The sequence below is a fragment of the Cheilinus undulatus genome, linkage group 3, assembly GCF_018320785.1.
Source record: "Cheilinus undulatus linkage group 3, ASM1832078v1, whole genome shotgun sequence".
Taxonomy (NCBI): Eukaryota; Metazoa; Chordata; class Actinopteri; order Labriformes; family Labridae; genus Cheilinus; species Cheilinus undulatus.
The window spans coordinates 3,103,857-3,248,035 of NC_054867.1; the positions used below are offsets into that span (position 1 = coordinate 3,103,857).

At 39.6% G+C, this 144,179-nt stretch overlaps 6 protein-coding genes across 8 annotated transcripts in view; 3 read left to right on the plus strand and 3 right to left on the minus strand.

Moving 5' to 3' along the window:
* angpt4 (angiopoietin 4) overlaps positions 1-4,198 on the plus strand; it is a 101,503-nt gene extending 97,305 nt beyond the window's left edge. Inside the window, exon 11 of the mRNA XM_041781400.1 lies at positions 4,098-4,198. Coding sequence (XP_041637334.1) covers positions 4,098-4,124 — 27 coding nt within the window. The 3' untranslated portion in view covers positions 4,125-4,198. The remainder of the gene's footprint in view (positions 1-4,097) is intronic.
* Positions 4,098-10,431, plus strand: LOC121505946 (cytochrome c oxidase subunit 6C-1). 2 transcript variants are annotated; one of them, XM_041781404.1, is made up of 5 exons: positions 4,200-4,225; positions 7,736-7,781; positions 9,658-9,772; positions 10,020-10,152; positions 10,300-10,431. In XM_041781404.1, the coding sequence occupies exons 3-4, from the start codon at positions 9,668-9,670 to the stop codon at positions 10,143-10,145; spliced, it is 231 nt and encodes a 76-aa protein (XP_041637338.1). In that variant the 5' UTR covers positions 4,200-4,225; positions 7,736-7,781; positions 9,658-9,667; the 3' UTR covers positions 10,146-10,152; positions 10,300-10,431. The 2 variants fall into 2 exon arrangements, with proteins under 2 accessions (XP_041637335.1, XP_041637338.1); XM_041781401.1 differs by lacking the exon at positions 7,736-7,781 and having other exon boundaries at positions 4,098-4,225.
* A 4,783-nt stretch (positions 10,432-15,214) lies between these two features.
* LOC121507545 (serine/threonine-protein kinase 4-like) lies at positions 15,215-79,750 on the plus strand. 2 transcript variants are annotated; one of them, XM_041783966.1, is made up of 11 exons: positions 15,215-15,601; positions 25,615-25,695; positions 29,092-29,220; positions 29,903-30,017; positions 30,668-30,832; positions 31,023-31,190; positions 31,336-31,473; positions 32,528-32,659; positions 33,226-33,439; positions 61,115-61,266; positions 77,529-79,750. In XM_041783966.1, exons 1-11 carry the CDS (start codon positions 15,558-15,560, stop codon positions 77,685-77,687), a joined length of 1,497 nt encoding a protein of 498 aa, XP_041639900.1. In that variant the 5' UTR covers positions 15,215-15,557; the 3' UTR covers positions 77,688-79,750. The 2 variants fall into 2 exon arrangements, with proteins under 2 accessions (XP_041639900.1, XP_041639901.1); XM_041783967.1 differs by lacking the exon at positions 15,215-15,601 and adding an exon at positions 25,345-25,464.
* An 11,592-nt stretch (positions 79,751-91,342) lies between these two features.
* Positions 91,343-126,697, minus strand: si:dkey-43k4.5 (potassium voltage-gated channel subfamily S member 2). The gene is made up of 10 exons (XM_041783408.1): positions 126,476-126,697; positions 107,460-107,636; positions 107,231-107,364; positions 106,856-107,020; positions 106,607-106,778; positions 99,359-99,442; positions 99,114-99,275; positions 98,835-98,918; positions 92,836-92,928; positions 91,343-92,234 (listed from the first exon to the last, which is right to left on the minus strand). Exons 2-10 carry the CDS (start codon positions 107,628-107,630, stop codon positions 91,749-91,751), a joined length of 1,551 nt encoding a protein of 516 aa, XP_041639342.1. The 5' UTR covers positions 107,631-107,636; positions 126,476-126,697; the 3' UTR covers positions 91,343-91,748.
* Positions 126,698-130,702: 4,005 nt separating this feature from the next.
* On the minus strand, positions 130,703-136,114 carry LOC121506721 (odorant receptor 131-2-like). Its single transcript, XM_041782572.1, has 4 exons — positions 135,969-136,114; positions 133,839-133,979; positions 131,189-131,453; positions 130,703-131,110 (listed from the first exon to the last, which is right to left on the minus strand). Exons 1-4 carry the CDS (start codon positions 136,112-136,114, stop codon positions 130,703-130,705), a joined length of 960 nt encoding a protein of 319 aa, XP_041638506.1.
* A 2,126-nt stretch (positions 136,115-138,240) lies between these two features.
* Positions 138,241-144,179, minus strand: part of LOC121507147 (odorant receptor 131-2-like) — a 6,124-nt gene continuing 185 nt past the window's right edge. Inside the window, exons 2-4 of the mRNA XM_041783329.1 lie at positions 142,210-142,348; positions 141,645-142,070; positions 138,241-139,141 (exon numbers count right to left, since the gene is read on the minus strand). Of these exons, the coding sequence (XP_041639263.1) occupies positions 138,893-139,141; positions 141,645-142,070; positions 142,210-142,348 (814 nt within the window). The 3' untranslated portion in view covers positions 138,241-138,892. The remainder of the gene's footprint in view (positions 139,142-141,644; positions 142,071-142,209; positions 142,349-144,179) is intronic.

The window sequence follows — 144,179 nt, forward strand, 5'->3', positions numbered from 1 at the left end:
CATGATGAAATGACCCTTCTGCCATTGGACCATCTACCTACAATAGGACAATTCATTTCTCTGCTCAAAGGATATCTAGTATCATAATTATACATGTTTTGCCTTAGAATCATCCAAAACTATGATGGTATGATTGTTGGCCTTGTGAAAATCCAGTATCAGGGCCGTCCAGTATCATGACGGTGCTACCTTCTGCACAAGGAACACTAAATATGTCTCCTACCACAGGACTGTACGGTACCCAGACTGTATATCGCTATGCCTAATGACAGACCAGTATCATGAGTGAACACCAGCTTAAGGAATGTTGTGATGCATCGTTGTAAACCTAAGAAATGTCCAACAACAAGATGGAACCCTTAGCTGTGACTTTACAGTATCATAAGTGTATTACTGTCAGCCTTAGGAACGTCCGGTGCCGTGATGGTGAACCTTTCTCTGCTTGGACCCTTCAGCATCATGGTGATGTGACCCTCCACTATAGGACTGTATGGTAAAGTAATATGATGACTTGATTCTCTAGGATCATGATGGTACTTATCATAGTTGTGCTAAAGTTTTGTTCAAGGGTCATCCAGTATCCTGATTTTATGAGCCTCTACCAAAAGGCGATCTAGTATTGCAGAGGGGTGATCTTGTGATTTAAACCCATCTGCTCTTGTCATGGTTCAAAGTTCTGCATAAGGGTCGTCGGTAATGTGATGGTACAACCCTTACCGGTGTCTTGCTGGCATGAGTCTCTGCCTTGGGACTGCCTGACACCAAAAATGGTTCATACTTGTCAACACTCCTGTTTTTCTGAGTTTCTCCTGTATTTTCAAGCCATCTTCCTCTTACCCCAAAAATTTGGTACTCCCCCTTCATGACTCCTGGAATTTTCATGCCCCTCCAACCATACTTTGAATAAACGAATATAGTGATCCACACACTGAAGAGGTCTGCAAAGTTTGTGCAACCTGCCGAACCACAATCTGAATATTGGGATGTGTGCGTCTTTCATTCTGCATGAGCGAAGAGGAAAGAAGAAGGCTGTGTGAAGGAATGAGTTTACACAAATATCAGGACAGGACGGTGCTCTATTAATGTTTCTAGCCGCAATTTCTGTCTGCATCTCCTCTCTGCATTATCATAATACTTCTACCTATTATTTATTTAAGATTCTGCACCCTCACATCACACATCTTGATTGCAACATGCTAGTGTCTAATTAAGACCTCCTGAAATCATGAAATGTAATTGATTTGTTATACAGAAATTGGAAATGAATGGATTAAAAGTTTCAATTCATGTCGGACAAGCAAGCCAGACATTTTTGCTATTAGCTGAAATAAGAAATTGGTTTTGTGAAAAAGTAAAAACCTGATATCAAGGGAGAGGAGCCCTAGAAACCTGCCAGCCCTTCCTGTATTTTAAGCCTAAATGTTGCAAATTTGATGTTTTAACCACAGACTTGTGAATTTCATGAATTAATGTATTCATGTATAAAGTGTTTGGCTAACCAGCATACAGCACATTAGTTAACTGTTTATTTTCCCCAACCTGTTATCAGTGAGATACTCACTGGGACTGATTTTTATTTAAAGAATAAAATTGCACAAAACTACTCAAAGCTACCCATATTTCCTCTTCAGGCCAGAATTTTGCCATAGAAATTTCTCTGCAGTGTCCTCCATGTCAGTTCATCTTATTTAAATGCACTTTATGGAAAGATGTTGGTGAAAATGCAAACTGCATACATTTTAAATTTAACAGGCTGTGGTAAACTTGTACTTCTTTATTTACTGCATATGTGTAGCAAACTTGTTCTCTCAACAGTCAGTTTTTTGTACAGTAAATATAAATAAAGATATCTCTGTAGTTGTTTTACAGCTGTGATGTCTGTTTTTTCTTGTCTGTTGACTATTGAAAGAATACACAGAGTAAAATAATCTCCATTCATCTTAACTGATGGTCTGTGTCTTTTGGGTGAATGATTCTTTAATGTGCATTTTAAATGGATACTTCAACATTTTGGCAAATCCGCTCATTGCTGTAATCCCTATAGTCTCAGGAGTAGGTTCATTACTTTTAGTTGTCGGTGCAAGCTATTTTTAGATCGGGGACTGAGATGCCAGCTGCTCTACCAATGCTATGGAGACATCAAACTCATCAAATACACAATCCAACAACTCCAAAACGCTCTCGTGGACAAGTTGTAACCTGCACATTCACCACGCTATGAACCAATCATGGAACATTAGGAGACAAAGTTGTTTTAGAGCCGATGATACTCCAGGTGAAACCAAGTAACTACGGCACTGCCTGAGGTGGGCACTGTTTTACTGCGCTCAGTGGTTTACTCAAGAAGTAGTTCAGAGTATTTGCTTCATGTGTCGTAATTTTACATAAACGTTATTATTTCATAGCGTGGTGAATGTGCAGGTCACAACTTGTCCTCGAGAGCGTTTTGGAGTTGTTGGATTGTGTACTTGATGAGTTTGATAAGGGAAAGCCGGAAATACCATATGTCTCCATAGGGTTGGCACAGCAGCTCCCATCTCAGCCCCGCCGATCTAAAAACAGCTTGCACAGACAACTAAAGGTAACGAATGTACTACTAAGACTATAGGGATTATGACAATGGGCAAATTTACCAAAATGTTGAAGTATCCCTTTAAAATCCATCCTGAGTGTATGCATCAGTTCTATCCTATATTGATTTAACTCTTATACCTTCATCAGAGGTATACACAGTATTTGCACAATGTACTGACACTTTTATTTCGTTGAAGTGTGTTTTGCTTTAGTAAAATCTAACAATGAATAAACCCTTTAGTCTAAAATGACAGTAAAACATATTTATTCAGCATTTTGCCTTTATTATTTCTCCTTATTACTTCAGGCAAGCCCTCTGAAGACACCAAAATTCATCTCTCAGTTGAGAAATCATCCACTTGTTAAAATGATGTGCATCATCTTATGTGAAAATTATAACAGATGCATCATAACTAGCAGATATAACCAAGATATATGCAGATATTTGAGTTCCAAACTATTTTATGGATCATTATTGTTAAACACATAAAGACATCGTTCATATTGTGCTCCATCAGTGTAGATCTTCATGTGACTCAGTGGTGAAGATGCTCAGATCAGTGTTGCTCTGCTTCCCTCTTGTGGTCAGACTGTAACACTACACTGGTCTCCAAGTGGGCTCTCTTTGCCATCGACACTGGTTGGTTTTACCATTTGGCAAAGGTAGGCAAATGCCTGAGGCCTCAAAAATAGTCAGTATAGGTGTGCGTTAAGTATGAGGTAAACGTCTAAATTACTTTCTGCTATTTAGGTGTATATTTTTTATGTATAAGGGACAAAGAGTGCATTAAAGAGCATAAAAATAGATTTGGATTGTTCAATAATTTTCCTTGGGAGAACATGTTGTCCTAACATCCAGGTCCTCACCCCTCAAAAGGCCCAAAAATGTCTATATATAAGATAGTGAGGTTGATCTCTATGGACATACTGAAAAGATTAATTGGTAGATTACTGAAAATTGTCTAATACGTGTGAGAAGAACAGATGTTGCACCAATAAGTACGATATTGCATTTCTACATTTCCATACGTTTCTATTTCCATGAGGCACACTTACATCAGAGACATGTTAAAATATTAGTATGTGTGAGTTTGAATAAGCAGATGGCATGCTTGTTTTTTTTTTTTTTTTTTTTTTTTTTTTAGTATTTTAAAGGATTTTTCAGATTTTGGTCTGTGCAGTAGGTCTCTGGATTTGTTACCTAAAATATATATATATATAGATACCTTAGCCTGGGGCCTCCAAATTACTAGAACTGATCACAGAATCATTTTTGAAATCTGGAAATGTGTTAGAAAATCTAAGTACAGCAAACCACGTATCTCCAGCCCAACATGGCACATATAACTGTTCAGGGCAGCATTAGCCTGATAAGTCAGAGAAATTTTCTTTAGTAACGCCTTTATTTCCATGAATGTAAATGACACATTCTGCTTTCCCTGCTATTTCTCTTTAGAATAGTTTATTTTTACCATCTGAATACTTCTTTGGTTCCAACATGTCGCCTTTTTCCTTCACCTTAGATGCCCGGTGACTTCGCTATCACGTGACTCTTACTTCTGTCCCTAAGAGGCTCCAGTAGAATCTCTTCCGGTAGAGCAACGCAGCTGAGCAGTGTTAGCGGTTTCTGTGAAGGTCGTGAGTCCAACTAGTAAGTATTCTATGAAAATATCTCCATATTAGTGTTTTTTACGTATCTAAATGAAATGAGTACCTCTTTGAACGAACAGCAGTTCGTAGATTGTGTTTTTTCCTGATTTTAGCATTTTTTCTTCTCTAGTTTCCGACTCAGTAGCGGTTAGCATTGTTGAGCTAGCTCATGCTAACTTATCGTGGTTCCGCTATAAGGCATTAGCTAAATGCTAACCCACAGATAGTATTCTTTTTAACGTGCAGCGAAAAATTGACGCCATTTGATTCAACAGATATAAGATATATTATTTACGGTATTAATTAACATACATTTGTATAAACCCGCTGATACAAGCTTTCTTTCATCTGTTTAGCTTATGACATTGTCCTTCTTTAACCCCAATTTCATTTTTAGCGATTTACAGTACAGAGATTTCCGTGTCCGATGCTCCGATAGAACCTAAATTAAGGTCATTTTGTGGTTTTATATGCCATACAACGATCCTGTAAAGCTCACATTATCCTTGGATTGAAATCATGTTCATGTAGAGAGGGTCAGGGGATATTTTGAATGTTGAGCCGACCTGACTTGGCAGCAGTGTTTAATGGCGAGCTTCCTACAGGGACACACAGATAAGATACACACATAGATGCATCACTAACGTTTGTAAACACTGGACATGTTTTGCTCTGGCCTTAAAAATTTGTGAACAAACGTTATGGTAAACCAAACTACATTTATGTTTTTGCATCTCTTATGGCAGACACATAATGAGTTTTATAGATTTAAATGTGATGCTATGTCAATTATTCTGGTAGAAAAAGAGCATGTAATAACAGACGTAAAGTGTGAGGATTCTTCCAAAGAGGGGCATTAAGTTAAAGTGCGTTATTCCAGTATTTCAGAAAAAGAAACAACAGTACATCAGAGCTGTGCTGGAGAGGGTCAGGAAATAGGTCTGACCCAAGCTAGTAGGCTTTTGATAAAAAAAATATCAAAAATGAAATAATACACGTTTAATTATCAACTTTACAATAGATCGTTCACTTTTAACATGGGTTTAGCTCCAGATAGCCTCACTGATAAAGATCTGATTTACTTACTGAGAATTGTTCTGTTAATAGTAGAGAACAGTAACAGTATCCTGGCTGAATGCACAGCTTCTTAGAGTGGAGAGAAAGACTAACTAATGTTGTCACCATGGTAAGAGTACAGCAAGACTACAGTTTAAATTAGATTTTTTTAACGGTCTCCAGAAATAGAGGCAATACCTGTGCTCTAATCACATTTATTTTTATTTATCCATTATTTCGAAAACACCTATTTCCTCTTTGTAATTGTACTTTGAATACACACCCTAAGTCTAAAATACACATTTTTATAGAAGTTGAAAAATCAATCAAGGAAAGGGAGCTGTATAAAGATGATAAAGCTTGTATTTATCAGTGCAGGTATGCTGGCTGAGGCATGGGGAATGTGTAGGTATTAGGGTAGGAGTTTGTGTGTGCAACCTTATGCGCTTGATGATCAATTCAATAAGGAAATTCACAACTCACCACAAAAGCAGATATAGGCCAATGAATGTTAGTGAAACCACCGACTTTGTTTTGTAAAGCTTTGATTTAGACAGCGCAGTATGACTCCATCAGAAATATCAGTTTAACACCTGCACACTATCTAAATTACATAAATACATTTACTTTTTCATTTTCAGCAAAATATTCCAGTGCTGAATGTAAAATAACGCACATGATCACACTTGTGCAAACATCATCCCTATCATGTTTTTTTGAAAAGTTCTGATTTCATATTGTTATCGGCGAGTACACACCTTTATGCACAGATCAGATACCGTTTGGTTTTGCTTTGTTTAGCCATGCTAAATGTTAGTGCTGTAAATCTGAAATCAGTTCTACTTTGCTGCCAGAAAGCACGCCATGCATGAGCTACCATTTTCAGAGCGGTGAAGAAGAACCAGAGGACACACTGCAGCAGTAAAGGATGGTAGCTGTGTAATATTTTTTTTTACCTGAATTTGATCTTTAAAAACGCCTTCCAGGCCAGCGCTTGTCGTACACAACAGGAAGTGACACAGTTTATCAAAAGTTAAATAACATTTGAACCATAAATAGTTGCCTCTTACTTGTTTTTCCTCTTGAAGCTAGCCGTTCTGTCGTCCCATTGATGCCCAGTACTGAACGTCTTTTTATCCACTTTAATCAAATTACGATCATTTATTGCTGCTAGCCTGAATGCTAACTCAAATGCTAACAGTCATATTTGTTTAGGGCTGTCAGTTGCAGGCTGCTCTGTAATCACGTCATGGTGCCTGAGTAGAGCATAAGAGAGAGTAAGAGTCTGTGATGCAGCCTCCTGTATTATTATTTTAACATTTAGCAGTAAAACTCAATAATAAACAGAAAAACAACTTTAGGCTCACAGAGATGCTGGATATTATGATTCTATTAGTTGAGTCAAATATAGGTCTAAAATAATTTACTAGTCTGCACAGTCAGTCCAGAAGGTTCACACCGGTACTGGATCAGTACTCGGTACTGGCCGATCCCCAACACCTTGGTATTGTATCAGGAAGCAAAAATGGTTTCAGAACATCCCTATCTGCTGACAGAATCTTATAACAGATAAATGAGTAACCATGCATGTTAGCAAATCAATAATTGTTTGAGATACATGGTGTCGTGGTGATATGAGTAGTCACATGCCAGTTCACAAACATGAGCAGTTTAGACCAATAGTTACATAAATACCCTGTGACAGTAAAAAAGAGAACTAAACGCTTCCAAATACAAAAATATTTCACCCAGCTGTCATAGGGCTGGGCAATTATGGCAAAAACCATAATCATGATTAATTGAACTTTCTTCCTCGATTGCGGTCAATGAACAGTTATTCCACCTCCGACTCGGTTTGTGCTGTAAATATGTGGCTAATTTTAAAACAAATAACTGAATTTTTGTGTATTTTAAAGTTTAATGCACCAGTTGTGTGTACTTCCAGAACAAAAATCTGTGGTTTAATTTATAAAATGCCGTTCTCTCTAAACAGTTTTGCCTTTGTAGTAATTAAACCAGGGTGGTGCTGATTCCAGTTTGACTGGACATTTTCAAATGAATTTTCCTGGTCTGACCTCCTGATAAAAATTTAAGATGAAATAGATTTTATTTCCTTAAAAACTGTCGTTGACATCAGTCACTGACATCAACATGAGTTACAATTAAGCATCAGCAAGGATATTCTACCAAAAACTACCACAGACTGTTGTTTTTTTTAGAAAAATTAAACTTCATCTGAATAAGTCACAAAAATGATCATTCCTTTACTGAGCATTTTCCTTCTTGCAATAATAAAGATAATATTTACATTTTGTATCTATTATTAAAAAACTGTCATCACAGGGTTGATTAGTCTAATCATAGCTTATTTAATGCTGTCTGTTTTATCGACGTTTTCCTTAAAATTAAACTAACATAAACTGTTGTTGCATTATACATTTTTATCCTCTTACAGGGCCCTGTCTGTTCAGATGGGAGCTTTTTACAAGATGGATTCACTGGTGAGAAACACAGAAACGGGTGAATCCATCTGCTTTGAAAGTTCAGTGAAGCTCTGAGAGATGCACCTCAGCTCTCTCATGCAGAGAGACGCATGTGTCTGTGTGTCGTACAGAACTACCCACTGAACAGCAAACTCATATTTAAATGAGATTTTTTTTTTTTTTGTAAGATTTGGTGCAGCCCCAAGCTCTCTTCAAAGTTAGACATCGATTCTCTTGAAGTTTCCTGAGAGTGAACAGACTGCATGGGTGGCACTGTATAGATCTCAGGGTGCTGCTCCTGTGGTTCACAGGCAGCCTGCAGCAACCCATACATGAGGACTCAGCCATCAGTTTGTCTGTAGACTGCAGAGGAGTTTACCAACTTCACCAACAGACTTGAGAGTAGGGCAGACAGCTTTCATTGGACTGGTCAGATGGTTGGTCGGTATGCTCTCATCCGACCAAGATTCCTGTTCCTCGGTTGGTCACGTTCATGTAAGAACAAAACAGCGTAGCGTGCAGCTGACTGACAGACGCAGCAGGAGAGAGAGGAGCAGTGCTGGGCAATACAGGCAGAGAGGCACACAAAGTGACACAAAGAACATGTTTATTCTGATAGTTTCACAGCCGTTGGGCTTTAAGTAACTTGGAAACAACAGGTCTAAATCTCGACACGAAGATGCAGGCTTTTTGTAGACTACTGAGGTGGTGCTGCTGAGCGTCTCTGCTCTGTCCTCTGTCAGAGCCCCAACTCCTGTGACCTGTTTAAATCACTGGTTAGTAAATACGGGGTATAATATCGCCCGTTTATCATCAGATTACAATGTTCACATCAGCGTTAGTGTCTGTTACAGGCAGACAGAGAGCAAAGAGAGAAAAGATGATGTCTCTTTGTTATTAAGTTACACCAGCAGACTTTTCTCCCTTGATCGAAGTAAATAAACTGCATGCAGTCTGATATATGCTCATTAATGACAGCGCCAGCTGGAACGGTGATCCTGTTAATTGTTATCGTTGTAAGTTAATACAGTTAATAAACTGGCTATGATGTCAAAAAGTTATCATGCCGGGATCACGGAAATTATATGATTAAAGACAGGTACACGCTGATCGTCTCTGAGTCCTGTTATTTGTTTTTACAACAAAATGAGGCTAAAAATAATCAATAGTGCCTCATAAAGCTTGTTGTGTAGATTTTTAAAGTCATCCAGACTACAAGAGGGTGCAATGAGAAGTCTGGTATTTTTTTAACCTGCACGACCAATCGGTTGATTGCTCTGTGGTCGTAATTTTGGTTGACATAGATTTTCTTTGGTCGACTTTGGTTGACTACAGCCCTAGTTGAGAGTTAGACAGATCAATGATGGGCAGATTAGATCATAGTAAAACCATGTCATAGCCACTGACAGTGAATCAGGCAGAAAACAAAGATGTCTGCTGTTTTCATAGAGGATCAACTCACAAACATGGAAAGAGTTTGCAAAAATTAAAAAGTCAGCACCTTTTGAATCTGAATCAGATTTCTGTAATGAAAGTTCAGCTTTCATAGGCACCATTAGACCAGAGGAATGGAGGGAGGAAGCTTTATTTATTTCTAGAATGTGAAATTTTACAAAAACAAAGGCAGTTTCATGACAGATTGGAGCAATAAAATATTGTGCAGTGTAAGAAGTCATGTTTTCAGAGCTCAAAATTTCCCAGAGGAGCATCTCCTGATCCCACTTTTGTCTCAGAATGAACACATTAGCTTTATGTTCTGATGTTGAATATTTTCAGTCATACTGTCTGTGAGAGAGAATGAAAATTTTTCATTTCTCAAGGATGTTTGGATACACTGACTGCTCATGCATCCACCAAAAACACCAAGCTTGATTTGGTCTCTCTTTCTCTCTAGGTAGTCCACCATGTCTCTGCCAAAGCCTGTGATGAGAGGGCTGCTGGGAAAGCGTCTGAGGTTTCACCTGCCCATTGCTTTTACTCTGTCCCTCATTTCAGCGGTTGCATTTAAGGTGAGAGGACGCACAGCTGCACTGCTACGCACTAACGGTCAGGTTAGACCTACTAGGCTTTAGGTTATCAGAAAAAGATGCTGCTGTCTCACTTTGGCCCTCAGGATAAATTAACGGGGGTTTTGGTTAAAGATGTCAATTATAAAACTGTTCTCCCAGGGCAAACTGAGAAACTAAACCTCCATCTGTGTGTTCAGGTTTTCATTTAAAGTTTGAACCAAACTGAAATGCCTCTGTTCTTCGTCAGTACGCAGTGACAGAGCCCAGGAAACAGGCCTATGCCGACTTCTACAAGCAGTTTGACTCTGTCAAAGAGTTCAACGCCATGAGGGAAGCTGGCATCTTTGAGAGCGTGCGGCCGTCTGGAGAGTAAAACCACGGTGAGTTTGTTCATGTGTGGGGTTTGAGTAACAGATCCTCTAAAGTCAAACTTTAATCAGCTGGAGGTTGATTTTAAAGTAGTCCAGACAATACTGACCACATTAAACTCAAAGTCTTCATTGAATCTTTTGTTTTTTCTCCTCCAGCTCGTCCTCCCATGATTCATTCCTGCTCTGAGGATGAAGTTTCTTCTCGCCCCCTTGGATATTATTTACTGATTAGATGAGAACATCGCTATGCTGTTTTGTTCCTCTAAATAAAATATTCTATTAATGTTAGCTCTTTGGCTAGTGTGTTTTATTCTAAGGTTCTACTAAACTTTCTATTTTTAGCAATACATTTGGCATATTTTCTCACATTCCTCAGAATAAATTAAGTATTAAGATTAATGAAATACTTTTACACACTTATACGTGGGGGAAATAATTTGCAGGGCACAAATGGTCACCAGAAATGTACAGATGCTTCAAACTGAAGATATGATGGTCTTTTTTTTTTTGTTTAGGTCATGAAATAGTAATAATAATAATAATAATATCTTGAATTTATATAGCGCCTTTCAAGAAACCTAGTCTTATCAGTCTTAAATTTTCTTTTGAAAAGTATATAAAAGTCCTGTAAGAATTTATAGAGGAGGTTGTGCGCTTTTAAAGTGCTTCTTCATTCTTCATGTTTAGATCATTCTGGCTGTGATCATGTTTATGGCATAAATTTTGACCAGCTCAGCTCCTACAGTAAATCTGAAAAATACACTGTTTACAAGCAAGAGTTACACTCATGCTGTTAAGTGCAAAAAATCACTTCTATCAAAACATAATACATTTTATTACATCTGGGCTTTTGCCTTGGAATTGGTCATTTTTAGTACTCTCCACCAGGTGGCGTCAAAAACGTGCAGAAAAATCATTAATGTTGCTGCAAATCACATCCAAGGCTGTAATAACGCAACACTCAAAAAATACTTTGCATGTATGATGTTGAAATAATTCTTTTTTATGTTGTTTTTTTTAAATTGAAAACATGGTGGCATTGTGACAAAAAAACTGTCATTTAAAGGATTTTTTAAAAATCAGTGTATATAAATGATATCAAAAATTAGGTCTGTTGTAGGTGAAAAAATAGCTCAATGAAAGTCAAAATATTTTAGTTGCTACCGTATGAAAAGCAGGAGACAGACCTCACAACAAAATAGCCAGGCTGCTGAAAATCCCAGAGAATAGGTCTATATTACTAGTATTGACATATTTTTGACACTTTAAATCTTTTTGATACTTTTTATACCTTGTTGCCTCTTTAACACGTTTTTTTTTTTGCAAGATTTGCACCCCTTTGAACCACTTTTCCTGCATGTTTTATCTCCTTTGTGCCACTCTACCATTTTTGCCCTTTTGTTTTTGCTACTCTTTAACCCCCTTTCATTACATTTTTCAACACTTTTTGCAACTTTAAAACCAATTTTTTCCACTTTCAACCTATTTTTGATACTTCTTGCCTCTTTAACCCATTTAAACCACTTTTCCTGCATGCCCCCTTATCCATTTTTCCACTTTTATTCTATTTTTGCCACTTTTTAACCCTTTTTCATGACTTTTTTGCACTATTTTTTGTCATTTGTAACCAATTTTTGATACTTTTTGCCCACTTTTTCCTATTTTACCATGTTTGTCACATTTTATCCTCTTTTCACAACTTTTTCTCCCATTTTTTGTCCCTTTGTGCCACTCCACAACCCATTTTACCACTTATCACCCATTTTTGTTACTCTCTAACCCTTTTTCACCACTGTTTCTGGTCATTTTATCAGCTCTTCTGTTAATCTTAACCCTTTTTAAATATCTAATTATGAGAGTAAATTTCAGTAAGAACAGATCAAATATTAAGTCATTCTAACTCTATTTCATTATCAATTGTTTGTGGGATGGATTTATCAGCGGCAGACATTTGAAGCCAAAGGATACTACCCACAACATCTACTTTACTGAATTTAATGATCTTTCGGGGGCCGGACAGGAAGCTTTTGGGGGCCTGATATGGCCCCCAGGCAGGCAGTTGATGATCAGTGCCCTAAGGGTTAAAAAATGCATGAAAAAAAAAGAAAGAAACAAAATTATTAAACCAAATCTAAGAGCATTTTGAAATATGAAAACAGAAATAAAATGGAGATGTGTATACAAATATGCAAATTTGCATTTTACACCAGGAATTGTCTCAGGTATTGCAGTATTATTTTTTATATAAATCATTTTTAAAAAAAACTATATGAAGTTGGTCTTGTATTAGTAACTTTTCCCTAAACTGAATTCTTTTGTCTAAATGTTTAATGATGCTGTTTGTTCATCTAGTGTGCATGAATTCAGTTCGTTTGGATGTAAATTAGAAGTAAACTGAGTACAAAATGGCATCAAAATAGAGAATAATGATCAGAAAATATTCTCAACTGATAATCCCTTCATATCTTCACATCCAAGGATTGCATGAGATTAATTAATCATGTGTCTGGATTACTGTGTGCTAGAGTTACACAACAGTTAAGGAGAAAGTGAACTCTTCTGGATTATACAATGAAACACACTTAAATAAGAGACTTAAAACATATTAATAAGAGACAGCAGAGAAAGAGATGAAACATAAAGCTGCACAGCATTAACTAACTGAAACTACTTTACTATTGAAAGTGTGTGTAAGTGACCCAAAAGAGGAGCAGTAGTAGTGATGACATTAATAATAATGTTGGAAATAGTTTTTATAATTTACAGTGTTATTTAGCCGACACTTTAATCCAACGTGACTAACATCTGGGACAGATGTTGCTGGTGTAAAGGATCCTGCCTAAGGGCCCACACTGGACACTCAGCACCACAGTTAGTAATGTAAACCACTGAGCTATCCAGTATATATACATTTTATTTTACACACACACACACAAACAGATTCAAACAAAATGTTAAATGATGAATAAAGTAAATTTGAAAATTCACATTTTAAATTTCCAGAGGTCACATTGATGGTAAATAAGGTTTTCAGAGTTCACAACAATAGAGTTTTTTATTTAAAAATCCTGAGTGGGAGACTCTCAGACCCCCTACAGAGGTCTGGGCTGTGCCCCAATGAGGCCTTCTGATCTTTGCACATCAGAAAAAGTTTAAATTAAAAAATCAGATCTCTGCTGGAAAACAATCGTTGATGTTTTACCATGGAAAAAAATGATTATTGATATTCTATTGTAGACGTTCATAAAATTTCTGTACTGACAGTAAATCTTTTTTCAGAGGTGATGAATTAAAAAAAAACACACTTTTACAAATGACAAAACAAATTTACATTTTACAAAACAAGTTTACAAAAATTACAACACAAAATTTAAAAGTCTGAAACGCTTCTACAAGTTTACAGAAAGTCTTTAAAGAATTATAAAAGCGTGAAACATTTTTACATTGACAAAAATGCACACATTTTTAACAAACAAGTTTACAACAAGTCCAATACAAAACAAGAAAGTCTGAAACATTTATAATAAAAAAGATATTTTTACATTTAATGAAACATTTGGAGTTTGTGAAAAGCTCAACATGAAAGCCAGGTGGGCTTTTGTCAGTTTCACCCCTCTGTAGATCCTCTCTGACACAAAGCCCAGACTGTAAAGAGCTGCAGTGATGGTTGTCCTCCTGGATCTTTGTCCCATCTCCACACAGCATCTCTGGAGCTCGGTCAGAGTGACCAGCAGGTTCTTGGTCTCCTCTCCTACTAAGGCCCTTCTCCTCCATAGCTCAGTTTGTCTGGGCAGCTCTTAGAAGAGTCCTGGTTCCATGTGAGAATTCTGGAGGCCGCTATTCTCTTGGGAACCTGCAGAGCAGCAGAAATGTTTCTGTGGCCTCCAGATCTGTGCCTGTCAACAATCCTGTCTCTGAGCTCTGCAGCACCTTTGACCTCCTGGCTTGGTTTTGCTGTGACAGTTGGGTGTGAGGTCTTCTATGGAGAGTTTAACACAAAGATCCAGAGGAATGTAGAGGACCTGAACTAAAGTGTTTTTTCACAGGGTCTAAACACTTATTTCAATATGATATTTAAGTTTTTTATTACAATTGATTTGCAAAAAAAAATCTAAAATTCCGTTTTCACTTTGTCATGATGAAATACTGAGTGCAGATTAATGAGAATAAAAATGTTCTTTTTTTAAAGCAGCATCAGGCTGCAACATAAAATTTTAAAAAGTGAAGGGGGTCTGAATACATACTTTTAAAATGTTGTCTGTCTACAGTATCAACTTTTACTTTTTTGTCTGTATATTTCCATTGCCCTTATTTGCAATTTTTTGCCAATTCTTCAACAACTTTTTTCACTTTAAATCCATTTCTACTGCTTTAAAACCACTTTTGCCACATTTTTTTTTGCCATTTTTTGCAGATTTTTACCACTTCTATCCAGTTTTTGCCACCTTTCCACACGTTTTTTGCCTCTTTTATCCTGCTTTTTCCATTTTTCCCCTTTTTGGCAGTTTCTGTGCCATTTTCACCCATTTACACAGCATTTTGTCATAAAATGCCACTCTTTTCAGCATTTTTGCCATTTTTTTTACCTCTTTTTGCCTAGTCACTTTTACACTCATTTTTACTATGTTTTTGCTGTTTCTTGACCATTTTTGCCACCTGTTACTTATTTTTTGGTAACCTGTCACCTATTTTTGCCACCTCCTGCCCTTTTTTGCAACTTTTTTCCTTCCCAATTTTCACTTTTCTCCCAGTTTTTGCCATTTTATGCCCACCGTTCCCCCTTTCACCCATTTTTGGCACTTTTTTTGTTTCTTTTTGACCTTTATGCCACCTTTAATCTATTTGTATTCCCACTTTTAAGCATTTTTACTACTTTTCACTACGTACATTGAGACTCTTGCAAAGCATTTTTCAACAATTTTGCTCTTTGGATGAGCATGCTTGAGTAACGCTGCGCTACAGTATTGTTTCAGTGTTTTTGGCGCCCTTCAGCGCCAGTCTCCGGTACTGCAGCCTTTGTTCGGCCCGCCTCTCTCCACTCCTCTTCCTGGTTTTACTGCTGGATGTCACAGCCTGCCGAGCGGTGTTTCAAACAAGTCTAAAGTTGTCTGGACACGGGGGGAGGATGAACCCAGCGGCGGAGAATCGGCTGGGTGAAGTTTTTCCACATTTCAAATGTTTTTTAAGTAAAATATAAACGGTCGTTATGTGTGTTAAAGCAGCGGTTAAAGAGACGCTGTTGTAACTGAACGGGCTAGCTGCCCTGCTAGCTGCTGCTGCTAGCCTGTTAGCCGTTAGCTCACCGCCGCCTGTGTTAGTTTTTGCGGAGACTGTGTAGTTTGAAACGGGGACAAGATCGGTCAAGTTTCATCACAGACTACTGGAAGGACTCCGAGGGTTTCCAGGAGGACAAGATGGAGAACAAGGACAAAGTCCAGATGAGGAATCACCCTCGAAGGTAACGATCTGCTAAGGATGTTAAAGATGTGACATCCTCATTGATTTTATCTGTCTGATGGTCTTTGGATGATCTGAACAGGATGAAATAAGCATTTTAGTGTGTTTAGGAGAATGAACAACTTTTCTAAGCCGTAGAAAGAGTATTGTAATCAACTGACAATTAAATTATTACAACAAAAACATTTAAACAACTTCATTATCAGCTCATCTTCCTGATTTTGACAGGCAGTGTGAAGCCAACTTTACCACACCTCTTCATTAACATTAATGCTAATTTCATGCCATTGTCAGTGTCTCCAGAAGATAGATCATGTTGGTTTACATGTCACACTCTAACATGGTTGTGTAATCCTGTATAACACAGGATTACATGATGTTGTATCAGAGATGTGTAGCTGTTGTCTTGGGGTGTTGTGTCAAATCCCTCACTATCAAAGCTGCTGATCCTATTTAAAGCCCTTAATCTGTCTGTAAATCTAGATTTATCTGCTTTAATCTCTCTATGTTTAACTGAATCAGCTCAGAGAAAGTAGACATATATTTAAACATACATACATACAGATTGGTGTTTCTAGTAAAAATCAAACTATATCAATACCTGCTCTTATACCGCAGCAACAAAATATAAGACATAGACACCTAGTATTGGAGTATTGGTGGTGTTAACTGGTTGTTATCCATATCATCATCAATGTTGATGGGGGTCAGAAAGTGGGGATAGACATTGGGAATGAATGGGAACGGTGGAAAGTTAGTACTTTACAGCTCTAAATGGACCTGTACGCTGCAATTTTCATCAGAAAATGTCTACATACATTGAGTACTTTACAATAAAGGGATATTTTTCTGCACATGGATTTTACCTGACATGGAGCTGATCATTATCACAGATACCCAGTCCTGCAGATCACGTAGCAGCTAGACAGATGAAGAAAAACAAAAGTCTTGAGGAGTCCAGTACTGAGCTTAGAGCAGGGGCGTCAAATTCAATCACAGCAGGGCCCGGATTCAGGATTCAGGATTCAGGTCTAACCTGAGGGCCTAGCAGGGTCAACATTAAACCATAACTGTCAACCTCACTTTCACCAGTAATAAATATGGAAAAACAGCAGTTATGATAAATCATTTGGAAATACAAAGAAGTTAAAATGTTAAGTTTAAAGGCTCAAATCTGAAATAAAAATTCCAGTTTATTTTTTAAAAAGATCAGAACAGGATATTAAAAATAGAAAAATAATGCTTTTAAAGAGCAAATATATGAAGAGAAAGTTGAAATCATACATTTGAAAGGTGAAAATATGAGATCAATTTTGAAATCATGAGTTTAAGAGTCAAAATATGACTTAAAATTTTAAATTGTGAGTCTGATAGGTCAAAATATGGGATTAAAAAGCCAAAAATTAGGAGTTGAAAATGTTGAAATATGTGCTTGAATTCAAAATGATGACTTAAAAAGTTTAAATTATGACTTAAATTCAAAACTGGGAGTGTATAAGGTCAAAATATGATTTAAAAAGTAAAATTATTCGTTTAAAATGCCAAAATATGAGAAAAAAATAAAATAATGTTTTTTTTTAAAAGTCAAAATATGGAATTGAAAAGCCAAAGTAAGGAGCTGAAAAGGTAAAAATATGACTTAAAATTCAAAATTGGGAATCTAAAAGATAAAAATGTGACATAAAGTCCAAATTATGAGTTGAAAAGGTCAAATCATGAAATGAAAAGTCAAAATTATAAGTTTGAGTCGTAATCTTGAGATGCGAAATTGAAAATATGAGATAAAACACAAATTAATCCCCCCACCCCACACACACACACACACACACACCCCCACACACACACACATTCTTGACTTTTTATGAACTCTTTCTTACTCTTTAATTTTTCAAATTTTTATGACTTAACAAAGATATTTTAAATAATCAAGTTGAAGTTGACATTTGTATACAGGAGGAAATCTGCAGACCTCATACTGGTGGGCCAGTTAGAATACAAACATGATATGATCTTATGGGACGGATATAATCATTCCACAGGCCAGATTTGGCCCCCGGGCCTTGAGTTTGACACCCGTGGCTTAGAGCATAGCTGTGCCCTTTTAACCAGTGTTAATTTTAGCAGTAATTTTTAATTTTAGTCTCAGTCTTAGTCTTTAGCTTAAATGTCTTTTAGTCACATTTTAGTCATCTCCCTTTTTAGTTTTAGTCTAGTTTAAGTCAACAAAAACTCAAAAACATTTTAGTCTAGTTCTGTCCAAGCTTGCCTTTCCTAAATCTGGTACCAAATCATGTTAGTGTGTTCTCTGCACCCTGTCAAACCTGGGGTCCCTGCTTTCTACAGATCAGAGGCAGAATGGGCTCTATGCACGGCAGGGGGTGGCGTATTTCCGGTGGAAAATAAGGCCGCTTCACAACTTCCGCCCAACGATACGTGCAAGCCAAAATAGAATATAAACCCTCCTATACTGCCTTAATTTGTCCGTTTCATTGTTTTTTTTTTTTTTTGTTTGTTTGGTTTTTTTTTGGTTTCGATTGTTGTTTGTGTTTACTCTATCATCGTCGCTTGGCATCCAAACATGCTAAAATGATGTTTCAAAAACAAGTTGAAAGCACCTCTGGACATCGTTGCTGTGTGCTGCAATGTACATCTTCAGCTACATTTAACTCGTCATTGACAAGAGGTTTCTCTTTTTGTGAATGCCCCCTCTAAACATAACAGATGAACTAGATCCCCTTAGTTTAAGGGTCAGTCATTCGATCCTGTAATATTCTCTGGTTTAGGACAAAACAAAAACTCAGTGGCCCCTTCAATTCTCTTCATATTCCTGCAGATCTGTGTCGATTTCTGCATGTCTGAACTCTGAAATCTGAATTTTTTGTTGTTATTAGGTCTTCTACTGTACCATCCCTCTCTGTTTTCACTAACCTGGGAACCGTCTGATACAGGATACCGCTGTGAACGAATCTTGATTTCTCTGTAATTCCAGTGTAGCCGGCGGTTTGAACAGCGTTCACCCAGGACTCCTGTTTCCATGAGGCGTTTTTATGTAATCCCGTCTTTGACTTTGACATCTCCAGAGTAACACTGTTCACCAACTGTAGTTCAGTCGTAGATTAAAATCACACATGGCCTTCACTCTGCCTCTCTTCATGACCCCGAAAAATAGAAAAATGTTTTCTGGACGGTAGTTTTGAGATTGGATTAACCATTAACAATCTATTCCAGGAAATCTAAACGCTGATTGGATTTTGTGCTCATGTTTTATGCTGATATCATCAGGGGCATCAGTAGCCTTATAGGTTTGAGTTTCTAGACTGATGCTTTCGTTCTAGTGGGAGAGCCGAATCAGGGCCTTCTTTGTGTTTTCAAAGATCAACATCACACTTAGTCAAAACCTTTCTGTTCTTTCTATTGAAGCGTCTGAATCCCCATCATCAGTGTCCCATCAGTGAAGTCTCCTCAGACTCTTACATCTCTCCCTCTTTATTTGAGCTGTGCACTGAAATGAGCAGGCGTAGACGCTCCTGCATCTGTTTGATTTTCCAATCATTTCTTCTGGTTTATTTTCTGTCATTTTCTGCTGTTTTTTTATACACAGTGTATGTTTTGTTTGACAGCTGTGGATTGGCAGTTGGGTTACCATAGCAACAAGAGTGTAAAACCACAGGCTGAAAAATCAGGCCACAGGAAGAGTTTAGATAGTTTGGTATGTACACCTCATCTGAAAGGATGAAATGAAGAGTAAATAATCTATCAGTTTTATTCTTATTAAATTAATTGTTTCACTTATAAAGCACTAAAAAGGCTTGTGTATGCTTTTCCTATCAAAGGGAATTAGTATAAACTACTTAATAACTGCTCTAGCATGATTTTAGTCAATATTTTAGTAGGTTAGGACAGTCAACAGTGAACTATTTTACTTTTGGGGCTAATTTATCATCCTTTCTGGTATAAGTCCATGATATTATTGCTTCCCCCATTGGGTGAGTACATTAGGAAGTTAAAAGGTTAATCTTTGCTTAAAGGTTCTGTGGTTTTATGTGAAATTCTTTGGCTAAATTTCCTCAAAAGTTAACTTTTCCTCGTCAGTGGCGTCGTTGTAGCTCTGTGACCCACTGACCTCTCGGTGACCCTATGCTCTCGCTGCAGGATGAGACTTAATGTTGATATAGTGATGATTTATGATCAAAAGTCTGTGCATTGTGTTTTATTTTGAAAGAACCGGGTGTTCTATGCATGTGACTTCCTTTTGGAGCTTTCTGATCGACGGGTATTGACCTGGTTTGGTAGCAGCTGGCGATGAAAATGAACCTGCAGCGTGTCTCAAACGAAGCGGAGCAAAGTGTTGGTCCAGGCACGCACTGCAGCCGGTGTGGAGCGCTGGCTTTGGAAATGCTCTGATAGACAAGAGAGGGAGCGATGTGCTCAGCAGCACGATTCGCAGGCGGTTCGCGGCGCGTTCACTGTATGTGGGAATTGGAGGTTTGGAGGATGGAGGGGTAGATTAGTACAGCACCAGACTGCATAACCTTGATGTGTATTGTTTAGGACATTTTTTGTTAACAGGTTTAATTTGTACCATTGAACTCCAATGTTTCTGATGTTAACATTACACTGGCTTACAGAGAATAGAGAGAATTGCTCATATACATTAACTATTAACATTAGGACCCACAGTGATAGAACAGTATGGATCAAACTATTACTGTTTTAAATGAACGTCTTATAATGTTGAAAACGTTTTCCTATTACTCTGAGTATCATCAGATATATTAGGGGTGTCCAAACTATGGCCTGTGGGCCGAGTGTGGTCCTTGGTCATTTTGAATTGGCCTGCAAGAAATCCATAAATAACAAAATATATCCCACATTAGAACATACAACTATTTCTTTATTGCATTTCTTAGTTTTGACCAGGGATACACAATATTGGAGTTTATCCAATATGGATAATATATATTTATATATATATTTACAAATTAATTTTAGCCGATATCAATACCCATGTATGTGAAAGTAGTTCAGACCTCACACTTTAATCCTTAAAAACAGTGTAAGGACGAATAAAGAAACAAACTTCAGTCAGACACCTAAAGACACCTGAAGTCTAAGTAATGAGGATGGACACAGAAAAAAGAGGTCAGCTCACATAGTTCTGTTAGTTCTGCCTTAAACTCCCAAAAAATGGTGCATACAAACTAAAGGATTGCAGCAGCAAACAGCAAGCATGGAGCTCATTTCGTCCTCTCTCTCTCTGATCCGTTTCAAGAATTCCAAATCATATTTCTCTAATCATCTCTGAGCACCAACACTCCTGTAAAGTTATCCTGCTTGCTCTTGTTTAGGATGAGGAGATGAACCGTCAGTGTCTCTTCTCTCTGCTCCACCCTAAAATCTTTACCAGTGATTGGATGTTTGCTTCAGTAGACATTAATGGAGAGCTGTGATTAAGGCTGTTTTTGCTTAGTTTTTTAATGTACATTCACTTACTAAGCATATTGTTTGGTTACCTGTTGGTTTTAGAGATGCATCAAACATTTTATATATTGTGCTACAGGACTATCAAGCTCTGTATCAGCAGTGCTATTTTAAAAAAAAAGTTCACATACAGCCCTGCCTCAAGCCCTTGACACTGTTTGTATGTGTTAGTTCTAGAAATGAAACTGTCATGGGTTTTAATGATAACTGTGATAAAATTCCTCCATGGTTATCACACCGTTCATATTTTAAATTTCATTAAAACCATTAGTTATAACCAGAGTTTAGTATTTTTAGTAAATAATGTCCAGACAGCCTGGATGAGGAACAAACGTCCACAGGTTGATTGAAGATGTAGAACATGTCAGGGGGGAGGAGACGTTGCCGTGTCTCTGCTCTGGTTTTACCTGCATCACTCACAGTCACTGTCTGTAGGAATAAAGAGACAAAGATGGACCAGCCGACCTAAAGAGCCCTTAAGCAATAGGCTAAAGTTGTTACAGGAGGCCTTATATCATGTAAGAAATATTATTCTCCTGAACCATTTACAACAGCATGAACTCTAGAGTTGTCTGTTTTCCACATTTGACATACATCGGCACAGGTCATCAGTGCATGTCCCTTTTCTGCTGGTTGGCCGTCCCTGGGGCCCCAGTGTTAGTCTCACACATGACGAGACTTATGCACTGAATCTATGCCATAGCTTTTGCCATAGGTCAGTACAGCCCTGAACCAAACAGAGAGGCCGACAAGCCCCTCCTTAAAATGTTGAGATGTAAACCCATCTTAGATTTGGCTGTGTTTAATTAAAATATGTGCAACATGTGAGATCAGCAGACTGGAAAGAGATCTGTGCTGCCAAAGCTTTGAGAAAGCTGATAGTTTTTCTGTTCCAAGAACAAGTATTTTAAAGAAGATTAACTTCTGGAAAAGGCAGAATTCAATGCAAATATTTGAAATAATCAAACTTGAAACCAGATAATACAGCTGGAAATAAGAGCTGAAACTCTGCTTTGTAGTTTTTGGTGGGATAAAATGGCTGCACTAGATTAAAATTAGAAGTTAGTGTCAGTTTGTGTGTTTGTTTGCTGTCAGTGTGTCTCCGTTTGATGGAGTAGGAAGTGAAGAGTTCCTATTCTGTGAACTTATCAGAAGGATGACGGTAAAACACACTGCTCTCTTTTTATCAGGTCTGCTCACTCATCCAGAGTTTCCTCATAGAGTTTATGTAAGAGAGGAGCTTTTAGCCAAATTTAAGAGGTTTATGTTCAGAGCATGGTTATCATGTAGGTGGAGAATACTATATTTACTTATGTCCTAATACTACACACCTCAAATGTTCATAAAGATATTACAAGGTGAGAAAAAGTATTCTTCTAACATCTTTTCTGAAGCCCAAAGTTATACACCAGGACAAAGCTGATAAACAGGGGGGTTAATTCCTGTGTCGGACATCCCACTCTTGACCGTCCTAGAGATGATGATCTCTGACCAATCAGTGGTTGGCAGTTTCTCCATATCACATTTTAGTTTTGTCTTAGCAGAGTCGAGACGGGTCGATGTGGTTCTCCACGGTGGAAAAGCCCCAGTAAAGGAGCAGAGATGGTCTTCAGAAAAGTTTGTTGAATCAGCACAAGGAAGATCTTCATTTTGTGGCCAGAAATCCAAAATAGAAGTCATGGAAATACAATCCAGAAAAAGAGAGCCTGGAGGAGAAAGTGTCGGTTATTTAAATATAGAAATCTAAACATTTGGAGCATCCTGTCCTTAGATCCACACATGCATTTGTTTAACTTCAGAGTCCGTTAGAATGAAGATTATGGGCTGCTACAGTACATTAGCATTTCAATGCTATGCTCTCTGTGTCTTCTGTGGCTTGTGGATTGAAGTTGAGGCACTCTGAAGTCTGGGATGAGAGAGACAGAGAGTGAAAGACAGCGTAGAAGCTTCAGAGAGGGTTATATGGCCGTGGCTCTGTTATAAACAGACACACATAGAATGAGATGGCTGTTAAAACTTTAGGATACCCTCTATTATAATTCAACTTACAGGTTTAAGCCACACCCCTTTCAATGCTCCTTTAGCTGACTTGACCTTATGTAAACATTAACCTCATTGAAATGTAAGCACTCACTATATACAGCATGAAGAGTTACTAAAGTCTGGGCCCTGATTAAGGATGGGTGGTATGGAAAAAATATAACCTGACATGTCAGACTGTTTCATTTATCCATTTCATGGAATGATTTCACATTCATCTGGTAAACCTCCCTACAAAGTTTTGGGAAGGGCAGGATGTTTTGGAAGAAAAAAAGTTCAGAAGGTGATTGGATGAATGTTTTGTCTGTCACATTCATTATGGGCCAACCAGAGCAACCTGAGCTTGACAAGCAAGGTGGAGCTTGTTGGTGGATAAAAGTCATACTGAGGCCAGTGGGGAGAAGTGTTAAAACATCTCTGCAGAGAAGCTTCCAGAGTGACTTTTTTGCTCTTGTCTGATAAAACTGTAGTGAGACTATAGCTACATCTGAGCTAATCGCTACACACATGCTTATTCAGTTTGTTATGACTCTTCATTGTAGGGATGCATGATAATTGTCAGTACCGATAAGTTATCTGACAAGATTGCAAATATTTTGTAAAACTGTATTACTCTGATGATAACATTTTCACCCATAAAATAATAAAGGAACTTTTTGTACTCCTCATGAGACAGCACATTCATAAACAGTAGGTGGCGCTGGGGTGTGTGGCCCGTCGTTCAGCCCTAGAATAGAAGAAGAAGAGGAAGCATCTGCTGTGCAGACTAAACTGTGGCCTTACAAGTCTTCATCTACTTCGCTGTACTAGTGTGGGAGTTTTTCAGTGTTTCAGAGGATAACATGATTGTGTTTGTGAAACATGCTCTGCAAAGATCCTGAAGAGAAGACAAAGGTCCTCAAGTTTTAACACAATCGATCTAATCAGTCACATAAGAGTCGTCATCCTAATGTCGGGCTAATATGATGAAGCAATAGCTGCTAGCATTAGCTGCTTGCAGTAGGAGCAAGCCGAAGGCTAATACCAGGCCCAGCGTTGATTTAGCAGATGTTTGAAACTGCAGAGTGTTTTACAAAGAGCCAAAAGCTAAATCTATTAATGACAGAATCAATCTGCTGCTACTTCTTAGACATGGTCCTAATGTGGTTTTATTCACAGTCTGATCAACAATAACAGCAGTCTAACCAGTCAACAGCATTTTTATTGACATAGCAACACAGAAAAACATGGTCTCTCTTAGTTCTGGCTTTAAAATATCACAGCCGCCCCCACAAACCTCTCCGTTCACTAAGAATGACAGCCTGTTATTATTTACCTTGATGTGTTTTAGCTACAGATAAATAAGCAACATGCTGTTAGCTCTACTTTTTTTACCACCCGTGTTTTAGTAGGGAAACACCTGACTGACAGTTTGTCGTGAACTTTATTTTGGCACAAGTGAAAAAAATCCTCTCTAAAACCAAAGAGTGTGGGTTCTTAGTTAATGATGTACCTTGTTTGGTACGAGTTAAAGTAAAAAATTATAGATAACAGCTGTGAAGACAGAACTGTTCTTTGTTTTTTAAATATCTCTGCTCTCTATATATTAACCTCTCTTACCCCTAAATGTGCATTAATACAAAAAAATAAAGTTTTCTTTGAAATCAACAATCAGAAAACAAAAATATCAGTTCTGATCAGCTATTGGCCATCAGGAGTAGGACATTATTGATTATCGTATTAGTGAAATATATACTTATCATGCATCACTACTACATTGACCATAGGTCATGTCTGCTTGTCTGGCTCGTTGTCTCCACATGCCAATCTTTGGATCCTTTGTCCTCAGTTTAACAATAACGGCAAGAATTGGCTCCAGCCTCCTGAGATCCAATTTAGGATGAGCAGTTTAGATAATGGATGCATCAAAACATCAACAGATGAGCTGAATTTCTCAAAAACCCAGAAATGAGACTGCAGGTTCATCAGAAACATTAGTGAGAGCAGCAGTTTCTCTTTGTTTTCCTGTAGTCATCCTAAATCTCTCCAGTCACCCACTGCATCTAGGACACGTTTGGATCTATTTTTATTTCACACTGAGACTATTTCTGTCTCCTCTTTTAAGTTTGGTAGTACTTTGTATTAGAAGAGGAGGCTGCACCCAAAAGAGGGATGAGTCAAATTTGTATCTGCGTTTTATTTATTAAGCCGTCTGGTCCTGACCTTACACAGGAAAGAAGCCATCAGATCACGAGTTATTTCTCTTGCCAAAAGCTGCCTCAAGAAGAAAAACAAGAGAGCCCTGCCTTAATTTTTCCAAAAGGTTGCCTTTAAGACATGTGCAGGACTTTGTTTGAGATTTTGGTAATTAAAATACCAAATATGGCTGCTAGGACTTGTTTTTTTGTCACTGGTATAGAAACAGGTGTTATTATCATTTAATCTCTCCTGGTATTGAATCAAAGTTTGACTTCTTGTATTGTGATGACCCTAATCGTTCCTGTGTGCTTACAGACAGTTGAAGAAGCTGAGTGAGGACAGCCTCACCAAGCAGCCAGAGGAAGTCTTTGATGTCCTGGAGAAGCTGGGTGAAGGGTGAGTCTGAGAGACCGTGGTTGACACCATGCGGTCCTTATTTATGTCTGACTGTATTCAAATCACATTTATATTAATCCATTCTTCATTCCTCTTTCTGTCCTCTCTACTTTCTCTGTTCCTCGTTCTCTCTCTCTCTTTCTCTGCCTCATTTCTCCCTCTCGTTGTTTGGCTCCTCCCTCTCTGGTGCCAATCAACATAAACATTGCCTCTTCACATCCTGTTTCTCAACGCACTTCCTGTTCTAAGCGGCTGATTGACTTTGTGTCTGCTTGTTTCGGCGGTAACTTTCCTCCCAGACTCTCTCTGAAGTTTTTTTCGAGACAGAAGCAAATCATCACCAAACTGTTCTGTGACACTTAAAGGACTATTCAAAAACTTTTTCTTAGAAGAGAAACAACAAATTTCAGATAGACATAACATAAAAAAGATGAATTAACAGCCTTAAGTAACATTACTTTATGGTCAAAAATTTCAAAATTCAACCTCAAAATTTTAATTTATAAAACAGTCTAGTTTTATTTGGGTCCATGGCTCATACGATGGTAAAGAAGGAAAATTCTACCAAAGGCAGAGCAGGCTGGAGAAGTTTTATCCTTTACGGATCAACAGCTGAAGACTTTCTGCCCTAACGCCACAAATAGATGACCCCTGACTCTGTGGGTTGGCCACAGACACAGGTTTCTCAAGAACGTTTTGAGGGATATCCTCCAAACTTGTCCACTACAACCCAAGGATGATTCAATTAAGGTATGGAGGCCAAAGGTCAAGGTCATGAGCCTCATATTCATGCCTTTCTTTAAAGCTTGTCTTATGAACATGATGTCAGGAATAATTTGAAGGATTTTACTCAAACTAACAAAAATGTCTTGTCTAACTGAATCTGAATAAATGTAATTTTATTTTGAAATTAATTAGTGGACATTGTGTTCGCTTACATAAATGGGAACTCTCTCTGATATTAAATAAGTGTTAGTTAAAAAAAACATCCAAAAAATTGAAATGGGGAAAAAGTAATTTTGGGAAAAAAATTCATTGATTTCCTAGGATCCCGGTGACTGTTTATATCAGCATACAAACAGATAAGTTTCTGTAGTTTTAGTCTGAAGTAGTTTTTGGATGAAGTCTTTCTCAAAGGCCGGCCACACACTTGACGATTTCCAAATCTTAAAGACCCTGTAAAGTGAAAATAAATCAGTATTTAGGTTTGTTGTGTGACAGCTCACTGTGTTATGCATCCCCAGGTCAAATAGTCAAATAAAACCTCTCCAAGTTTATAAAATTAAGCGTCAAAATCATGAAAAATGAGGCAGTAAAATCTGCTCCAGGATGGTGTGGGCGTGTCTGTTGAATGAGCTGAAGCCACGCCCACTCAGGAGAAATACGATTCTCTCAGATTTAAAAAATGTTACAATCTGAACTGAGGAAAGCACTCACGCCATAGTTCTGCCTCTTGACCTTTTGTTGACCTTAGCAGAAGAGACAAAGTCAGTTTTCTGGCTCAAATCTCAGGTAGTGACATCAGCTAACAACAGACTGGACTGAGATGAACTGCTCTGTGATTTTAGATTGTAGTGTTAGAGGGGCGGTATCATTCCCCACTAGGGGCTCATGAGATCACCAGTCTACATATTGGCCCCGCCCACATTAAACCCAGCCTGGAAAGAGGTGAAAAACTTTCTAACAGTCTAAATCCAGAATTCAGTCACGTGTAGATCTCAGTGTTTTCACGTTTACAGCAACCAGATTCCAACATCTCTAGAGTGTTCAGACACAAATTTTGAGTCTAGATAACTCAGCCAGACTCAGATCACTGGAGACCACACACCTCCTGACCTGCCAGCGACCTCGCGTGATCACGTCAAACACAGATGTCTGTTGATACTGTCTTCCTGTCCCTCCGCAACAGGCTGTCCTGTCCTGTGTTAGACATGCAGCAAAAATCATGAAACAAGGGAAAGACTCAGGGTGAAATCCTGGATGAATGGAGCTACAGCTGATGAAATGAAGAAAAAGTTAATTTGTTCATCCTTAAACTTTAGATTGTGTTTTTAAGGACAGAAGTTTTCAGTCTAAACTAAATTTAAATATAAGTATCAATACTGGTATCAGCTCAGATTAATTAGCAAATCTAACATGGTGCATCCCTAAATGCATCTGCTTGTTGGTCCCTTCATGTGCTCCTGCAGCCTGGAATCTTCTGCAGGAAAATGTACTGTATGGCTGTGTCTGAAACCACTTACTCATTCCCTACTCCCTATCCACTGTACAGTAAGCAGCTTATAGTGGACTATAGTGGACTCAACTGCAAAACACAAAAAGGATTTTGGACACTGCTCTGGCTGCAGGAAATGACATCATTGCCGTCCCACAATTAAAATGTTAGCAACAACGGCTCTTATTTCGATGACAATGGCTGAGGATCGAAATTAACGGTAGAATTTCACTGAAAACTGACCCTAAATGTGATGTATTTTCCCCCCAAAATAAAAATAATAATAGATAAAAAGCTTGTGTCTTCAGTGGCAAAGTAGTGTACATTTCTGTGTGTAATGTAACTTATTTTTGCATAAAGATAATGGTCTCATGTCTTGTAATCCTCAGAAATACTGCGTTTAAAATCCTCAAAATTTTCTTACAGATTTGGTTAAAACCAACAAACAAAAAGTATAAAATAAAGTTTTCATGTGTTCCTGTGCTCCTCTCAGCCGTCCGTCATGTTTGAGAGCAGTGACCACTAAGCATGATGGTAAATATTACTGGGCTAGTGACAACGGTTGTTCACTACTTTTCAAAATGCATTGTGGGATAGAATGAGTGCACTACTCAGGATTCAGATTCAGGATTTTATGTTTTAATGTTTCATGTTTGTAACTCTGTGAATGTGCGGCTGCTTGTCTTGCCACACTCTTGTAAATGAGATCTCAGTGAGGCTTTCCTGGTTAAATAAATCTAAATACATGTCAGCCCTGTGACTGACTGGCGACCAGTCCAGGGTCTACCCTGGCTCTCGCCCAATGACAGCTAGGATCAGCTATAGTCCCCTGTGACCCCAAAGAGACGAGCAGTATAGATAGCTAATGGATGGATATTGACTGTAAAATTTGGCTGTCTGATGTATGAGTTCGTGCAGTTCAAAGCAGAATCAACAGACCCACCTCTTCTCTCCTCATTCCTTAAATTCTAAATGTGCTCTAAGGACTAAAATGTAGGTCTGAACTACAGCTATCTTTTTAACACTTGAGAGGAATAAGCACTTTATCATGATTGTCTCAAGGAACTATCCTGCTGTTAAACCTGCCGTTTAACTGGGAGAATTATTTCCAATAAGTTCATGCACATACAGAGGTAAAACAAACAGCTGTCACATCGTATCAACCCTCTGTGTCTTTGCAGGTCTTATGGCTGTGTGTTTAAAGCTCATTATAAAGAGACCGGGGAGATTGTGGCCATCAAACAGGTTCCTGTAGAGTCTGATCTGCAGGAGATCATCAAGGAAATCTCCATCATGCAGCAGTGTAACAGGTACGTCCGGATTGGTTGTGATGCTGCAAGAAGATTTATAGTTAAGTTCTGACTTTAAAAAAATTGAATTTCCCACAAACAGAAATTCCCTTCATGTACAGACCAAGAGGATATTAACTAAAAAGGTACAGAAGCAATGCAGTTGATGAAGGATTTATTCTGGGATGTTGTTGTTTTTAGATAGGACAGTGGATGGAGAGAAAGTAGGAAAGGACGTGTGTGAAATGAGCCAAAGGTTGAAGGATGATAGCCTCCTCAGCATCAGCCCTTCTTCAGCTGAAGATCAAAATGCAAAAACAATTTAATTATTTTTGACGACAGATGTTTCTTTTAAGTTTTTAATTAACTTTTTTTTTGTGTCCAGGACAAGCTGGAGGAAACATTACAGCAAACGGTTCCTGTTACAGTAGGGACTCCAGTTCAGGGTTTCCATGGATCCTTAAAAAGTCTGAATTGGATTTTGAGGTTTAAGGCCATGAAAAAGGCTTAAAAAGTCTTAGTTTTTTCATTAGATCAGTAACTACATCATATAATAGAATTTGAACTAATTTAGACTCATGACATTATGTTGATGGAACGTGGGGGTCGGCTGAATGAAAATGGTTTTCTTTTAGCTACAAAAGATTAAATCATATTTGGTATTGTCTTAACTGTATCCTCCTGATTTTTTTTTTCTCTTCAGTCCACATGTGGTGCGGTACTACGGCAGCTACTTTAAAAACAGCGACCTGTGGATCGTTATGGAGTACTGTGGGGCAGGATCAGTGTCTGATATCATCCGAATACGCAACAAGACGGTAAGTCGGTTACTTAATTTACTTCTGAATATTGAGGATCAGTGTTTCCCTAGGTTTCTTCTGTTAGTAGTGATTATATTTACTTTTCTAAAATTAAAAACTACAGCCTGCTGTACAGGAGTCATGTGTTCACTTTCATTCCACTCCTTCTTAAGTCATGGCAAAAAAGTACTCCCAACATCTGGGTCTGCCTGCCTGTAATGCCAGGACAGCAGTAAGATGAAGGATGGAGGCATAACTGTTACCCTGATAAAGTCAGACCTTTTCTCAAATTTCCTTAATCCAAGAGAGAAGCTCATCAAGATGACACTGTACACCACTCTCTCCATCTCATCATAGGTTGCCCATCAGCGATCTATCTACATGATTTAAAATAGGGGATTTTTAGGCTGACTCAAAATAACATTGATTCAAAAATGGATGTGATGGTCTACACCATTCATAGCCTATTTTTGCACCTTAACAGCAGTGAGCTTTTTTCAACATGCCTATTAAACTGTTAGAAGTCAGCAGGTGAACACAATCTCTCCTGGTATCCTGAAAGTTTCAGAGCAATGGCTGCCACCCCAAATTTTTGGTAGAGGAAACACTGAGAAATGTTGACATGTCTCTTATAATGAATTCCTTTCCATGTGTGTCTCTGTGAGTAGCTAACAGAGGAGGAGATAGCCACCATCCTGCAGTCCACTCTGAAAGGTTTGGAGTATCTGCACTTTATGAGGAAAATCCACAGAGACATCAAGGCTGGAAACATCCTGCTAAACACGGAGGGTCAGGCCAAACTGGCCGACTTTGGAGTTGCTGGACAACTCACAGTGAGTCCACATTAAATATACTCTTTAAATATGTTATTTCACATTAATTTATTCTTCTCAGTCTTACTGAATGGCTTAAAATATTGTTTGAAAATGTGTTTTTGATAGAAGTGAGAGCATAAAATCCTGTCTGATAGTCTGATAGTAGATGAACTGATGAATCGGTTTAACATCATTTGGCTCTCATCAGGACACCATGGCGAAGCGTAACACCGTCATTGGCACGCCGTTCTGGATGGCTCCAGAGGTCATACAGGAGATTGGATACAACTGTGTGGCAGACATCTGGTCTCTGGGAATAACAGCGATAGAGATGGCTGAGGGGAAGCCGCCGTACGCTGACATACATCCCATGAGGGTGAGAGGCTGTACCACGGCTTTGTTTTTAGATATTAAGGAGCTTATGTCTTCTTTTCAAGGTTAAAAATAACAGATAAAAAGACTGTTTTTATCTCAGTGATGCTCTTCTCTGAGATGATCTGAGTTGTGTTTCCCTCTTCCAGGCCATTTTTATGATTCCCACCAACCCACCGCCAACATTCAGGAACCCAGATCAGTGGTCGCTGTCATTTCGAGACTTTGTCAGCCAGTGTTTGGTAAAAAACCCAGAAAACAGAGCGACTGCTACACAGTTATTACAGGTAAGACCACAGGACCTTTCTGCCACAGGAGATTCAGTGTTATAGATGAAGATTTTATCTGAAAAAACTTAGTAAAGATGTGCACAAAATCTAAAATGGTTGGTATGTTTTCTTTGGCATGTGATTCATGCACATTCTCAGTGGTTTTGGATACGGTAGAACACGTTTAAGACTGGATTTTCTTTTACTCTAGACCAGTGATACTCAACATGTGGCTCTTTTAAATCTTAATTTGAAATATTATTCCCCAGAAAAACCTTAAAAAAGGTAAACTTTGACCTCAGAAATCCATTGCAGGTGACATTAATCAGTTTGTTTCACACGCTTATACAGTTGGCTTTAATTGTCCACTTGTAAATTTGTCTATATATTTCCATTGCCCTTATTTGCATTTTTTTGCCTTTTTTCATCAATTTTTACTGCTTTAAGTTAAGTTTTGTCAGTTCTTTTTGACACCTTTTGCACATTTTTGACCAGTTTTTGAGTCTTTTATCCTGCTTTTTACTAATTATATTTGTTTCTCCATTTTTGCCACTTTTCACCCATTTAGCCTGCCTTTTGCCATTAAATGCCACTTTTTCCCCCAAATTTTTGCCACTTTTTGCTGCCTTTTGCCCATTTTAGCCACTTGTTTTTTGACATGTTTCACTTGTTTACCATTTTTGTAATGTGGGGCTCGTTTTTTGTCACTTCTCTCTCGAAGTTTGCCACTTTCTGCCCTTTTTTACCACTTTTTCTACCCCATTTTTGTCACTTGTCACCCAGTATTTGGCATTTTATGCCAATTTACCCCTTTTCACCCTTTTTTGCTGCTTTTTCACCATTTTGCATTGCCACTTCAACCCATTTTTCCACTTATCATTACCCAGATTGTGGCTCTTGCAAAGGTATTTTTCAACAATTTGGCTCTTTGGTTGAGCAGGGTTGAGTAATGCTGCTCTAGACTCACTGAATTCAGTTTGTGTCCTTGCAATGAAGATGGAGAATGTGTTTGCTTTTCCCCGTCTTATCAGTTTAACCTTTCTCCCTCTCCTTTTGTCTCTGTCCCCTTCAGCATCCATTCATCAAGTCGGCCAAACCCAATTCCATCCTCAGAGCCCTGATCACGGACGCCATGGAGATCAAGCTGAAGAGACAGGAGGAGGCGGAGCAGAGAGAGCAGGACGCCGATGATGACGACAATTCGGTACAAACACAAATTATGAAGAAGAAAACTGCCAGATTAGGAAGTTTTCTCGTGCTGCTGTCAGGGACTTAAGTTAAGCCTGATGATAATCCTTTTTTAATCTGACTGAAATATAGTCCGTCCCAGTCCTTAAATGCTGACATAAAGTTTTTATACAACATCTACTTTCTGTAACTTCTACAGAATAAGTAGAGATATAAACCAGTGAAAATATTTATTACAGTAAAGGAACACCTTACCTTCACAACAAACCGAGAACAGTCAAAACTGAATTTGAAACTGTAAGATAATAAAGGTATTCTACTTGATGTCAAAAACCCAGGCCTTTCTTTGTATAACTGATAATTCCTGTTTTTATAATCCTGTTTTCCTTATGAGGATTGCCCGAGTTGTTTTAGTCATCTGTTATTTCCCTCCAAATCTACAGGTACCTTATTTGTTGTACTCTTGTTAAAGAGGTGTTGTAGAGTAAACCTTATTTTCGCTTGCCTAAAACATCATCATTAATGCATTAAACAAACTCCGTCTTTAGGCAGGTTTAAAATTGGCTATTCTCATTGGTTCAGGACGAGGATGAGGTCGACCAGGGGACGATGGTGCGAGCAGGAACTGGCGACTCAGGGACCATCCGGGCTGCTGGCTCACTAGCAGGATCACTGAGCAGTACGGCACGGACCATGATCGAACACGACGACGACACGGGAACCATGCAGTCACAGCTGGGCACCATGGTCATTAACTCTGACGATGAGGATGAGCAAGAGGCTGGAACCATGAAAAGTAAGACAACCAAAGCACACTCTAAATGTAATAAACTCTCCGTCATGGATTAACCTCAGCAGAAGTGCTGCACTAAAACAGCTCATCATGGCTGACAACAATTTAACCCTGACTTTACTGAGCAGAGAGTAAGAGGAACCAACAGATGAGGAACAGGCTGCTCCGTGTTAAAACAAACTGTGCTCACTGTCTGTCAGTCCATCAGGATCTTTTAAAGACTCTACGTCCAGAGTCAGAAAATTTAACAGATGAAGAACATTAAAAACCACACTCACTGTGAACATGAGCATCACTAACACTAAATACATTAACCCATTTAAGAAAACTTGTTTTAACTTAATGATGAGGACTGTTTTCATCACCCAAAATAGCAGCTGAGTTTTTAACCTCTAGAGGGCGCAGTGAGACTGTAACTGTAACTTTCATGTGCACTGAAGGAAGTGTGTATGGTGTTGTATCATCCTCATGCCCATTAAAACGTATTGTAAAGGGAACTTTCCTGACGTCTGATTAAATGGTTACAGATTTTAAAAAATGAGGCTGCAGCCTGTTGAAATGGATTGTGATGTATTGAGAGATCAAACTGAATTATGAAAACCAGTGAATACATACAGCCCTGTGTCTATGGTTGTTATGTTAATGTTAGTTATAGGATAATCCCTACTTCATAAAACATTTTGTTACAGGCTGTTACTACTGAAGTAACATTATACTTGCTATGAACTAAAGTAGAACTATTATACTCTGAGACAGGGAGAGTTCCAATCAAAAGCCTCCAAAAAATAAGCTTCATTCCTATGAAGGCCTGTTACCTTCTGCAGTTTAGTAAACAAAGCCCCAGTCTTTATTTAAGGACCTATAAAGATGTGTTTTGGATCTAATGGTGAGTTACAGAGCCATTGTTTTAATCTTTTAATGAAAAAATAGATCTCTCATTCAGGTGAACACTAGTTGTATAACCTAAATCAGACTGGATCCATTCTAGGATTATTATCAACTCAGTCTGAAGCAAGTTTTTGGAGGGCCAACACAGGGCTGCATGCAATCCCCCTCTTATTATTAATACATGCTATTTATCATGAATAATTAAAAAAAAAAAACTAATTAAAGAGATTATTCTATGAATTGATTCAGAGCACTGAAGCATTAATTCAAACATTTCTGTGCACATATACCCCAACCTGACAAATTTCCCGTGGGAGACACAGCTGATCTGAATTTACAAATGATATTATACATTATTATACATTATACATTATACAGTACTGTCTTCATGCTACATGACTCATGATACAGTATTACCGTATTACCGTCCATTCCCAGTCGGCAGTCTTAAAAACAGACTAAAGTGGTCGAAAAGTGTGGCTTTAAAAAAAAAACAGCACAATGTGCAACATTTGTCAAACAGTGATTTCATGCATCTTTTTGCACAAGAATGGTTCATTTTGTACAAGATGTAAATTTACTTAAACATGTCCAGTAGGGGTGTGAATCACTCCTTCTCAAGACGATTTGATTATAATCTCGATTCACAGACTACGATTCGATTCACTGACGATTCATTAAAATACAGAATGATTCGGTCCAACCCAATTTGATCCAGTACAATCTGATTATAGAATCAAAGTAACTTTTTGCTTTAACAAAAATTATCATAAAAAGGGTGAAAGGGGATAATTTCATAACAATTTAAGTTTATTTGATCTTATTTATAAAACAGACTAAATGCCAGGCCTCCTGTGCTAACGTTCTGAAATGATGTTTAAGAAAGTTTTCATCACATCCAGGTGCCCAGGTGTCTTACTTTAACATTAAATTGGGAGATAAATATTAAAATGAGTTTTTACTGGTACATGTTAATCCTTCTGTACTTGTAACTTCCTTAGCATTATTAATCCCAATAACAGTACAAAATAAATATCAAATTTTCCCAAGACGCATGAATTAAAATGAATTTAAATCCACAAGGAGATTTGGATAGACAGAGCTCTGTATGTCTGCTAGTATAGGAGAACAAGGGGTTAAAATAATATTGAAAACAGTCAAATTAAAACAGCTTTCTATACATTTTTTCCTTTCATAATTCTTCTTAACGCGAGTATTCAGTCTACATGTCACAGTGAAAGGAAGTTTTTCTGTGTAGCTGATCATTCTTGATAGTTTTCATTCTTGAATTCACTGGAGAACAGCTGATCTCCAGCTCAGTGAAGTCCTCTCTGTTTAATATCATATCAGTGGGCTCAGATGGATTGATTATGTCACCAAATCAATCTCTCCTGACAACACGTGACGGTTGTAAACCCTGTGAATAAAGAGGCTGTTGTTACGGTGATAACTGAAGAGTTTTAACTCAGAAACGTGTTTATGTTTGGGTCTGTTTGTGCTGCGTTTAGCGTTAGCATCTTAGCTAAACTTTGGCTCCGCCATCTCAACAGGTGAGATTTATGAGCTGCTGTAGATCTTAATCGCTTTTCTCCAAAGCATTCAGACAGGCAGACATTTTGAAAGTCATCCTTCCTTCATATAAAGTCCACATGACTTTTTCCTGAGGTGCAGAGCTGTAACTGAAAGATGTTGATGACGACCGTTAAAACACGCCCAGCTACCTAGCGAGCACTTACGGCGAACGGAACTCTCGTTACAAGGTAAAAGCAGCAGAGCATCAATGAACCGATCTCTAACATTAAAAACGGTCCAAAGACTGGTTCATGCCGCATTTTTACCGAGCCAGGGCTCCATGGACTGATGCACTTGGACCCCTGACGTCAAGATCGGTTAACCGATCCAAATCGGATTATCATTACACCACTAATGTCCAGAGATCCAGGATCCAGAGACTACTTTGATATTTATTTGAAGGTTTTAAAGAAAATGAGCAGCAGTATTATATTCTAATTCAAGTTCAGAGATTGGAGATCAAGAGATCAGTTTGTTTTAACTCAAACATTAACAACAAAAAAGAGATGTTTGGTATATTTTAGCATGTTCTCCTCCCAAACACTTGATGTTCAACATCTTTAGTTATCTAAAATGTTTGTTATAGCCAGGAATTAAAGTGTGCTTGCTTGACTCTCACTGAATGTGGCATATAGTTTGTTCAGTGTTCAGAGAGAAATACACTCAATAAAACTTGAGTTAACAGTGAAAACCTGTATACTCTACTTTTTCCAAAAAGAAAACTCAAAGAAAGGAATCTATAATGGCGTTGATATTAATGAGATCTTTTCAATTCCCATCCCTAACTATAAAACATAATTCGTTGTCATTAGATGCCTTGTCACCTCACATATTTTTTTATTGTACGGTTGATCTGCTGAAATTTCAGGTCTTAATTGTCCTTTTCAGGTGAACAAAAGCAGTGAGAATGGAGTGGGGTTTAGCTTATGTTCATTACTAACTTAATGCTCGTAGTAGCTTTATACCCCTGTGTCATCTTGTGTCTTTATTAACAAAGTGTTATGGCTCAAACATTTCCATAAACATATTCTATCAGCTGAAGATCTACAACGTGCAAATTCTGTGTTAATGTTGTAGCACCATCTGTTTTCACTGTATGGAGTTTGCAAACCTATTAGCTATATTACAGTAGCCGAGCTCAGAGAGGCCCATCTTGATTTACTTCTGTCCAAAGTACAACGCACTCCACAGAGAGAGGAATGGATATCCTCCTCATCATCTTCATCTTAGCTGCAAGCTGTTAGTGCATGCTAGTTTCTCTGGAAGTTCAGGGTGTAAACCATTAACAGCCATGCTGGAGGAATTTAAAATTAAAAACATAGCTTAAAGGAGGCTGTGTGGATCAATTTTTTTATTTTTTTTTATTAATCAGAATGGATAATTTATCAACTGTTGAATGTTTTGATATACATAGATGTTAATTTTTGGCAGTCTTCCATCATTAGAGCTGTGGTTGTTGCAGGTTCTGCTGTAACTACCTGGACAAATCTTCAGACCAGCCATGTTTTAAACCATGCAGGCTAAAGTAAAGAAAACTTTGGTCAGATATTTGTCAGCAGGCAGATTTGACAAACTTCATGTAATGAACACATCACGTTCTGATCTAGTGTGTGGTTTTTAGAGATGTGTTGGTGCTTCTTTAGTCTGTTGGAGTCTTTTAGCGGTGTGGGAGTCGTAAGCGTTGGATGCATTGGGTGCTTTGCATGAGTTGGACTGTGTTCATCAGTGCTGGCAGTCTGTGGGTGTGTTTTATGTGTTTGTTTTTATATGCTAAGAATTAACCCTAATGAGACCCTACAGCACGCTGACTCTGGATACTCCAGAGTGTGTTTTTACTTTTGCTCTGTGTGACTCCAGTAATGCACACAGCTTGTTGTACTTTAATGATGAAAACAAAGCTGCTGCAGAAGTTTATGTCACAATATTAAAATTCCTACACCACATATAGTAAGATTGATGTTTCTTCTATGGAGCCCTTATGAAGTAACAACCAGAAACTAAAAGAGCAGCATTTTGGTGGTGAGTGTGGTGGTTTCCCAGCTTATAAAACACCACTGAGAGAATCTAAAGTGACGGGGATTGGACCAGAGCGTTAGGAGCTGTCAGCAGTTAAATTCAAGTGGTCTCAACCTCTTTGATTAATAATGATTTAATTATGTTCACCATGCAAGATTACAAACCACACAGAAACCACCACAAATAATGCAAAAAACCCTCACTGATCTGGTTTACAATAAAGATAAGATAAAATGAGTATCTGGATCGTAAATTGCATTTCTATTTTAGTCACAGTTTGTTTCTTTAAGTCTCCGTGAGGAGAAATGAAGGGTTAAACTTTCCTCCTGTGGAAATTTTCCTGATGCACTCACCATAGTCCACAATGCACGTTTCTTTTGCTGCTGTGAAGTCATTTTTGTACCAACTATTTTCACTAGTGGAATGATAAAGTATTTTTTGAGCCAATAATTAGTCTGCAGATAAAAGACATTCAAAGGAACATAAAAGTACAGGTTTGGAGGATGGTTGTTTTGTTTTAGTGGACAAGTTACAGCTGAAAGAGAAGTGATGTTTTTATACCTGTGTAAAATGTGCACTAACATACAGTGCCTGTGAAAAGTAGCCACCCCCTTGGATGTTTTTCACTTTTACTGATTTTGTAAATCAATCATGATCAATATAATTTAGCTTTTTTGACAAAAAAGACAAAAAATGTATTAATGTCAAAATGAAAATAGATTTCTACAAAGTAAAGTTAATTAAATAAAAATCTGTAATGTAAAATAAGTGACTGCATAAATGTCAGTATTTAGTAGAGTCTCCTTTGGCTGCAGTCAGAGCTCTAAGTCTGTGTGGATAGGTCTCAATTTAGGCTCAAACATCTGGACTAGGGCTGAATGATTTGGGAAAATAATCTAATTGCGATTTTTTTCCCCAATATTGCAATCACAATTCAATATGTGATTATTTCTAAAGTTCCTCATCTCATATATTTTCCAGCTAACACAAGCATTTCATACTATAACCAACACAAAATTCGATTAAATGGGGTTAACAATTTTGAAAAATATATAGAATAGTGATGATTTTGACTCATATAGCAAATTGGATATGACTTGTATTAAAGGGAGTGATCATTTTTATCTCATTCTCATATATAATAAGAAAAACATACAAAAATGAAGAAAGTAGGATTTTTGTTATTATTTCTAAACATATGGCACTTGTATGATTGCATGATATAGAATGCATGATGTCTCTGCTGCTGCAAAAAAGTTTTAAACTGTTTTTTTTTTTCTGACACAAATTTCAGGTTAAAGAAATATTGCACCTTCTGAAAATTGCAGCAGGCCATATTGCGATTTAATCTAATTTGCGATTAATTGCCCAGCCCAAATGTGGACACCACAGTTTTACTCCATTCTTCTTTGCTAAACTGCTCAAGCTCTGCCAGGTTGCACAGGGATCAGGAGTGAACAGCCTTTTCCAAGTCCAACTCATTGTCTTTCTGGAAAATAAATCTCCTCCCAAGCCGTAGTTCTCTGTCAGACTGAAGAAGATTGTCCTTCAGGATTTTTCTAGATCCTGCTGCATTAATTTTCCCCTCTATCTTTTCAAGCCTTCCAGGGCCGGCTGCTGAGAAGCATCCTCACAGCATGATGCTGCCACCACTGTGCTCCACAGTGGGGATGGTGTGTTTGTGGTGATATCAGTGTTTGGCATCTTGTCTGATGGTCAAAAAGCTTCATTCTGGTCTCATCAGACCAAAGAACTTTCTTCCTCTTGACCATGGAGTCATCCCACATGCCTTTTGGTGAACTCTAGTCCAGACTGAATCTGAGTTTTCTTCAACAGTGTCTTTGAATTAGGTAGTCTGTCATCAACAACAGAAGCTCAGTAGAAAAGAAGGAAGGGAAATGCTTCATTCAAAATGTTGTGATTTAATTTTATGGCTATATTTCCAACCTCTAACAACCACACTGACATAAACCAGATCTACCATTTACACACAGATGCCTGAAACACTTAAAAATACCTCTGTGACACACATGAATATATGCACAGACTCACTCTGTCTCCTGTCTGATGTCTTATTATCAGGTTAGTATGGATCTCCACTGCTGGCAGTTCAAACTGCATTAACACAGGAACATTTAGAGTTCATAATCACATTAGTACCCCACTACCCTTCAGACGGGTGTTTGTCTGGGTGTGTATGTCTCGTCTGTGTCCTTTGGTGTCTGCGTGAGTTTTTCTGACACTAATGACCCCCAGTCTGATGCTGCAGGAGCCTGGAGGACTCAGATAAGATGTTACGTAAGGTATCGATCCTCCCTAATGGTTCTGAATAATAAAAAGCCTTTTAATTTACACTGATTAGCTGCTGACCCTCACTGACTAGAATCTATGTTAAGATCGTCTCCCTCGCTCTTGTCCCTCAGTGTCTACACTTCTTAAAAAGGAAGTAACCATTAGGATGGATTTATAGAATTTAGAAGATTCAAAATAAACCCGCTGGATATTGAACCAAATATCCAACACTAAAAGACTGCTGTAAAAAGACACTGGTCAGCTTTTGGATTTCCTGGAGTGTCTTTCCATAACTAACTGAAACTTAGATCACTTTTGTGTATTTCCAGCAGTTTTTATTAAGAGATGGAGTTATAAAGTTCCATCAGCAGTATGCACTTGTATTTTACTCGACTTTAAATCATATTTGCTGAATGACATCTGAATGTTGTGACACTTCTATGGGAATTAACTGCCTTGTTCACGCTGACGTATTTTAAAGCCTTCCAGGTTCAACTTGCAAAACTTTTCTACAAGTTAATTCTTTGTTGAACCTGCAGCTAGAATCTCAATTCTAACTAATAGGGTAATTTAAGGAAGATACTAATTTTTCTTTGTTGTAACAATGCTTCTTGGCAATGAATCTTATACTCTTGGAAAGCCTGTTTTATTACCCTTTTAAAATGTACCACATTTGTGAGGAACATGCATTTTTGGGATGAGCAGCAGAGCTGAGTATTTGGGTTGAGCCCATGAAAAATCCCAAACAGCTCATTCTGGACTTTTGTTTTGACACCTCAAGAAGACTGTTTCCTCACCCTGTCAGCATTAGGAACTGTAGGCTGTTCTCTACACATTTGAAGTTAAGGTTTGCAGGACAACATGGCCGACGGCTCTCTGCCCAGACAATCTGGAACAGACTGCACAAAGCCAATCTCCGGTCTCACAGGGCTGCCAGGGGGTCTGCCATGACTGCCTTTCATCACCAAGCCCGTTTGTGCTGGTGTCAGCAAGACGTGTACTAGAACCTGAACATGGAGGAATGTTATGTTCAGTGGTGAGTCCAGATTTGACTCCAGCAGTTGGCTCACAGGGTCGCGCAGAAGATGCGGAGAACACTATGCTGATTGCTGGACTAATAGAGTAACATCTTTTGGTGGAGGCAGTGTGATGGTGTGGGGCGGCATCTCCCTCACTGGATAAACGGGCCTCGTCATCATTGGAGGCAATCTCAATGCAGAGAGATATGGAGCTGAGATTCTGCAACCAATGGCAATCCCATATCTCTACAGTCTGGGACCGATATCTATCCTTCAAGATGGCAACGCCCCCACAGACCGGGGTTTATCAGAGACTACCTCCAGAATCTGGGAGTGGAGAGGATGGAATGTCCTGCCAGCAGTCCTGACCTCAACCCCATTGAACTCTTGTGAGATCAGCTTGGGCGTGCTGTTGGTGCCAGAATGACCAACATAACCAGGTTGGCTGACTTGCAACAAGTGCGGGTTGAAGAATGGGATGCCATCCCACAGCAGTGTGCGACCAGGCTGGTGACCAGCATGAGGAGCCAGGCTGTTGTGGCTGTGTATGGTTCTTCCACACGCTACTGAGGCTCCTGTTTGTTAAATGAATAAATTGTTAAATTGCCATTATGTCTTATTTCTTCAAACTTCAATCATCCAATCCACCAAACACCAAACAAGAGTCAATGGCAGAATCAGCTGTTTGGTATTGGCAAACAAGATGTGGACCAGTTTTCATACGAGCAACCCACAAACTCAGCTCTGCTGCTCATCCTACAAATGTTCCTTACAAATGGGACTCCATTTAAAAGGGAACAATGTAAGATTTATTGCCAAGAAGCATTGTTACAATGAAATAATCTACCAAACACTTACTCAATCACTTTTTGTGCAAAGTCTGTTACTTAAAGAAGTTTTGTTGTTAGAGATTTTCTAAAAATGTATAAACTTAGTCTGATATATCTGTGCTAGTCAAAGATCAGGCCATAACAACCAGTGAATCTGCTGGGCTGCACAGATAAAAACACCGCCAGCTTACGGGACTTTCTTGTGCGTTCATTAGCAAACACTTCCCAGAGAGTGAGTCATTACATGAAGAAGGCATCATTAAGTCTCATTTGAGATCCTGGTCTTTATATTCCTGATTCTCCAGGTTTCTGGGCTTTTGTTTCAGACACGGTTTTGCTAAATTAGCTCTGATACCTTAATTGGCTCTGATAGCTGTGTCTCCCTGCTGCTGTTCTAAATCCTCACCGTACCAATGAGCTGGACACAGACAGACAGTACAGTGACTTGACATCTGCTTTACGTCTCATTCAAGGCCATTAAATTTGAAATCTCTGATTTATAGAAACAGCTTGAAAAATGTCACTCATGATAAATGTTGAGGAAGTAAAGGTCTCTTAGAGCCCTGACCAGGAACCTATATTTAGCAACAAGGTTTAGAGCTATGAGGGGCCAGTAGGGACAAAAATCACAATAGCCATGAATGTATGTTTGGCAAACCCTTGGTAACAATCTGCTTTAAAAGTATGAGTTTATACGTGAATACATATTGCTATGTTGATTAATCAGAATGGTTTGATTCAGAATTTTCATTAAAAATGTAAGGAACACAGGGTTTTCAGAACCGAACTTTGAACTTTTAAAAACTGGTCATTCAGTAGTGCTTTTAATTCAAGATTGTTCTCCTTCACTGAAAAGCGGCTGCTGTTGAGTTCTTCAGATAATGAAAAATAAGACGGTAGGATCCCAGCTTGATTGAAATGCTGACTTTTAATGTGGTTTCTGATGAGAAGGAATACTGGTGAGCTGTTTGTTGTAATGGTTTGTCTGTGTTTTCTCTGGAGGCTGTTAATTGGCTGTTGTATGGTAATAGCTAACAGGCTAGTGTTGGTGTTTATGTTTCACACAGCAGCGTGTGTTTTAACTAGGGCAATTGCAATATTGCTTAAACTTGAAATATGTCAAAGTACCAGTTTAATATAGTCTTTTTTTTTTTTTGCAGCAACAGAGATTTTATGCACATTTTCTTAATTAAGACCAGTGACATAACAACAATAATCCCCATTCAGTAAAGCAATTGATATCAGATTAGCAATATGAGCCACAATAATTGCAATTGGAAGTATTTTGTAATTGTTCTGTCTAGTTCTGTTCTGTCTAATATTGGTGAAGCGTTAGTTCACAGAAGTCTTACCCCTAGCCGTGATTGGCTGATAGCCAGCTGATACCATTTATTGCCTTCCAGCTCCCACAGCCAATCACAGTTCTTTCTCTCAACACAGCGCTCCATATAAAGGTGACATACTTCTCACTAATCCAGGCTTGCATCAGTGCTGATGCGTCAAGCTGCTGCTGGCAGAGCTTCACCTCCTACACCCCAGCCGCCCCCTTTATAGCTTAAAGTGTGTTGCTCCCTCATATTCAGATTCATGCTTCTATAGATTAATTGCTTTTGAACTAATTTTTTTGTTATCAGTGTACATTGTCATAAATCAAAATCGCAATATTGGAGTAAAAAAATCACAGATTATTTTTGCCAATTGTTCAGCCCTAGTTCTAACGGCCTGTATGTAAGAAACAGCTGATCACGCTTTTCATTATGTTTGTTTCAATAACTAACATACAGAAAGATGAAATACTGTCTTCTAAAAGTCATTTTCACGGTCTGAACATGTGCAATCTGTGTTAACAGGCAGACTGTATCAGAAACATCAGCTCAGGTTACTATCAGGCTCGGTTTCTGCGGTCTGTGACTCGGGTCAGAGCTCTGTCAGAAATATTTGACCCATCAGGACAAATAGTGAAACAACGTTGCTCTTGTTCAGCAGAATAATTAATACACGTGAATGTAGATTTAGCTTCTAGTAAACATGCATTAACGTTAGCCATTTGCTAACTTAACTTAATTGCTGCCTCTGCTCATGCAGTCTCAGTCTTCCACACAGTTTTATTCATATCTGACATCTCCTCTCGCTTTATCGGCTTTGTGAAAGGGAAAAATTCAACACTCCACTGTAAAAATTTGGAGGTCCTGTAAGCTCGCTGTTTCAGTGCACCAGCGTCTTCTGAAAGCTTTTTAGCGCTTCCGTGCATATTTACGGTTGCTAACCTAGGATTGGACAGTGGACATTTTAGGGCGGGGTTTAGCGAAGGGTCAATTTTAAAGCTATTTTAATTATTTAACCCTCTGAGACAGATAGTGACGAATTAGACACAGGTTACGGAAAGTTGAATAACTTTTGAACTGTAAATAATAACCACATACTTGTTTTTCCCTCTTGTTTGTCGTTCTAATGATGCTATCCATGCCTTTGTAGCAGCAGAGGCTCACAGAGGCTTTTCCAGTGAGCCTGGAAGTTCAGTGATTTCCAGGGCATTTAAAGATTAAATCCACACCAGTAACTCGGATACTGAATGTCTTTATATCCATTTTTAATCCATTTTAGATTGTTTGTTCTGCCAGATGATAATGCTATCTGCCATATTGTTTTGTCACATTGGCTGTGACAACCAAAGGCAGGCTGTTCTACTGTCGCGTCATGCTTTGCCAAGCTGCTCCTATCTTTACTCTCAAAGCCATTCAGCAGACCGCCTGAAAAGCTCATAAGAGAGAGAAAGAGAGACGGAGAGCCTGTTATGTGGCCCTCTGTTCCACAGGAACTGCTTTGAATAATGACACAAATTCAGCCAATACGAAAGAGTGCAAGACCTTTTTGTGAATTTTGTGAATATTTTGAAGATCTTTAGTCACAAAGATTTTTTTTTTTTCACTTTTTGGGCCCCAAGAGATGGGACAAGTTTGTGCCAAAAACAGAAGTCGGGAACGGGAACCCATGAGAAAGATGCTCTGTACTTCAGGTTTGGTAGGGCCGCTCTTAGCCTAGCCTGCAGCCCGGCTTGTTTGCCCTGCTTCTGTCTTCTTGCACAAAGCTGTCTCTGGTTCCTCCCCACCTGGCTGTAGGTGTCATGCTGCTTCGTATCCTCATCCTCTTAGTCTCTAAGTGCTCCGTTCTCCAGATAACACTGAGTGAGGAGGAAGGCCACACGTGGCCCTCAGGCCGCCAGTTGTCCACCACCGATCCAGACCTTTACCGTACTCGATTTCCTCCACTTCCAAGGATCACATGACTGCAGACAAGCTATTCTGTGTCTGCATGTTAACACTGAATCATGACTCCAACAGCCCCTCATTAAGATCAATTTTCAGTATAAAACAGATCAAGCTTTACACAGCAGGATCTATTATGAAGGTCTGTAATCTTTAGTTTTCTAACATCTCTGATCTGATATTGCACATTTCTTCTTTTCACATTTCTTCTTTTTTTTGCATCTTTTACAAAAAGATGAGCACTTTTTCAAACTGGGTGAAATCAGCAGTTTTAAACTCTTGTTGTGTTACTCTGAAACTAAAACCAGAGTGATTGGTGAAGTTGTTGTGACAGATCTGACAGAGACAGCGCCTCTCACTGAGTCACAGACATGTCGTACTGAGAGTTTGACATCAGCTGCTTTTCTATATTCCTCTCACAGGATCCACGTTGGTTTGACAAAAATGAGAAAATAAAGTAGCATTCTCCTTTAAAGTCTGTTGGAGTTACATATCGCTGCTCTGAAAAGTCATTACAGATATTTACACCATGGTAGTTAATGATGCATCTTGAGGGTTTGACTTTAAAGTGAAGTTTGTTGTCCGTGTCGCTCTCTCTGGCAGTTAGACTCCAAAAAAACAAGGATGGGGAGAGAAGATGGATGAGTTTTGACATCTCTGGCTTTCCATTGTTTCTGTCAGAGTGACTTCAACTTTCCATTTATTGTCTGAGATGCAAACCAATGGAAGCATTATGTTGACTTCAATTCATTATTTAAACCAAGTTTCCCCTCTCTCTTAAAAACCTTCTCTGATCTGAGAGTCTTAAATGCTTTGCTCTGTCTTCAGAGTAAAGTATCTTAAATTGCCTCTCATAAGCTCAGATGGTCTAATGAATTTCTCTTCCACTTAAAAAAATGACTGTGTGCCTTCTCAGTGCTAATGTCTTTGTATGTTATAAAAGTTTAATTTTGTTTTTGAGAAAGGAGGTTGGCTTTCCCATCTAGGGTCCACTTTTGTTTGGCCTTTGAAGCAGCTGTGAAGAACTCCATCATGATTTTATTTTGGCAGCCCCTGTAGACTAAAGCAGGAATTTTCAACTGGTTTCAAATGCTAATTCAGCATGGCGAAGCGCAGGTAGAACACAGACTACATGAGATATGGACTTTCTTACAATGAGGACAAAGGAGGACAAAAACCTCACAAGTTATACTGATTTCCTTGAATCTATGTTTGAGCTGCAGTTAGTTGCACTTTTTGCTCAGTTTTTTGGAGTTTGTGGATCTAAACTGCTACTAAAGTAACAGAATATTTTTCATAGTGCAGTGCAGGTTGTTATTTGTTCAGTAAGTGGGTATTCTCAGCTAAAGTTAGACTCTTTTGAGTCTTTTTTTAAACTACCCAACATTAGTTTCACTTTTGTGTTTATTTGAATGAGAACACCACCTGAATCTGTTGAAAATGGCTGTTACTGAAATGTTATGTCTGATATGTCAGCCTCATGATCAATAGGTCACTAAATAGTTTTAATAGTGTTGTGTTGGTTATATATTCTGGATTACCACAGCTACAGTTACATTAATATTCTTGAAACCTTGTGTCCAACTGATGCACTGATTAAAATTGCTGCTAAGTGAGCATGAAAGGGAATATTTCCCTCTGAAGCATCGCCACCTGCTGGTCATTTTGGCTGATCATTAGGTTGTTGTTTTTGTATGTGTGCATAGTGTGATATTCTGTACTATCTCAGGTTCAAACTGCATCATGTTTTCGTTAAAGTGTAAGTAAACTCCCAGCTCAGAGCTAACTCCGCCCACTTCAGACTTTTGAATTATTATTATTGATTTATTTTTCACAAAAAATGGGAAGTTTGGTACTAAGAGGAGGGTGAGGAAAGGACAGGGTTTTCCAGATGAGGCAGGAGTGACAATGATGTCCCCTTGTCAGAGAGTGGCAAAGAGTCCTGCAGCACTGCTGCCTCGGAGTGATATTTAGAGGTAGAGGATTTTCTCCCCTCCAGAGTCCCCTGAAGCAGGCTGTAGTGTGGTGGTGGATCACGGTGGTCCTGAGCACTACCTGTTTGGGCCGTTTGCTCCAGCACCGGCGTTACTGAAGCCGTAGCTCTCAGGGCCAAGGCAGTGCAGGAGAGGATGGGAGTGGTCTCTGAGTGGATGGGAGTGGTCTCTGGGTGGATGGGAGTGGTCTCAAGGTGGATGAGAGTGGTCTCTGAATGGATGTGAGTGGTCTCTGGGTGGACGGGAGTGGTCTGTGAATGAATGGGAGTGGTCTCTGAGTAGATGGGAGTGGTCTCTGGGTGGATGGGAGTGGTCTCTGATTGGATGGGAGTGGTCTCTGAGTAGATGGGAGTGGTCTCTGAATGGATGGGCGTGGTCTCTGAGCGGTAAAGTTGGTTAGAGGCTGTAATGTTCTACCCTTATATAAAGTTTGTGACGTATACCATAAGCCTTTTCAGAAAAGATTTTTCAGAGCAGATGTCCATTTGAGTCAATTAATTCCATAAAATGCAGATTTTTGTCAGTTTGGGTCAAATGTCAGGAACACCAGCACTGATGGGTTTTATCATAGTTCTGTCAGATACCTCAGTGTATAGCTGAAAAATAATGTTACATTTTTCACTACTTATTTAAATAAACTTGAGAAGTTGAGCATTTTCCTGGATTTGGGTCATGGCTTGATATTAAGGGCTGATGGTGGGTCCCAGAGCAGACCAGTTGAAAACCACTGGACCTCCAGTAACACGCATTGAATATTGACAGATTATATTAACAATAATGCACGTGTGAACACAAGGTGAAGCAAATATATTTATGGCCCAAAATATAGCTGTGGAGATGAAAATAAATCAGAATTATCATCAGTTTGTTTACTTCATATGGTTCTCTGTTTTTCTCCTGCTTTTTACTTAGTTTTTAATTTTTATGTCTCCCTGTAAATAATAAAAGTTTAAGTAATAGCTGTTTTAGGCTTTATGCCTTAAATTAAATAACCATTCTATTATGGCCAAAAGTTACAACTGCTTCTAAACTGCAGACATTAATTGTTAAGCACATTAGGTCACCCTCTGTTGCCTTTATAAATGCAATACTATAAAAAAAAATACCAGATTTAATCCATTGTAGATTGATGCAGTGTTGTTTTCAGTTTTTAACCCTCAGAGTAGGTTTAAGTTCAAACTGTAGACATGTTACTTTCTTAAACTTGTAATTTATGTTGAAGCTGGTTTTAAAATCCTCCAAGGAAAAGTGCAGCACTGCTTGAGCCGTCAGCTCTTACCCTGGTGAAGCAGGACTGAAATCATGTGTGTGAGTTTTTCTGCAGTTTATCTGCTGGAAAACCAACATTGTGTGTTTTTTTGTTGACTAGCATCATTACCAGAGTTAGAGGCAGCTTGCCCAGACTCGCTTGGGGTGTCTTCATAGCAGGAATCTGTCTTTTTAAAACCAAACATTTCCACATAGATAAACCACGTTTTTTTTTTTTTTTTTTTTTTTTTACTTTTAACTCAAAGTAAACAGAACCATATCCTCCGCCCGGAGCAAACAGACTGCTGTGATGAGACGTCTGATCTGATTTGTCAATACAAAAAGGCTCAACAGAGAGAATCAGGTCAGTGTCGGAGCAGGGAGAACAAAATAATAGCCTCATCAGAAGCTGACAAACAGTAATGGCCAAAGCATTTTTATCTTTTTTTAACATACATTTATAAAGCTCTTAAATCAGCTGATGAGGCAGGCTGACATCCTATCAGATCCTTTCAGTGTGCAGAGATAAAATTCAGCATCCTAACTAATCACCCCGCAGCAGTCACAGATTTGGGTTCATGTTTCTTCCAGTAAAAAGACTCTGCTCTTTGCCCTCACTGCAGTCTTCATCTTCAGTCAGACCGAGGACCTAAATGAGATCTGTCCCAGTGATGATTTCTTTTGTAAGGTGATTGGTTGCAGCACTGTGGTGAATCTATATATGATCAATTTAAACCAAACTTTTGACCTTTGGAGCATCATTCAGTTCTCCTCATCCTCTCTGATGTTCACTGATCCACACAAATGAGGCGAGGAAAATGCAATCTTCACTTCCAGTCTGGTAAAAGTTTTATCACATCTTCTCAATTGGCTGGGAAGTTTCCACCAATCACATCACATCCCTGGATGTCTGTCTTCTTATTTTTTGGTTTGATCATATCTAATAAAAGGAAGCATCTGTTAGTCAAGTTCAGACAATAGACTGGATTAGAAGTGGAAGTAGCTGTTTGTTTTCAAAGGAAATTTAAAGTGATAGAACCCTAAACCTCCATTCTGTTACACTGTAAGAAGGAGAAAACAGCTGTGACAAAAGAAAATTAAGCATTTCTCATTATTTAGAGGCCTTTATCTCCAAAGTAAACATTGATTTTAATGTGCACTAACCTTGCAAAGCAGATGGAATAGCCAGATTCCATGTCTGTCATCTATCTTGCAAAGCGCCGCTCTGAAACGAGGACAGACCTGAACATCAGTCTTACTTGAGGGGAGCGAGGTGGAAGCTACAGCCGGGGTTTAGTTGTACTGGAAGCCGAATATAGCAATGGCTGCTGCTGTTATAGTGATTAGCTCAGATATAGCTGTAGTATAGCAACAGTTTAATCAGAATTGGACCACATTTCTTTATTAAAGTAGAAAAGCACTCAGACAGCACAGACCTCCGCCATTAGCCCTAGCTCCCAATAGTGAAGAATCCTTTAAAAAATTCCTGGATTCATCCCCATGTGCTCCCCACCACGGCATTTGCTGATTTCTCCCTCCCCGGTGGGGTGGAAACACGGTGAGGCAAAGCATTGGCTTCGCTATGGGTGGACTGTCATGGTGGAAGCATTGTCTGCTGGTGCCAACAGACGCACTGACAGTCTCACCCATGGTCTCACTGGACGTCATGGCAGAGGGTGAATGTTCCTCTATTCCTCCCAGCATTGTGAGTATTCTCGCTACAATTCTCTGTCTTTCTTTCTGTTACGCTCCGACTCGTCTCCTCAACCGGGCGTGTGTATTTCAAACTCTGTAAACTCCAAAACTTTGAATGGAAACACAGCCAAAAATGCTGCTGGGATTGAAGTTCCTCATGTCCGCCATCTCCTGGTGTAAAGTGCTAACAGTGCAGAGCTCCACCATTAGCCCTATCTCCCAATAGTACAGAATCCTTAAAAAATTCCTGGATCCGGTGATCCGGATCACTCCCAAAATCTTATTAGTTCTTCCTTATGCCATTTCTGACATTTCCTGAAAATTTCATCAAATCTGTCCACAACGTTTTGAGTTATGTTGCTAAGAAACTAACTAACAAACTATCAAACCCACCCAATCACATAACCTCCTTGGCGGAGGTAATAAAGAACAGAGAACAGCTCTGAATTTTTTTCTTTGCAGAGTTGTTTTTGCACTTCTCCTGACTGGCCTCAGCATGAGTTTTATTCCCCAACAAGCTCTGCTGTTCAGAAACTGCAAGCCTGGCCTGCCAAGCTCACTGCCACACGTGCCTACTACCTCTATCGCTACATTTTGTCCTGTCTCTGTTTAGCCGGTGATGAATGTGACCGACAGAATGTTCGTCAAGTCACTTTGAAAGAAGTTTTTGAAAAGTGTTGCCCTTTCCAAACTCTTTTTATGGGAAGTTATCCAGATGAATGTGAAATATATCCATAATATAGAGATAGGAAACAGTCTGACATATCAGGCTAAGTTGGCACAAGACTTGCTAGTATGGGTGTGTATTGACAAGAATCTGGTGATACAATACGTGTCGCGATACATGGGTGCCAGTATCGATATATTGCGATACTATGAGCAAGGCAAAATATTGCGATATTTTTGTATTTTTGTGTATATACAAAAATGGTATGTATATATGGGTGTGTATACTTATGTTTTTTATAGAAATAAATAACTATGTAATGTTAGTATGGAATATAACAGAACAGAATTAAGCTATCAATAACTGTGCGATTTAAAGATGAGGATTTTTCTCATTTGTTGTAATGAATTAAAATGCTTTCAAGATTTCTTAAAGAAAAGTGGAAAAATAAATCAATATAGAGTAAATGTATTAAAATCTTTTATATTTCATGGTACATCAGCAGATACGTCTCAATGTAATGACAAGGTGCTGGTGGAGGAAGACTGATCCTCATGTCCAGCTTTAAGGACTGATGGATTGTGTTGTGACAGGCCAGTGTTTTTTTTTTATTGTACTACAGAAGCTGTCATTCTTAATGACACTACAATGGCACAGGTCCTTACATAACAAAACAAAACAAAGTATTGACTGTGTAACTATGGTTACATGAGTAAAAAACAGTGGTAGCATCAGCAGGCTTCTTTCACATTAGCTGTTAGCTCAGTATGATGCTCAGGTTCGTCGTGTCGTCCAGGTATTTCACTCAGGCATGGCATATCTTACAAATGACTTGACTCCTGTTTAAGTCTGTACCGTCTTTAATGTTTTGGAAGCCAAAATAAGTCCACATATCCTCTACGAATGCAACAGAAGCTGCACTGCTGGGTAGGCATGAGCAACCAGCTCACTCAGACCAGAAGTCTTGCGTGATCTTCTGAGCAGAGGAGAAGAGGGAAGAGTCAACTGCCTGCTGCCAGCTGGCAGCGCCTGTTGCCAACTAGTGGTCAGGGGGTGAAATTACATCACATACTACCTGTTCGGATCTTTTGATGTTATGCCCTCCGAAAAGGCTCACCAGGAAGCACACACTGTTATGACTCGTGTTTGTCTTTGTTTTGAATTTATTAAACTAAATGGCCACAGGTCATAAACCTGAAATACAACAAAAGATAAAGATTACAATATTGTCCTTTTAACATATTGTGTTAAACAGTGAATGTCCAAGCCTTTAAAGCCTTAGGTGTTATTACCTTTGACATTATCTCAATAATAACAAAGCTGACTCAAAATAATGATATTTGACTACATTACCCAGAATGCTTAGTGTTAAGAGACCATGCGCAAACGGCACTCTGCCGTCCGTCACCGGCAGTTGCTATGGACGCGGAGCTTGCGTTCATTTACCACACGTGTTGCTTATAAGATTCATAACACACAAACGTAACACAACGCGATACTCTGCAATGGATTACAGGAACAAAATCACTCTTTACTAGACAACACTGCCATTGTTACAGTAAGTTACCGAGTGTTCAACACACCTAGCATTATGCTAATGGCTAATCGTCAACAACCCGAACTTATAAACTGTCCCCGGCTAATAATTATTAGCTGCAACTAACACAACACACAGTGGTAGATGTTAATGTGTACAAACGCTACACATGATATAAACAGTGTTAGTAAGCTGAGTTAGCAGTTAGTTACATACCAACGGGCTGTGTGCTCCTGACGACGGTCTGAGTAAAAATAACAGATAACAGCCCAATGCCAAACGTAACGTTTACCTGACGTAGCTGCGCATATGTGTTACATTCACAGAACCAGAAAAATAGGAAACATCTGGACACTTATAAAACTAAAGATAAAACTTGTTCCTATTTTAACTCAAAATAAGTATCATTTAGTCCATTAACTCAAAAGTCTTAACACTACCGCACCAACAAAGTAAATTATTACTTTAAAAAGTATCTGCATTTTAAAATATCGATACAGTATTGCGATATATCAGTGTATCTATTTTTTTCTAACACCCCTACTCGCTAGTCAGTAAAATTATTGATTATTTTGTATTTATGTCAGTAAAATGTTGTGTTAAAGGAGCAGCCTGCTGCCTTAATGCTCTACTTCCTAGAGGGACTTTCAGACAGGGATGTGCACAGTTAGCTGGCAAATAGATAAAGTCACATCCTTTAGTCGTTGGTGCCTGTGTTAGAGTCAGATTAACTAACCATTAGGGCTGTCAAATGATTAAAATATTAAATTGTGCTTCAGCTCAGGATTTTGGAGGCTAATTGCATTTATTATTACCTTTTTGGAATTCCTGTATTTGGCATTTGAAACTGTTTTTGTTGACTATTGATCAGTCTTAACCAAAGGGTAACTGACTTCCTGTTTGGAAGCAGAGCTGCTTCTATAATGGAAGAAAATGTGGAGCTTTGGGTGGATTGAAGGAAGAGGAAGGAAAATGTTTGATATCAGACAGTTCAGATGACTTCTGACTTGTCCACTGAGCTGTCTGTGTTTTTTAAATGTGAAATGAAACACGGAGGAACAGTGGTGGACTTACTGCAGGGAGGCACTGATGTCAATTAGCAAATATCAAACCAAGAGTCTTCCTCATATTCTAATCTCAAAATGCTTCAATGAAGCTTAATTTACGTATTAAAATGAGAAATACTAGTAACACGTTGTTGTTGTCACATTTTTATCCTACAGTCAGAACAAAACATAAAAAACTGTGTTGCTGTATGAGGTTAGAAGATGTGATAGGGTTTTAAAATGTATGAAAAAGGTCTTGGAATGGATATTGAAAGGACTGAATTTAATGATGGATTTTGTGTTTATAATATAATACAATACAATACAATAACTTTGTTTATCCCCGAAGGGAAATTCATTTGTCTGGAGTCTCATCTTTATATCTCATTTATATTTTTTATTTTATATATATATATATTTATATATCATTTATATCTCATCATTATAGCCTGAGACACAATTATCCACACACTGACAAGTCACTAATGAACCTATCAAGCATGTGGTCTGTGGGAGGAAACCGGAGCACCCAGAGAAAACCCACCTGCACAGGGAGAACATGCAGTCTTCATACAGGAAGGCCCCAGCTCAACCAGGGGAGTCAAACCAGGAACCTTTCTGTGAGGTGATAGCATTAAGCTTCCTCCACTGTGCAGCCGTATTTTTTAAGTCCATCAATCCATCTTCTTCCGCTTATCCGGGGCCCGGTCGCGATGGTGATACAGAGGAGTTCCCAGACCAGACAGGATATATAATCCTTCCTACGTATTCAGAGTCTCCTCCCAGCTGGACATGCCCGGTATGACCCCCAAAGGGAGGCGTCCAGGACTCATCCTGATCAGATGCCCGAACCACCTCAACTGGCTCCTTTCGATGCGAAGGAGCAGCGGCTCTACTCCCAAGTTCCCTCCGGAACTTGGAGTAGAGCCACTGTCCGGGTCTCATTCTTTCAGTCATTACCCAGAGTTCATGACCATAGGTAAGAGTTGGGAGGAAGATTGACAGGTAAATCAAAAGCTTCGCCTTCTGGCTCAGCTCTCTCTTCACCACAGTGGTCCGGCACAGCGCCTGCAAAACTGCTGATGCTGCAGCGATCCGCCTGTCGGTCTTACGCTCCCTTCTACCCTCACTTGTGAACAAGACACTGAGGTACTTAAACTCCTTCACTTGGGGCAGAGCCTCACTCCCCACCCAGAGGGAGCACTCCACCGGTTTCCGGCAACGAATCATTTTAAGTGATTTTAATTCTAGCAGTAGTTTGAATTGGATGGAGGCTCATTTTTGCTTTTCTTTTTCTTCCAGAGCAGTCAAATCATGGCAACTGCTGTCTAAGTCCAAATTTTTGTTTTCTTTGTGCATCTCTGGAGCGTGATGGCCCTTTTCCATCTCCAGTGTTTGTGTTAGGAGATGATTGGTGTGTCTGAGGGCATCACCCTGACTCTTCAGGCTCTTAATCTGGAGCAGGAGCTGAGACAGTCTTTTAGCGTGAAGCTTCTTTTCCTTCTGCTGCTGCTGTTTTTGGAGGTTTATTGTCTTGTTTTTGGTCTCCAGCTGCTGTTGTTGACAGTTAATCGTCTGTTTGAGGCTGTCTCCTCCTCTCTTCAGCTGCTGGATCTGAAGCTTGAATCCTGACGTGGTTTCAGCATGAGCCCTCTTTTCAGCCTCCAGCTCCCGCTGGAGGTTTTGGCTGTTGAGGACCTCTACCCTAAACATCAACTCATGCCTCTCGTAGGCTTTTAAAGAGTTGTTGAATACTTCCTCTCTTTCTCTCTCTTTTTGAGCTAATAGCTCTCCGAGGTTAAACTGCTGATCCAGTTCCATCTGGAGTCCTGCGACCTTTTTGCAGAGCCGTTTTCTCAGCCTCTGCTCCTCCTGACACCTGACTGCCTCACATCTGAACTTTTCTGCCATTATGCTGTAGGAGTCGTTCATTTTGTCAAGCTCAGCCATCAAGAACTGGACCTGGTTCCAGAGGGTTTCATTTTCCCCCTCTTCTGTAACCAGTTTGGTGGTGAGCTTTTGCACTTTCTGCTTCTCACAGGTTGCCTCACTTTGAGCCTGTAGGAGCTCTGACCTGAGCTCCTTTATCTGATCTTTTAGTGCCTCCGATTCTGCCCCGCTGATCCTGTTGTACATCCCCGAAACTTTCTGTCTGACCCAGGTAACAGGGGCCAGGACGTATGTACTAAATCCAGAAAACATTTTTAAAAGTCCAGTAAAACGCTTCCAGAAATGGTGTAAATTAAAATTAGTCCCAATCAGGTCCATTAAATTTGACTTGATTTTTCACTAGTTCTCGTAGTCCGAACTCAGTTTAATCAACGCAGCTCCAACCAGCTCCTTATATGCTTTCCGGAATGTGCCTTGAATGATGTCATAGTAATGGTGGCTTTGATGATGTCATTGACACAGTGGCTTTGATCTTGCAGGTCCTCCAATGATTTAACAGAAAGTCTGAAGTAAACAGGAAGTTACCATGGCAACATGCCTGAAAAACCAACAACAACAACATTCTCCTCAGAGACGGCCTGTGATTGGTTAGATAAAAACTTTTACCAAAACAAATTTCAAAATAATGGATAGGTTGTCTTCAATCACAGGAAACCCCATTTTTTTGTTTTTTTCTTTTAAATGTATGGCTTCTTAAACTCTACATTTTTGGGGGATTTTTTGTAGATATATGGCTGTATAAACGCTAAGATTTCAAGGTTTTTTTCTTGTAGAAATAATGACTTTAAAACCAAAAATTGTGAGATTTTTCTTGTTGATTTATGACTTTTTAAACTCTAAAATTTTGATATTGTTTTTTGTAGTTATTTCTGTAAATGTATTACTTTTTTGCTAAAATTTTCAGGGGGTTCTTGAACTTGTTCTTCTTACTAGGAGTGTAAATCACCAGTTTCATCCAAGCGGCAACCTCCGGTCCTAAAAAATGAAGCCAATGCAGAAGTGCAAAAAATTGCTATACTGCGAGTGTCCACTTGAGGCTGGCTGCAGGAACGCCGGAAGTTCCGTCTGGACACATGTTAAACAGCCTGTTTGACACTAGAAATAAACTGGTTTACAGCCTGGTTCAAAACAGCAAACGTGTCTCATTAGCTAGTGTCTTATTGTGCTCCCACTGTACAGGGGGTGAATTTTTTTTTGTACCACGATTGTTTGAATTATATTTAGGATGAAAGCTGATTGGCGCATCTCATTTGATTGACAGATAGCTCGGCAGGCAGAGGCTCCATTTCTGTCAACCAGAATGCTAGCTAGCAGGCTGACAGGAAGTTGTGCTTAGTGGGCGGGCTGTTAGGCTGATCCAAAGTTCAGTTGAGACCGCGATTTCAATATGGAAACCTCCACGGATTGGCTTCAAGAGCTGTTTGAGTCCACCTTTTGTAAGCAGACGACTGATGTCACATGGGGTTTGTCCAATTCTTCTACAGTCTATGGTTTCATCCTGATGCGATATCGATATTCTGGACAATACGATACTTTCCGATGTCATAAAATCTGCCACATTCAATCACATTCAATTCAATTTAGGGGCCTACGATCAGTATCAGGTGATTTTACCTGAGGGACCTAGTTCCTTCAGGGGACAAGCTTTTACTCAGAGGACAAGTTTTTTCTCAGGGACCAGGTCCCCTCAGAGGACAAGCTTTTACTCAGGGACCTGGTCCCCTCAGAGGACAAGTTTTTACTCAAGGACCTGGTTCCCTCAGGGGACAAGCTTTTCCTCAGAGTCCTGGTTCCCTCAGAGGATCAGCTTTTACTCAGACTCCTGGTTCCCTCAGAGGACAAGCTTTTACTCAGAGACCTGGTTCCTTCAGAGGATCAGCTTTTACTCAGACTCCTGGTTCCCTCAGAGGACAAGTTTTTACTCAAGGACCTGGTTCCCTCAGGGGACAAGCTTTTACTCAGAGACCCGGTTCCTTCAGAGGATCAGCTTTTACTCAGACTCCTGGTTCCCTCAGAGGACAAGCTTTTGCTTAGGGACCTGGTTCCCTCAGAGGACAAGATTTTACTCAGACTCCTGGTTCCCTCAGAGGACAAGCTTTTACTCAGGGACCTGGTTCCTTCGGAGGATCACCTTTCACTCAGACTCCTGGTTCCCTCAGAGGAGTTGAGTGTGCCAACAGTTTTGTCCGGCCAATTTTTTGAGTTTTGTGTAAAATTATGTCAATTTTGGCTGTTTTCTTCTGGGTTTTTTTGTGTTGTTGGAATGGACCTAAAGAAAATAAACATGTATTCACCAAAAAAAAATTGCAATCACAACAATGTCTGGGAGAAATTGTGTTTTTTCTGGAAAAATTCCCGGGGCCCAGAAGAATTGAAGCTGTTACAGCTACAAATAGTGGACCAATGTCATATTAAACCGTATGGCTTAAAAATGGGATGTCACTTAAGTTCATATGTGAGTCAAGGCAAGTGAGCCAATACTTTTGGCAGTATAGTGTAGCTCTGTCTTCATGCTGGTAATTAAAGCATTATGGTGGTGATTTATCTTACATCAAGTTAATTGTAGTATTGCCCTTTCTTATTACGTAGGCAGTCCTGCATCAGCCTTACCTTTGAAACCATGTAGATCTGTGCACTTCTGATCCAGTCTGCTGCATTTTCTATCAGTAATGTGACTGGTGGGTGTTTATAAAACATTTAAACCAGGCTAGAGTAAGATGAGGCCATCTGAGGACGTTTCACGTTCACATGTCATAATGGTGAACTTCTCTGGAATATTTAAGGCTAAAGTTGAAAGTCATGTCTCTGATGTTTAAATTTAGATACATACCATTTAGCTGCGTTGTAGATGTGGGGTTTCAAAATAAGCCTGTTGGCAGTGTTAACTGTTATGTGGAGTTACATAACAGTTGGATCAGCTCACTGAACAGTAACTTCCCAAACTTTGAGACTGTAAAGATGTGAAATGAAGAATCTATAAGAGTGTGTTTAAGCTAAATAGATCATCTCACTTTAATTACTGTGTGGGCTTTCTTTCACCTTTAAAAATGGCGACATTTTTAGTCTAATACATCCCAGTAATGAGCTCAGTAATGCAGCGGTTCCTGGCACAGAAGAGACCATAGATATTAGGAGAAAGTAAACAAGCAGAAGTGTAAAACAGAGGAAGTGGTAGCTTCCCTGCCTCCACATGGGTTCGCACAGCAGGTCACAGTTTACAGGAATCTTTGAGCAGTCAGATAATTGCTCCATAACAGCAGATACCAAACTGGAATCAAAGAGATGTTACATCATGTGTTTTTATGGCTCTGACCTTCTTTTATCTGATTATGGTGGAAAAAAACACCATATTAAGAAAAGTGCAGCTGGTTATATTAAACATGGACTCTGCACACTCTTGGCAGATGAATCCAGTGAGGAGGCACCTGGCAGCAGAAATGGAGAATAAACAGACGTTTACTCTCTAACAGGGTGATGATACTAGACTTAAACTCGGTTTGTTCTCCAGTAAAAACAAACTAAAGAGCCGCAAGTGATCAGCAGAGATTTGAGCGGCATGCTAAAGTAAGCTAATGGGAGCCAACAACTTTGTCCTGACATTAATCATCATTATGGAGCTAAGCATACACAAATCTGACAAACAGGAGAGATAGATGGTTTCCTTGGAAGTGCTCAAAGATCCATTAAGCAGCTGTGGGAGGTAGATTGGCGGATTTACCAAGCAGAAAAGAACTAATTTACTGTCATAGATAACATTAGACATTAAGAAAAATAACCATAGTGATGATATTCTGTAATTAGACATGCTAAAACTGCATTCAGGAGCTGAAAGTACCAGGTAATCTTTATGGTGACTATTAGAAATGAATCCGCTTTAGATTTGTAACACATACAGTAAATGCAGGTAAATTATGGTACTGATGAAAGTATTGTAAAGGGGTGTTGGAAATATCAATACACTAGAATATTGCGATATTTGTGGCGCTATGCTGTATTGATATTTTAAAATGCAGTATCAATATTTTATTTATTAATGGTGTACGTTGTTGGCGCTGTAGTTTTGTGGTTTAATTTCAGCCATCGACAGCTAGTTGCGGCAGACATTCTACTCTTCCCTCTTCTCCTGTTTTTATCAGGCTGTAGAAAGAATTGGACAAACCCTGTGTGACGTCAGTCGTCTGCTTACAATAGGCGGACTCAAACGGCTTTTGAAGCCCATTCGTGGATGCTTCCATATTGAAATCGTGGTCTCAACTGAACTTTGGATCAACCTGACAGCCCGCCCACTAAGCGCGACTTCCTGTCAGCCTGCTAGCTAGCATTCTGGTTGACAGAAATGGAGCCTCTGCCTGCCGAGCTATCTGTCGATCAAATGAGACGCGCCAATCAGCTTTCATCCTAAATATAATCCAAACGATCGTGGTGCAAAAAAATTCACCCCCTGTACAGTGGGAGCACAATAAAACACTAGCTAATGAGACACATTTGCTATTTTGAACCAGGCTGTAAACCAGTTTATTTTGTGTGTCTAAACCGTGTGTTTAACGTGTGCAGACGGAACTTCCATTGTTCCTGCAGCCAGCCTCAAGTGGACACTCGCAGTATAGCAATTTTTTGCACTTCTGCATTGGCTCCATTTTTTAGGACCGGAGGTTGCCGCTTGGTTTTTATCATGCGAGCCTTCTAGTCTGACCGTGCCTGTTGCTCGTGCCTACCCAGCAGAACAGCGTCTGCTGCATTCATTGCAGATATCCGAACTTATTTTGGCTCCCAAAACGTCATTGACAGTACAGACTTAGACAAGAGTCAAGTCATTTGCAAAAAATGCCACGCCAGAGTGAAAAACTCTGACAGCATGACCAATCTGAGAGCTAGATACCATAGCTATAGCATTACAGCTAACAGCTAACATGAAACAAGCCTGTTGAAGCTACCGCTGCTCTCTATTCGTGCAAACATGTTCACAAAGTCAATACTTAGTTTTACTTGTGAGTGCCTGTGCTGTCTTAGTGTTGTTAGGAATGATGGCCTCCATAATACGATGAAAACACTGAAGCCTGTTATGTCCCACCCTCCACACTACACAGTTCATCAGTCTTTAAAGCTGGACAAGAGGACTAGCTTGGTTCCATAAAAACTTCAACATTAATAATGATATACAAACTCATATAACATGGATCATTAAAGATTGGAGTTCTTTCACTCTATATTAATTTATTTTTTAACCCTTTCAAAAAGTCCTGAATGCAAATTAGTTCATTTTAGCAAAAGATAATGTATCTTCAGATTGCACAAAAATAGTTAAAATTGCTAGATGATGCTGGTATATATACATATATTTTTATTAATAGCTTAAACCTGCTCTGTTGTATTCTATAGTTACTAACTCAAAATTGCAGGGTAGTTTTATTCATATATATTCATATGCTGTTTACATATGTAATATTACAAATATATCCCAATATATTGGTATCGGCACTCTTGTATCGCAATACATCGCAGTCTGAATGTTACTAAAGGTCAGCTCAGTGATCACATAGTAAAGTCGTGTTTATTAAACTTCCAATCTGTTTAAATTAAACATTGATTCTCTTATGTTTTAAACGTTGATTCTCTTGTGTATTAATTGTGATTTTTTTGTGTGTGTGTGTGTGACAGGGAGAGATGAGACAATGCAGCCGGCCAAGCCTTCCTTTCTGGAGTACTTTGAGCAGAAAGAGAAGGAGGCAAACAGCCACAACGATGCTGGAGGGAGAGGAGACAACAATGCAGACAACCGCAAACTGCCTCCTGAAGGAGATCTAGAGGTGGTAAGTTAGAAGAGATTTTATTCTGTGTAGAAGTAAAGTCGAGGTTGTGTGAGTGCTTCACTCTGAGTGAACCTTTACTATGTGTTCATAAAAACACAGCCAACTGTGTTGAAAGTGTGATTACTGTGATAGATTACAGAGAATTAGCAACACAGACTGCTGTCATCATGACATACAGGTGAATAGAAACTACAACTAGCCGTTACCTGAGTCTTACCTTTATGAACCTGTTAGCTCAGTTCAATACGACTCTGCATCATTACAACACACTCAATGCTGCGTACACGTTTACCTTCAAATTTACAGGCTGACAGTAACAAAGTAATTTATGCAGATGCTTTCTGTACACTACATCTACAAAGATTTCTGTGCAGCTTTCTGACAGTAAGGTTTCTAACCTAAACTGTAAAAGTGCAGCCGTCTGCTCTGTGTTTTTCTGCCTCAGCGTCTTGTCACTTTCTGAGGCCTGTACGACGAAGCTGGATTTTCTCTTATCAAGATAACTTCAGGATTAATCCTGGATTTTCTGTACGACGACACTGGTTCACTTCTTACCGGGATAAGTCACCGCAGTGACTTACAGTCATGGACGAAAATGTTGGCACCCCTGGAATTTTTCCAGAAAATACACCATTTCTCCCAGAAATTGTTGAAGTTACAAATGTTTTTGGCATACACATGTTTATTGCCTTTATGTGCATTAGAGCAATAGAAAAAATTCAAAGAAAAAAGCCAAAATTGACATAATTTTACACAAAACTCAAAATATGGGCTGGACAAAATTGTTGGCACCCTTTTAAAACTGTGGTTAAATCATTTTATTTCCAGCATGTGATGCTCATTTAAGCTCATCTGTGGCAGTAACAGGTGCTGGCAATCTAGAAATCACACCTGGAGCCAGTTAGAATGTATAAAATTTGACTCAGCCTTTGTGTTGTGTGACTGTGTGTGTCACACCAAGCATGGAGAAGAGAAAGAGGAGCCAAGAACTGTCTGAGGACTTGAGAAGCAAAATTGTGGAAAAATATGAACAATCTCAAGGTTAAAGACCATCTCCAGAGATCCTGAAATTCCTTCATCCACTGTGTGTAATATAATCAAGAAGTTTATAATCCATGGAACTGTGGCTAATCTCCCTGGACGTGGACGAAAGAGAAAAATTGACAAAAGAATGCAACGCAGGATAGTTAGAATAGTGGATAAACATCCTCAGTGAACTTCCACACAGATTCAGGCTGTCCTGCAGACTCAGGGTGCAAAAGTGTCAGCTGGGACCATACGTCGTAATCTGAATGAGATGAAGTGCTATGGCAGGAGACCGAGGAGAACCCCACTGCTGACAAAGAGACATAAAAAAGCCAGACTGGAGTTTGCAAAAATGTACCTGAGTAAGCCTCAATCCTTCTGGGAGAACATTTTGTGGGCAGATGAGACTAAGGTAGAGCTTTTTGGAAAAGCACGTCATTCTACTGTTTACAGAAAACGGAATGAGGCCTACAAAGAAAAGAACACAGTACCTACAGTCAAACATGGTGGAGGTTCAAGGATGTTTTGGGGTTGTTTTGCTGCCTCTGGCACTGGGTGCCTTGACTGTCTGCAAGGAATCATGAAATCAGAACACTATCAAAAAGTTTTGGGCCACAATGTAGGGCTTAGTGTCAGAAAGCTGGGTCTGCATCAGAGGTCATGGATGTCCTAGCAGGACAATGACTCCAAACATACCTCAAAAAGCACAAAGAAATGGTTGGAGACAAAGCGCTGGAGAGTTCTGAAGTGGCCAGCAATGAGTCCAGATCTAAATCCCATTGAACACCTATGGAGAGATCTCAAAACTGCTGCTACAAGAAGGAACCCTTCAAATCTGAGAGACCTGGAGCAGTATGCAAAAGAAGAGTGGTCCAAAATTCCAGTTGAGAGGTGTAAGAAGCTTGTTGGTGGTTATAGGAAGTGATTGGTTTCAGTTATTATTTCCCAAGGGTGTGCAACCAAATATTAAGTTGAGGGTGCCAACAATTTTGTCTGGCCCATTTTTTGAGTTTTGTGTAAAATTATGTCAATGTTGTCTTTTTCCTTTGGATTTTTTGTGTTGTTCTAATACGCATAAAGGCAATAAACACATGTATACCAAAACATTTGTTGATTGCAACAATTTCTGGGAGAAATGATGTATTTTCTGGAAAAATTCCAGGGGTGCCAACATTTTCGTCCATAACTGTATGGTAGCGAGTGCCTGCTTGATATCATCTTTAATTAAGTCAGAGCTCAGATCAAAGCAAATTAGACACACCTGTCTTTTTTTAAAAGCACCGCCTCCTGACCAATCAGTTCTCTAGGAAAATGGCCTGCCCATTTTTACAAAATTCCTGTGGAATAGATTCCCCCCCTTTTTTGCCACTTGTATTCTAGTTTTACTGCTTTATGCCCACTTTGGACACTTCTTTTTGCCACTTTCATCCTGTTGTTGCCAATTTTTCATCAGTTTTTTCCTATTTCGTCCTGCTTTTTTGCAAATGTTTGCTCTTTTCGGCGTTTTTTTCACCCACTTTTCACTCACTTAAGTTGCATTTTGCCATTGAATGCCGTTTATTCCCCCATTGTTGCCACTTTTTTCCCATTTTTCCCACCCTTTTACTGATTATTGCCACCTTTAGATTACTTTCTGGTCACTTCCCACCTGTTTTTGCTGCATTCTGCCCTTTTTCGCCACTTTTCTCTCAGTGTTTTCCACTGTTTGACCATTTTTGCCACCTTTAACTTATTTTAATTGCCACTTTTCACCACTTAGATCGTGGCTCTTGCAAATGTATTTTTTGTAGTAATTTTTGTAGAAAAAACTTGCAGCCTCAACATTCAGGTAGTTCACATAATACAGAAACAATTGCAATGCACAAACTTCACATTCAGTTAGTTCATTACCAATATGTCATCTCAATTTTCATAATTTATATCATAATCATTTTAAATCATAATTAAACAGTCCACATATTCAAGGAGGCCTACACAACACTGTTGTCACAGTTGAACTTTATTCAAGTCTTTTCAAGTGCACATTGACTAATGTGAACCCCAAATGCTTCTGCAGATGACATGTGACCATTAATGATGGTCACCAGCCTTGTGGCTAAGTGGCCAGGGTCTGTTCATGACTCCTGGATCTTCAGGGAGTCTGCACTGTTGCAGAAACTTGAGCGGGGTATGACAACTGTACATTTAATATTTTAATCATGTTCATAAACTGTATTTTGTGGTACTAATCATGGTGAAGAATTAATATTACAACACAAAATCAGAGTGCTGTCCGTTTATATTGTCCGATGAATTAATATTGTATAATCTGACAAACTTACACATTAACAGAGTCGGCAATTTTCTGACAGCATTCCTTCCTGGCTTTAGCTGCAGCATCAGTGTTGCTTCTGGCCTGGATGATTGCTTTAAATTCCTCATATTTTTTAAGAATGATTGTCTGTTCCTCCATTGAGAGATAGACTGCTCTGCAGGGTTTCGCCATCTTTGCGATTGGTCGGACGCTACAAACACCACCCGTTTTATGTGAGTGCGCACTGATCCAGATTAGAAAACGCTGGCTGCAATTATCGAGTTGATAACCAGCTTCGTCATACAGCTGATCTGGATTGCGAATGTCTTGGTAAGTCAGTCCAGCTAACAGAGAGATATCCTGGGTTTGTTCATCCAGCTTCGTCGCACAGGCCTCTGCTCAGCTGTTTGGGTCTGCAGCTTTGACAGCAACGACAAATTAAACTAAGGCCGGCCACACACTAGACGATTTTTTAAATCTGGAACGATTTTTAAACTGTGGGAGACCACAGACTTCAGGACAATTTCCAAAGATTTTTCATCTTTAATCCTCTGAACGCTCACATTAGACGACTCAGCCAGGCTGTCAGATCACTGGAGACCACACACCTGCTGACCTGCCTACGACCTCATGTGATCACGACTTCAGAAAAAAACAAAAACACGGATGTCTGTCGATACCGTCTTGCTGTCTCTACACAACAGGCTGCCCTGGCATGCATTACAGGTGAAGCAAAAATCATAATACAAGGGAAAGACCCGGGATGAAATCATGGCTGAAATTAAGTTGAAGTTGTGTTCATAGTTGTGAGTGGTCAAAGTACGTATGATCTGGCTGTGACGCTACCCGGTCTGCTCGCTCTCACTGGTTGTTGTGGGTACTCCGTCAGTGGCACTATGACCTAGAAGCCTAAATATTGATTTGGGATTTTGGAGGCTACGACGCGATTTGGAGCAATAAAACAATCGTGTTGACACCACACACATGCAGACAACTCAGACAAACAGCCGTTTGCGACGAGGCTCCTCTCGGGATACGCCCTCACAATCGTCAGAGGAGGCAAATCTTGACCCAAATCGGGCTTAAAATCCTATAGTGTGTGGCCGGCCTCAAATTAAACTAGAAATGCTCCAACTGGGGATGGCTGTATTACCTCCAGCAGTTTTAAAGTTTTTTTTAGATAAAATATTTATAGAAAGTCAGTGTTTACTATGAACATCAAAATTAAAGTCCAACAGGGACAAGAGTAAAAATATTTTTGATGCCAGTAATATATATATTAAAGAAAGTGCCTGTTTTTTCCTAATATTGTGGTGTAAACAGAGCCTAAAAATTCTTGGACTGCTATTCAATGCAAAGGTTCTGATATTTCTCCTTTTTATTCCAGATCTGGCATTATAAACTTGAAGTGTTAACAGTGTTTTAAATAGGCACTGGTTTGCATTAAAGTCCTTTCACAGAGTTTAAGTAGCATCAATGACAATTAAATCCTAATCATGGTTATTTAACCAGATGGCAACTCCCTGATTTTTTTTTTATTTTGTTGATATTGCAGATAAACAATGGTGAGAAATCAACATTATCATAAGTTAAAGTCCAGCTCTGTTCTCTGAGGTAATGGTTGTAGAAGTTATTTCCCTGGGAGTGTGAAAGCAGGGGTGGTTTGTTTGGCTGGAGGACTTATAAGCAGGACAAATGGCTGCAGCAGGAATTAAATATTAAATATGTGACCTTTAAATACAGGGTGGTTCTTCTACCTTACTGCCTCTTCAGCCTTAAACATATGTACACAGTTGCTCCTCTCTGCTTCTGCACTGCTCATCGACATTGAAACAACAAACAAACCCTTTGTTCCTCAAAATGTAAAGCAGTGATTTCATCATTTGTGATTTTCAGAAATATAAAGATGATATTTCTCCTGATTATCATTGGAGATGTTTGGGTGATAGTTTGGTCAATCAATGCAGTGAAACGTGGGGTGGTTAGGTGGCGCTAGAACTTGTAGTCGTCATCTGAGAAAGCTAAGATAAAGATGTTGAGAGGCTTCATCTCTGCTGCTGTTAATGTGGCTGCCTTCGTGTGTTCATGTTGTTTCCCACAAACACTCAGACTTTTGATCAGTCCCTGTATTTTGGACGTTGTAACTCTAGCAGGACTGGCAGGTGCTCACTGAGTAAACCTGATTTTCTGTCATTGTCTCCCTGATCTCATACACAGCATAGTCTTTATTTGGTGTATCACACACTGGCGTGACTACAACACTTGTTCAGTTATAACAGATGTCACACACTACACTGCAGTCTTATGAATAAAACATTCACTTTACTCTTAAAGCACTTTACAAAACAAAACTACAAAATGTTTAACACAACCGAAGGAAGATATGAGTGTTTCAGTAAAGAAAGAGATCTATTAGATTAATGTTGATTACAATTAAAACTGAATACAATCATCTAAAACAGAAGTAACCCTCATAGCTTACTAAGATTTTGATTTGATTTTGAAAGATTAGTATGGAGTTGTGTTCACTCAGTAAGTATGCAAAGAGTAAGAAAAAGTAGGGATGCACGATAATTATCAGTACCGATAAATTATACGTATCCCTGCCTGCTCCGTTTGATGTGGTTTCATTCAGTCTGATAGACATTAGGAACAGATGTTTAGCCACACACCATGGTGGAGTTAACATTTATAATCTATCTCTGATATGACTTATGTCAGTGCATATTTTTAATCTTTATGTAAAACATCAGCTCTCTTTTTTTCTGACTTAAGCAGCAAAACCAAAACAGATTCCCCAAACATCTCCATTTGTTAAGCATGACAGCCTGTTATCATTTAGTTTTATGTCTGATTTGACATGAGTCAGCTGAATTCTTATTTAGTTGACTGAAATGTCAGATTTGACCACTTATGTCAGTTATTTCTGTATGCTTTACTTGGTACACAAATGTTAAAAAAGTTAACTATAATAGCAGTTGTAAAGTCAGAATACTTCTGTTTTGTTTTGTTTTTTTAATATGAGTGATATTAGTTAGAATTAGTTATAAATATCTTTGCTTACCACATATTAACCCCTTCTTACCCCCAGATGTGTATAAACACATCCAATAAACTTATTTTGTTAAATCAACATTTGAAAAAAAAAGATCGGTTCTTATCAGTCATCGGCCATCAGGAGTAGGAAATATCAGTTATTGGTATCAGTTCAAAAAAATACTTACCGTGCATCACTAAGAAAAAATGAATTTATTATGTTGGTCTGAACAAAACAATCCCGTTAATGGCATGTGAACACGTTACTCTGACTGAAATTGTACAAAATCAAATTTTTCATATGCTAGTTTAAGTAATATTCTTTTCTATTTTTAAGTCAGGTTGTTTCAGGTATTTGGTAATAGGAAATAATTATATTAGCCACAAAAAGATTTCAGTCTGTGTTGCCCTTCTTAGGAGAGCACGCTGAAGGAAGCTAGGCTATAGTGTGCTACAGACAGGCCACGTTACTGCCACACTACAGCTGTAATGTAAACGAACTTCACCATATCTGTTTCATAAATAGACCTTGTACGTAGTCTCAGCATCAGTGAGCAATGGGATGCGTCTGCCTCGAGTGTCATTCTGGTGTATCCATGACAGCAGCAGTGTCAGACTCTTTGTGCACAGTTTTCAGTTCTCTGACTACCAATAGTGATATGGTCATAAATTTACATAAAGAAACAACAGATTTTCCAGTTTAAAAAGTCATAAACTTAAAAGAAAAGATCAAAATTTCTAAGTTTAAAAAGTCATACATTAACATGAAATGACTTCAACTTTTCAGGTTTTAAAAATCATAAATTTGAAAGAAAAAGCTAAAAAAAATTCAGTTTAAGAAGTCGTATATTTGATTTGAAAAAACACAACTTTTTCAAGTTTAACAAGTCAAAAATTTAGAAGTTAAAAAGCCATGAATAAGCAAAAAACCCTAAATTTTTTAGAAATCTTCAAGCAGGAAAAACAACATTTTCAAATTTAAATAGCGATAAACTTACAAGAAAAACTCAAATTTTCAATTCTAAAAAGTCATACGTTTTTAGAAATAAAGAAAATTTCTAAGAAAAAAAGCTAGAATTTTTTACTTCTAAAAATTGTGCATTTCAGGGAACTTAAACTGAGAATGTTGATATTATACATTTAGAATTAGCCCATGTGTAGAAAGAAAATCCTACCAGATGGAGCCGTCGTCTTTTCAGTTTAGAGCTGAATCAAATTATACTTTTTCCCTTTGGCTGAGATTTAAAGATGCACTTGTGATTTAGCCCAGAATAATCCCATTTTCATCTGGACATAAAGGAGACTTTTCTTTAATCTGGGGTTATCTAACCACTGTTTTAAGTTTGGGCTTTACAAAAATGTACGACTTTATAGACTTGAAATTTATAGTCTGTAAAGTGAAAATGTGAGATTTTTTTCAAGTTGTCATTCATTTACAATTTTTTAAACTAAACAAATTGTAAATGTGGTGTCTTATAAATTTCCAAATTTATAATTGCAAACATTTCTCGATATTTTTCCTGAAATTTAACAAATCCTCTTTGTTTTTGGTTTTATTGAGTGTGCCCCTGTACATACCAGTATGTATCTCCTCTCCTGTTGAAATGTGGTCACCTCTGGATTCATAAAACATGGATGCTGGTTTCTGAACATTAAACTCAGGAGTTTATGGTCTTAGAAACATCATGGGACATTTGGTTGACTATAACCTGTTGTTGTTGGCTCATACAATCAGCCATCAGTTGTGTTTTTCATTGATCCTGTGTTTTTTTTTTTGTATGTGGAGCTTCAAAGTTGCTGCTGCAGGAACATATGGAGAGATTTCACAGGAGCCAAGTCCTAAGGTTTAGCAGGAACTTGTAGCATAAAGCAGCGGGAGTAAGACCCAAATATCTGTGGGTGCTTTAGTGCACCATGGAGAGTATTAGGCAGTTCCTCTAAATAGGCCTCCAAATGAAATGGGCTTCACTTGATGACACAAATCCCACTCGGGGGGATTTATTGTTCCATTAGACTTGCAAATGTGAGGATAAAAAGCTAATTTCTTGTGGGATCTGCAACACTGTGAAGCAGTTTGCTGACAGCGTCGTGCTGACTGAGTTTAAATTTAGATCTGTCTGCTGTGCTATTTTGGGATTTTGCCACCAGATGTTTTTCTTTATGTGTTTTCCAGACCATTGACATTTTTTAAGCTCTCTGATTCCACCAGTTTGTGGTTTTTATGTAAATCTGTCTGTTCTCAGACAGATTTATTTAAGGTAATAATTCCGAGACAAAGTCAGAGTATTTTGAGTGTCTGTTTAGATGTGTATCTAATGTTTACTATTTTATCTGTGGTTGGTGCTCCAGCTGGTCGATGGTGTGACAGCACGGCAGAGAACATGTGGTAGGAAAGCACTAAGCTCCATTATTCATGAGACAGAGACAGAGAACAACCAATCTCCATCAATCGCTCTATTCTGTCTCCACTTTTCTCTGTTTTTCCTCCATTATCTATTTTTATTCTTCCCTTATTGGATTTTCTTTTTCCACATCTCGTATCCCTCTGAATCTTCTTTTCCTCTCTCCTCTGAGCGCATTTCAAGGAGACCGCTGTTTTATCTGACAAATCTGACAGGAGGTTAAATCCACGTAATCTGTCACATCATTCCTTTTCTAATAGAAATCTGCCGTCCAAAGAGACTCTGCTTGGTGTTCTGATAGTTCCCATTCATAACACCTCGTAGATACACGGTATGATCTTTTAACAGGACAGAGTAGAGCCTGCTTTGATTTTTGGTTAAACGGACTTGAGTTCATGTGTGATCTGACGTCTTTAATGAATCATGTATGAGACAGATGTTTAAACTTTAATATAAAGGCATGGTTAGAGACAGAAGCTTCTATTGACAGAATCTGTAAATAAAGGAGGAATCTGCTGCAGGACTAGTCTTAAGTTAGCTGTAGTGATGTAGTTTCTGTCTGTTGTCATATTATTCTCATCTTTTCACTTTTCCTGTGTATGGAACAGCAGTTTGCAGAATGAGCGATGGGAGTAGAATCAAATGTGCTGCAATAGTAATAAAAATATGCTGGGTGTTGTTAATCTTTACTGATATACTCTTATCAAAACTCATCAATCCAAGATAAGTTAATATTGGTGCTAAATAACAACCCAGGAGGGCCCCATTCTCTGGGATTTGAAAGAAAATACAAATACCGATACAACAGTATGTTAATGAGGCCAAAATATTTGAGTTTTGTTTATGTGAAAGTCCGGCCCCCAAAGTCTCTGTCACGACTAAATCTGGCCCTTGTGCAAATGTACTTGATGACCTCTGCTCTACAGTAAAGAACAGCTGCTGTTGTGAATTCTGTGAAGAACATTTAATTCCAACATCAACGTGTCATACTGTGACCCTAGTATCACTCTCATATCCAGGGGTTGTAGGAATTACCCAGCCCGAGTATCTAAACTACGGAGCCCCAGACATGACATGGTAAAAAAAATCAAATTGTTGCCACAATATAGCTACAATGTGCACACGAAATACTTTTTTATGGCCACAAAATACTAATTCGTGGCCACAAAATACCAATTTGTGGCCACAATGTAGGTATAATGTGCGCACAAAATACTAATTAATAATATTAACTAATGATTTACGATTAGTACTTTTTGGAACCAGTACCGATAACCAATAATTTCCCACTGCTGATGGCCGATAACCGATAAGAACCGATAATTTTTTTTCAATTGTTGATTTTAAAAAATACGTTTATTGGATGTGTTTGTGCACATCTGGGGGTAAGAAGGGATTAATATGTAGTGAGCAAAGATATTTATAACTAATTCTAACTGACATCACTCATTTTTAAATCAAAAAACAATTCTGACTCTACATCAGAGTATTTTGATTTTTATAACTAATTCTAACTGACATCACTCATTTTTAAATCAAAAAACAATTCTGACTCTACATCTGTTATTTTTTTAGTTAAACATTTGTGTACCAAAGTAAAACATAAACAACTGACATAGGTTTTTCCCCTTTTCCCTTGATATGAATTAAAATATCTTGACGAGTGTTTAAATCTGACATTTCGATCAACTAAACAAGAATTCAGCTGACTCATGTCAAATCAGACATAAAACTAAATGATAACAGGCTGTCATGCTTAACAAATGGAGATGTTTGGGGAATCTGTTTTGGTTTTGCTGCTTAAGTCAGAAAAAGAGAGCTGATGTTTTACATAAAGATTAAAAATATGCACTGACATAAGTCATACCAGAGATAGGTTATAAATGTTAACTCCACCGTAGTGTGTGGCTAAACATCTGTTCCTAACGTCGATCAGACTGAATGAAACCTCATCAAACAGAGCAGGCAGGGATACGTCTATGAAAGCAGTGGTCGATCAGGAGACTGTCAGACTGATTTTGTCATTGTTAGCATTGCCAGTGCTCTGCCTGGTATTAGCCTTTGGCTTGGTCCTAATGCCTGCGGCTTAGCATCAAGCACTGAAGCTGCTTCCTCTTCTTCTCTGGTGCTTAACAGCGGGTCTGGTACCGCGGTGCCACCCACTGTTTTGGAATGTGTAGTCTCGTGAGAAAGAAAACAAACACCTTTGTTATCGGTGGATTTTATCGGTTAATATTTTACTATCGAGATAATGAAAATATGTAAAATATATGCAATATCGGCCAATAATTTATCGGTACCGATAATTATCGTGCACAGCTGGGTAAGCAAATGGAGTGCACCTTCTCTAAGGTCTAGGGTAGCGACAGTAGAGGGGCTAAAGCTACACGATGGACAGGGATAGTATGATTGAATTACATTTTAGGCTGGGAATGAGCTACAAGGACATTCTAAAGCCTTGCATTTCAAGGAACCATTATTAGAGAGAGGCATTTAAACTGAATATTGAGAGCCAGGTTGCTTTACTGGTGGAGGTAGGACTTGGACGCCGGGATAGGAAGGTGCGCTCGATTTGGTTACCCAGCTGTCCAGGAATATCAATATTATTCATTAATATTTCATGCGCACATTATACTTATTTTGTGGCCACAAATTAGTATTACGTGGCCATGAATTAGTTAATATTTTGTGCACACATTACAGCTGTATTGTAGCTAATTTATTTATTTATATATATTTTTTTAACCATGTCATGTCTGGGGCTCCGTACTAAACAGCTTTGACTGTTTCTGGATGAGATGAAAACCTTTCCACCAGTTTCTTTTTCCTTTTTTTATTGTCTCTCCATTCTCTTACATCCATCTACTCAAAGATAAAGAGTCCTGACATAGAAATGAACATTTACGATTGCTCACAGCTCAGAGTGAGACAGAGTACCAGCTCCTCCTTCTATTCTTCCTTTTATTTTCCTGCTTTATTTGCCTGTGAGTCATTTATCATCATTTTAAGAGTAGCTATAAGGTCTGTACATTGTTGGCATCAGGTCATGGTGTTTGTTGTGTATGGGTGTGTGTGTGTGTGTGTGTGTGTGTATTTTTGTGTGTGTGTGAAATATAGAGGGAGCAGAGGAGTATGTCAGATGTAAGGTCAGATCTAAATGTTTAATGAAGGAGGGTTTTTCTGTATATGCTTCCTGTTCAATAAAATATTTCAACCCTCTCACCTGGAGAAGAAAAGGTGCTGTTAAGTAGGAAATCATTCACCAGGAGTGTAAGAAAATGCATTTGTTGGCTCTGCTTTTTATCTATTTGACTAATAAGATGCCCTTACTCATGGAGAAACACCTTTTAATTTAATATAACCAAATACAACAGTGGCGTGAAGAATTCTTATAGTTAGCTATAAGGTCCCGATTTTTCTTTGTTTTGATTTAGAGAAGTTTGCAGCAACCCTGTTGAAGGTCTTTGTCCTCTGTCTGTTTTACCTTGACCCCGTTTTGTTCAGCTGGTGGACCTTGAGTTCTCTCAGTGATGATCTGTTTTAGTGGCCAGCGTTATTTCAGTCTCATTGATCGAGGTGATAAATAGCTGAAGAGCAGAGTGGTGCTGGTAAAAGCTGAGAGGGGGAGTCCCTCAGGGAGGAGAGATAAAGCCGGGGTGTCCAGCAGAGAGATTGAATAAATGTCCATCTCCGACCTTTCAGAGACTAAAATAGATCCTCTATCATGATCCTTGATTGTCACAGATGTATTTTAAGATTTCTCTAAGTGTTTGATAATGCCAAACCAGCTCTACACTCTCTGTAAGGTCCTGGAGGGTGCATGGGAGTTTGCCCAAGCAGCCTACATGTGTTTTGTGGAGCTCAATAGGGCATTCGACCGTGTCACTCAGGGAATCCTGTGGAGGGTGCTCTGGGAGTATGGGGTACCGGACCCCCTGATAAGGGCTGTTCGGTCCCTGAATGAACTGTATCAGAGCTTGGTCCGCATTGCCGGAAGTAGGGCAGACTCGTTTCTGGTGAGGGTTGGACTCTGCCAGGGCTGCCCTTTATCGCCGATTGTGTTCATAACTTTCATGGACAGGATTTCTAGGCACAGCCAGGGCGTAGAGGGGGTCCAGCTTGGTGGCCTTAGGAGTAGGTCTCTGCTTTCCGCAGCAGATGATGTGGTTCTGTTGGCTTCATCAGGCCGTGACCTTCAGCTGTCTCTGGCATGGTTCGCAACCGAGTGTGAAGCGGCTGTGATGAAAATCAGCTCTTCCAAATCTGAGGCCATGGTCCTCAGTGGGAAAAGGGTGGAATGCTCTCTCCAGGTTGGGAATGAGATCCTGCCCCAAGTGGAGGAGTTCAAGTAGCTTGGGGTCTTGTTCACGAGTGAGGGAAGAATGGAGCGGAAGATGGACAGGTGGATCGGTGCGGCGTTGGCAGTGATTCGGTCTCTACTTTGGTCTGTCATGGTGAAGAAAGAGCTGAGTCAAAGGCGAAGCTCTCGATTTACCAGTCGATCTACGTTCCTACCCTCACCTATGGTCACGAGCTGTGGGTTGTGACTGAAAGAACAAGATTGTGGGTACGGGTGGCCAAAATGAGTTTCCTTCACAGGGTGTCTGGGCTCCCTTAGAGCAGTGGTTCTCAACGTTGGGGTCGGGACCCCAATGGGTCGCAAAACACTGAAAGGGGGTCTCCAGATGCCTTCAAAAAACTTCACATATTTTTTCAAATTACACTGTTGTCACTTTACACCAATTTTGCCAAATTGTAACCTATTTTCATCTATTTTTCACACCAATTTTTGCCACCCAAAACCCATTTTTGTCCATTTTAAACCCTTTTCACTACTTTTTTTCTGCTTGTTCTTGCCCCTTCTAAACCAAATCTTGCCACTTTCCACCTGTTGTTGGCTCTGTTGACCCATTATTGCCATTAACCCCTCTTTACCACTTTTTTGCCCACTTTAACTACTACATTTCAGTACTTTTTTTGCCAGTTTATATCAATTTTTCATCCCATTTCACCAAATTTCCACCTATTTTTGGCACTTTAAAGCCATTTCAGCCACTTTGTTTCCCCTTTTACCACTTTATATGACCATTTTCGCCATTTTTGGTGATTTTTTTGCCACTTTAAAAAAAAAAAAAAAATACACTTCTAACCCGTTTCTGCTACTTTTAAAATCCAATATAATAATATAATTATCCACTTTTTTGTCATAATTAGCACCTTTTAAATCTGTTTTTAAGAAAAGGGTTTCATATTTTTAAGAGGACTCCTTACTACATAAATGAATAAAAAGATGCATTTCTTTGATAAGAGTGGTTATTATCAGATTAGATATAAAATATGGATACTACAGAGTAACTTTACAATAGACCATGATTATGTCAGCCCCCAGTTTGACCGTGCCCCAGTAAGCTCTCCCATTTATCCCTCCTTATGGGCAACCTTGTCTACACTCGACTATTCTTGAATATGCATGGCTGTGTTTAACCACCTCTCAGGTACAGTGGGGGTCCCTGATCTCTGGCACCTTTATTTTTGGGGTCGTGGGCTGAAAATGTTGAGAATCATTGCCTTAAAGATAGGGTGAGAAGCTCGGCCATCCGCGAGGGACCGCTGCCCCTCCACATCGAAAGGGGCCAGATCAGGTGGCTCGGGCATCTGGTCCGGATGGCTCCTGGATGCCTCCCTGGTGAGGTGTTCCAGGCAGGTCCCAACCGGGAGGAGGCCCCGGGGAAGACCCAGGACAGGCTGGAGAGACTGTCTCTCGGCTGGCCTGGGAACACCTTGGGATCCCCCGGGAAGAGCTGGAGGAAGTGGTCGGGGAGAGGGAACTCTGGGCTTCCCTGCTTAGGCTGCTGCCCCTTTGGCCCGACCTCAGATAAGTGGAAGATGACGGATGGATGGGTCTGATAATGGGCTGGTCTGCAGTGATTGAATTTTGGGGGTCAAACTCTAAATATTTTTTTGTACCGGATGACAATAAGGAGAAGTTGTTAGTACAGGAGATCACTGATACAGGGAATGTAGTTAACCTGATAAAAACCTGGTTCACTGACACAGTCCTCGCTAATTGACCGATGCAACACACGTTATCTTAAGATCAACTGAATCAGTGACCTGTTGGTCTGTGAACCCTGGTAGGTAGTCTTGAAATAACTTACAAATAACATAACTTTGCAGCATATAAATGATTTTAAACCTCTGATATCACTTCAGTTCTCTAACATTCAGACAATTTATGACGAAAATGTTTACTGATAACTGATAGAAATATTGGGTCACATTCATCAGTATCTTCCAAAAAATGTTCTTTTATTTGTTCTTAAAGTTTCTGAAAGTTGAAGTTTCTCAGAGAAACCTACATGGGAGTCATGATGCGTTCTTAAACTACTGAACTATTCTCTCCTGTGTTCTTAAGGTGGCTTTCACTCTAGGGGCCACTCCTGGTTTGTTCTGGTCAGTGAAGATGCAAACGATCCAGGCCTGGGCCCACTAAGGGAGGGGGTTTCTGGCATGGTTTAAATGAGATGTGAATGCAGTCATGCGGATCAGAGATTCACATCAGCTATATGATATCAGAAAAACTGAACTTCTTTCCTCAACGCAGCAAAGGCAATAAAAGTCTCCTGTCACCCCAAAGACACTGTTGTGTAGCACGAGCCTGTTTAATCTGAGCTTGTGATAGATGTGTAGATATAAAGAGTGATGCTGCCAGAATCTTAAAGAGTGATTTTAAAACATCCATGGTTGTAGGATGGACTTTTATGCAGGGACAAAACAAAAACAATCTTCACTCTGCTCATGACCTGAGTAGTTGCTATGGTAGCTTCTTCTTCTTTCTCCTCCTTGGTGGCTTTGTAAGCCAGCTACGTGCATACTGCCACCTGCTGTTTCAGACGGAGTACAGACACAAGTGGGCACGGGTACAGATGGATGTTGCATGAATGCAAGCTGGGGGGCCACGCTGTGGCACGGTTCGAATCAGTTTGTGTGATGAATGCCAGCTGCTCATAAGCTGGAAGCACATACATATTTCTCCTAATTAACATAGAGAAACACCCTTTTATGCCCATATCAGGACATGAGACTGCAGGGCAGTGTGCAAACACAGAAGGCACACAGGAGTGAGAGAAGAAGCAAGATATTAGTAACATGCAAATTAAAATGCACTGTCAGAACAATCATAATACTTCAAAATCAAAATACTTTGATAGTTCTATGTGGTGCTGCTGTAAATGACACCAAAAGAGGAAGATTTAGTTCTATTTTTAGCAGTAGTTGATATTAAATCACAGGTCACAAAAAACTTGATTAAACAGTCAGACCATTATCAGTAAAACAGCCGAAGTGACTGCAAACTAAGAAGTACAACTGAACCTCCTCATGCTGGACATACTGAAACTACTAGAAAAAGCTGCTTGTATTTTTTTATGGTGATTTAAAACCATCTTTATTGCCCGTGTTGGTGTGTCAGATGACCAGATAATTTATGCTGTCTCTCTGTGCAGGTGAGTACGTGGTCTGTGGAGGAGCTGCGTCTACGTCTGGCCTCTCTGGACCCTCAGATGGAGCAGGAGATCGAGGAGATTCGTCAGCGCTACCAGGCTAAGAGGAAGCCCATCCTGGAGGCCATCGAGGCCAAAAAAAGGCGGCAGCAGAACTTCTGAGACAAGCCTGATGAACTCAGATGGATACTTGGTCTGTGAGTTTTCAAACTGCTGTGGTTCCACAAACGTATCGCACATTTAATCCTGAATAACTGCAGAAAAGACGACAGCCGGATGTGACGTCTCAGCGTAGAAACCTGAGGATACTGTCGAGGAAGACCTTCCAAAGAGATGTTCTCTGTTTGACAGAATGTTTATTTTTATAAACCAGATTTCTTTCACTCTCTCATTCCTGGTTTCAGCTGGATCAGAAATGACAGACAGGAAGTTTAGCTTCCCTCCATCAGCAGCTCATCTGGACTCTTAACTTTTTTTCTGTTATAAACCGAAGTGACGGATGTCTGTTCTTTTTTCACTTTAGTTTTTATACCTAAACCATGTGGTACTATGTCGTTTAACTGCTGACTGTTTTAGGTACTCAACTGCTCATTCCTCATTTATTCTCACAGGATTGCTCAAAGCTGCTGGACTGTTAAGTCACGACAAAAATGTCTGGATCATTTCCAGCCTTTGAAAGTTCATAAAACAAACAAAAAGTTTCTCAGTGCAAACTAATCGGTAGTTTCAGCACGTTCGTGTCTCTTTAGGCTTATGGCAGAGGGGGGCATGGTCAATCAACTCTGTTAGTCTGTTCACAAAGACGTTAATCTGGTTATTCTGCTCAGAATTAAAGGGAATTAACACCAACATTAGCTGCAAACACTGTTTAAAGTCTGATGGTCCGCCAAAGGTCATCAGTGTTTTTCCTCTTCATAATCAGGATTATTTTAAAAAACTGCTGAGTTTACGTATAATGCTACAGCACTGGAAAGTTCTGAGGATTCTGCTTCTTTCTACATCCAACAGCCACAATCTAAGCATCTGTAAGAACAGCCAAGTACAGAGTCATTAAACCTCCCAGAAGCTCTTCTCTATTCTCATGGTCATAATATTCCAACAAAAACGTCCTGCTGCATCAGGAAGGGTGCCCCCCATCCAAATCCAGGAAGAGATTAAATCCAGACTAAAATGTTTGATTAATCTGATTAATGTCTGATTAATCTCAGAATTTCTCTTTTAACTGTGAATTCTCCATTTAAATTTAACTTAGCTGCATTTAAAACCATTATTGTTTCTTTTTTTTTCTTCTTCTTCTTCTTTTTTAAACTAAGGTTGATTGACTTCCTGCTTGGATAAAGAGCTGCTTTTATTTTGAAAGAAAACAGGAACTCCAGGTAGATCAATCATGATCTCAACCACCAAAAAGGAACTTAATCTTAAGCACCAGTAAGAAGTGCAGTAAAGAGGTAAATGTTTGATAACACAGATGCAGATGTCTTCTGACTCGTCCTCTTAGCTGTCTGCAAGGGTTTAAAGTGAGTTGAGAGATTAAGAAGACAGTGGTGGACTTATTTTTCATCACCATGTTTGCAGGAAGACGCTGACCCGGATTTACCAAAGGGACAATTAAGCATGCAATTTATAAGATTTAACAAAAAGAAAAGGTGCTTTAATTATGGACCTTAATTAATGGCAATTAATGCTGACATCCCAATGACATAACACCCTGTAAGATCCACAGGTTGTTTTGAATCTGAAAATAATCTAAAGGTTTGGGTTTTTTTCGTATAGTGTGCATCTGTGCTTTGGAAGTGCCTAACATCCTGTAGGTGAAGCAGCATTTCACAATTAAAGCCTCCTGGGGCACAGACTGGTCATTCAATCAGCTCTCTAAAGCAGTGATACTCAACGTGTGGCTCTTTTGTGTCTTAATTTGAAATGTAATTACACCAGAAAACCTTAAAAAAGGGAAAATGTGACCTCAGAAATTGTCCATTGCAAGCCACATTATTAAGTTTGTTTCCTTCACTTAAGTTGGCTTTATATGTCAACTGAAAATTTTTTGTACGTAGATTTCTATTGCCCTTATTTACAATTTTTTTGCCCCTTTTTTATTTTTTGCCACCTTTATACTTTTTTGTCCTTTTTGCCACTTTACACCCATTAAAGCTGCCTTTTGTGATTGAATGCCACTTTTTTCACTTTCTTGCCATTCTTTGGTGCTCTTTGCCCTTTTTAGTCACTTTTCACTCATTTTTTGCCAATTTTTGACCATTTTTGCCACCTGTAACTATTTTATTTGTCATTTCTCAACAGTTTTTGCCACTTTTTCTTCCCATTTTTGTCATTTCTCACCCATTTTTACCACTTTTTGACCATTTTTGCCACCTTTGACTCATTTTTATTACCTCTTTAACCTGATTTTGCCGATTTTCACCACTTAGATTGTGGTTGTTGCAAAGATATTTTTCAACAATTTGGCTCTTTGGTTGAGCAGGGTTGAGTAACACCGGTCTAGAGTAAACATGACAAGTCCAGAATTGAGTAAATGGAAGTTGAAGAACCTGATCATCATTGTTCAGAAATTTGAAAAGAAGGTGGAAAAAGTAAGCGTAGCGATTCAGCTGTGTTGGATTTGTTAGGGAAGATTTGAGACATTCGAACTGAAGAGTATTTTATATCTTAATGGGAATAAACCTGGAAGGATAGAAGTAAAAAGTAATGCTGAACATGGAGAACTTTCCTTTCAAAATATATTCGAATGAAAGTTTCCAATCAGACTTGATTTCTCAAGTTCTTGATTTCGTACATGTAAATTAATGCTGAAAAAAAAACCACCATCGCTGTATTCTTTTGACACATTCGTCATCTTTGTTTTCTAAATTAAGTTTTAAGTGTTTCAGAGGAAAGGGAATCCAAATATTTGAAGTTTTCTCATCTTTTGATGCCTTAAAATGTGAAAAAAAAAAAAAAATACTTTTTTATATTTTCTTCATGCAGATGGAGCACAGCAGCATGTTTAAGAAATGAAGCTTTTCACATAACGTTTAAAGGAAAGCACAAAAAAGAGTGAGGCTGTTTCTCCTCGTGTCCACTTTACTCTGAAGGTCTGGAAGATTCAGATGTTTCACTCCAGTAGGTTGTTTTTTGTTTTTTTTTTTTATTTCCTGGGCAGCGGTAGGATCAATAATTTGTTTTTATTTCATAGATCAATACAGAATCCCTATGCAGGCAGTGATTTAAACTTTACATTAGACTCCAGTTTCCAGTGATGACGGGTCTGCTATGATCAGACTATAATGGACAGCATCAACACTCGGTGTAAAAGCCCAACGCTTCCTAAGAATGAATCGATCTAAACTCTCAGACCCTGTTTGGACAATGCATGAACACACAGCTCAGTAATAATAAGAGACAGTCTACTGGTACCCATCAGCTCTTCATTTGGTACTATTTTGTGTTTTTATTTCTTTAAAACAACAGAAAAATGGAACCAAAAGGAAAACAGCTCTAAAAAAGGAGCCAGCTCTTAGAACTACCTCGTCTCTGAACAACACATCCTAACTCCTTCTTTATGTTTGGTGTTTAAGTTATTTCAAATGTTGTGATACCAAATTAGATTTAATCGCTAATAGTTTATCAGCCTGTCCTCTAAAAGCCTGTTTATGACAACATGAGGGAGAAAAGCTGTTAAAAAGGCACCACTAGTCTCTCAGGCCCCCATTCATTATTACCAGCGTGTCAGAGATACAGAGCCACAGAAAGTCGTCTAAAGCAGAGGTTCTCTGATCAAACAGCCGTAGGACCCGTCTCTTCCTCTGTTGCGCGAATTTGTGGCCAAATTTTCTGGATTTTTCCAACCACTAAAATTCCTTTTCCAAGTCCTGTTTTCTAACAGCAATTGTAACTTGAGATGCAGGATTTTGTCAGTATGATATCAGTGTTAGCAGATATTAGCTTTAAAGTGAATTTCTGTTTCAGCACATATGACATTTTCTGCCCGTGTCCATATGAGAGGGGTGTGGCTAAAGACCGTTAATCTGAGACACCATGTATCTCAGAAAGGCAGAGCAGTTATTTACCAGTTCAACGTATTTCCAGTTTCAGGTTATTTTTGTTTATCCACCTTTATTCATAAACAAAGTCTGGCAGTTACATTCATAAAAGAACCACATAGCAAACATAAATGATTCACAAATAAAACAGAGAGAAAGGTCAAAGGTCAAATCTAGGATTAAATTATGTATAGACATGTTTTAGAGGTAGTTACACAAATGGTGGCTCACTTTAGCTTCTTTAGCTTTAGCTAAAACTAACATAGCTAGCCAAGGTACTTAAGTTAGCTTAAGCAGTCTGAGCTTAAGCAAATGTAGCTAAAGCTAACGTAGCTATGTAGATAACGTATCTTCATAGCTGCTTTGTGAGCTTGGCTTTAGCTATGTTGGCTGTATAGCTACATTGCCTTGTTAGAAAATATTGCTAATGCTAACCAAGCTATGCAGATAATGTAGGTATGTGGCTTACATAGCTGCTTTGTGAGCTTAGCTTTAGCTATGTTAGCTGTATAGCTATGTTAGCTACATAGCCTAGTCAAAAGCTAAGTTAGCTTCGTTAGCAATGTGAGCTTTAGCAAATATAGCTAAAACTAAAATAGCTATGCAGATAATGTAGGTATGTGGCTTATGTAGCTGCTTAGTGAGCTTAGCTAAGTATCTCTGTTAGCCAGTGTAGCTAATGGAGCTAATATAAGCTGTGCTTGCTGCATTAAAATGTTTTGTTTTTTTTTTTTTGTTTGTTTTTTGTTTTTTTGTTTGTTTGTTTTTTGTGTGATCAGGTTTTTAACTTTTAAGTTTAGGTATCTTAACACTTAGCCTAACCCAGGGGTGTCAAACTCAATCACAGCAGGGGCCGGATTCTGAATTTAGGTCTGGCCTGAGGGCAGGGTCAACATTTTAACATAAACTGTCAACCTAATTATCAACCAGCAATGAGTTATTGAAAAAAAAAAACTAAGCACTAATGAAAAATGATTTTGAGATTTAAAAAAAAAAGAAAAAGTCAAAATAATGTTTTAGAGGGCAAATACATAAAATAGAAAGTCCAGACCACACTTTAGAGATAATAAGATAAATATCCAGATAAATAGAATATAAGATAAAAATTCAAAATCATGAGTTTTAAAGGTCAAAATAGGATTTGAAATTTTATATTGTGAAATGTAAAGGTCAAAATATGGGATAAAAAGTCAGAATTAAAAGTTTAAGTAGTAATTGTGAGATGTAAAATTGAAAATCTAATATGAAAACAAATTAATTTCTTTCCTACATATCTGACTTTTTAATTACATTCAAGCTTTACTTTTTCACATTTTTCTGAATTTAGGATATTTTAAATCAAGTTTACATTAATACAGCAGGAAATCTACAGACCTCATGCTGCTGGGACAATTATAATTAAAATATAATATGATCTTGTGGGCCAGGTGTAACTGTACCATGGGCCGAACCATGGGTCACCCCTGGCCTACCTTAACCTTAAGTTTTATCCCACTTTATTTTGAAAGTTTAGCAAGTGTTTCTGTTCTGAGATCCTGGGCATCAGAGATGAATGGTCTGCAGCCATACTGTCTTGATCTACTTCCGTATTGGTGTATCAGCAAAAATCCAATATTGAACATCCCTAGTTTCTACCCAACCGTTGACATCTGAATGCAGATCCTCTGTTTTTAGAGTAAATAACCTGGAAAATGTCCTTTCTTTTTTGGTTCCACTTGTCCCTCACAGCAGGAATTTTTCCTATTTCCTTTCAGTCGGTTTAGGAATGAAAGAGGGGAACTAGCATGGGGTATCACAGGGTGAATAGCGTCAGTGTTTGTGTTCACACATGCAGCTCCTCCTGGTAAATTCAGGACATTATCTGCAGTTTTGTGCACATGTGCACAGGGATTTATATCCCTGGTCTTACGTCAATTTCTAAATTAATATTCAAGATGATCTCGATTGATGTATGCCAGTATCTCAAGATAACACTTGTTCCTATGATTAAGTTTCTTAAGATCTTCAGGAAACAAACTTGTTCTTGATGAAAGATTCATCAAGAAAACAATTACTCGTCATTCTGAGAAACCAGAGTAAAATAATATGGATGGATGTCCTCTTAGGGCTTCTGTTGAACAAACTTCACTGAATCTAATGCCCAGATGCAGACAGATATTCAGACTCCCCTTTGTTTCATTTGGAGCTTCAGCTTCAGTCCGATTAATCTGCTGAAGTTAAAATTTTAGAGAAATGTTTTAGGGGATTATTTACTGCCCATTCCCTCTGCCTTCGTCTGACCATCAGTGCCCTTCTGTCTTTTCATTTGACTTTTTATTTCTATGTCCAGCTTCTGCTGTACTTCTTCACTGAGCTATAAAAACGCCTGCATGGACAGATTTATGGCGAAGATTCAACAAAGCTTTTATCTGCTGGATTTATGAGTCTGATCTGGCACGTCGGACTGAACCAGACTGTGCCAGGAAGACGAAGACTAAAGCTCGCCGTCGATCCGACACTGATTTACTTCTGACATTCCTCGGAGCCGCTTGAACGCTCATCGCTCACGTCTGCTGCAGAAGCACAGACGGGAGGATTTCTATTTTTCTATGTAGGTTTAGAGGAGACGCAGATGACAGGAGTCTGTGTCGGAGTGGAAAAGCAGCTTCTCAGGTCATGAAACTCCTCAGGGTGTAAAATAACCACAGAGCATGTGTGTACATACCAGGATCACTCTGCTGTGTTTCTATATCCTGATACATCTGGTGAGTTTATCCCCAAAAGGAGACGTTTTTCATTAAGTTATTTCTAAACGTTTCTTCACAGACGTCTGATGATTTTGGGGACAAACTCTTCAGAATAATATCTTAAACTCTATCAAGGTGTGAGCACAATTTCTGTCTCCTTCTCTGTCTGTGTTACAAAAACAAAAGGATTTTTTAACTGTCTGCCTTATTTTGAAGTTCTGCTGTTTGTTTTATTTTGAAAAACAGAAATTTGCTGTACTGGTTTGATTTTGGTTTGATATCAGTGAACAAAGGGAAAAGTTTAAAATAATGGAACTTGATTTTGATTTAAAAATGTGATATTTGAGCTATCTGATCAGGAATGTAGTCGCAATCACTGGAGACGATTTTCAACAGAATTAAACTTTTCTGATGTTTTGGTATTTGCTTTAAAGTTTGATTTATTTCTGCCTGGATGATGAGCTTTAAAGCAGCAGGTGATATTCATATAAACTCATTACACATAGAGTGAAATATTTCAAGCTTTTATATCTTGAAATGTTGATGATTATGGCTTACAGATAATGAAAACCCAAAATTCAGTGTGTCAGAAAATGAGAATATTGTTAAAAAAAAAAAAGTTCAATACTGTAAAGTCATGGTGTCACACCCTAATCAGCTAATGAACTCCAAACACCTGCAAAGGTTTCCTGAGCCTTTAAATGGTCTCTCAGTCTGGGTCAGTAGGCTACACAATCATGGGAAAGACTGCAGACTTGACAGATGTCCAGAAGACAGTCATTGATGTTAACTATAATAAACACGACGTTTATCCGGTGCAGCTCACATAGCTTTATTCACCCTCGAGGTCCACAACAACACAGACAGTAAATCACCTCACCCATTTACCATCCTCCCCAGCGCTCCCTCGCGCCCATGTACAAAACAAATCAAACAATGTAGAGGAGAAATACATATTAACAATTGACACCCTCCACAAGGAGGGTCAGCTACAAAAGGTCATTGCTAAAGAAGCTGCTTGTTCACAGAGTGCTGTATCCAAGCAGATTCATAGAAAGTTGAGTGGAAGGAAAAAGTGTGGTAGGAAAAGGAGCACCAGCAGAAGGGAGAACTGCAGCCTTGAGAGGATTGTCAAAAATCTATTCAGGAATTTGGGGAAGCTTCACAAGGAGTGGACTGAGGCTGGAGTCAGCGCATCAAGAGCCACTACACAGACCAATCCTAGACATGGGGTGCTTCTTGTTACAAAGTTTTGTCCATCCTGACCCGGAAATGGTTCTCCGTCCGCCATGATGAAGGATCTTCCAACTCCTTAAATGCACCTGGAGGAGGCGAGGATCAAGGAAGGAAGCAGCTCTGGGAGGAGCGTTGAGCGAGGAAGCTCTGGTGTATCCTCCACAGAAGTCTTTTTACCAAAGGTGCAATGTGATTGGTTTGGAGGCGCCGCACCTCTGCACGGTTCATGACTGTTTATATTCTTACAGCACTTATTTTCTTGAAATAAAACCCTTAAACAAAGATAGATTAAATAATAAATATGTTTATGTTTTAACTTTATACAGGATGATATAATCTGACAGAATTTCGGCCTCACTAAGGCAGAAGTTTGTTTATTGTTCCTACTTAACTGAGAAAAATCAACAAACTGACAGAGCTCTGTGAGTTACTGATCAGATTACAGACTATGTGAAAGAGAGCCTCAGTTATCAGCTGATAAAAATGGATCTGTATGTTACATAGATGAGGATATTAACAATGATTAAATGGTTGAGTTTATAAACCTAAAACATTTCTTTGATAATCAGATATGTAATATAAAGACCGCTTTTCTTAATACATTTTATTGCTAACTTTTTTTTTTTTTACTATTTTTATGGTGAGTCATCATAAAGGTTTTTGAAATGATTTTAAATACTGGACTGCTAATGTTCGGGCTATGAGGTGAATCAGCTGATCAGCCCATCATCAGTACCTGTCGCTCAGACTGTGAAGTGAAGGAGTTCTTATTCATTAAGTTGTGCCTCCTCTCTCCTCCTGTCTCTTCCTCACATCTCTCTTTCAGTTCCTTGCTGGGTGGAGCTAAGACGTGGGGAAACAACGGGAATGAAGAAGGAAGGATACCAAAATGTGAAATGAGAAAGACCTCATGTCTACAAATGTGGCATTCCTCATGTCAAGCCACTCCTGAACCAGAGACGTCAGAAGCGTCTTACCTGGGCTGTGGAGAAAAAGAACTGGACTGTTGCTCAGTGGTCCAAAGTCCTCTTTTCAGATTAAAGTACATTTTGCATGTCATTTGGAAATCAAGGTCCCAGAGTCTGGAGGAAGAGTGGAGGGGCACAGAATCCACGTTGCTTGAAGTCCAGTGTGAAGTTCCCACAGTCAGTGATGATTTGGGCTGCCATGGCATCTGCTGGTGTTGGTCCACTGTGTTTTCTGAAGTCCACAGTCAATGCAGCCATCTACCAGGACATTTTAGAGACCTTCATGCTTCCTTCTGCTCACAAGCTTTATGGAGATGCTGATTTCATTTTCCAGCAGGACTTGGCACCTGCCCACACTGCCAAAGGTACCAAAAGCTGGTTCAATGACCATGGTGTTACTGTGCCTGATTCTGACCTGAACCCCATAGAGAATCTATGGGAGGAAGATGAGAGACACCAGACCCAACAATGCAGATGACCTGAAGGCCGCTATCAAAGCAACCTGGGCTCCCATTACACCTGAGCAGTGCCACAGGCTGATCGCCTCCATGCCACACCGCATTGATGCAGTAATTCATGAAAAAGGAGGCCCAACCAAGTACCAAGTGCATAGAAATGAACATACTTTTCAGAAGCCTGACATTTCTGTTTAAAATTTCTTTTTTTTCTTGATCTTATGTAATATTCTCATTTTCTGAGACACTGGATTTTGGATTTTCATAATCTGAAGCCATAATCATCAACATTTCAAGAAATACAGGCTTGAAATATTTCACTCTGTGTAATGAGTCTATATAATATACGGGTTTCACTTTCAGAAATGAGTGACAAAAAATATTGAACTTTTTCATGATATTCTAATTTTTTGAGATGTGCCTGTAATGTATCATATTTTTATAGCCATCGTATGAAAAGTGCATATTTTGCAGCTTGATTGTGACTAATATTAAAAGTCTCTACGGGTTAATCACACAATGTCCATTTGAACATTTAAAGACTATGAGAGAGGAGTTTGGGACTCTGAGTGTGTGTCGGTTTATTTCAGTCTGCATGTGTAACATGTTTCTACAACAGAGGTGAAGGATTAATAAAGTACATCCTCATCCTTCTGTAAAGGAGTCAAACAAAGGAAGCTGAGGACATTAAAACGTGCCATCAGGATCATCTGTGCTGTGATTGGATGCAGGAACCATCAGTGTTCCTAAAGGACAGCATGTCATCCACCGTCTGACGGCTGGAGGTGATGGTAGATGACAGATTGACGGTTGTGATCCATCATCCTGTGAACACAGCGGACGTTTCACAAAGTCGCACTGTGAATGAACTCCACGGCACTGAACCAGCCCGCCGTTTTTAAAGAGAGAGGAGGCTGAGGTTCTGAAGAGTACTCTCACAGATTGATTCATGTTTGATTTTCTGTTCTGACTTCTTCTTGAAGCTTTATTTAAAAACTGATGATGATGGTTGACGATCTTAGATTCATTAACGACTGTCCTATAGATAAATCCATCACTGTTGTGATATCTCACTATAAAATCTACATGTTTGTAGGAGAGCTAGCTGAAGCTATGAGCTTTATCCTCCCTTGAAGATGACTTTCTAAAGAGCTTTATTTTTGTTAGGTAAAGCGCATTAGGAAGAACCTGCGCTGTGCCAATGGCCCACACCCTCACCCACTGGATGAGTTTCTGAAGCCCTGAGCAGCTGGACAAGAGAGATCACAAGACAAGACAAATACGAGTTCACACAGGACAGTTTACATTTCTGAGGGTGATTTATTCTCTTCAAAACTTAATTGTGATTATTTTGTTTCTACCATGGATGATTTTTCCCAGTATTCCTTGGTATCTACAGCATCCACGAGGAGATGCCGCCACATCTGTGATCATGGACTGCAGATGGAGGGCATCGAAACTCTGAGTGACACCGGAGATGCTGACTCTGCACGTGCACTGTTAATGGGTGAAACATAAAAACTCAAAGTTCTCCAGAAGCTCTAGACTGCTGTAGCCCCAAACACACCAGTGCCACACCATCACTAAACATCACATGGTGTGCCACATTTGCTTTCCCAACACACACCGACAGCAGTGCAACCACGGTCAAACACTCCACCAGCCACTGCGGGGCCAGGTTAATCTAAAGCTCGATAGGAGCAGAGGTATTTCACCAGCAGCCAAAGCCTGTCTCTTATTCCACGACTCAAACGAGATGACACTAATTTCTTTTCTGTGCCCTCAAACAGAACTGCTACTATAGCAGCCAAGATGGACAAACAGCACTGCTCTCAGGAGAACTCTCCACCCACCATGGCTGGCTGCGCAAGGAATATAAAACGGTGTAAAGTGCCTCTGCCCATCCACATGTCTTGCCGCTGCCTGTCTAGGTTTGTTCATAGAGAACAATGGGGGTGATTGGAAGCACGTCGGATGGTGCCGGTGGGTTCTGGGGTCTAAAGACTGAAATAGCTGAAGCTGCTGGTTCATCAACAATAGTTGGCAATCAATTTTTTTCAATCATCAGTTATTCCAAATATAGGTGTGTATATAATGAGAGAAATTGCATTAGATGAAAAACCTGTTCAGAATTTTCCCAGAGTGCCCTTGGGCATTTTCTTTGGACTTAAAGTAACAGGAGACTGTGTAAAAATGATTAGACACTTCTGCACCATGAGTGAAGTTACCCACTCAGTTAGTCACCTTCTACCTACAGGGGTGTATGTCAGTTCTGTGTGGCTGCTGTGTTAAATTCGATTGAAGAGTCCTTCTTAGTCCAGTGTTTACCTCTCCTCCTTATACTGAGTCCCTCAGCCTAGCCTGTCTCCATGGTTGGACCTCATTTGAGTGAAAAAGTGTCCAAAGTTTTATTGTATTAAGCCACAATAAACATGGTGATTAAGTTGAAAGTTGTAAAATATATTTAGAAATTTTAATTTGAAATGTAACAAATGTATATGAGTTTATTGTAGTTGTTAAATTATGGTACTTTGTACTCTGAAAATTGGGTGAAATATTCACAAACAGTGTAAATATAAACCTCAGTTTACTAAGTGGATTCTAAAGGGTACTCACAAGAAAATTTGAAGGATTATGTTTTCTAAAAAGGATGTTAGATTATGAAATCCTGTGGTTTTCCATCTCTAAAATTTTCCACGTGTAACTGGTTGTGTTGATAGAGATTTACGGTCAGGAGTCGGCGCACTGAGATCAGACCAGATGTTTTGTGGATTCTCATTCCCGTCTTGGTAAAGCTGTTCTACGCGGATTGAAAATCAGAGAAGTGTGGACCTTTCTGGCACACGCTCTGGAGTTGTAACATCTGACAAGAAAAGGAGCAATTTGCTTCTTACCCCAAAATCCCACAACCTACATCTGCACTGCGGTCCACTCACGAGGCGGACATCAGAGCAAATCGCTCTTTCTCGAGTCAGTCTTTGCAATTCTGCTGCAAACACACTGATCCATCTCTGGCACGCCCCAGATGTACCACGCTGCTCTGCTCGAGAAAACAGTTAGGTCTCCTTTTTTGGTGCAGACCACGGTCAAAATTCAACAATCCACATACAGCAGATCAGCCCAAACAGGAGGAAGAACAACAACTATAAGGCCCTGTTCACACAGAGATTTATTCAGGAGTATACGCAAAAGTTTTTTGTCATATCTGCGTTTCATCCACATGGAAACAGCGTTTTGGGTGACTGGAAACGATACTTTTTGAAACAGGGTCCCAGAGTGCAGATATCCATAAATGACTACTGTTTCATCTCCGTGTGGACAGCCAACTGCATCTTTCTTGAAACTATTACATCACACATAGGGTAGCTCTCTTAAGACACCTGCGCTGGTCCGGCCAAAACAACAATGGCGGATCACGGGGTTATGTCCGTGCTGCAGAAGCTACTGAGCTTGTTATGGCTTTTACAGAAAAATCTGATGCTCCTTTACCACCACTGTGAAATGCACACACCATATGTTCTTAAATCCAACACAGAGAACAAACAGAAGGGTAACTAGAAGAAAGTTTGTGTCAGTTTTCTGTGATATCTCTGTTGGTGCAGCTCTGTGTCAGCATTACAGCGCCATGTACAGGCTTGGCATATGCACTACAGGGTTTCAGTCCTTTTCATTGGTTCTGTGCTTACGCGGATATTTCCTGAAACGATCCCATCTTTACGGAAAACTTTTTCAAAACAAAATGGCAATATATCGTTTTCGTCTCCATGTGGACAGGGCCTTAAATACACAAAATACACAATACAACACAATGCACCGATTCCCCAGTAGTTCATAATGACAGTATCAGCATTACGTTCATTCTGTGGTACAAGCTCCAGGTCAGTCAGTGGATCACAGAGCTACTATGGTGCCACTGGCGAAGAAAACAACAGAATTTTACATGAAACCACACATCCTCTGTAACAAACATAAACCTTTAAACTTCCTGCTTTACTCGCCCATGGTAGAAGCTAAAAAAATTTAATAATATTGAAATGAACAGCAACTTGACCCCAGAAAGGCAACGTAATCTGTTGTTTACTCTGTGTGGACTAGCCCATGATCTTGTGATCCTGAGCAGCAGTGCTCCTGGAAAGCTTCTAGTCGGTGATGAATACCTTTCCAGGTATGCAGCACTTTGCACAGTGCAGACTGATTATGTGGAATTTGAGGGTTACGGTCAGGACAAACATAAACAGGAAGTACACAGCAAAGAAGCTTTGACTTCCTGAAAAGTCGTCACACCTTGAATTTCTCTGGGTTCTGCAGGTGGATAATCAGGTAAGCTCCAGTGATCAGATCATGATGGTTTTATTAGTGAGCATGTAAACATAGTGAGTGTGTCATGATATTTTTTATTTGGCTGATTTATTTAAGTACATGCTTTTTTCAGTTCAGTCCACATCATTCCTTCAGTACAGCAGGCCTGGATGTGTAATTATCTTCATTTTAACAGAAACACACCAGAGAGAAATAAAGTCCTCCTGAAACATCCAACATGCACAAATAAATATGAGCAAACTACGTCAGAGCATTCTGGAAGACCTGAAGGTGAGCTCACCTTCAAATGTTGACTCATTCATTCATTTATAGTAGAAGAAGAATCTGATTAAAGAGCTCCTTCTTTATGTCCTTTTGTTCAGACGGTCAAGTCGTTTGGATGTCGGCCATCTTTGTTCTACATCTGTCTGCCTTTGTCTCAGTCCAAGCTCTCAAGGATTTCAGTCTGATTTGAAAACCCAGATCAGTTTTCTCTAAGCTGTCACAGCCTATTCAGCTCCTCCCTCCTGGGGATGGAGGTGTAGGACGGATGCTCCACGTAGCTGTAGTTAATCACTCCTCCATCATCCTCATAGTCCACATCATCATCCTCATCTTCATCATCGATATCGTCTGTATCGTCGTCATCCAGACATCGGCTGTCAGCGTCCGACCCCTCCTCTTCTTCTTCATCCTCCTCATCCTCATCGTCATCCTCCTCCGGCTCCTCCTCGCAGCTTATCCTCAGCTTCCTGCGGTGGTTGTTCCTCACAGAAGCTTCCAGAGCTTTCTGTCGTCTGTAGAAGTGGGAAAACTTGTTGAAGATGATGGTGATGGGCAGCGCCACCACCAGGGTGCCGCCAAGAATGCAGCCACTGGCCGCCAGCTTCCCAACCACAGTGACAGGTACCACGTCCCCGTATCCTACCGTGGTCATGCTGACTGTCCCCCACCACCAGCAGGCCGGGATGGTGTCCAGACCCACGTCCTGAAACACGGACAGGAGGAGAGGATTCAGGTTACCATGACAACATCGGTTAGCTCAGGACTTTACTTATCAACCGCTGGGATTAAAAGGTCAACAAGGAGGTCATGTTGGAGAACCTGCCTTCCTCATTGTGTCCATAGCATCATTTATAAATATGTCTGTGTGCCTCAGAATATTCCGGTACATTTCACCAAGAAAACATGAAAACACTTATGTATCAAACATGCATACAGCAGAAATCTGGCTCATTTCCATGCACGGATCGACATTTATCAATCAAGCAGAGATCTAAACTTGTATCCTCATATTCTCATCCCATAGCCGATTCACTGTGCAGCATAAATCTGGAGATTTTAGATGTGAAATGGCTTTAAAATGTATTTAACATAATGACAATGTTAGCAATATTGCTTTTTAAATGTCAAACTGTGTGAGCTTTCAGCCGATTCCCTCTGTTTATATCTGATGAATGAATGTCTCTTTATTGATTGACTTTAAAAAATAGATTATTAATAATTTTTAAAGTTTCAGAAACATTCTGATGGATTTAAGCAGACATAAATTACAGTTTTAAAGAACAAACTAGTGGTGTGCTAGTCACCTCTTCATATTCAGCGGTGTAGGCGATCCCAGAGAAGACGGAGACTCCGACAGCGAGGTAGAGCAGCAGGATGCCGACTTCACGGTAACTGTGCTGCAGAAACAACATGGAGAGAGGAGTTTAGTAAATATGAACGTCTCACAGGCAGAAACAGCAGGTTAGTAAATACCGTTTACAGCTTTAAAAAAGCATCATTCCTTTCATCGTCCTGTTTTTCTCTCCATCTTTATCTAGAAGAAGAAACAGTCCACTGAGTTTAAGTTGGATCGTCCTGGGGCTGGAGCCAGTCCTAGCTGGCACTGGGCGAGAGTCCAGAGGACTGGTCACCAGTTGATGGCAGGGCTGACAACCAGGCACACCCACTCTCACATCTACGGCCAATTTAGAGTTACCAATTAACCTAACGAGCATGAAGAAGCTGGAGAACCTGGAAAGAACCCTCTCATGCACAGGGAGAACATGCAAACTCCACATAGAGAAGGGAACCAGGAACCTTCTGTGCCGCCGTGCAGCCTGAGTTTTCAGTTAGACACCTGGATTCTGTCTGAGGGAAACACTACCTTCGGAGATTTTAACTTTATTTTTTTCACAAAGTGTATCTTGAAGTGCTCTTTTTGTGAAGTTTGGAGAGGACCACAGATCTCAGATGTCCCCTCTTGCAGACCACTACTGTGAGATGCTACTTCAGATATGAAGTAATGGAATTTAACTGGTACATTTTCACCATTTTAGATTATTTTTTTAATGCAACTTTATTCTTAAACAAAGTCTGACTGTTACATGCATGAAATAACCACATTAACAAATTACAGACTAAACATTTCACAAGTGAATTAGAGAAAAGGTCAACGGTGTAATCCAGTGTTAAATTAGACATAGCTGTGCTAGCTACATTCCTTTTACTAGCTACATAGCTCAGTCCTGAGCTGATGTTAGTCTGTTCTCACTCGTCATGACAGAAAACTGTCTCCTTTCAGAGATCCTGATCAAGGAAAGATCATAATTCATGGTACAAGCTTTTCCAGTAGATACTCTGTGCTCTCATAGTAAACTTTACATTCATGAAGTAAAACAGTAATGCCACTTTTACTTGAGTGCAACCGTCTCCTGGTTATGACAACCATTAAGCATTAAATAATCTCTTTTTGATAACAAAAAGACACGTTTTTAAAAGGTAAATAACCAAAAACTGAAATGATGGTGCAATCATTTCCTTAAAAGATGATAATAAAAATAAAATATATTTATGAATTACATATTCACAGAGTGTTATCTTAGGAAGGGAGGGTTCAAATAAAAAACATATTTCGAAATCAGTGAAGAACATTCTAAACTTTATATTTAAAGATCTCTACAGTTATATAAGTATTCAGTCTTAATTAAATAACTTGTTAAAATTATACACGTAATAATTTTCTTTATTTCCAGTCTATTCCAGTGAAAGTGATTTAGGTAACTGTAATGTTTTAAGAAGTTTCTGTGAGGTTTGATGAAGAAAGGAGGCCAAAGAAGGAACAATGATTCAGGCATGAATCAAGAGTTAGAATTAAAACACAAACATTCATTTTTCCTTCACAGCCTCTAACACCAGCACCTTTAAACTGTAGTATTGATGGTGAGCTGCTATTTTATATGCAGACTGTGCTCCTCTCTGTTTATAATCGATGAGATTGAAACGTGACCTTTACTCTCACATACAGCTCATGTGGAGTGGTGTTCATGTCATAAAACCCAGGAGGAGCTGCTCATGGCAGACCGTGGTTACTGATTATGGATCAGATGAAGCTCTGCAGGAGAAAACGATACTCTTTACCTACTACAGACGGAGAAATGAGAGTAGAAGTCACCAGGGAAGGTTTGATTTTAGAGAAACATTCCTCGTACATTTTCAAACAAAGACAAGTAGAAGTAGTCAGAGCTTTATTCATTTTGGTTTTAAAACTTGTTGATTTAACCAAGATCATGACTGCATGTCAGAGGCCTAGACAAACAACCAGTCTGAAAGCAACTTCAGTTTTTCGTGCTTGGATGTTTCACATATAACCAGTTAGCTGCTTGCTATCTTGTTAGCAAGATCAGAAAAAAACAGCTGAGAAGACCTGTTGTCTTCTAGGACTGCAGAGGCGAGCATGCTCCTCTCAATAAATCACTTCAGTTGTTCTGCATGTATCCTGGGACAAGAACACTAGTCCAGGTAAAAAAGCCATAACTGTCGCCTATCTGTGCATCATAAAGCAGAGTCTATTTGGCAGCTATTTTTTATTTTAGTCCTAGTTTTAGTCTTTAAATGAAATTCATTTTAGTTTTAGTCACATTTTAGTCATTTCTACCCTTTTTAGTTTTCATCAACGAAAACTCAAATAATTTTAGTCTAGTTTTAGTCATCTCCAAGAAAATTAAACTTAGTTTTAGTCATCACAGATCTATTTTTGTTAGTATTAGTCTAGTTTTTGTCATGAAAAAAGGCTGTCGACAAACATTTTTAGTCATAGTTTTAGTCGATGACATTGACACTGTGGTAAAGCACTCACTTTTTTTTTTTTTAATTTTGTCTCAAAGCAACATGAAATAACTTTCTGCTTAGAAATATTCACTTTAAAGTTGATCTTATTGTGCCTTGAGTAGGAAGAACTTCCACTGAGCACTACATCACCTGCTTTCAGCCCTTCACAACTTGTTCTCAAGGAAGAAGTGTGTACACCTTTATGACACTAGTTCACACACTAGCCTTCAGCTAACACACACTCGTATAAGGCTGACTGCAACTATCTGGGATGCCTGTTGAAATGTCTGACTGCCTGAGGGATTTTGTCATTATTGTTTTTTTTTTAAGTCAAATGTATTGTGGCATCTTAAATATACATAGCTGCATGCTTTCAATTATCTCTCTGTCTCTCCTCTTAATAATAATAATAATAATAATAATATTAAGAATAAGAATAATCTCTTCCTCTTCTCTGTATACATATGAAACTCTACAGACACTGATAGAGACAGACAGTGTCACTGGAGATTCAATGTTTTTTTTTGTCAGATATAAGTCTGTAATGGTAGTAAGTTAATACTAACAATAAAACACTAACTGTTAATGAAGTGTTTATTCTGAAATAAAATAAAAACTGCAGCAGCTTTCATGAACATTCCTAATTCTCCTCAGACAGGTGTATGAAAGTCTTTATATGTGTAAAATTAAGCTAAGTGATGAATTTATCTGTTAAAGATTTTTATCTGTGTCTCTTTCTCACTGCCTAAATAAACATTATTTAAAGTTTCAGTGTTCCTATCGTCTTTTATATCCGTTAATTATCAATAAACATCACATTCATCACATTCCCTGCAAATACAGATGTGTCAAATGTTTAAGTGGCATTCTCTTAACCACACAAATGGGGAGATTTCAATGTTTATTTGTTCCCCTTACACATATAGTATTAAGGGAATATTTAACAAATACACTGCCTGGCCAAAAAAAAAAAAAAGTCGCCACCCAGATTTAACTAAGCAAATAGGTATGAGCTTCCTAGTGGATAATTACTGCATGGGCGATTATCTTTCAGCTGGCAACAAGTTATTTAACCCCAGCTGATGCAATGAGTAACTTCTCATTTCTTAAACAATGGATTTTTTCTTCCCTAATGGCACGGGCATATTCCAAGATGACAATGCCAGGATTCATCGGGCTCCAATTGTGAAAGAGTGGTTCAGGGAGCATGAGACATCATTTTCACACATGGATTGGCCACCACAGAGTCCAGACCTTAACCCCATTGAGAATCTTTGGGATGTGCTGGAGAAGGCTTTGCACAGTGGTCGGACTCTCCCATCATCAATATTAGAATTAATGCAACACTGGATGGAAATAAATCTTGTGACATTGCAGAAGCTTATCGAAACAATGCCACAGTGAATGCGTGCTGTAATCAAAGCTAAAGGCGGTCCAACGAAATATTAGAGTGTGTGACCTTTTTCGGTGGCGACTTTTTTTTTTGGCCAGGCAGTGTATTTTTTCTTACAAAGCGCTCACAGACACACAGCTGGAGCACACACACACAGCGCTGATGCACTGATCCTCTGTGGTCAGAGAGGAGCTTTAAAAGGAGAAAGTTCTGCTGTTTATCCTCCAGTATTCTGAAACTTTTGCCCTCAACAGATAGAAGCCTGAAGTCTACACTACCGACATGTTAGCGTGTGTTTCATTGTAGGTGTGTGCGTGAGCGTCATGTTTGTGTGTGTGTCAGCGTTATGCAGCATGAAAGCAGACAAGAATCAGCAGCCGACACTGCAGCGTAAAAGACACACAAACAGCTCTTGTTTGTCCACTTTTCACAAAAGAGCTGCTGTGATTAAATCAGAGCTCTGCTAGCAGCCGTTGTTCACAAGCATCCACACAAGTTACAACTGCAGAAGCAACTGTCCTCTGCTGCGTGTCAGCTGAGGACGGTTATCCCTGTCCATTAATCTCGGATAACTGGAGACCTCGAAGGGCATTAACCCGCTTATACCATGGTCACTTACCAACGAAAATAATTAATAAAACTACTGATTTATAATTTCATATGTTTTGTGATCAAAATGGAAAGTTTTACAAAAACAACAATTTATTTCCCCTAGCAACACCTGAGGGCTTGACTAATAACTGGAATAGTCATTCCAATCCCATAACATTCTTAGGGAATGTAAACGTAATTCAGCACTCCAGTAAATAAGACGGGCCATAGATACCAAGTCACAACAGAACAAAAAAACTTGTCCGCTCAGAACAGATTTATCAATGAAAAGACATGAAGACGAGTGAGACTGAGAGTCATCCTTGGTCAGACTATAAACCTGTATGTTAACATGAACAGTCATCTGATAGAAAGCTTAGTTTTAGCAGACCAGCTGTTTGAATAAACACAATAATTCCTCCTTCTGCACTACGAGGTCACAGATGTGAAACAGAGCTGTCCACGCCCTGCAGGTGCTGATTCTCTATCAGACACATCAATATTTATCAGATATTATCATGCCGGTTTATCAGAAGCATTTCCTTTGGCTCTACAAAGAGATAATGGCTTCTTTTCTTTTGTTTTATGTTATTTGAATCTTCTGACAATAGTTTATAGCAGTTAGAACAGGAGGGAAGTGAGGTTTTTGCGACACTCACCTCTCAGAGTTAAGGTGAGCCTGGAAACAAGACGTACATCAGATATAGTAGATAAGAGCGTCTTACGTTACTGGTCTTTAACCTGGAGTCTGTCATTTTATTTATGTCACTGAAGTGATGGGTGATGCCGGTCCACAGGCTCCTTAGACTGGCAGCGATGTACTCCCTGCTCAGAAAATATGACCGTCTCAGGTTGCTATGGTTACTCCTAACGGAGTAACGGCTAACGGCTGCTGCGCATCAATTTGGAACAGTGAAATGATCTTTTGACCGGAACTACTTGTGAAGTTCAAATGGTGTCCATATATTAGAAGTTAATGGACACCAATGGAATTTTCCAGAGCCAATCAGAATCGAGTATTTACCAAGACCATGGTATAATTTGTAGTAATCACCCTCCAAGGATTTTTCTGTATGTTTCTGTCATTCCCAAACACAGACTCTGGGTTGTTTTCCAGTTAGATGAGAGATAAATATCATTGAGATGTGAAACAGTCTACCTGGTCTGTCAGGTTATTACCAAATAACGCTGCAGAGGTCACACTCATGTTACTGATCTGTATTATACACAACTTAAACTAAATAGCTGGCTGTATATTACTCTAAAGTTTGGCGTACTTTCTGAACATCCAGCTTCCTCAGAGTTGAAAATGTTCCGTAAAAGTAAAGTTATTCCAGGGTGAGTTTAAAGCCCTGCAGCTGAAGTTTCTCTGGTACTCAAAGGTCAATGAGAGAAAATAAAAATCAATACAAAGTTTTAAATATCCTCAAGGTTTCTGCGGGTGGTTAATGTCACCGAGTGTCTGCAGAGAGACAGGAAGTCAAGTGTTACATAATCCAGGTCCCTACTCACCCGCAGAGTCGCTCCCAGAGACCGCAGGCCTGTCGAGTGTCGCGCCAACTTCAGGACCCGGAAGATCCTCATTAACCTGAACACCTGAGGGAGAGGAGGGTAAGAAAATGTGTTATTCTGTTAGTTTGTGCAAAATGTAAAAGAGTTCAGCAGAAGTCTCTTTGGTTTAAAACCTACCAGAAACTTCATTTCTACAGGGAAATATTTATCCGCTTACTTTTTAAAGGGCACTTGTGTATATTTTGATTGATACTGAATAATGAATGGTGAAATCTGGACCTGTATGAGCCGTCCCAGGTCTCCCAGCTCAGACTCTGATCCCAGGGTCATGTCAAACAGCAGTGTGATGTAGATGGGGACCACAGAGACCATGTCAATGATGTTCAGAGGGTGGTGGAAGAACTTCCTCCTGTTTGGAGCGAGCAGCAGCCGCGTCACCACCTCAGAGACAGAAATAAAACTTTATTCACACGGAAGTCTCCACAGACGTCATTCTTTTTACCAGTTAAGACCTCATGTTTTACCTCAAAGGTGAACCAGCAGGTACAGAAGACCTCCAGAGCCTGCATGGTCGAGTCCTCCACCAGTTTCCCCTCGCTGTCAAACGTCTAAGAGAGAAACCAAAACATTCATGGGATAAAGGGATGTTAAAACACATTTATGATGTTTCAGGAATCTTTCTCAACAGGATATCTGAGAAACAAGAAGAACATTCTCCTGCAGAGAAGTCTGACCTCTGCAGCGTGCCGTTTCATATGTGTGGGGCTTCTTCTCTCTTAGAACCGCTCAGAAAATCATCGCAGCAGCTCAACATTATTCAGTATTTACAATCAGAAACCCAGGTGTGTTGCAACAGAGCATTTAGACCAGGGGTGTCAAACTCAATCACAGCAGGGGCTGGGTTCTGGATTCAGGACTAACCTGAGGGCCAGGGTCACCTTTTAAACCATAAACTGTCAACCTTGTTTCACCGGTAAAAAAATATGAAAAGAAAAAAACTAAGCACTGATGATAAATGATTTTGACATTTAAAAAATAAAAAAATAAGTTTAAAGGCTCACAATCAGAGAAATATACATTTATTAGTTCAAAAAGGTCAAAACACGAAATTGAAATAGAAAAATAATGTTTTTTTTATGGCAAATATATTAGAAAGAAAGTCAAAATCATGAGTTTAAAAGGTCAAAATATGAAATAAAATCTGTAATCATGAAATTAAAAGTCAAAATATAATTAAAAATTTTAAACTGTGAAGTCAAAGTTTAGATTTGAAAATCTGAGGTAAAATACAAAATAATTAGTTAAAAAGGTCAAAATATCACTTAAAAATTAGAATTATGAATCTTAAAGCTCAAAATATTATTTGAGAAGTCAAAACAATGGGATTTATAGATTTTTCCCTAAATATCTCATACGTATTTCACCGTCACAGCTCCTCTCTGGGCCAGTTCACCTGTTTGGTTCTTCTGATGCTCAGAGAAACCGTGATTCTTTTTCGAAAAAAAAAAAAATGTTATTGCCCAAACTTTAAATGTAGAATAATAAGTGCTGCTAATCTATTAAAAAATAAATCAAGTGAATCACATCACTATGCTGTGATTAATCATGATTAATCACAGAATTTTTTTTATGGTTTAAGTATATTTTGATAATGTCTAGGTATGGGGATCATTAATTTTTATTGATATTGATACCCTTATCGATACTCCTTATTGATCTGAGTCCTTATCGATACCACTATCAATACTTTCTATAGTTTGGAGTAAGGACAAAATCAGGTCAAATATTTAAACTCCAAGGTATCACAGCTGAGCAGTGCTTGAGTTAAAAAGCTATGATTCAGCTATGATTTTAGCATCTTTGCTTACATTAGCAATATGAGCTATCATGGCTTGTTCTTGTGTTGGTTTTAGCATCTTTGCTAACATTAGCAACATAAGCTATCATGGCTTGATCTTGTGTTGGTTTTAGCATCTTTGCTAACATTAGCAACATAAGCTATCATGGCTTGATCTTGTGTTGGTTTTAGCATCTTTGCTAACATTAGCAACATAAGCTATCATGGCTTGATCTTGTGTTGGTTTTAGCATCTTTGCTAACATTAGCAACATGAGCTATCATGGCTTGATCTTGTGTTGGTTTTAGCATCTTTGCTAACATTAGCAACATAAGCTATCATGGCTTGATCTTGTGTTGGTTTTAGCATCTTTGCTAACATTAGCAACATAAGCTATCATGGCTTGATCTTGTGTTGGTTTTAGCATCTTTGCTAACATTAGCAACATAAGCTATCATGGCTTGATCTTGTGTTGGTTTTAGCATCTTTGCTAACATTAGCAACATGAGCTATCATGGCTTGATCTTGTGTTGGTTTTAGCATCTTTGCTAACATTAGCAACATGAGCTATCATGGCTTGATCTTGTGTTGGTTTTAGCGTCTTTGCTTACATTAGCAATATGAGCTATCATGGCTTGATCTTGTGTTGGTTTTAGCATCTTTGCTAACATTAGCAATATGAGCTATCATGGCTTGATCTTGTGTTGGTTTTAGCATCTTTGCTAACATTAGCAACATAAGCTATCATGGCTTGATCTTGTGTTGGTTTTAGCATCTTTGCTAACATTAGCAACATAAGCTATCATGGCTTGATCTTGTGTTGGTTTTAGCATCTTTGCTAACATTAGCAACATAAGCTATCATGGCTTGATCTTGTGTTGGTTTTAGCATCTTTGCTAACATTAGCAATATGAGCTATCATGGCTTGATCTTGTGTTGGTTTTAGCATCTTTGCTAACATTAGCAACATAAGCTATCATGGCTTGATCTTGTGTTGGTTTTAGCATCTTTGCTAACACTAGCAACATGAGCTATCATGGCTTGATCTTGTGTTGGTTTTAGCATCTTTGCTAACATTAGCAATATGAGCTATCATGGCTTGATCTTGTGTTGGTTTTAGCATCTTTGCTAACATTAGCAACATAAGCTATCATGGCTTGATCTTGTGTTGGTTTTAGCATCTTTGCTAACATTAGCAATATGAGCTATCATGGCTTGATCTTGTGTTGGTTTTAGCATCTTTGCTAACATTAGCAACATAAGCTATCATGGCTTGATCTTGTGTTGGTTTTAGCATCTTTGCTAACATTAGCAACATAAGCTATCATGGCTTGATCTTGTGTTGGTTTTAGCATCTTTGCTAACATTAGCAACATGAGCTATCATGGCTTGTTTTGTGTTGGTTTTAGCATCTTTGCTAACATTAGCAACATAAGCTATCATGGCTTGATCTTGTGTTGGTTTTAGCATCTTTGCTAACATTAGCAACATAAGCTATCATGGCTTGATCTTGTGTTGGTTTTAGCATCTTTGCTAACATTAGCAACATAAGCTATCATGGCTTGATCTTGTGTTGGTTTTAGCATCTTTGCTAACATTAGCAACATAAGCTATCATGGCTTGATCTTGTGTTGGTTTTAGCATCTTTGCTAACATTAGCAATATGAGCTATCATGGCTTGATCTTGTGTTGGTTTTAGCATCTTTGCTAACATTAGCAATATGAGCTATCATGGCTTGATCTTGTGTTGGTTTTAGCATCTTTGCTAACATTAGCAATATTAGCTATCATGGCTTGATCTTGTGTTGGTTTTAGCATCTTTGCTAACATTAGCAACATAAGCTATCATGGCTTGATCTTGTGTTGGTTTTAGCATCTTTGCTAACATTAGCAACATAAGCTATCATGGCTTGATCTTGTGTTGGTTTTAGCATCTTTGCTAAAATTAGCAACATAAGCTATCATGGCTTGATCTTGTGTTGGTTTTAGCATCTTTGCTAACATTAGCAACATAAGCTATCATGGCTTGATCTTGTGTTGGTTTTAGCATCTTTGCTAACATTAGCAACATAAGCTATCATGGCTTGATCTTGTGTTGGTTTTAGCATCTTTGCTAACATTAGCAACATAAGCTATCATGGCTTGATCTTGTGTTGGTTTTAGCATCTTTGCTAAAATTAGCAACATAAGCTATCATGGCTTGATCTTGTGTTGGTTTTAGCATCTTTGCTAACATTAGCAACATAAGCTATCATGGCTTGATCTTGTGTTGGTTTTAGCATCTTTGCTAACATTGGCAACATAAGCTATCATGGCTTGATCTTGTGTTGGTTTTAGCATCTTTGCTAACATTAGCAATATGAGCTTTCATGGCTTGATCTTGTGTTGGTTTTAGCATCTTTGCTAACATTAGCAATATTAGCTATCATGGCTTGATCCTGTGTTGTTTTTAGCGTCTTCGCTAACATTAGTAACATAAGCTATCATGGCCTGAGGCCTGTATGACGAAGCTGGATTTTCTCTTATTGAGATAACTTCAGGATTAACCCTGGATTTTCTGTACCACAGGGCTGGCTCACTTCTTACCAGGATAAATCACCGCGGTAACTTACTCTGAATGGCTAACCTGCTCCAGAGCAGGTTATGTTCTGGATAAGAGATCAGCGAGTATAAAAGCACCGCCTCCTGACCAATCAGTTCTCTTGGAAAATGGCCTGCCCATTCTTAGAAGATCCTGGTTGGTACACAGAAGGGCGCTTAGGAGAGAAAGAATATTTAGGGATAGATGCAATCCTTTCGATTTACCCGATGACATCCTATACGAAAGGTATAGATCAGTGATACTCAACCTGTGGCTCTGGAGCCACATGTGGCTCTTTTGTGATGATTTGTGGCTCTCTTATGTCTTAATTTCAAATATTATTCCCCCCGAAAACCATAAAAAAGAGAAACTTTGACTTCAGAAATTATCCATTGCACGTCACATTAATCTGTTTGTTTCCCACAACCAATTTTCCCCGTTTTTGCCACTTGTAATCTATTTTTACTGCTTTAAGCCCACTTTGGACACTTCTTTTTGCCACTTTCATCCTGTTGTTACCAATTTTTCACCAGTTTTTGCCTATTTCATCCTGCTTTTTGTAAATGTTTGCCCTTCATGGCGTTTTATTTTTTCACCCACTTTTCACTCATTTAAGCTGCATTTCCCCCATTTTTGCCACTTTTGCCCATTTCCCCCATTTTTTCTGTTGCTTTTTGCCTGTTTTTTGTCACTTTTTACTCTTTTTTTTGCTAGTTTTTGATCATTTTTGTCAACTTTGTCTCATTTTTTGGCCTTTTTCACCCATTTTTGTCACTTTTTACTCATTTTCCCATCTGTTTTTGCTGCCTTTTCCTATTTTAGTAACTTTTCACTAGCTTTGCCATTTTTTTGCCTCTTTTTGATCATTTTTGCCACATTCATTTCATGTCTCTGTCACTTCTCACCCACGGTTGCCACTGTTTGACCATTTTTGCCACCTTTAACTTATTTTAATTGCCACTTTACACCACTTAGATTGTGGCTCTTGCAAATGTATTGTTTTGTAGTAATTTTTGTAGAAAAAACTTTCACAGCCTCAACATTCAGGTAGTTCACATAATACAGAAACATTTGCAAAGCACAAACATTTCACATTCAGTTAGTTCATTATCAGTATGTCTTGTCTCAATTTCCATAATTTATATCATAATCATTTTAAATCATAATTAAACAGTCCACATATTCAAAGAGGCCCACACAACACTGTCACAGTTGAACTTTATTCAAGTCTTTTCAAATGCATATTGACTAATGTGAACCCCAGATGCTTCTGCAGATGACATGTGACCATTAATGATGGTCACCAGCCTTGTGGCTAGGTGGCCAGGGTCCGTTCATGACTCCCCGACCTTCAGGGAGTCTGCACTGTCACAGAAACATGAGCCGGGTATGACAACTGTACATTTAATATTTTAATCATGTTCATAAACTGTATTTTGTGGTACTACTCACAGTGAGGAATTAATATTACAACACAAAATTCACTGAGGAAGCTCAGCCCCAAACATCTGTGCTGTAATAAAGTAAAACTGAGTGATCAGAGTGCTGTCCGTTTATATTGTCCGATGAATTAATATTGTTTAATCTGACGAATTTACGCATTAACAGAGTCGGCAATTTTCTGACAGCATTCCTTCCTGGCTTTAGCTGCAGCGTCAGTGTTGCTTCTGGCCTGGATGATTGGTTTAAATTCCTTGTATTTTTTAAGAATGATTGTCTGTTCCTCCATTGAGAGTTATGCTGCTCTGCAGGGTTTCTCCATGTTTACGATTGGTCAGACGCTGCAAACATTTATGTGAGCGCACACTGATCCAGATTGGAAAATCCTGACTGCAATTGGCGAGTTGATAACCAGCTTCATCATACAGCTGATCTGGGTTGCGAATGTCTTGATAAGTCAATCCAGCTAATGGAGAAATATCCCAAGTTTGTTAATCCAGCTTCGTCGTACAGGCCTCTGATCTTGTGTTGTTGTTAGCATCTTCGCTAAGATAAACAACATTAGCTACCATAGCTTAATTCTGTGTTGTTGTTGTTAGCATCTTTGCAAACATTAGCAACATGAGCTATCATGGCTTGATCTTGTGTTGTCGTTGGCATCTTTGCTAACTTTAGCAAAATTAGATATCATGGCTTTATCCCATGTTGTTGTTGGAATCTTTGCTAACTTTAACGACATTAGCTTTCAATGCTTGATCTTGTGTTGCTGTTAGCATCTTCGCTAAGATTAAAAACAATAGCTACCATGGCTTGATTCTGTGTTGTTGTTGTTAGCATCTTTGCTAACATTAGCAACATTAACTATCATGGCTTAATCTTGTGTTGTTGTTAGCGTCTTTGCCAACTTTAGTGACATTAGCTACCATGGCTTGACACCGTGTTGTTGTTGTTAGCGTCTTTGCTAACATTTTTGACATTAGCTACCATGGCTTGATTCTGTGTTGTTTTTAGCATGTTTGCTAACATAAGCAACATTAGCTATCTTGGCTTGATCCCATGTTGTTGGAATCTTTGCTAACTTTAACAATATAAGCTACCATGGCTTGATTCTGTGTTGTTGTTGTTAGCATCTTTGCTAACATTAGCAACATTAACTATCATGGCTTAATCATGTGTTGTTGTTAGCATCTTTGCTAAAATTGGCAACAAAAGCTACCATGGATTGATCCTGTGTTGTTGTTAGCATGTTTGCTAACATTTGCAACATTAGCTATCACGGCTTGATCTTGTGTTGTTGTTAGCATGTTTGCTAACATTAGCAACATTAGCTATCTTGGCTTGATCTTGTGTTGTTGTTAGCATGTTTGCTAACATTAGCAACATTAGCTATCATGGCTTGATCCTGTGTTGTTGTTAGCATGTTTGCTAACATTAGCAAAGATGGGCTTTGCTTGAAGGTGGAACTTAAGACTCGTAATAATACATTTGTGCTTTTCCTTTCTGTGGTTCACTCATTTACAGGATTCCTGCGTTACTGAAAAAGTCAAATGCAGCAAACCTCCAGCAATCACCTGCTCTATTAGGACAGGTTTTCATGGCTTTAACAGATTTACTGACTTAGATAGAAGTATGAGCTGAAAGTGTGTTTGAAGGATCTCTGTTAGCTTAAACAGAGATGTGAATTTGAACTATTTTAGACATAAATTATCACCAATGATCAGGCATTAAGAGCGCTTTTATAACCTCCATCAGGCTGAGACATTCAGCTAAGTGCACGAACTAACTCTACATCTTAGACTCCAGCACATCCTTTCCTCTTAATGCTTCATTTCTGCCTTGTCAGCAGAAAATTTCCAGACTAATCCAATGAGTGAGCCGTTATGTTTGGCCTCACGTCCATCCCTCTTGACCAACCTGATACTCAGGGATGCTGTTGATGCACATGGTGGCGATGGATGTGAGCACCACCCCGATGGAAACCAGGCTGAAGAGCTTGCTGGGGATGGAGTAGCCAGGGTTCTCCAGAGTCAGCCACAGACACTTCCTGATGTTCCCGTACCGGACCTCCTGGAAGTGCTGCATGTCTCTGAGGGCGGGGCATGAATATGAGATTTACATCAGCAGAAAGAGGGAGATAAGGCCGACAATAATGCTGTAAGGTACCTGTTTAAGTCGGATATCTCGTCCACAGACATGTCGATGCTGCTCACATCACTCTCGTCGTCCCAGCTGCGATGGCGGCTGCTCTCCAGCTTACGGTCATGGTAACGGTAACTACAGCAAGTGTCCAGGAAGAACTCATTGATGCCCCAGTACTCGATCTCCTGGCTGTGGAAAACATGAGTCTTTGGTTTGAAGGTGGTCAGTATAAGAAAAGTTTCATGTTTATTAGCCAATATTTATTTTCATGGCGGTAATTCCTAACCAAAGTTATCTCTAAACAATTACAGGGCCACTTATATGACAGTAATCGGGGTTTATCAGTGAGATATGAATGAGGTACAGCAACAGAACAGCAGCTCCCAGAGACTCACAGACCTGAAGGAGAAGACGCAGAGCTCCTCCATGATGTGAAGTTTCCCCGTCTGGTAAAAATGGAGGACATAAGGAAACAGGCCGGGATTCCTGTCAAAATAAAACTCCTTCTGCTGCACGTCATAGTCATCGCAAACCTGCAGTAAGGGACGTCAGAGAGACTGAGACTGAGTTTCAGAAGACCAATGAAGACTTTCCAAGCTTCCCTCTCATGAATAAATGATCCACACACCTTCAGAATATCTTCCTCTGAGTCACAGGCCAGCAGTTTTCCCAGTCGGGTGTCAGGGAACTTTCTGAGCGTGCTCGAGCAGAGACTCCTCTTCAGACCCCCGACATTGACGTGGACCAGACCGTCATCAGAGTCCTGCTGGAGCCAGCTGGGCACGCTCTCCTTCACCATAGTTACCTAAAGGAGGAATACAACATTACACCTGAAACATTTAACAGAAGACACTGAGTATCATCAATAACGCCCAAAGATTCCAGCCGATAAATACCACTGGATCCTAAAGCCCAGCTCAGACCAAAGACTGGTGATGAGACGAGCTGACACTCGTTCTAAAAGCTGCAACAGGAGAAAATTCATTCCCACTGTGGCAACTTTCACCGTCACTCAGCTGAAAGTGATTTATTTCTGAAGTTACTGGGCAATAAATCTGTCCCTACAGCACATCAACAGTTTATTTCCTGCATCTTTATCATCTTGAAAAAGTGTACCATAAGACTGTATGACTTCTGCTCATCAGTAATTCACCATCTAGCCTACAGCAACAGTTCACAGCTCATACAGAGACCGTAGAAAATATTCCTCGTCTGTTATTGATTTTATAAATCAGTTATGGTCAATATAATTTGGCCTTTAAAAAGATACACAAAAAACTCTTTAATGTCAAAGTAAAAACAGATTTCTACAAAGTAATGTCAATTATGTAAAAATATGGGAGAGACTCTGCAGACAACAACTGTTCACCAGTCAGAGCTTTATGGGAAAGTGGCAAAGAGAAATCTGCTGTTGAAGAAAACTCAGATTCAGTCTAGAATAAAGTTCACCTAAAGGCATGTGGGAGACTCCATGGTCAAGAGGAAGAAAGTTCTTTGGTCTGATGAAACCAGAATGGAGCTTTTTGACCATCAAACAAGACGCCCAAGACTGACATCACCACAAAAACACCATCCCCAATGTGGAGCACGGTGGTGCCAGCATCATGCTGTGGGGCTGCTTCTCAGCTGCATCATGCTGTGGGGTTGCTTCTCAACAGCGTCATGCTGCGGGGATGCTTCTCAGCAGCATCATGCTGTGGGGTTGCTTCTCGGCAGCATCATGCTATGGGGATGCTTCTCGGCAGCATCATGCTGTGGGGATGCTTCTCGACAGCAACATGATGTGCGGATGCTTCTTGGCGGCATCATGCTGTAGGGTTGCTTCTCGGCAGCATCATGCTGTGGGGATGTTCCTTGGCAGCATCATGCTATGGGGATGCTTCTCGGCAGCATCATGCTGTAGGGTTGCTTCTCGGCAGCATCATGCTGTGCGGATGTTCCTTGGCAGCATCATGCTGTGCGGATGCTTCTTGACAGCATCATGCTGTGGGGATGCTTCTCGGCAGCATCATGCTGTGGGGATGTTCCTTGGCAGCATCATGCTGTGCGGATGCTTCTCAGCAGCATCATGCTGTGGGGTTGCTTCCCGGCAGCATCATGCTGTGGGGTTGCTTCTTGGCAGCATTATGCTGTGTGGATGTTCCTTGGCAGCATCATGCTGTAGGGTTGCTTCTCGGCAGCATCATGCTGTGGGGATGTTCCTTGGCAGCATCATGCTATGGGGATGCTTCTCGGCAGCATCATGCTGTGGGGATGTTCCTTGGCAGCATCATGCTATGGGGATGCTTCTCGGCAGCATCATGCTGTGGGGTTTCTTCTCGGCAGCATCATGCTGTGGGGATGTTCCTTGGCAGCATCATGCTGTGCGGATGCTTCTCGGCAGCATCATGCTGTGCGGATGCTTCTTGGCAGCATCATGCTGTGGGGATGTTCCTTGGCAGCATCATGCTGTGGGGATGCTTCTCGGCAGCATCATGCTGTGGGGATGCTTCTCGGCAGCATCATGCTGTGGGGATGCTTCTCGGCAGCACCGTGCTGTGGAATCTAACAGCCACAGCTGCATCACAACTGTTATTTGTTGAGCAGCATTTGTCGGTCCTTTAATTTTGCCTCACCTTTGTTTACCACAATTTTACTTCTTTTGTAATAAAGATCATCATTTGGTATTATTTTACTACTCTTTTCCCCAATAAGCCGGGTCGTAACAAGGTATATTTAGGAAATTCCTGGAAGACAATCTGATTCAGTCTGACAGAGAACCCATTTTGATGCTTTTTGCCTCTTCTTGACTCTCTTTAACAACTTTTCACTACTTTATTCGGCCATTTCTTCAACATTGTAGCCATTATCACCCTGTTTGGCCACTTTGTAAGCCCTTTTAAGTACTTTATCCTGCCATTTCTTCAACATTTTTGCAACACTTAAAATCCATTTTTTATACTTTGTGCCTCTTTTTGACAATTTTTTCCACTCTTAACCCCTTAGTCCTGCCATTTTCAACATTTTTGCCACTTCTATCCCTTTTTTGCAACATTTTTGCCCTTTCTTGCCACATTTACCCCCTTTCACTACTTTAGCTAACCATTTTTGCAAAACTTTTTCCACTTTTAATTTTTGATTCTTTTTGCCCCTTCTTGTCACTTTGTATCCCTCTTTTCGCTGCTTTATCCAGCCATTTTACAACATTTGTTCCACTCTTATCCAAAACTGGTCCCTTTGCCTCTTTTAACCCCTTTTTTTCACTATTGGGCCATTTTTCAACATTTATTCCACTTTTCTCTGTTTTCACTTCAACTTAAGTTTTTTTTTATTGGTTAAAAAAATTAGAACGACCATGATTGATTTATAAAATCACTGAAAGGGTAAAACATCCAGAGGGGTGAAATGTTTTTTTAGGCACTGTAGCATTAAACTGAGCCAACATTGTTTTTTTTTTTCCTCATTTTCCCCTAAAACTCTCTAAATCATGCGTACCCGTCTGTAGCTCCCTGTCCGCTCTCCTGAATGGGGCATGTTCACTGAAATCTCTGGAGGCTAATACCACTGCTGTTACAGAGCACCTTATCCAACCCACCTTTGAAATGACCTGAATGTTCCTTTAACTGAAGCAGAGCGCAGACAGAGCTGCAGCATACCCCTCTCCTCCACACACTCCAACATGTTTGCAGCTTTAATTTAATCAGAGTGACTGTACGACTCTCTGACAAAGACTTCTCATCCTTTCCAACAGATTTAGAGTATCTGACCTTGAACACTGCTGCGTTAGAGTTTTAAACCTTGTTTTCCTCTCTGTCATTATTTTTTGGTCTCATGCTGAATCAGCACTAAACTAAAACTCCATGGAGAGTTCCTGATCCAGATATTTGATGTATGTTTTTACAGTAATGAAGTCCTCCTGATGTGATCCACTCTGCTGGATGCACTTTACGAGCAGACGGACACTAATCTGATGTTCCAGACTTTAACGCCGCTGCTCTCTTGATTTTCTGCCAACACGCTTTTACTGGATTTGACTTCTTTGTAGACTGAATACTGAGAAAGTTTCTCCTTACACGCTGCACATTCAGATTTTACTGAGGTTTCTGCTCTAAAACACTTTCTCATCTTGTGAGTCTGATGAACTGTGATCATATTTGTAAAAATTTTCTGTGATCAAGTCAGAAAATAAAAACACACATGACTGCAGCCAAATCAGACCTGACTCCTACACACACTCACCAACCACACTGATTCAAACTCCCACACACTTTGACATAAAACCACTCCACAGATCATAAATAAAGTTTAAAATAAACCTAGTAAAGATGATGAGACATTTAAAGCATCAGAGGCAGTTTGTCATTCCTCTCCTTCACCTCCAGTGTTCCCACTGATGCCTAAAATACCAGATCAGTCCAGTACAGCATCAGGACCACAGCCAGAGACAGGATTCAGTCCAGTCCACTTGGCCAGATCTAATATTGCTTAGCAACAAGTGAGGCTGCACAGAAAGAAAATTATAACTGGAATCATTTTTTCACAATAGTTAGGGTTGTTATTTTTGATCAGAGTGATACCTCCTGTCCTCACCCAGAAATAGAAAAACTATCTGTTGATGTCTAGAATCAGCTCAAATATTTATTTCTGCTGTTTTTACAATAATTCTAGCTCATCTTCAATCTGATGGCAGCAATACATCTCAAAAAAGTCGGGACAGGGCCATGTTTACTATTGTTCAGCATCCACTCTTCTTTAACAAGAGTCTGTGAACATCAGCTGATGGGAGAGGAATGCTGTCCCATTCTTGTCTGATGTTGGATTCTAGCTCCTTAACTCCTGGGTCTTCTTTGCTGGATTTTTCCTTTTCTGGTGCTCCAAATGTTTTCTGTTGGTAAAGGTCTGGACTGCAAGCAGACCAGATCAGGACCTGGACTCTTCTCCCGTGAAGCCATGCTGTTGTGATGGATGTGGTATGTGGTTTAGCATGGTCTTGCTGAAATAGTCAAGGCCTTCCCTGACAGAGATGTTGTCTGCATGGGAGCATATGCTGCTCTAAAAGCTCTCTCTACTTTTCAGCATTGATAGTTCCTTTCCAGATGTCAGAGCTGCCCACGCCATAGGCACTAATGCAACCCCATACCATCAGAGATGCAGGCTGTAGAACTGAGCCAGGAGAACAAGCTGGACGCTCCCTCTCCTCTTTAGTCCACAGGACACGGCCTCTGTGGTTTCCTTTGACTACAGAACAGTTTTCCATGTTTCCTCAGTCCATGTTAAATGAGCTTTGGTCCAGAGAAGACGGCAGCGATTCTGGATCCTGTTCATATATGGCTTCTTCTCCTGTGAGGGAGATCAAACTGGGCACTCTCTGAGTGTAGAGCAATCAGAGCAGTGCCAGGTGTGTGTTGCTAATTGCCCCTGTGGCAAGCTCATTAAAGGATAAGAGCAGTGCAACAACGGCTTTGTTCACACTGCAGGCCTTAATGCTCAAACCTGATCTTTTCCCAGATCTGATTTTTTTTGTCTGCCTGTTCACGCAGCAGTCAACTTACAAAAGATCAGTGTCTGATTGAGAACCACATACCAAAGTGGCTTGAATCTGATTTGAAAAGTTCAGATTCAATGTGACTTGCACTGTTCACACAGGAAAAAAATCAGATACGAGATATATGTAAGCAAAAATCATCAGATTCAGGTCACTTTTAATTGCAGTGTGAATGTAGCCCTTGTGACCGTGACCCCATTTGGGGTAAATTAAGCCCTCAGAATGAATGGAGGTAAGTTCAAAAACATCAGTAACAACATGATTAACCCTTTGATGCGCAACATGGGTCAAAAGTGACCTGGATGAGTTTCTTTTATCTATATCTTTGAAAAACATTAATTTCATCATTCAGTCCTCCAGGTATTCCTCAATAACTTGTTTTTAATCATAAAACATCCTTATTTGATTTTCCACTTTCTTACTTTTTGAGTTAAACCACTTTTTTCATCACTACCCCTCTAATGCGCAACATGGGTCAAAAATGACCCATATCTATTTCCTGTGTTATTTCATGTAAATGGCAGAGTTTCTATGATATTTCTTTTTTTTTTAATTATCAGTAACTATTCCAATTATGCAGTAAATATCTTGTTTTTGAAATGTACAAATCATCATTTTTATTTTCCCTTCCTTACTTTATGAACAATCACGCCTTTTGTATTTCTAAATCAAGTTAACAAACATGAGTCAGAAATGACCCGCACACATAAAAGTACATTGTGGGATACTGTAATGTGTTTCAGACACTTCACAGCTCAACACAGCTGCCCTTGCACATCTGGTAGATGAAAGTATTTGTTTTGTTGTTGTTGTTGTTTACAATTATTACAACCTTACCTCTGAACAAAATAAAATGACAGTTCTGAAAGATTAGTGTAAATAATGTGATAATTTTAGGTTACCTTAGGAGAGAGAATACATTCCTTGTCAGAGAGTGACAGTTATAACTATTAGCTAGCTAGCTAGCTAACTGTTGATGTAGATAATCCATTTTATTTATGCTTTATTTTATTCTCTTATTTAGTTGATAACCTTTGTAGTTAGCATTGCTAGGCTGCTTAGAAAAGTAGCTAGCTAAGATATTTTAGCCAAACAGTGAGCTAATCCATAGTTAGCTCATCCTAATCTAGTTTCTAACATTTGCAGTTAGCTATCTACTTAGCTAAGTTTATTGCTAGACAGTTTAGAAAAGTACTGTAGTTAGCTAAATTATTTTAGCTGATTAGTGTGCTAATCTATCTTAGTCAAGTGGTTAGCTAAACTATTTCAGTCAAACAGTTAATCTATCATACTCATGCATTTAGCTAAGCTATTTTAGACAAGTCATCAAATAAAACTATATAGCAGAGTGTCCGCTAGACTCCCTCGGTCAGAATGACCGGCAGTCCTCAAGAATGCCGGCCATTTAGAACAACTACCAGACATTTGCTTTAACATTATTTTGCTGTATTAACAACAGCAAAACGCATAAATCTGATATTCTGTGATACATTGATACATACAAGTCTGCGCTAATTGGGGCTGAGGACACATTTTTATTTCCAGACCTGACCCAAAACTGAGACAGTAGAAACCAAGCCAACAGTAAACCTGAGTACGGTAATTATTACCCTGTTATTACAGACACATGCTTAGACCCTAGAACCGACTGCACAAAGTCTTTCTCTTATTTTTCTTTGTGTTGGTGGTTTAAAGTATCAAAATCAAGACTGCGCACTTTTCCTTACACACGCAGTCAGTTACACAATATATGCCCATGTTAAACTCATAAACAACAACAGTTAGCTTCACATTAGGAGCTGGGCAAAGAGCTTGTAATGCCACACATGAAGAGGCGCATGGAGGGCCCGCTGAAACTCCATAAGCATGTCATCGAGGCAATGGGAAGATGTGGGTTAAAAAAAGACAACACAGCCACCACTGCACAAAAAGACTGTGATCCTTTGTGAGGCATGCAAAAATGAGGATGGTAGTTTGTGCTTTACTTAAATGCTGTGTTTAGTTGAACACAGACAGAACACAATTCAGCAGTTTTCTGTTATAAAACAAAAGTACAGTTCAGTTCAGTTCAGTCGCTGCTTTATCTGTTATCTGTGTATGTGTGACAAAATTACAAATAAACACGTTGCAAATATTGATTCCAGAAGTGTTTGGCCCCACTTATTGCTAAAGAAATAATACAAGATCAAATCATTCAATTATAAATCACACATGGAAAGATGGGTCATTTTTGACTCATGTGTGTAAACTTGATGTTGTAATATAAAAACTGGTTCTTTTAGCATAAAGCATAAAGAGGAAAAAATAAATAAAATAATGATATGTGGTAATCAAAAAAAGCATATTGAAAGAATATTTGTAGCAATTTATCTATAAAATTACTTTATTTCAAAGATGGAACAAAGGTAAACTCAGCCAGCATTAAATATCCAGGGAAATGAATGCGGGTCATTTTTGACCCATGTTGCGCATTAGAGGGGGGGTACTTATGTTGCGCATCAAAGGGTTAAAAGTCATTTTGTTGAGTTTTTTGCCTTAAACATTAAAAAATAACATAATGTAAGGCATATTTTGTTACTCTTAAATGACAAGGAGTGTCAGAGAAAAGTTGTGGGTCTTTTAGCTGAAACTAGAGAGGAGATGTGGGCAAATGTTGGACTGGTGCTGTATTCTTAATGACTTATGCGACTGACCCTATGGCAAACATCAGGTGACATTTTTTATTTCCTGTAGGATTAGTTTTCTCTGCATCTCAAAAGTTTTAGTTCCTCTGTCATTTATTTACTAAGATTTATTAAGAATGGGAGTTTGCTGATTTGGGCTTTTGCCATTTTGTTTTTAATTTCCCCATCTCCCGATTTATCCTTGTGGATTTTAGTGGTTATCCCTCCAGGATAACTTTTAGTAACCCTTTAGTCTGTAATTGTGTCCCACAATCCCCAACCTGACAGATCCAGCTTTAACTGTCATTTGTGGATGCCATGGCCAACTGTGTTGACAGACAATGATTTCTAGAAGTGTTCCTGAGCCCATGCAGTGATTTCAGTACAGACTCATGCCTGTTTTTAATGTAGTGGCCCCTGAGGACCCCTGAGGGCCCACCAGCACCTTCAGCCTTGTCCCTCGGTAACAGTGATTCTCAGAATCTTTCGACGATAGTATGGACTGTAGGTGGAATATTGAAAGTCTTCACAGTTTTACATTAAGGAACATTTTTCTGAAATGTTTCCACAATTTTTTGGACACAGTTTTCTCCAGTTGGTCAACCTCTGCCCACCTCTAAATCTGAAAGACTTAGCCTCTCTAAAATGCGCTTGTTATACCCAGACATGTGACTGACCTGTTACCAATTAAACTAAGTAGCAGCAAAATTGTCCTCCAGCTGTTGTCCATTAGTACCACTTACTTTTCCAGCCTTTTGTTGCCCTGAGTTTACAGGAAATCTGCTTTGATTGGATCAAATCTTCAGGTTGAGTTTTTAAAGTGAGAATAAAAGTTCTCTTAAACAGGATTAGATAGCATAAATCTGCTTTCTTTAGTTTCAGATTCAACCTTAATGGAGAACAATCAAGGATAAATGACCTATATCACTGATTCAAATGGAGAATATCTCAACCAGTTTTACACATTTGTCAGTAACATCATCCTAGAGTCTTTGCATCTGGGATCAAACACACCAACCCTGCTCAGAAGTTTAGTTTAAACCCTGACAAAGGTTTGATCTAATCCAGTGTCTTTAATATGATAATCATGATAATCAGCACACAGCTTCATGTGTCTTTGTGATCTGATCAGATTCTTCTGGCTCTCTTTAACACGTCAGAACGCCTCGGTCCAGGATAATGGATCAGTGAGAGCCTGGCTCAGGTACTGTAATGGTCTCTGATTACAGAGAGAAGGAAATGGCCTGAGGAGGCTCAGAGAGGTGTTCACTAATGTGGAGTTAACATGTTTAAAGCTGAGAGACTTCATCCCTCTCTCATCCTGATCTGATTTGATCTGGTTTTCCTCTGCTCATCTCTGATTTATGGAAGCGTGAAGAAGAAGAGCTCTGTCTACGGAGGTGGAGAGAATGTGGGAAGCATGTTAGCATCCCTCACACCGAGGTGGAGAGTTACTAAATCAGTTTAAAGTAAAAAAGAGATACTCGCTCCTTTAGACCTCTATATTCTACATACTCATCACTGAGGAGAGTCTGAAGCCCGTGGTGACTTTTACACTCAGGGAAAGAAGAGGGGCTGGTCTGTGGTACAACAGGGGTGTCAAAGTCAAGGCCCGGGGCCAAATCCAGCCCATGGAACAGTTACACCCGGCCCACCGGATCCTATCATATTTATTATAACTGGCCCACTGGTTATGGTCTGCAGATTTCCTCCAGTTTAAAAATCTAAACTTAACCTTGATGATCTAAAATATCCTTGTTAAGTCATAAAAATGAGAAAAGTAAAAGCTGAAATAACTAGACTCAAAGTCAGGAACGTGGGAAAATACATTTATGTTTCCATTTTATATTCTTTATTTGGCGTTTCACAGTTATGCTGCAAAGTCATGGTTATGTTCACCTTTTCAATGCACAATTTTAACTTTTTATCTTAAGATCATCAGTTTTATTTTTTAAACAATATTTTGACCTTTCAAACTCATGATTATGAATTTGTCTCACGTTTTGACCAGCTCAGCTCCTTACTTTGACTTTTATCTCATAATTTGACCTTTTAGACCCTCAATTTTAAATTTTAAGTAAGATTTTGACCTTTAAAATTGAAAATTTAAATTTTGTTGTCACGCTTTGACCTTTGAAACCGATGATTTTGAATTCATCTCATATTCTGACTCTTAAGAATCATGACTTCAACTTTCTATGCCTTTTAAAAACATTATTTTGACTTTAAATGCCATGTTTTGAACCTTTTGAGCTAATAAGTTTGAATTTTTATCTCAGATTTCCAGCCTTTAAACTCTAAATCCTTTATTATCAGTGCTAAGGTGTTTTCCCCCATAATTCACTGCTGGTGAAAATGAGGTTGACAGTTTATGGTTAAATGTTGACCCCGCTCGGCCCTCAGGTTGGACCCAAATTCAGAATTTGGCCCCTGCTGTGATTGAGTTTGACATCCCTGTTATAAGCATGACCTTGACCTTTGACCACCAAAATCAAGTCATCCTCGAGTCAAAGTGGACATTTGTAACCTTGCAAAGCAGATGGATTCGCCTGTTTGCTTGTTTCTCACTGGTGAATCCATCTTGCAAAGGGCAGTACTTTTGGATGTGGCGGAGTCGTGTTGTAAGCAAGCAGGGACAAGAGGCCGGTGCAATTATAGCAGAAGAGCTTTTGCTGCGAACTTGACGACATTTCTTTGTTAAAAGAAGAACAAAGAACAGCAGTGAATTGTTTTCTTATCAAAAATGACAAAAGTCGTGTACTGACATGTCTACAGTCACCATGGTTTGCGTTATTCCTCAGTAGCTGCACATGCACCTCGGTAGCGGCTACGTCACATGTTTTGTTGCTCTGATTGGCCCGTAAAGACGTGACAGATAGAACGATCATCCAGTCACACTCCAGGTTTTTTTTCAAATCCTCTGCCCTTTCCCAAAAGCTTAACCCTTTAAAACCTGAAAACACAAATAATAGCCAGAAAATTCTCATTATTTGGCACTGAAATGTTTATTTCAATTTCTACTGAAATCCCAAAAAATCCAAATTTCCATGAAATTCAACATATATTTATTTTTGGTATCTCATTTAATACATTAGATGTTTTTGGTAAATGATAATCCACTTAAGAGCATTTTTTATCATTTCTCAGATTATATTCATAATTTTGTTTTTTTTTTGTAATTTATTAATCATATTGATTAGATAGAGGTGTCATAAAAGTATGTATCAAATATGATACAACAGGCTTTAAGAAGTTAATATTGAAGGTTTTCCAGGTGGATGTGTGAAACAAATCTTATGATCAGGAGGACACAGGTCTTCTTCAGGTCTTCCTGACTACGGTCTCATTGGTGTAGGTACTGAGATCTTATTAACAGGAGGACACAGGTCTTCTTCAGGTCTCCTGACTACGGTCTCATTGGTGTAGGTACTGAGATCTTATTAACAGGAGGACACAGGTCTTCTTCAGGTCTCCTGACTACGGTCTCATTGGTGTAGGTACTGAGATCTTATTAACAGGAGGACACAGGTCTTCTTCAGGTCTCCTGACTACGGTCTCATTGGTGTAGGTACTGAGATCTTATTAACAGGAGGACACAGGTCTTCTTCAGGTCTTCCTGACTTTGGTCTCATTGGTGTAGGTACTGAGATCTAATGATCAGGAGGACACAGGTCTTCTTCAGGTCTTCCTGACTACGGTCTCATTGGTGTAGGTACTGAGATCTTATAATCAGGAGGACACAGGTCTTCTTCAGGTCTTCCTGACTACGGTCTCACTGGTGTAGGTACTGAGATCTAATGATCAGGAGGACACAGGTCTTCTTCAGGTCTTCCTAACTACAGTCTCATTGGTGTAGGTACTGAGATCTAATGATCAGGAGGACACAGGTCTTCTTCAGGTCTTCCTGACTACGGTCTCATTGGTGTAGGTACTGAGATCTTATGATCAGGAGGACACAGGTCTTCTTCAGGTCTTCCTGACTACGGTCTCATTGGTGTAGGTACTGAGATCTTATAATCAGGAGGACACAGGTCTTCTTCAGGTCTTCCTGACTACGGTCTCACTGGTGTAGGTACTGAGATCTAATGATCAGGAGGACACAGGTCTTCTTCAGGTCTCCTGACTTTGGTCTCATTGGTGTAGGTACTGAGATCTAATGATCAGGAGGACACAGGTCTTCTTCAGGTCTTCCTGACTACGGTCTCATTGGTGTAGGTACTGAGATCTAATGATCAGGAGGACACAGGTCTTCTTCAGGTCTTCCTGACTACGGTCTCACTGGTGTAGGTACTGAGATCTTATGATCAGGAGGACACAGGTCTTCTTCAGGTCTCCTGACTACGGTCTCAATGGTGTAGGTACTGAGATCTAATGATCAGGAGGACACAGGTCTTCTTCAGGTCTCCTGACTTTGGTCTCAATGGTGTAGGTACTGAGATCTAATGATCAGGAGGACACAGGTCTTCTTCAGGTCTCCTGACTTTGGTCTCATTGGTGTAGGTACTGAGATCTTATGATCAGGAGGACACAGGTCTTCTTCAGGTCTTCCTGTCTACGGTCTCATTGGTGTAGGTACTGAGATCTTATGATCAGGAGGACACAGGTCTTCTTCAGGTCCTCCTGACTACGGTCACATTGGTGTAGGTACTGAGATCTAATGATCAGGAGGACACAGGTCTTCTTCAGGTCTTCCTGACTACGGTCTCATTGGTGTAGGTACTGAGATCTAATGATCAGGAGGACACAGGTCTTCTTCAGGTCCTCCTGACTACGGTCACATTGGTGTAGGTACTGAGATCTAATGAGCAGGAGGACACAGGTCTTCTTCAGGTCTTCCTGACTACGGTCTCATTGGTGTAGGTACTGAGATCTAATGAGCAGGAGGACACAGGTCTTCTTCAGGTCTTCCTGACTACGGTCTCATTGGTGTAGGTACTGAGATCTTATGATCAGGAGGACACAGGTCTTCTTCAGGTCTCCTGACGATGGTCTCACTAGTTCCTGGGACTAAAGCTTGATGCAGAGTTCAGCGGCTCTGTGGAGGAACATGAAGAGTGTTTTCCACAGTAATCTGAAGTGCAGTCATCACTCTGGTCAGTCATTCAGGCTTATTTGAGGTGACAGCCACCAGAAAATCTCAGAGCTGTTCCATAAAAGTTAAAACGCCTCAATAAAAGCGATTCGGATGTAAAGACTGCAGGTTCCAAACACCTTCAATAAAGCAGCTTCACAAATATTTAATGAGCATGAATATATTCATAGAGTGTGTAGGCCATAAGGACAGGAAATAAACAGAGCTGCTCAGAGGACTAGACCTCTGTTCCCCTCTGGTCCTGGTCTCTGCTGTGGTCTTAGATCCTCCTAAAGAACAGAAGGGGTCACGTTCAAGTCTCTCTCCTGTTCCTGTAGTTTAAGTAAATGGGGTGCGTTTTGTTTTTTTCACAATCATTTAAGTTCATTGACAGTATTTTCAGTTATGCATCTCTAACACTGGTTTTGTCGTTTCTCTTTCCCATTACAAAGCCATAGACATGACTTTTGTTACATTTAAAAGAAATCCTCGTGCTATATTAGCATGCTAATCTCTGTTTTAGAGCTAGCATTAAATACACACAAAGAAAGGATGACATTTTATTTTCTTCTTATTTGTACATTTAAAGGAAATATGAGCTGTTTGTAAATGATGACCTCTAATTAACCTGGATATTTCCTGATTTCACTTTCGTCCATGGAGCTAACTCTGCTCCCCTGTCACATGACTACAGCGGTGCTTTCAAGAACACTGACCCTAAAAGAAAACTCCAAATCTCTAAAGTTACACAGTGTGGTGGAGACAACACTGACCTTTAGGGACAGGTGTTCTAATTATTGTTGTAATTAATTTTTCCAGTTGATGCTCCTGATGATGAAATTTGTGTGGATGCTGCATCGTAGCTCATCTTTGAGCTAACATCCATGTGTTTAAAAACACCTCAACCAACGAAGCCCAGACAGGCGTGACCCATTTTTATATTTGGACAGATTCGTGGTTATTTTTGTCCTGACTGATGTCTTTGATAAAAGCTCGGACTGACAGCTCTGCCGTCATTTCTTTATCTTTAGACAACAACAAGGTTCTCTTGGATTTAGATGAGTTATTTAAAAGCACTGTGAGGTAAAAATGTCTGTTTAGTTCTTCATCAGAGTAAACCCCAGGTCCAAAAACGCTGGGAATGTGAATAGAAGCAAAACACACTGATTGTTATTCCTGCTCAACCTTTATCTGATCAATCTCAGCGCACAGATATTCAACCTTTAAACAGCTCAACTTTTAACAGCTCTGAATTTGATGGTTGCAACACGTTCAATAAAAGTTAGGACAGGGGCATGAAGCATGAAAGATGCTCCAGGTGTTTTTGGAGCATTCCACAGGTAAGGAGGTGACAGGATTATGATCAGGTATAAAACCTCTGGAAGGATCAGTCAGATGGTCTGAGGTTCTCTCTTTGTCAAAGACTGTGAGGGAAAATAGTCCACCTGTACAGAAACGCCAAACTGCATCAATATCTGCTTGTGAGCACCTGACCAATCAGAGTTACGCTAGAAGGTCTCTGACCCCCCCCAATCAACATCAATAAAATATGGAAGGGAAAACTAAAGCGACGATTTATTGAATATGTTAGTATTCTGTCTAATTTCCTCGCTGAAAATGTAAAAATCAGTTTTGTGATTTCTCTCTGGTCTGGGTTTGTTTCGTATAAATAAAGTTGGTTATTCTTTCACAACTGAGGGATTAAACATCTCTCTGGCTATAGACACATAATCTAGCCTCTCATTCATGCTCTTTTTTTCTCATCGATTCTTCACAGATAAAATCCCTCAAACTCACTCTGAGTAAAGATGAATAAAGAGGAAAGTAAAGCAGGTGATAATCCTGCAGCACCTGCAGTCTAACTATTATGACTGATAACAGGTTAACAGGAAGAAGAGCAATGCTAGTTATCATTTATCATGCATTAAAGCCACAGACTGTCCTGTAAATATAAGTGGAGTATCAGCGGGACAGTGTGTCTCCGTGTGTCTATAATTACATGAAGAACCCTGCCGAGCTCTCAGAGGAGCGACCTCGCTGCACACACACAAAGATGATCTATAATTCAACACACGAAGCTGCTGCTTCAATCTCAGCACAGAAAACACACACACACCTCAACTACAATCTCGCTACATACGGTGGCCCTGAAGGTCAGATGGAGACTTGTGTCATCATCAGTAAAACTTCATTAAATGTACAGATATTTCATAGATCAGTGTTTTATTTACTTTACTCTGCTTGTATCTTAGAAAAGCTGACCCACCCTAAGTCACACATAAAAAAGTTAAGATGATGGTCAGTCTACACTGATTTAAACCGGTCGTTCTCAGCTGGACCCACCAATATCTTGGATGACAAATCGATACCCAAATTTCCAAAAATGTTCAACAATGCACATTTAGTTAATAAAAATGTTGCACTTAAGATCTTTGATGGCACATAATTTATGACAGGAAAAAAAACTAACATGTTTGACACCCCCCTTTTCCCATGATATCGTGTAAGTTTTAGCCAATGTTCCAGAGATCTTGAGAAATGATTTCATTTTTTATTAACATGGTAAAGCAGCTCTTATATTGAAGAGAAGGAGGAAAAAGAGTCGAAACATTGATAAAACATTTAAATTTACCCATAATCACAATAAAACGGACTTAAAGAAATGGCATGGTGGCAAAAGTCTATGAAGAACATGCACATTCGCAACCCTCCGAAAACTGCTCCGTGACCCACTTTTGGGTCTCGACCCACCAGTTAAGAACCACTGATTTAAACAGTTTCATACAAAAAAAAAAAAAACCCACCAGAATATAGCTCAGAACATGCTTTTCTTAAAAACACCTCTGTATCAGACATTGGTGTTTTATTAGGATTTAGCTGACATCCCTGAGATCAGTGTGTCCCCCCCGTGGGGTCCCAGAGTCGAGTGTAGCAGCTGCAGATTTTTTATATCTATATCTATATATACACTTTAGTCTTTTTTAGTCTCCTTTATGAAAATTAAACATACTTTTTTTTTTAAGTTTTGTGATCAAAGATCAATTCTTAGTCAGGCCGTCAACATTAATCACACTATTGTCATTAATTAATCACATTAACCTCATGCTCTATTGTCCCTTTCAGCACTGTCTGCCCTCTGTCCCCCTGCAGTCACAGTAATATAATAATAAATAGGGATGCATCATGTTAGCAGCATGAAACCAGAATCAGCAGATGATAATATTCCTGCGGAGATTTATAACCAATGTTTAAAAATATGGCTGTACCAGCGCTACAGTCAGGCTGTAGGAACAAGTGTGTTTATGGCGTTTTAGCGTTAATCCCATTTCTACTTCTTACCCTTTATATTAGTCCTCCCCTTGGATTTGCACGTTCACGTCAGGTGAAGGGGAAAAGAAAATAGTTGTGTTTCCTCATATATTCAATCTTTAGCTTCTAGAGATGGGAGTTTCTTCTATTTTATATCATAGTCTTGGTGAAAACTCGATTCTGATTGGCTCTGGAAATGCCATTGGTGTCCATTAAGTTCTGATATATGGACACCGTTCCAACTTCACAAGTAGCTCCGGTCAAAAAAATCATTACACTGTTCCAAATTAATGCGCAGCAGCCGTTAGCCGATACTCCGTTAGGAGTAACCATAGCAACCTGAGACAGTCATATTTTCTGAGCAGGAGTACAGCGCCGCCAGCCTAAGGAGCCTGCAGACCGGCATCCACGTCAATTCAGTGACATAAATAAAATGACAGACTCCAGGTTAAAGACCAGTAACGTAAGACGCTCTTATCTTCTGTATCTGATGTACGTCTTGTTTCCAGGCTCACCTTAACTCTGAGAGGTGAGTGTCACAAAAACCTCACTTTCCTCCTGTTCTAACTGCTATAAACTATTGTCAGAAAATTCAAATAACACAAACAAAAGAAAAGAAGCCATTATCTCTTTGTAGAGCCAAAGGAAACACTTCTGATAAACCGGCATGATAATATCTGATAAATATTGACGTGTCTGATAGAGAATCAGCACCTGCAGGACGTGGACAGCTCTGTTTCACATCTGTGACCTCGTAGTGCAGAAGGAGGAATTATTGTGTTTATTCAAACAGCTGGTCTGCTACAACTAAGCTTTCTATCAGATGACTGTTCATGTTAACGTACAGGTTTATAGTCTGACCACAGATGACTCTCAGTCTCACTCGTCTTCATGTCTTTTCATTGATAAATCCGTTCAGAAAGTGCGCTGAGCGGACTAGTTTTTTTTTTTTGTTCTGTTGTGACTTCATATCTATGGCCCGTCCTATTTACTGGAGTACTGAATAACGTTTACATTCCCTAAGAATGTTATGGGATTAGAATGACTATTCCAGTTATTAGTCAAGCCCCCAGGCATTGCTAAGAGACAGAAATTGTTGTTTTAATAAAACTTTCTATTTTGATCACAAAACGTATGAAATTATAAATCAGTAGTTTTATTAACTATTTCCATTGGTAAGTGACCATGGTATAGGCAGGTTAATGCCCTTTGAGTGTCCAGTTATCAGTGATTAATGGACTTCGCAGAGGCAACCATCCTCCGCTGGCGTCAGGCCTCCACGTCGTCGATTAATCCCTGATAATTGGACACCTCATTGGTCATTAACCCTTATTTAATGTACACATGTAATCCAGGGCTGTTAACTGTATAAATATGTGGAGAAGATCAACACGGAGAGCCTTAGTATGAACGAGACAGTGGAAGCATCATTGTCACCGCCTATGATGCAGCTGTTTATCAATGAAGTGGCGTCTCGCTTTCACGCCTATCACTTACCACTCTGTCCAGAGGGGATGGGGTAGAGGAAGGGCAAGGGTTAAGAAATGGGATTGGTCCTTACTCTGAACCAGCAGACCCCCATCAGTTAGTCTTTTATTCTGTCATCATCACTCACACTTTAAAGTCTGTTTGAAGAACTGAAACGTGTTAACTTAATCCTCAAACTTTAAATGGAGTATTTAAAGGACTGAAAATCTAAACTTTATTTAAACATCAGTAAAGACTCAACAGTCACTGCTCTACGGTGTTAATTATGTCGACTTAAACTATTCCTCAACAGCCTTTTTTTTCTGGGACAAAAACTAGACTAAGACTAACAAAAATAGATCTGTGATGACTAAAACTGACTTTGGCCCCTAAGCTTTTGTCCTTAGTGGAGTTTTTTCCCCCTTACATTACTTTTACTTTCATACTTTAAGTAGTTTTGAAAGCAGTACTTTTATACTTTTACTTGATTAAAAAGCTTGAGTTGATACTTCAACTTCTACAGAAGCCTTTTTAAACCCTAGTATCTATACTTCAACCTGAGTAAAGAACGGGAATACTTTTGACACCTCTGACCATGATTGGTATCAGATTTAGGCAAGAGAGTAAATGCTTGGACTAAAGTAAAGACTAAAATGTGAGGGGTTTTTAATGGACTAAAACTAGACTAAAATGTTTTGAGTTTCCGTTGACTAAATCTAGACTAAGACTAAAAAGGATGGAAATGACTAAAATGTGACTAAAACTAAAATGCGTTTCATTAAAGACTAAAATTTAAAAAAGCTGCCAAAATGATCACTGCTGCTCTAATGTTATTTTCCTTAGCCAATGTCATACAGCTCTGTTTATGTTTTCATTTATATATTTATATCTCATTTCATTGCGCTACATTGTTGACTCATTATTTTTACACCCTCTTATATTTATTTCCAACTGAAGTCTTTGTGCTACAACAATTCTTGACTTTTAGTTTTTTACTCTAATTATGAAGCTTGTTTCATTTATTTAAATGCTGTTTCTGTTAATATCTCAGAGTTTTAAACTGTCTGTTCAGCGTTCCTTTAGAGACATAGACCTTTATATTCTCCTGTTATTACTGCACACTGAGGAAAGATCATTTCACTACAAGCTCCATGCAGATTAAAAAAAGCTACTGGGTACTTTGAGTGAACTTTGAATGATCTCCTTTTTAGTTTAAAGAAGAGATTTACAGACTTCTGCGTCTACAAAGTCAGAGTAACTGTGCTTTTGTCAGAGTCTGATAGTTTTGTTCTTTTTCCAGCTCAGATCAGCTGCTGCCAAAAATGATTTTTAAAGTATTTCTCAGGCTCTGAAATATTTTGCATAAGTTTTTATTTCTGGCAGAACCTGATAATTCATTCATATTTTTCATTTGGTGAAACATTTTTAAGAGGCTGTTGAAATATTTTTATGTATGAATATACTTGACCTTCAGGGCCACCGTACCTTCACTTTGTGAACCCGAAATATCAGGAGAACTTTAAGTTCCATCCGAAGTAAACTGTAGTAAAGAATGATTGAATCACAGCTTAATATCAGAAAACCATAAAACCCAAACATCTTAAACTTACCTCTGAGTTTGGACACACGCTCCTTCATCCCGGGATCATCCTCCTCCTCAGCCAGCACTTTCACCCCATGATGAGATTCAAACTTCCAACTTTCTCCTCAGAAAATCCACAAATTCCCGCTTTAAAATCTTCGCTTTTGGTGATTTTTTCCGCTGAAAACTTCACTTTATCCTCCTGCAGCAGCAGTGCAGTGAAGAGGAGAGGACACCGTGAGCTGCTGAACCGCAGATTTCCTCCATCTGATCCTCTCTGGGTCCGTCTGCTCCCGGAGGACGTCTTCGGCTTTTTCCGGCTTTTTCCGTGAGAGACGAACTCGTCCTCGCTGACGGTGGTTGTTGTGATGTGTTTGCGGCCCTCAGTGGTCAATAAGAATAATGAAGATGATGTTTTAAAGTCTTCATGATACCAGAGGATCTCCATAAGGACTCTGAGTTTAATGAGTGGTTTTTAATGAGCTATCACTGTAATAACGCTGCTGTCTGCAGGGATCTGGATGCTGTGTGTGTGTGTGTGTGTGGAGGTTAATAAAGTTCAGTGAAATCTCTGGTGGTATTTAATGAGCTCTTGTTTTTTTTTTTCCTCTTTTATTATTACTGTAATATTCCTCAAACATCCTCAGAGACAAAAACACCAGGAGCTTAAATGTTTAAATAAGCGGCACCGCTGACTTCACACTTTAACCTGCAAAGAATGAGCGAGCTCTCTCTGTGAGCTGTTTCAGACTGGGTGTGTGTTTGCTGTGTGACATCTGTGTGTGTCAGCGCCAGCACACGCTGCCATGCTTCCATGCAGGCACATGTGCCAAGTGTGCATCTCCCTGCCATAGGCGGTTTGACCATTAGGCAAAGGTAATTGCCTGAGGCCTCGTCCATAAGGGGGGCCTCAAGAATCTGCCTAGGTTTGTTTTTCTACAATTATAGCTCACTTATGTTTTTGCCACTGCCCAGGTCAAAGAAAATTGTCAATAATTTAAAATTCAGAGCAGGGAGGAACGAGCGGCAGAGTGCACAGCAGCACAGCTGCAGCAGCACCTCTGCTCTCTCAGTCAGTCTTGTCCTGTCCACACCTCTGATTAGTTTCTTGCACAAGGGCCTTAACAAATGTCAAATCCAGAGGTTTTTGCCTTGTGGAACCACACTTCTTCCCCTGTGAGGGATTAAAACAGCTGCTCTCAGGAGAACAAACACTTTCTCTGCATAATTGTCCCTCAACCACAAACGCAGACATCGTATCTTGCTTTGGTGAGCGACTCAGTTCAATGTCCAGCCTGATTTAATCCCACATTATAGTAAATCTGTAATGCCAAACTAATATTTACTAATTCTATTTACATATGATTTAATTTTATGTCATCAAGAAGTTAAATTATGGTCTTGATCACATAAGTTTTAACAGGATGGTGTTTATAAATCCTGTAGCATATTTATCTCCAGCTCTCATTAAAGTGGGGGTATTATTCCTTTTTCTCAAGGCTTTACACCATCTCTCTGATACCCACATAGTAGCTTCACATGGTTTACAGCTCAAAAACCTCCTCATGTTTCTCACACTGGCGTCCTGAAAAACCCTTATTTTAACCTCCGTCTGAAACGCTTCATTTTCGCTGCTGTCTCTTTAACACCCCCGCTCCACAGACCTGCTTTCCACGGACCTCCCTGGCCGAGGGCAGGACTCAATGTTTTGTGCCCGCCCCCTCCAATATTGCTACGTTTATGTACTTATAAACTTTGAATGAACCGGTCCGACTGAGTAAAATATGGCAAATTTTGATAAACGTCTGTACGTGTTAGACCCGGAGTCTGAGCCTGATAGTTTGGAGAGAGGGGGAAGAAAAGCAGCAGCAGTGAAGGACAGAGCAGGACATATCTGTTTGGAAAGTGTTTAATTACTGTGTTACTCGATGGCCAAATGACTAAAAGGCCTTGAGGGGGCGGTCTGTCCCACTTTGCCGGCAGCACAGAAGAACCATTCAGGAGATCCTATTGCGATGACCTCATCAGATTGCTCCATCGAAATCTCGTCTTGGGAAGATCTCGGAGAGATTCCCACTGAACCGTTTTCATCAGTTTACACTCTAATTCCAAGATTTCTGCCACATATGTTTATCTTCTGGTTTGAAAATTTACATACGTGAAGTATGGACACCCAACATTGTGACTTTATATTTATGTTTTAAAAATCGGAAAAGTATAATACCCCCTCTTTAAATGGTAGAGATTCTTCTTATAACAGTAAAAATGACTTAATAACCAAACATTCAATCCTAATCTGGACACAGGCTGTCCTATGACATGAGAGGTCGGCATGTTTGATCTTGGGGCACAGCTAAAATGCATCCAAAATACGCACAGAGATGCTCAAGTTCATGTCAGGGGGATTCAGATAGAGTGGACATGAAGGAGAATGACTCTCGGGGCTCAGACATGGGCTTAAAAGTCACGTTTTCACTCAGCAGGTGAGGGTTAAAAGCTGTAAAAATTGTCATATGTTACAAGGACAGCATATTTTTGACTGACCTGTTTAGATTACCTGCAGGTAAATTCTCTTTCTAAAGTAGCTTATTAACCCTTTAGTGTGCAAACATGCAGCACTCATTAAGTGGTACCTGTATCTAATATTGGATCACAGCTATTGAATACAGCTGATTGGATGCAGAAATACAAATTAACTGCATTAAGTTCTTACTGGGACCTTGGGCCAGTCACACTTACTAGGATACTGTACCTAAAAACATGAAACCCTGAGAACAGGAGAGCACATGAACTTCAGAAAATGATGAAGAAAAGCCACAAGTTTGAGCATAATAATCATTGAAGCACAGTCTTTATTCTCATATCTCTCTGGAGGAGACGTCAGATTTACGTTTGTTTTTTTATTCTCTGTCTCAGGTGGATGCAGTTTGTCCAGCTCGATGTCACCAAGTATTCACTAATAATCTAACAGATGTTGGTTATAATGCAGATGATCTTACACTGAATGGAGTTAAATGTGTTGTTAGTGGAGCACTGCACACTGTGCTGCTCCTGTTAAATCACATTCATATAGCGGTCATCAAAGAAGTTGAGATGAGTGGTACTAGAGGGGGCCTCACACTGATCTTTGTCTGGGGCCTCCAAGTCACTAAAACTGCCCCTGTGTAAGGCTACCCTAGATAAAGTCTATTTTCAGATCAAGTCTGGACATGGGTCTGGTAACTGGACATAGGTCTGGTCACTTCCTGAGCACTGCCAACATGCCTCTGAGCGAGGCGCTGAACTCCTCACTGTTCAGGCAGCTCTGACATCTCTGCTGCAGGAAATACTATCACTGGAAAATGGTGTGGAAAAGCATGTGATGTGTGTCTGCTTGGGCTGATGCAGAGTAAATAAGCATACTTAAGGTTATTTTGCCTCATGCATGACTCAAGATGATCTAGTTCATTAATTAGTGCAGGATTATCCTGATTCCCTGATGCTCCTCATAAACAAATGATAAAATGTTTCTGGTTAAATCTGAGCACTTTAAACTACTACACTGTTTAAAAACATGAAGATTTGCAGTTATTCATTAAAAAACTGCCATACACTTAGCAGGATTTCATGTCATTCTTCAAAGCAAATATGATTATTATTGTTTTTATTTTTAAATAATTCAGATTTCCTGTGAGGGTTTGCAGCATGGCTGCTGCTGGTCTTTGGTGATGGCTCCATCTAGTGGTCACTCATTGGTTTTACATCTCAAAGTAAACAGTCTCTCCTGGCTAAGCCCCTGTCCTCGAGCTAGCAAACAGGAACTATGCATTTTAAAATATGATTGACTGTTTTAAGAACATTTTGAATATAGTGTTAGACTTTAGCCCTGTGCATGTCTGCCTTCAGGGTTTCTGACCATTACTGCACACTTCAGCAGCTTCTGCTAAGCTTTAGTCCATTCTAATGTTTGGACCAAAACAGTGCATTTATTTGATTGGCTGATGTATAATGATGAAACACAAAAAGACATCTCCATATGACAATCACAGCTTGGTCTGCAGACATGTGGAGCAGCTGACAGACTGATTAAACTCCCATGTTAGCAATAATAATAATAAACCAGCATAATGGACTTTATTTAGGCTAAACATCGTTTAGTCAGTCAGACATCTGATCAGTGGAAAGTTTGCATGTGATCTTTGGGTCCCAAAATAATTTAGCTATTTTTCCTCGTTTTATTTTGTTATTATTATTTTTCAGTTAATTTCAAGCTTCTTCAGTGTAACACTTTAGCAGACCGTCTCCGCGGCCCTGCCGCGTGGACTCTCTTCCTCTCAGATTGAAAGCGTTTACAGCAGAAGTGCAGCCTGATGTGGCGGCTGAACTTTTTGTCTCGGACGCCGTAGATGAGCGGGCTCAGCAAGCGAGGGAGTATGTTGGTCAACACAAAGCTAGTGAAGTAGATCTTGGTGCTCTCATGGGGAGAAATGGTGACTAAAGACAGAGTGACGAAGGGGGAAATGTATGAGAGCATGCAGATGAGCAGCTGGACGCCGTGCAGCAGGATGGTGTTGCGGGCGTTCCTGGCCGAGGCTTGGTTAGATCCAGACATGGCCTTGGCGGTGCAGAGGACCTTCACGTAGGTCACGATCAGGGTCAGAGAGACGAAGGACAGCAGGCTAACCTGGCGGGAAGACGGCAAGTTATTTCAGTGTTGAAGTTTTCAAAAGGACTACAACAGCAAGGAGACAGAGCAAGTCACCTGAATGAAGAGTCTTTTTCTGACGTGGTACGACGTGTGGTACACGTTGGATGGGTAGCATGTGACGGTCTGTGAGAACACAGAGAGGGGCTGGGTGGCGAGGATGATGATGACGTCAGTTACAGCAGGGATGAAGGACACAGTCCAGATGAGCGCGATGAGAGCATGAGCTCGCTGCACCGTACAGATCTGAACGTGATGAAGAGGACGGCAGACGGCGATGTAGCGCTCCACCGCCATACCGGCCAAGTTCAGAGGGCTGTTCCTGGAAACGTTCAAACACAAAAGAGAAATTCAGTTTTAAAGCTAAACTGTGTAGCACCCCTGTTCCAAAAAAGTTGGGATGCTGTGTAAAATCTGAATAAAACCAGAAGGCAATATCATAACCCCATATTTTATTCTCAAAATAAACAACAAATCAGAAGTTGAAATTCAACTCAGAGGTTCCCAAAACATGCCTGTGAAGTTTGTTTCTGAAAAAACACTCTAGTATTGGATTTGTGCATGTCTAAAAACCTCTCTGTTTCAACCCTGCTCAGGACAAGCTGCCTGACCCCGCCCCTGAACTCGCCCCTCTCAAGAAATGGGTGTGGCTTATTGGGTGTGGCTTTCCTGAACTTCCTCTCAGCAGATCAGGAGAAGAGGGGGGAACTTCATTCCAAGCAGGGAGGGCCAACCAAACCTGGGGGCGGGGCTAACACCCCACATGACATCATGAGGGGAAAATCTGAGAACGGCTTGTTTCAGCACACATTTCCTGAAAGGTGGAGTAAGAGAGGGGGGAGGAAATTGATTGTTGACAGGCCCGGGGCACATATTTTTGTTGAAAAGCCTGCTAAAGTGATTTTTGCACTATACATCACATTTAATCATTTTGTAATGATTTTCTTTGCCTCTTTTAACCAGTTTATCCCCGTTGCCCATTGTTTGGCCATTTTTCCACCTTTTTGCTGATTATCATCCATTTTTACCACTTCTTTCTGTAAACTCTGATCCTTTTTGCCACTTTTAAACAATTTTTGCCCTTTTCACCCATTTTTGCCATTTCCTTTCGCCACTTTTTTCCTCCAATTTAGAGCTTTTATTTATTTATTTATTTAAGATTTATTTTTGGCCTTTTTGCCTTTATTTGATAGGACACTGGATAGAGTCGAAAACAGGGGAGAGCAGGGAGAGACATGCAGGAAATAGTGCCACAGGCTGGAATTGAACCCGGGTCGCCTGCGTATATGGCATGCGCCTTAACCACTCGACTACCGGCGCACCCCAATTTTGAGCTTTTTAACCCTATTTTTTCCTTTGTCTATTTTTTTTGTCTTTTTTAGTGCACTTTTGCCACTTCTTGACCATTTTTGCTACTTTTATCAAATTTTATCCACCATTCAGCTGTTTTTGCTACTTTTTGCCCATCAATGCCACCTTCACCTCTTTTGCCTCTTTTAACCCAGTTAGCCACTTCTTGCCCAATTTTGCCACTTTAACTCATTGTTGCCACTGTTGTCCCATTGTCCATTTCTGACTCTTTCCTTTCCCGGCCATTTCTGATAGTTTTCAACAACTGTATTGCCTCTCATACAGCTAATAAATTATTTTCCATTAGAGCTGTCTACTTTATTTTCTGGCTTCTTGAAGGTTGTGTATATCACGGCTTAGCTAAGAGGTCTGACGTTACTTTCCTTTATTCAAATTAGTGTGTCCATCCACACCGTTATCATGACCCATAAAAAGATATTTCTATTTTAAGAAAAGGGGTTTACATTAAAAAAAGGCTACATTAAACTACAGCATAAATAAATGTCATTTGTGGGGTGTTTGGTTGATAAGAATCAGGTTAGAAACAGAATATGGCCATCATAGTTTAACTCAACAATAGACCATGATGTTGCAGCCCTCCATGGACCCTCAGTTTGGCTGGCCCACAGAAATCCCCCTCCCCACCCACATCGACAGTCTTGATGTTAAACTATATTGACTTCATTTAACTAAAATTTGAGTCTTCTACTTGCATGTTTTGTAGAAAGAAACACACTAGGTTTCTACATTTTCAAGTAAATCTGTGTCCCATGTGGGCTGGTATTCGCCGTCTGGCTGCTTTGCTCTTCTTCACGCTTCTTTTGGATTGTCTCCACCTCAGTGTGCATCAGTCATTTCATCGGTTTCTTTACTAATGTTTAGCTCTGCTAAGGACTGCCAAGGACATAATGGCACCAAGAGCAGCACAGATAGCTAAAGTATTTCTTCACCTGTAGGAGAAGTTGGCTGCAGTGTGTAACATCAGACCGGCCCCTGATCCACTGGGACCACTGAGGTGACTAATGGGTCAGGGTCAACAGCAGCTGATCTAGACTGCTGATGCTGATGTGTTTTCATGATTTTATTATTACTGAGTAGCTGTGGAATGTGGTAAATCTACATTCATTTAAAAAACAGAGGGAACATTAGAATATGTTGATATTAAAGCTCTGACTGTCCTGTACTGCTGATTCTCTGGTAGGAGGGGGTTGAGAGTTGGTAGCTGTGCTGGGAGTCATGTTCATCTGTGAGTCTGCACCTCCGTCAGTAAGCTTTGAAATCAAAATAGTTATTTTAGATTTGACTTCTCAAGTTCCCAAACTGAGAAATCTGTTTCTGTAAGAACACACTCACGCACTTGTTGGTAGTGATGATGATGACGAGGATGATGCAGCAGGAAGTGAATCCTGTAGGGATGGCATAAGAGACGATCTGCAGCACCACAGAACATGCCAGCATGATCATGTCATTGATGACCAGGTGGATGTACAGAACATACCTGTGGGAGAGAGGAGAGGGATGAGAGGAGGAGAGAGGAGAGAGAGGAGAGGAGGGGAGAGAGAGGAGAGGAGGGGAGAAAGAGGAGATGAGAGGAGAGGAGAGAAGGGGGGAAGAGAGAGGAGAGAGAGAGGAGAGGAGAGGAGAGGAGGGGAGAAAGAGGAGAGGAGAGAGAGAGAAGAGAGAAGAGGAAAGGGGGGGGGGGGGGGGGGGGGCTAGAGGAGACACTTCGACCTCAGTTATGCTGATGCAGTCTCCACAGTTGATACGTCTCCATACTTGTGCATTGTTGTGCCCATGTCGCTCTGCAGTTTTCCTCCAAATATTAACTGACAGTATTTTAACGACCAGTCATGGTCCTGTTCTCACTTTTAATGCTTCTTGATGAACAGGAAAACCAAAGCAAACTGAAATAGCGTACAGCAGTTTTGCAAAGAAGAAAAGAGAGGCATGTGAACATCGTCACAGCAAAGTTCTGACTCAGACTTTTCTGATTTTAGGGATTTAGTGTCCCTGTGGTCTCTAAGGGTCTGAAGTGACAAAATCTTACCGTATAAATGAGTGTATCCGTTTCATTACAGTTGAAACAAATGTGTGTCATTAAAAAATGATAAAGAATTAAGGTGCCACAGAAGTCACTGGTAGCTGCTACTGTCCTAAGATTTTTGCCCTTCAGTGCTCCAGACCAGCCGTGTGACTGAAAGCTGTGAATGCACACAACATTACTGTCCTGGTTCAATGCTCTGTAAAGGCTGAGAGGGACACCAGTCCACAGATGCCAAACACTCTGTAGCTCTTAATGCAGCAGTCTCACAAATGTGGACAACTCCACAAACAGAACACCAGTTTGCTCCAAAAAATCTGACAGAAAACATCTCCTGTGAATGTTATACTCACTGCAATGGCAGGGATTTATTTGTTGGAAGGAAAAAAAAAATAGTGATCAAAAATTCCCCCCAAAGCATAATAATATTAAAATGACAACTGTTCTTTTGGTCATTCTTACTTATTTATGAGTTTTAGTAGCTTGTGCTTAACTTAATATTTTCATGTGCATGTAATTGTGTGAATCACAAATAAATTCTGCAGCATAATATCATGTTATACATGCATTTTACAAACTTAGGTTCATTTTAGTAAATATATGTGCCATTCATAAATTGGGTGCTAAAAATAGAAAGTATGCATGCATTTAAACACTAAACTAAGTTGGTGTCACTTCCAGCAGCTCTGTAGGATTAGTGGTTTGATTTCACCTAAGAAGCCAACTTTTAATTTAAAGTGAATGAAAGTATAGTATAGTATTAAGTAGAATCTACTTATTATAATCTACTTATTCTGGATTTTTTTCCAGTTTGGTAAAGGGTGAAAGGCACCTCACTGCAAATGCATCAGCCTTTATATCTGCAGAGAAATTTGTATATTTGTAGAAGACGACTACTGTGGCAATAGACCAGAACTGCTGAGTAGCTGAAATCCTGCATAAAGCAAGAAAAATTCAAAATAGAAAATAGACATAAACAATAGAATAGTCATGTAAAGCAATTAAGCAAGAATGGTAAAAAGAAAAATCTCTGTCTAGCAGGCGACCCCTTTAAATCCAGCTTCTGGCTTCTGTCCTATTATTATTCCTGACTCTCTCATCCCAGTTTCCAAATCCACACACTGTCCTAGCTCTGCAATAAAGCCACTGAAAGCCTAAAAACAAATCTTGAGAAAATTCTTTGTCAAAATGACCACCAGGAAGAGGATGTACAAAAGAGGAAGGGAACATGACCCAGTCCCAACTTTTTTTTGAAAAATTCTGTTTGCATTGGCTTGAACTGAGCTCATAGTTTTCTAAAAACAAAGTCAAATCTGTTTCATTCTTGAATTGTTGTCTTTGTGTTTTTTTTAATCAAAAACATCACATCCTGTTTTGATTTGCATTTATAACAGCGCCCCAACCTTTTTAGAAACAGTGAAATCTGTAAAAGGGGGTTGATCTCACCTGGGGTCTCTCTGGAACTCCTGGCTCTGGAAGTATGTGTAGACGAAGGCTCCGTTGATGCAGCTGATGATGATGCCGAGAGAGAAGGTGATGAAGTTTTTCAAGAAAGCGTCTCCAAAGCTGTCCAGAGGACCGGACAAGTTCATGATGAACCTCCACCACCAGTCAGGACGGACCACAGACACCAGTCAGGACGGACCACAGACACCAGTCAGGACGGACCACAGACACCAGTCAGGATGGACCACAGACACCAGTCAGGACGGACCACAGACACACAGCAGATGAGAAATTAGTCAGAAAGCAACTTTAGCGGAGGTTCAACTTAACAAGATTAAAGTCCAACGTGAAAACATTTCACTCTTTTTTTTTTGACAGAAAAAACAAGGTTGGTCCTTGTTAAATGGTTTTGTCTTTAACAGCAGCGCACTGAGACTCCTCATCTGTCTGTTTACACTTTGATGAATTTTTAGACTGAAAAAGTTAAAACTTCGTTCTTTTTATACTTGATTTATTCACAGAATAACCCCAGATCTTTCTCTTTCTCGCAAAAATGTCCAATAACAACCTACAAAACTAAAACTAACACTGAAACAGATGAAAACTACACTAAAACTTTGGCATTTTTTACTCAATCAAAACATTAAAATGCATTAAAAACCCACTGGTTTCAGCAACTAACTGATACTGAACATGAAGTGAAAATAAGCAGCAGTTTTATATCATCATTTTCTTTAACAGTGGAAAAACAGAGACTGAATAAATCACAAATGTTTAATAGAACTGAAGAACTAAATTATATCAATGACATTTTAGTTTTAGTTTCTAATCTTGAAATTAAACGAAACAGAAAACAGTTAAAAATTATTGTGTTTAAATATGAAGAGCTCTTCCCTCTATGAAGACAAATGTGTGATTTGTTCTACGGCCTAGTCTACAAACTGTGACAGACTCAGACTTACAGGAGCAGCAGCGTGTTGGTCTCAGATGTTTGAGAGCAGAGAGCAGGAGGAGCTGCAGTTTATAGATTTATACCGAGAATTTAGAGAGAAGGAGGCTGCTTAATAGTGACATCATTATCTGAAAATAGATTTTTTATCTCTACCTCTTGGCTATTTTCATGGGTTTAACAAACATTTGATCCATTATCAAAAAAACCAACAAATATTTGCTACGGTAAGCAGCAGGGCTCACTGTTGTCATAGAAGAGGAGCATAAAAAGTTACTGTCAAACTTTTTCATTGTCATCAAATCTGATTTTCTTAGATTTTAGCTGTTAAAGCAGCACTAAAGGAAAATGGTTTGGTGTACTTCAGCGCCCCACTGTAGGTTTCTGACTGCAGCTGCACCGTGGTTAAACAGTGCTGTGACCTCCGCCACCATAAACACAGGGAGAACTTTCTGGGGTCCAGGAGTGGCTGGGGGCCCATGCAGGTCTGCAAAAACAACAGATCAAAAGCACAACCAAAATATATAAAATATTTTCCTTTCTCTCAAGTACGAGAGAATGACTAGAAAACAAATGTGCAAAGTTAAATGTTGTGTTCATAGCAGACTGTAAAATCATCGGTGCCAGTTCATTACATGTAAAGCCTTTGTGTGCATCTCTGTGCTGTGTGCAGTAAAGCTGCTGCTGATAAGAATAAATGGGGCTAATTAGCCTTGAACTAAGAGGCTAGCAGTGCCTCTTTAACCGCTTTTCTCCCTTATGTTGCCATAAACATGCTTTTACAGGACATGCTATCCAGCTAATACATCCTGTTTGGTACTGGTTAGACTGGAATGAACTCAAGACGAGAAGTTATGAAGGAGTCATGATGTGTCTTTCACAAACCAGTCACAGACATGCATGTTTCCCTTTATCCGTTTAAATTGTTATTACGACAAAATGGCACCAAATGAAGAACCATCTGGAAACTGAAAGACCAGCTATAATTTCTTAGCTGGGCCAAATAAGCTGATCTTTTAAAAGAGCTGCCATTCCCATCACTCTGAAAGAGGCTGGATGGACTTAGACTGTCCTCACTGCAGCCACACAAAGCTTTAAGGAGGACCTCTTGATATCCAAATGCCCAGGGTGGATGTCCTATGTCAGTCTGTTTCAGTGCAGTTTTAATCAGGATCAGAGATGGCATGCATCTGTTGACAAATTTATTCAAGCTGTTTTATTGTCAGGCTGCACGGTGGTACAGGGGTTAGCGTTGTTACCTCACAGCAAGAAGGTTCCTGGTTCACTTCCTGGTCAGAGCCTTTCTGTGCAGAGTTTGCATGTTCTCCTTATGCATGTGTGGGTTCTCTCCAGGTACTCCGGCTTCCTCCCACCACCAAAGACATTCTCTTTAGGTTCATTGATTACTGTGTGAGCGTGTCTGGTTGTCTGTCTATATATGTGCCCTGCGATTGACTGGCGACCAGTCCAGGGTGTACCGCACCTCTCAGCCAATGGCAGCTGGGATAGGCTCCAGCCCTCAGGACCTCCAACAGGATAAGTGGTATAGAAAGAGGATGGATGTTTTATTGTCATTCTGAATTTGGTTCAGAAAGTTACAGAGTAAATATAAATTCAACAGACACACATATGGGATCAGATTAATAAATAAGAACAATCTGTTAAAAAAATAACGAAGCAGAAATAAAAAATATTAAAATCTGAAACCGTGTCGAACTATACAGAATATACAGAAATAAACACGTCCAGTATTGCACATCGATTGTGTTGCATGTTTCACCGAGTGTTTTATTGTGTTGGCTTGCGGTAAAGAGCTGCTCCTGAGCCGGCTGGTGTGCCCTTCTATGTAAAGAATTAAATAATCTTAACACTCAGCATTCATCAGTCATGTTCCCATAGTGCAGTAGTCCATACATGCAGACTGAATAAATCCCCAGTCTAAAAGAGCAGACACGAGCCAAACCGTCCCTCTGACCTACATGTTGACCTTCAGTAACACCGGTCGGACCCTGACTACAGATTGGCTCCCACAGGTCAGGTACCGAGCCCAGTACTTCCTGAACAGCTCGTCCCTGAAACCATAGATGACCGGGCTCAGGAAGCGAGGGATGATATAGACGACCAGGAAGAAGATGTACCGGATCTCCAGACTGAAGCGTGGGAAGAGAGAGATGAGGGCGGCCTGCAGGGACGGGACCACGAAGGCCAACATGCAGAGAAGCAACTAGAACAGAGATGTACAAAAACCTCAAAGTCATGATGGTAGAAAGGAGTCAGTCATTTAATGAAACAGTTAATTAGACTGTATGTGTATCTGTTTTTTATCCATGTTTAGAGAGTAAACACTGAAGGAGCTCCCTGATTGGTCTGCTGAACCACCAATCAAAGCAGGTGTTGCTGAACTACTTCTAGTTAGAAAAACTTTGACCTGGGTCAAGTCTATTTAGGGTGTCTGGTACCAGTTTTGCTCACGTGTCCACATTCATATAAGCTGCAGTTCTCAACATGCTGATCACATGATTGATTCCTGGTCCTGGGGCATGTTTGGTGTTTCGCTCTCACCCCCTTTACGTCCCGGCTCTCTTCAGCTGTCCTGACTTGAAAGGGGAAAAGCCCCAAAAATCTTTTAAAAAGATTTTTTCAGTGCATGGTGGTGGCATTATACTTTTTTTTCAGTTCAGCATAGTTTAAAGCTGTGCTTGTGGTGTCTGCAAAACAGGGGGACCATGTGTCCTGATATATAAGTAAGAACAATGACTTGGTCCATAACACCTCAAAAACAAAAGAGATGGTCATCAACTTCAGAGGGAAAAGAGTCAGGGACATCTCCCACGCCACATTCAGGAGGAAGCTGTGGAAACTGTGGATCACCTGAAGTTCCTTGGAGTCACCATCTCTGACCAGTAACATGGACCATAAACACCTCCCAGCTGGTCAGAAAAGCTCAACAGAGGCTCTTTTTCCTCAGAAAAAAAGCCAAACTCCCCCAAAAACTGCTGCTGAACTTTTACAGGAGTTCAGCGGAATCCATCCTGATACTGTAAGGCAGTGTGGTACACCAGCTGCACTGCTGCAGAAAGGAGAGGCCTGCACCGTGTGCTGAAAGCAGCTCAGGACATTGACTAGATAGAGCTACCACACCTCAACTCAGTGTACACCACCAGGATGGAGAGGAGGGCTGTCAGTATAATGAGGGACAGTACACAGTCTGGACACTATGTTTGACCTGCTGCCCTCTGGCAAGCTAACCTTGCATAACAAATGGATCTGCCCATTTCCATGTTTCTCACTGGTGAATCCATCTTGGAAAGCTCCCGCCTAAACAGTTTGGGCCCGGATAGAAAGTGACAGGACCAATCAGTGACAAGGGGCAGTACCTTCAGGCACGGAGGAGTCATGACATATGCAAGTAGCAACAAGAGGCCGGTGCATTTATGATGGAAGAGCTTAGCGTGGATGCTGCTAAAGCGCCTGTTTTATCAGAACTTGATGACATTTCTTTGTTAAAAGAAGAACAAAAAACAGCAGTGAGTTGTTTTCAAAAACGACAAAAGTCGTGTACTGACATGTCTACAATCTCTACATGGTTCACCTTATGCAGTTCTCTATTGAGTTCACTCCTTGGTAGCAGCTACATCACGTGTTTTGTTGCGCTGATTGGCCCGTACGTGACAGACAGAACACTCATCCAATCACACTCTGACCTATTTTTAACTTAGCTTTAAATGTATATATTTTGCACTGTTTTGATTTCATTGTATTTTTTCTTGTCTACCCTTTTTTTAATCTAAGAGAAAGCCGCACAGAATTGAATTGTACTTGTGTATAATGACAATAAAGCTCATTCATTCATCATCATTCATTCATACCTGGGACAGTCCTGTTCTTAGACTTTGTGTGCAATGTCCTGACAGCAAACAATAAAATGCTAATATGTTACATTTTTGAACAATTCTGGCAAGGGTTGTTCAAAAACGTTGTAACATGCATCCTGATTGCTCTGGTATGTGACAGTAAAGTTGTGAAAATCAGACCAAAACAGAGCCTCACAGATTGAAATGCCCAGAACAATGCCACAGTAGGGAACATTTCCCCCACAATCTATGCAGCCTCGAGCCTGTTCATCTCAGCTGTTGTATTTACCTTTGGCTGATGTTGAAAATCGAGCTTTGGCTGCCTGCTAGAAATCATGCAGCTATCTTGAGCATCAGTCAGGGTCCAGTCTTTGCTAGCTTTGTGTTAGCGGGCTGCCCTTTGCAGGTGTCTGGACAGTACTAATGCAGAGTTCACAGCAGCAGAAAGTAGTTTCTAGCCTGGTCACAGTTTACTCTTCACTGTCAGATTCTAGTACTTAATGTGCAACAAATCCTAAGCAGTGTTCATATCTCCATGTGTCCAAGGATGCCTTTATTTGAACTGCTTCGTTCTCTCCCTCTTCCTCCTCTGTGAACTGGAGCTGATGTGTCCCTCACCTGAACCAGTGGTTTGTTTTATCGTCTTGGAGACAAAACAGTCTGACTCAAATCTGTCAAAGCCTTGTCAACACAAAGAGCCACACTTCTATTTGGACACATTCATAATAAAAGTGTTGTCATACGATGTTCAATTCCATCATGCCGGTGGGACGAGGTGTAAAAAGTCATTAATCTACCCCTCCTGGACACACCTCTGATTACTTCTATGAAACTGCTCAAGTTCCCTGCAGATAAAGGTGTCTGAATACCCACCTGAACCCCGTGCAGCAGCACCGTGTTCCTGGCTCTGTTCACAGAGGCCAGCCCAGTGGAGGCGGCTCTAGCGGTCAGCATGATCTTACAGTAGGTGTAGAGCAACATGAGGGCGACGAAGGACAGGTAGACGCCGTCGAACACACAGTTCTTGTAGTAGATGGAGCGGTGACGGAACAGGAGTGGGTGGTCACAGAAGATGGCGTTGTGGAAGAAGCTCAGAGGCTCATGGACGATGGTGATGAGGAGGTCGGTGAGGGGCGGGGTGGCCGTCAGTATGAGGATGACCGCGATGAGGAGGATGGTTCGGGGGACGGTGCACATCTGGCTGTAGTGAAGGGGGAAGCAGATGGAGAGGTAGCGCTCCACCGCCATGCCAGCCAGGATGAGAGGCGTGGAACGGGTGGTGAGGACGGCGGTCATGATCTGAGGAAACCAAGGGAGGGGATAATCAGAAAAGATGACAGTATTACTGTTTTGAATTTAAGCTGCAGGTTTAATAAATAAATAGCTAAATGGATTGTTGACAGTGTTGACAGTGGGTGTGTTTACAGTAAAAACTCACCAGGAAGCAGCAGAAGGAGGCGTGGATCTTTCTGAAGATGTAGCTGAGCACATAGAGAGCGGTCACCAGGGTGAGCTGCAGAGCGTCATTGATCACCATGCAGATAAACATGATGTAGCGAGGGTTTTCATAAAAGAGACTACAGCCAGACAGACAGACAGACAGAATTGTTAAAGGGGTATTTCACTATTTTTAACGTTGGGTTGCATTAAGTACTTGGCATATAGTGGCCTTTTCCTCCAGTGATTTCAGCGAGTGTTGGCCCTTTAAGAAGGTCTTTCTGGTCGTAGCAGGGAAGCTAGGCTATACAGCCCTACCAACTGGTTCAGTTTCACCACCTAATTTAGCAAAGTTAAGATAAAAATGGGCAAAAAACAATCCTGGCTAAAACGTAAGTTCTATCAAAAATGTTGTAAGCATTTTATTTTTCCCCAAAAAGCCTCCATGACCCAGTTTTCAACTTTTGCCTGTGTGTTCTTCAGCGTATCCTGACCAGCTGTGTGCGCATGCAGGCTTCGACAGAATCAACATTGCTCTCTGGCTTTCTAGCTTCCCTGCTCATATGACCAGAAAGTCCTTCTTAAAGGAACAATGCACACTAAAATCTCTGGAGGCTAATGCCACAGATATGGCCTAATACTTCAACCTCAAAAATACCGGACTGTCCCTTTAAAAATATATGCTGCCAAACATCTTACTCATCGATAAAAATAGCCACTTTTCTTAAAAGTCGTGAACTCTACCCCCCTCTTCTCTGCCCAGTTTCTGGTCAGATTCCTGCTAGTTGTTAAACTGAATATTTCCTCTACTGTTATTTCAAAATGATAAATGCCATGTCTTTGTAAGCTGGAGGCCTGAGCAGAACCATGATGCTTTTTTATGCCCATATTTTTTATGCATGAGACTGCAGGGCTGTGTGCAAACACAGAGAGGAAGTGAGGAGGGTTGGTAATGTCCACATTAAAATAAAAACAATCACAGAGAGGACTTCAAGTATCAGGAAAACTTTTATAGTTCCATTATATATTATATACAATTTAACATGCTAAATCACAGGTGTCAAACTCAAGGCCCGGGGGCCAAATCCGGCCCGTGGAACAGTTAAATCCGGCCCCCAAGATGATCTGATATTTCTGTTCTAACTGGCCCATCAGTCTGAGGTCTGCAGATTTCCTCAAGAATAAAATGTGAACTTATCCTGATGATTTAAGATTTCCTTGTTAAGTCACAAAATCTGAAAAAGTAAGGAGTAAAAATATTTAGATAAGAAGTCAGGAATGTGGGGAAAGAAATACATTTGTGTTTTAATTTCACATTTTCAATTTAGCATCTCACAATTAGGACTCAAACTTAGGATTTTGACTTTTAAGTTCATACTTTGAGCATTTCAACTCATAATTTTGACTTCTCATATAATATTTTGAGCTTTATGGTTCATAATTCTACTTTATACGTGATATTTTGACCTTTTTAACCAATTATGTTGTATTTTACCTCATATTTTCAACTCCAAACTTTGACTTCATAATCCCATAGTTTGACCTTTAAGACTCACAATTTAAAAATTTTAAATCACATTTTGACTTTTAATTTCATAATTACAAATTTTATTTCTTATTTTGATTTTTAAACTCATGACTTTGGCTTACTTTCTAATATATTCGCCATTAAAAAACATTATTTTTTAATTTCATGTTTTGACCTTTTTGAACTAATAAATGTACTTTTCTCAGATTGTGAGCCTTTAAACTTTTCTTTTTTACTTTTAAATGTCAAAATCATTTATCATCAGATCTAAGTTTATTTTATTTTATATATTTTATTATCGGTGAAGCACGGTTGACAGTTTATGGTTAAAACGGTGACCCTGTTAGGCCCTCAGGTTAGTCCTGAATCCAGAATCCAGAAAAACTTTGTAGAAAGTCTGAGTCCTCTTCAACTGTGTTTCAGATTTCTTCTTCGTAACGGTT

Coding starts and splice junctions, on each gene's coding strand:
- LOC121506721 (XM_041782572.1), bottom strand. CDS start 136,114: ATGAACTTGTCCGGTCCTCTGGACAGCTTTGGAGACGCTTTCTTGAAA. Junction 133,980..135,968: donor GAGTTCCAGAGAGACCCCAG/GTGAGATCAACC, acceptor TCTCTCCCACAG/GTATGTTCTGTACATCCACC. Junction 131,454..133,838: donor ATCATCATCACTACCAACAA/GTGCGTGAGTGT, acceptor GAACGTTTCCAG/GAACAGCCCTCTGAACTTGG.
- si:dkey-43k4.5 (XM_041783408.1), bottom strand. CDS start 107,630: ATGGTGAAGGAGAGCGTGCCCAGCTGGCTCCAGCAGGACTCTGATGAC. Junction 107,021..107,230: donor CTCTGCGTCTTCTCCTTCAG/GTCTGTGAGTCT, acceptor TGTTTTCCACAG/CCAGGAGATCGAGTACTGGG. Junction 99,443..106,606: donor ACAGCATCCCTGAGTATCAG/GTTGGTCAAGAG, acceptor TTTCTCTCTTAG/ACGTTTGACAGCGAGGGGAA.
- LOC121507545 (XM_041783966.1), top strand. CDS start 15,558: ATGGAGAACAAGGACAAAGTCCAGATGAGGAATCACCCTCGAAG. Junction 15,602..25,614: donor ATGAGGAATCACCCTCGAAG/GTAACGATCTGC, acceptor GTGTGCTTACAG/ACAGTTGAAGAAGCTGAGTG. Junction 32,660..33,225: donor CCGATGATGACGACAATTCG/GTACAAACACAA, acceptor TCATTGGTTCAG/GACGAGGATGAGGTCGACCA.
- LOC121505946 (XM_041781401.1), top strand. CDS start 9,668: ATGTCTCTGCCAAAGCCTGTGATGAGAGGGCTGCTGGGAAAGCGTCTG. Junction 9,773..10,019: donor TTTCAGCGGTTGCATTTAAG/GTGAGAGGACGC, acceptor GTTCTTCGTCAG/TACGCAGTGACAGAGCCCAG.